This window comes from Callospermophilus lateralis, chromosome 1 (assembly GCF_048772815.1).
Source record: "Callospermophilus lateralis isolate mCalLat2 chromosome 1, mCalLat2.hap1, whole genome shotgun sequence".
Classification (NCBI taxonomy): Eukaryota; Metazoa; Chordata; class Mammalia; order Rodentia; family Sciuridae; genus Callospermophilus; species Callospermophilus lateralis.
The window spans coordinates 191,596,382-191,740,560 of record NC_135305.1 but is presented as its reverse complement, the minus strand read 5'-3'; the positions used below and the strand labels follow the sequence as shown (position 1 = coordinate 191,740,560).

The 144,179-nt window shown below is 35.9% G+C and overlaps 1 protein-coding gene across 5 annotated transcripts; it reads left to right on the top strand.

Annotated features, from left to right (window-relative positions):
- Window positions 1–45,154: 45,154 nt before the first annotated feature.
- Window positions 45,155–139,129, top strand: Slc4a7 (solute carrier family 4 member 7). Of its 5 annotated transcripts, none has more exons than XM_076842995.1 (26): window positions 45,155–45,211; window positions 73,808–73,889; window positions 77,181–77,327; window positions 84,322–84,460; window positions 85,068–85,228; window positions 87,265–87,453; window positions 90,010–90,378; window positions 96,062–96,177; window positions 98,121–98,278; window positions 100,045–100,132; window positions 100,548–100,694; window positions 105,020–105,126; window positions 107,279–107,453; window positions 110,874–111,007; window positions 112,120–112,365; window positions 114,665–114,770; window positions 117,007–117,168; window positions 117,538–117,651; window positions 120,582–120,743; window positions 120,922–121,173; window positions 123,528–123,596; window positions 124,952–125,125; window positions 128,110–128,241; window positions 130,395–130,492; window positions 132,865–132,972; window positions 135,073–139,129. In XM_076842995.1, exons 1-26 carry the CDS (start codon window positions 45,164–45,166, stop codon window positions 135,152–135,154), a joined length of 3,765 nt encoding a protein of 1,254 aa, XP_076699110.1. In that variant the 5' UTR covers window positions 45,155–45,163; the 3' UTR covers window positions 135,155–139,129. The 5 variants fall into 5 exon arrangements, with proteins under 5 accessions (XP_076699110.1, XP_076699129.1, XP_076699137.1 ...); XM_076843014.1 differs by lacking the exons at window positions 45,155–45,211; window positions 90,010–90,378 and adding exons at window positions 66,756–66,822; window positions 97,356–97,415; XM_076843022.1 differs by lacking the exons at window positions 45,155–45,211; window positions 90,010–90,378 and adding an exon at window positions 66,756–66,822.
- The last annotated feature ends 5,050 nt before the right edge of the window (window positions 139,130–144,179 follow it).

Sequence of the window (144,179 nt, the reverse complement as noted above, 5' to 3'; positions counted from 1 at the left end):
GTTATCATAGATGACAGCTCCATGCATGTGACTCTCTTGAAAACATTCTAGGGAGACAAGGTGTAAACAAACCTGCTGTGCTTCCCGTCATATAAAGAGTATAATTCATGCAATTATGTGCAGTACACTATACTTAATAAGTGACTATGTCATGGATTATGTTCTTACTATATTTTGTTATTTTAAAGTACAGTCCTACTTATAAAAAGAAAGTTAACTATAGAACAGCCTGAGGCAGGTCCCTCAAGAGAGCGTCCAGAAGTGGGCGTGGTTAACACAGGAGATGTTTATTTACATCTGCTCCATCTGTGTTACTGCACCTGAAACCTCCCAGTGGGTCCAATATGCAAAGGTAGACGACAGTGATATTGATGATCCTGACTAGCCAAGGCTAGTGTGTGTGTGTGTATCTGAGTTTTTAATAATAACAAAATTTAATGAAAAAAAATAAAAATTTTTAAAATAGAAAAAAATGCTTATAGTATGAGGATACAAAGGAAGAAAATATTTTTGCACAGCTCCTATAATATATTTGTGTTTTAAGCTAAGTGTGATGAGAAAAGGGTCCAAAAATTTATAAAGTTAAACAGTTCTAGGTGCTGGGGTTGTAGCTCAGTGGTAGAGCACTTGTCTAGCATGTATGAAGCACTGGGTTCAATCCCCAGCACAACATAAAAATAAACTAATAAAATTAATTAAATTAATAAAATAAAATAAACCTACAACTAAAAAAAATACTTCTAGTACATTAAGGTTAATTTATTGTGGAAGAAAGAAAATGATTTTTTTAAATAAATTTAGTGTAGCCTAAGTGCACAGTGTTTATAAAATACAGAGTAGCGCACAGTAATGTCTTCAGTCACACTCACCAACTGACTCTCCCAGAGCAACGTCCAGTCCAGTAAGTTCCACCCACACTAAGTGTCCTATATAGGTGTGCCATTTTAAAATCTTTTATAATGTATTTTTACTGCCCTTTTTTAAATGTTTAGATAAGTTTAGATATACAAATATTTACCATTGTGTTGCAATTGTCTACACTATTCAGCACAATAACATGCCATATAGGTTATCGCCTAGGAACAATAAATAGGTTATGCTATATAGACTCAGTGTGTAGTAGGCTACAACATCTAGGTTTTTGTAAGTACACTTTATGAAGTTCCCACATGATGAAATGGCCTGAGGATGCCTTTCTCTGAACTTATCCCCATTGTTCAATGACTCAGGCCTATACTCTTGCTTCATCCATTGATCAGTTACTGAAACTTAAGAGTTAGCAAAATTTTCCAAATTTAGAAATATTTCTCAAGATGCATACAGTGTCACACACCTCTAATCCCAGCAACTCAGGAGGCTAAGGCAGGAGGATCACAAATTCCAGGCCAGTCTCAATAACTTAGCAAGGCCATAAAAACTTAGCGAGATCCTGTCTCAAAATAAAGAATAAAAGAAATGTAACTCAGTGATCAAGTGCCCCTCGGTTCAATCCCTGATACAAAATAATAATAAGAAGAATTTTTCAGGCTGAAGATGTAGCTCAGTGGTTGAATGCTTGCCTAGCATGCTCGAAGCCTTAAGTTGGATTCCCCAAGCGCTGCAAAAAATTAAAATTAAAAAAAATAATAATAAAGTTAGTTTTTTTCTTTTGACTTTTAAGCATGCTTTTTGTCCCAAGTACCTTAATGTCCATCTTCCTGTCTTGATTTCATTGTGTCTTCTGTGTCTAAACCTGGTGTTTATGAAAAAGCTGATATATATATATAATAGGAACAGGACACAGATAAATATTCCTTCATCCATTTGGTAAATTTTTCTTGAGGTCCCACTATAGGCAGAGCTTTGTTCTAGATGCCTCAGTACAACAATGAACAAAACCCAATATTCCTGCTTTGTGGAGCTCACATTCTAGTAGGGGATGGGGAATTTGCAGTAAAGAAGACACATTAGTTCTTATGGAAACAAACTTAATTATATCTCCAACATGATTTTAAGCTCCTAGAAAGGAAGGGGTGACATTCCACACAGGTGCTCCCAGATGTTTGTTGAGAGATTCTTAACAATATCAACAAATATCACTGTATAGCCCTTTGGATCAAATTTTAAGAAAAAAATTGGGGGCAACATTGATACATTGTTTTGCAATCAACTACATCAGTCCAGTGAGTCAATACTCTTTCTTCTGCTAGAAACCCAACCTGAAGCACCTTGAGAGGTAGGGAAGGTGATGGTGACGATTTTTTGAAAAGGATTCTGCTATAAGTGGTGAGTGGGATATCCTCAGGGACAAATGAAATCAAAAACTCAAATGCAGCCAGCACTTTTTCTGCCATCTCTCTTGGTATGCGAGATCATTTCTTTTTCTCTGAAAATTGGCTTCCTCTATGAGGTAACGACCCCCACACCTCCCAATTTTACACCCTATCCTTTGCACAAGAAAGCACAGGGTTCTCTGCCAAGCTTTAATTGGAAAAATTCAAAGGCAGCAGTCCATTTGGCTTGGCTTGGATCAGGTATCTAACCCTGTCCTGAAAATTGATGGCTAAAGAACTAGGGTAGCATCCAAGACATGACCCTCAGAGCTGATTGTGGGGATCTCGTGTGTGTGTGTGTGTGTGTGTGTGTGTGTGTTACTGGAGATTGAACCTAGGCCCTCATATGTGCTAGGCAAGTACTCTACCTCTGAGTTATAACCCAGCCTCTTAATTTTGAGATAGGGTCTCACTAAGTTGCCCATGCTGGCCTGGAACTTGCAATCCTCTTGCCTCAGCTTCCCCAGTACCTATGATTATAGGCATGTGCCTCTGGGCCCAGCTTCTTCAATATCTTGACCTGGGCATGGAAGCAAAATGCTAAACTGTCATAAGATTTGAAAATATCTCAATGGTCACTTTTCTGAGAAAATATACCTAAGATTAAGTGAAACAAGGGAAGAATTATTTTGAAAAAAATTTAATAACTCTGCCAGAATGAGATCCCCAATCTTTGCTTTCTTGAGAGGATTTTTAAAGCTATGTTAAGCACATCAAGCTAGTTAAGCATAAAGCCACGGGTAGGTGTGTGCATTAATTGTCTTGCTTTGTTTTGGAACAGGCCTCAAGTGTCTTTGAAATTTATGGGCCCACAAGCAAATGGGTCGTTCAGACAGTTCTTTTGTAATATCCAAAGATAATCATCTTTGAAAACAAGAAACTGAGACATTAATGTAAAAAAAATATTCTGCAAACACTGAAGGCTTTTATTTTAAAATGTCTAGGTCCCAGAAAAATAACTCAAGTTTACAATCTCTGTTTTCAATTTGGTAATGATGTACATTTTAGTTTTCCTCCCACAAATGAAAATGTGTGGAGTCAAATAATATTTCTTTCCTTCGTGACTGGGCCAAGAGTGATTGGAATGGCAAGAGGGCAGAAGGTCTGTTTGCTGACCTTTGTAAAGTACCCAATATAGTGACAACATACAGGCATACAGATATCTTTTAATTTTATATATCTTAGAAATGACAAGTATCCAGCCTCCTACTGCAAAGGAAAGGCCTAGCTTTGACTTCTACACTCAACAGAGCAGAAAAATTGGAACTCTTTTCATTTGCAATCTATCTGCTTTCTAAAAGGGAAACGAGAATGCCTGTGGTCAAATGCCTTCTCTAGGTCAAATCTAAATTGCATTCTCCATGGACTAAAAAAACATATGGTATATGTATGCTTTTTTATTTACTGATTTGTTATTCTGTGGGCACTTGACTTGAACCAGTCATCTTAAATGACTTCACTTTATTGGCCAATGAAACTGAAATAAAAAGCAGCTGTTGGTGTAACCCAAATGTTCAGATCATTATTTTCAAGCTGGTGGTTTTGGACACCTGATCCTGGCCTGGCCTAGGACTTTATAGAATGTTCTCCGGTGTAGAATTCTGGGTCGTCTAGAGATCCTTTCGCAGTAATAAATGGTGCAAGGCATAGCACCCATGGAAACAACCTCAGGAGGAAGTCCCTCAAAGTCAAGATCTCCTTTCAGATTCTACAGTTGCTTAGTAATAGCAGTAGCTCCACCTCCAGTCCCTCCCCTCCCCGCCCCTACCCCGGACCAATGAGGAAAGGGGCCTGAGCGCTGCCTCAGGTGAGCGTCCGCTCGCAGAGATCGTTTGACTTCAGCAGACCTCTTCCTCCTCTAGCTGACAAACAGGCAGTTGTCTATTTTTACTTGAATTAGACTCTACTTCCGTTTACCTCAGTCACATCCTTTGCAGATTTATTCTCTCCCTTCCCCCTTCCTCTTTCCCACTGTTATTTATAAATGTTATACGCGTGTTTACTGAGAAGGGAACGAACTTCATAATTAACTGAGCCATGTCCAGGTGCCCGCGTGTAAGCATCACAGACATTTCTGTTCATCTCTTTTTTAGTCGTTACGCCTGGATTGAGAAAGCCCACAGCAGGAAGGGTGGTGACTCAAACCCAGAGCCCAAAAACAAACACCCACTAATGACTCACGGTCGGTCGAGAGCTGGGGAGATTCTGAGACTTTCCTTTGCTGAAAAAAAAAAAAAAAAATGCATATGCAAACAACATTCCCATCCACGGGAGGCCAAGCTGGCTCTTCCAGCACCGGGACTGTGCTGAGGTGGCTGCGAGTCAGGGATGTGTCACCGACTCAGAGATGGAGTTTACTGGGTCAGTAGTTGGAGGGCGGCTGGGATTTGAATTTCTCTTCTTTTTTTTTCCAAATGCGTGCTGCAGAAAATCCGACATATCCTGTGTGAGTCAGCTGTGAGTGTAGCTGCATCTGGGATAAGGCTGTCTTACACACCACTCTCATACCCCACTCCTCGTTTTAATTGTGATTTTAATTAGCAAGCAGGTCATCTGAGCAGAGGCGTGGCCTTTCATCTAAGCAGAGGTTTTCTGGCTGTGTGGTCCTTGATTGTCCATTTGAATTGTATAATGATAAAAGAATCCATTTATGTATGTATGTATGTATGTATGTATGTATGTATGTGTATCGTCACTTTTGCTTTCAAAAGTTTAAAGAGTTTTACCAAACTTTAAACCTCAGGGTCCTCCATTTACATTTAAATAATAATAATAATAATAATAATAATAATAATAATAATAATAAAACAAGTGGTAAAGATGAGAATCTTTTGTGGTAAAAAGCTTTGAAACCCTGAGATGAAAGGGAACTCCTGTAAAGAGAAATTAACCTCATTTATTTTTTAAGCAGCATTTTGCATGCATGTGTGGACAAATGTAATTTGAGGCGTTCCAACTTAAAAGCCTCTTCTTCATTCAGCTTGTGACCATCCCTGTCTCCAGTGGAATCCAAGGACCTTTTTTTTTTTCCTTGTAACTTCTCTTATTTCCTGAGCCATAGGAAAGGCAGATTCAGGCCTGTCACCCTCCTTTTTCCCTCATCCCAGACCCTAAGCTCCCAAGCTCACCTTCCCTAGGTGGACCCAGTCAAATATTCCTGTAGTGTGATTTGTAAAAACTATTGCCCAGGTCTCTACCTCACTGTCAAATATTTTTAAATTTCACCTCTCTGTGAGCCACAAGAAAGCCTTGCTTCTTAGATCATAAACTTTTAGCATCTGCTGCATATGTTAATATTCTTATTATGCAGAGTATTTGAAATGCATATTCTAATCGATTGGGGCAGGAGAATGAAAATTTCTAGCTGCTTAAAAAAACAATATCCATTTATTGAATTTGGTAAGCAGATGTGAAAAAAATAGTTAATTTTTTTGTTCCAAAGATTGTTTCCATTTGGGTACATTTGAACAGTTCATATTTCTACTTCTCAATACTTTATATGTCAGTAAAATATGACCACCTCTGGTTACCAATAGTTCAAAAAGTAAAAGTTGTCTTAGGCATACAAATTCAGAAATATAAAATATAACTTAAAAATCTAAATCTGAGAATAAGAAATCAAGCTTCTTTTTTTTTTTTTTAAGCTGTCAAGGTAGTGGGAGACCAGCCTGGGGCTTCTTTACAAACTGTATCTGAGTGCCTCTAGGAGAGGATTTAGAGCTCTAATTTCTCTCTCTTGTTCACTTTCCTTGAGGTTCTAAACCAAGAGAAAACACACACAATAATCAGTGACACCCTGGCAAACAGAATGCCCTTCCATTTATGAAAGGCCAGCCCAAAGCCTGATCATCTCTGGAAGGCTCCGTTGGAGGCAGGGCCAAAAGTGTTCTGTTCTCACTTGAAGAGCTTTCACTGGAAGAGCTCAGTTTCCAGAGATACTGAAAAGCAGGGCCAGTGTTCCTGGGCCCACCACTGAAAGGCATATGGCCTCTACTTTCCTCTTCATTCCTAGCATCCACCTGAAGAAGCCTGTTTTCTCTTCAAGATAATCCCCAAATGTCGCCCTATTAGTGTCTTGATTTTGAGCCATCAGAATTCTCTTTGGTAAGGATGGGATAGGGTCAGATGAGCCCCTTTTAAGAAAGCAAGCCCCGAGATTTCTCAGAGAGCACGTTGATCTAATTGTATAGTTGAGGGCAGGGCTGCGTTAGTAAAGTCTGTTGGATCGAGTGTGGGAAGGATGCTCAAATTCTGTCCCCGCGAGGTGTGCTTCTTCCCCTGGCCTCTGAGGAGACCTGGGAAATGACAGGTAGCCAAGTCTCATGAACTTACACCTTACAGCTTTGCCTCTCTTTTGGCTACTGTGATTTATGATATGTATTTTTTTTCAACTATGATTTCTGGCTCCTAATTGTCATAGCTCTTATTAATTCCTAATTCAGTAGAATCACGTTAGGGTGATTTAGGCCTCAGAAGGAGGCTTCAAAAAACAGAATCTCCCTCTGGACCTTCTTTTTATCTCCTTTCTCCTGCTCCCTTTTCTCTCTAAGATAGGCCATAGAAAATAGAGCTGGTCGTAAAGAAATTTGTTAGTTGGGTACAGTGGTGCACACCTGTAATCCAAGTGATCTGGGAGACTGAGGCAGGTGGATCTCAAATTTAAGGCCAGGCTGGGTAACTTAGCAAGACCCTGTCCCAAAATAAAGGATGGGACTATAGCTCAGAGGCAGAATACTCCGGGGTTCAATCCACAGTAAAATAACAGTAATAATAATAATAATAATAATAATAATAGAAAAAGAAGGAAAAGGAGGAGAAGAAAGGATTCTTTAACCCACCTTATCTGATAATAGATCATAAGGCACCCATTTCACTAGGGATCCTGCCCTACCTGGAAGGAAGGAAGGTTGTGTAGAGGCCAAAAAGCATTAGACAGACCTTATTAGATTTCCCACCCCCTCAGTCTGTGAGCATCAGATCAAAAATTAGCATTTTTGTCCTATCAGACTTTTACACTGTTGTTAGTACTTAAATCATGCCCATGCGGAAAAGTCTCCATGCAAAACCCAAAAGAGCAGAACTTCTGGACAGCCAAGCACGTGAGGTACCTGGAGGGTGGTGAACCTACAGAGGGCATGGAAGCTACACCTCCCCTCCCGCCTCCCCTGCCCTTTGCATCTCTTCATCTATAGTCTTTGTGATATCCTTTGTAATAAACTGATAAATGTGTTTCCCTGAGTTCTGTGAGCCACTCTAGCAAATTGGCCAACTGAACCTGTGAGATCAGATACTCTTTCCAGACAGAATCAGAATTGAACTGAATTCGGGAACACCCAGCTGGTATCTGATGCAGAATTGATGGTTTGCATGGTGTGTAGGGAAAATCCTGCACACATTTGGCATCAGAAGTGATCTGTATCAGTATAGCTGGGAAAACTGAGTTAGAGTTTATTTTTCCTTAATACTATCAGATATATACAATCGAATCATGTGAAAAGCAGATTCTGATTTATTTGGTGTAGGATGTGGCCAAACAGAATTTCTTTTTCCTCTACTAAGGATTGATCCCAGGGGTGCTCTACCACTAAGCTATATACCCAGGCTCTTTTATTTTTTATTGTGAAAGGATCTCACCAAATTGCCAAAGCTAGCCACAAATTTGGTGATCCTCCTGCACCAGCCTCCAGAGTCACTGGGATTATAGGTGCACACCACCACACCTGCCTTTGAACAGGACTTTTTGGGGGGGATGACTGAGGATTGATTTCTGGGGCACTCGACCACTGTGCCACATCCCCAGCCCTATTTTGTATTTTATTTAGAGACAGACTTTCACTGAGTTGCTTGGTCCTTTGTTTTTGCTTAGACTGGCTTTGAACTAGTGAGGCTTTGAACTGCTTCAGCCTCCCAAGCGACTGGGATTACTGGTGTGTACCACTGTGCCCGGATGAACAGGTGTTTTAAAAACTTCTCAAATTAATTTATTGTGTAGTGGGAACTGAAAACCACTCTAGATTGGGTTTGAGAGCAAGAATCTGATCCATTTCTTGCTGAATCTTGCTAGCATCTTTTTTTAGAGGGAGCTGTTGTTTCAAGGGAGCTTTGTCCCATAATTCTGATCTACCAGATATTTCTCATATTCCTCTTTGGGCCGAGTGAATGCATTTACAACACATGTATGGCACATAAGGTGTCTACTCAAATTGCTTCCCAGATCCGACTTAATACATTTGCTGGGTCAATATAGAACAAATATGTCATTGTCCCTTACTATCTCTGACTTGCTACCCAATGCAGTCCACATAATCTCAAGTGATGTGATATCATCCTCTCTGGAACAGTGTGCTCTTAGATTCCATGTTCTAGGTCACTGCCTTCCTCTAGAGATCTTCCTCAAAGAGATCACAGCAAACACCTAATTTTGCCATTTTCCTGTTAAAAGCAGTTGAAAATAATCATTATAAGCTCTTTATTGCAACTAAGTACTCTGATAAGTTATTTTTTTATCAAAATTGTGTCCTTTTTATCAAAATTGTTCATGCTTTAAAAGTTAAATCAAGTTTGCTTCAGAAAAATAGCAATTTGCTTTTATCCTTCTTCTTCCCCAATTTCCATTCCTCAAAGGCAACTACATTTATCCCTTAAGGTATTCCTCTGATATCTGCCACTATATTTATAGATTATGGGCTTACCCTGCAGTTTTGTGATTTTTTTCCCCATTTTTGGAAACGATCTGTTGGCTATGGGCCTATAATCCCAGTAATTTGGGAGACTGAGGCAGGAGGATCACAGGTTCAAGGCCAGCAAGGCCCTATTTGAAAATAAATAATGAAAAGGGCTGAGGCTATATAGTTCAGTGGTAAAGCATCCCTGGGTTCAATCCCTAGTACTTCCCCACAAAATGTGTTGGCTTCCTAACATGAAAGGTAAGAAGTTAACTGTTACTCTACCTCTATCACACAAATACTTCTTGACATTCTAATTTAGGCACAGTCTTTTTTTTAGATCAATATGCAGTAAATTATGTAATATTAGTCACAGCTGGGGAATGTAGTATGCTAATTATTATTATTATTTTTTTTTTTTTGTAGTTCCAGGGCCTCAAACATTCTAGACAAGTGCTCTACCACTGTGCTACATCATCAGGAGCCCCGATTACATTTTGCTTCTTGAATGACTTTGTTGTCTCTAGATTTAATAATGATCTCATTTTTATTTGTTCAATTTTTCTATGTCTCTTAAAATAATCAATCTTTAAACTCTCTTCCAGAATACATATTCTGTGAATGTGATTAAGTGTACCAAATACTCTATCAAATTCACTGTTTTTTAAAAGAAAGATTGAACTGGAGTCCTCTTGTGTGTGCTCTAATCTCAACTGATTTACTTTAGACTTGAGATAGCTGATGTCCCAGAATTTCCCTTGATTGTCTTCTCAGGAATAAGCTAATTTCGTGCATCTCACAAATTCCACCTTCTTAGTTTACTCTCTCATTTTGGTAGAGCATATCCTCCAGTAGCTTCTTAAGCAACGTTGTATGGGAGAGAAATTATTTTAGACTTTGTATATTCAGAAATATCTTTATTTTAACTTCATAGTTGATGAATAGTTTGGCTGGGTATAGAATTCCATATTGGAATTCATTTTCTTTAAGAATTTTTAAGACATTGTCCCAGTATATACTAGGTTCTAGGGTTTTGTTGCAAAACCCACTGTCATTCTGATAATCATCAGCCCTTTCCATATTACCTATTTTTATATTCTAAGAGATTTTAGAATCTTCTCTTTAATCTCACTACTGTGAGATTTCATGGTAATATACTTTAACACAAGTTTGTTTTCATTTATTTTCTTGGCTATTGGTGGGATCCTTAGTCTGGAAAAAAGTGTCTAATCCTCTGGTAGTATTCCTGAATATAATTTCCTCCCCTCTGTTTTCCATGTTCTCTCTTTCTGGAACTTCTATTATTTAGTTGTTGGATGTCCGTGACTTAGTCCTATTTTTTAACATTTATTTTCTGTTTGAATTTTAATTCTTCTTTCTGGGAATTTTCCTTTGTGTGAATTTTATCATTTAACTCTTCAGTTGGGTTTTTTCATTTATGCTATGATATTTTTATTTCCCCCAAAACTCTTTTCTTTTTGTTTGCTTTTTCTCTTAGATATGCTTTCTCAATAATATGCTTTCTTATCTCTAAGGATCTTGACAATATTAATTTGAAGATTTATTTTTCCTTCCTACATAGTTGTTCTCTCAAAGTGGCTATCCCCCCCCCCCTTCTTCTGTTATTGTGGTTCTCCCTGTTTTACATGGGAAAATTTCCTTGAATGTTGGTGGCCATTGGTTTTATTTTCTTTGGTTTCATTTGTGTTTAATAATCCACTGTAAAGTTGATTGGAAGCTTTGCATATATGGGGCAAACTGCATTGGCTCTGGGTTAAAGAACCCCTGAGGTCAGTATTTAGACCTTTCCTATTCGGTTGATCAGATATCCTCATAAAAGATGACTCAGTCTCCTGCCCAGAGGGAGATAAAGTCTGACTGCAAATGTTCATGCAAGAGAGGATTGGATGGGTGGATGGGAAACATCTTATAACACTGTTGAATTCCTGCACTTAATATTTTGTTTTTGTCATGACAGTGTCTCCTTGACTGTTTAGGTGTTCCCAAGATTCAGTGACTCTATCTTATCTGTTCTCCATAGAATAAACTTTCAGACTTCTTCCAGAGTGAGGGGTGGGCAGCTTGTCCAATGAAATGGAATGGAGAAGGGAATACAGGAACTCCATCGCTTCTTAAAGAGCTTTGAATCGGTACTCTTTATGCCAATACTGTACTCTTTGTACCAATACTTGGGGCGGGAGGTTTGCTGAGGATGAATCCAGGGCCTCACACATGCAAGGCCCTTTCTCAACAACTGAGCTACATCTCCATCCTCTCAGCACTCCTTTTATCCCTTGCTTCTGGAAGGTCTCACCAATTCCTTAACTGTTCAGTGAGTCTTAAATTATCATTTTCCACTATTGGTTTAGTTAGCTTTCTTAGGGTTGCCAGTTGATAGCTCCTTGTATGTTTTGTCTTCTTATCTCCAAAATTATGTTCCTATAGCTTCCTTCTTTGATCCAATCATTATTGTGGATTTATACCTTTGAAAATTATTGAGGCTGCAGTCAGGCTTTAGGAAGAATGTGGTCAGTCTATCATCTTTACAGAAAAAGTCATTAGAGTCTCATTCCTCACCATGACTTGAGAGGTTGTAAAAATTATTATTCCCATTTTACAGATGAGAAAAATGCATTAAATTACAGGTAGTTTAAGATTCAAACCTAGAACTTTTGAGTCCACATCTATTCTTCTTTCTATTATTCCTTTCACTTTTTAGAGTTAAAATATGAAGGAAAAACTTTGTCATGTCAGTTTAATTACATTAGAACCAAAGAAATTATGTAGTGATGAGATGAATATAAAGCAAAAAAAATAAGTAAAGTTATTTAAAAAAGTAAAAGTTTTATTTTAGTTTGAAAACTGAGAACTATGTATCCCTAAATAATTTCCCTAAATAAAATTGAACCACCTAAAAGAATATACTCTCAAACTTCTATCAAAGCATTGTATTTCTTAATCTCAAAATTACTAAAGTTAGACAGTCATTTCATACTTATACTATCTCTCCCAAAGGCTACAAGAAATTATCTCAAGAACATTAAAGGATCAGAAACTTGCCAGGCCTATTGGTACATGCCTCTAAGACCAGCAACTCAGGAGGCTGAGGCAGGAGATTGCAAGTTCAAGGCCAGCCTCATTGATTTAGTGAGACCTTGTCTCAAAATAAAATAAAAATGAGCTGGGGATATAGCTCTGTGGTAAAAAAAAAACCCCTAGGTTCAATCTTCAGCACCACAACAACAAAAAAAAAAAAAAAAAAAAAAAGAAAGAAAGAAAGAAAAAGATAAGAAGCTTGTACATCTTACATATTTTAAAATTATTAAATTTGGAGCCAGGCTATGTTAGAAAATTGGTTTGCTAAGCAATTGGTCTGATTTCCTATTTAGAGAATCAACATGAAAACATCTTTGAAATTTCTCCTTTCCATGTATGAACATTTTCATGGAAACTTCTGGCAGAACTTAGCATTATTCACTAGTTAAACCATGTTGAGTTACTAATTCATATTGCTGGATGTTTAGATTTTGTATTTATTTATTTATTTTAATCTGAAAATTACCTTATTTTCTCCAAAAGAAAGCTTTTATACACTTTTTTTCTGGCTCTGAAATACTGTTTCATAACCATAGAACAAATATTTCTTTACCTCCCTATGTTCCATTTCATAAGCATGTATATTTTAAATGGCATTCTTGATAGATTTCTTTGACCTCCTTAACAGAGCCACTGATAGAACTCTGAAAGGCTTATTAAATATAATAAATGTTTTCTAAAAGTAGATCCTAATTCCTACTCGTGTTCAATAATGACAGTTCCTTGAATTTTTATAAGGTGACAGGTCAAATGTTGAGACTTGGCATTTGCTAGAGTTTCTTGTATGACTTTAAGTCATACTAAAAAATACAGTCAGTCATTATCAAATGGTATTTCTATCCTTGTTTGAGAACTAAGTTTAGATTAAGTAATCTTTTGAGCAATATAGATTTCTTCTGCTTTTCAATTTTGTCCTTGAAGAACACTTTTTTTTCTCATTTTTTAAATTAGTTACACATGACAATACAATGATCTTGATGTATCATACATTTGAATCAGATGGGATATAATTTCTCATTTTTCTGAGTGTACAGGTTGCAGAATTACATTTTTTGATTGTTTTTAGGCCTGGCTTTCTTCTGGGCTTGCCATTTTAGATTTGATTCTAACATGTGAACAACTATAACCAAAGGAATGGACTGCTTTGAGAATCTTTTTTAAGCAGAAAGACAGAAATTCAGTCATGCTTCAGATCATAAATCTTATTGCCAAAAAATTTCCCAAGGGATAGCAATTATGTATTTGTGATTATTAGGAGATAATAATCTGAATGATATGTGTAGGAAAATGAATATTTTTTGGTACCAGACATTGAACCTAGAGGCACTTAACCACTAAGCTACATCCCCAGCAGCTCCCCGACCCTTTTTAAAAAAATTTTGAGACAAGATCTCACTAAGTTGCTTCTGGCCTTGCTTAATTGCTGAGGCTGGCTTTGAACTTGCGATCCTCCTGCCTCAGCCTCCAGAGCCGCTGGAAAAAAAAGATTTTAAGGCAAATGGTGAACTGATCAGACACACCCAGTCGTTTGAGGCTACCTGCCCCAAATAGGAGGTGTATGTGCATGTGTGTGGGTATGTTTGTGGGTGGGTATAGGTAGTTATTGTCCTCTGGAATTAGCAAAACTATAGTCAGTGGTCTATAGTCAGTGCTGGGTTCAATATTGAATAGAAGTTCCTCATTCTGGTCACAAAATTAAACGGCCAGCATTGCAGTGTTCAGTACCAGTAATAATGCTCATGAACAATTTTCAAAGTATTTCATCTGAGACATTTTAGGAGTATGCACAGGGCTTCTGAGTGCATCATACAATTGGACTGGAGCCTGGAAAGTCACTCTGGTGTGTTTGAATTAGCTGTTGCCCATGAATACCATATTTTTTATATTGGAACATTCCTTTCCCTTCTTAAAGGGACCCAAGAATCTATTTTGTCCCTTTTTTCATGTTCTATCACAGTTAAGTGTCAGTTTCAAAAGTCTTAAAAAAAAAAAAAAAAACTTTACTTTTATCCTCTTACAAGACTAGAAAGCAATAAATCAAGAGGGCAAATGCTGGATCTGCAACTTAAATTAGCTAAAAAATTTTTCTTTCAGCTTATGGAATCCCCCCCGCCATCTCACACACGTACACCGTGTGTATATTATGAGTGATGTTATTTATGAAGTTAGCACTGCGAAATGAGCACATATTGCAGCTTATTTACAACACAGGTAATATTTGAACACACAGCTTGTTGCTTTAATCGATCACACAGCGAAATGAGCTGTGTTGATCTGAGAGGGCAGAATCAGGTAACATGCAGTTAATCTGATGATTTCAGTGTTTTTGGAAAGACTGCAAGTATTCATTCATTAAAATTGTGGATATTTCCTACATGTTCCAGACTCTATTCTAGGCTCTGGGAATGTGCAGATGAAAAACACAAGGTTGTGGAGGAGACAGAGCGTATAAATTATGGTTCATGAAGCAAATGCTGTAATAATGTTTTAGCAATGTGCTAACGAAACAAGAAATAATCAAATGTACTGCATGAAAGAGGTTTCCAGGGAAAGAAACATCTCAGTCAAACCTTGATGTATGAGTAGAGGTGGATGGCTTAGAAAAGGGTCAAGTGCATTCCTGGAAGAGGTGCCACAGCATGTCTCGATTGACTGAATTTGATTTCCAAGATGGACAGATGTAAGTCAACTGAATTTTATAAACTGGGTGTTTGTATGTATGGGACTAGTCTTGGTGTTATCTTTGATTCCTCTTTTTTTTTTTTTTTTTTTTTGCGTGTTCCATAAGCAAACTTTCAGCAAAAGCTATTGGCAAAATGTATTGACTTTGTGTTCAAAACACATTCCAAATTGGAACACTTCTCCCCATCTCCATGGCGACTACCCTAATCCAAGTCACCATCAGTTTTTGACTGGATTGCCACAAAAACATCTCGATTGGTTGTATTGGTTTTCTGTTGCTATGAAACAAATTATCACAAACTTAATGCCTTAAAGCCATGCACACTTATTATTCCACAGTTTCCATTGGTTGGGAGCCTGGGAAGGCTTAGCAAGATGTCCCACCCAGAGTCTTATGCACTCAAGATGTTGCCAGGCTGCATTCTTATCCAGAGGTTCCACTAGGGAAGAAGCCACCTTTGAGCTCATTCGGATTGTTAGTAAAATTCAGTCCCTTGTGATTTCATAGCTGAAAGTTCATCATCTTGCTGGCAGTTGGCTAGGGGTGACCCATAGATCCCAGAGGGCTCTCAAAGTTCCCTGGCTAGTGCCCTCTCTACAGGTAGTTCACACCATGGTTTTTACTTCTTCAGTGTAACAAAAATCTGATTCCAATCTGCTGAAATGAAATCTTATGTAACATAACATAATCAGGAGAATGACAGCCCCTCATCTTTGTTCTCTTCTGTTGCTAAGAAGCAGGTCGCAGTTTCTGCCTGTACTTAGGACACAGTTTTGTTCAAGAGCATGATGCCTTGGAGGCCAAGTCAGGGTATGCCCACCACATTGGGTTCCCAACTTCACTCATGCTTTCCCACAGTGTCATATCTGATACCTTGCTCAGAGTGACCTTTTCAAAATGTAAAATTAGCTGGTGTGGTGGGGTACACTTGTAATCCCAGAGACTCGAGAATCTGAGAGAGGAGGACCAGAAGTTCGAGGCCAGCCTCAGCAATTTAGTGATACCTTGTCTCAAAATTTAAAAATAAAAAGGGTTGGGGATGTGGCTCAATGGTAGAGCATCCCAGGGTTCAATCCCTGGTACCAAATAAATAAATAAATATAGATAAATAAAAAAATCTAAAAAAGTCTTCCCTGGGTTCAGTGGATCCCCCAGTACAATTAATAAATAAATATAAAACCAACAATTTCATTCTTTCACTCACAAAACCTGAAAGGCCTATAAGATCATGAATACAGGATCACTGATTCCCTTGCTTGCTTTGTTTTTCACCAGTCTTCTCGTTGCTCATTCTTCCCCAGTCACATGAGAATACTCGCTCTTCTGCAAACATGACAAGCATAGTTTTTGCCTGAGGGTCTAAGCATCTGCTATTTTCTCTTCCTCACTTTATTCCAGCAGATCAATGTGACTTTTTGTTTGTTTTCTGTTTCTTTCCCTCTTATTTTCCCTTCCCTTCCAGGACTGGGGATTGAACCCAGGGTTCAGTGCATATTAAGCAAGCGCTCTGCCACTGAACTACATTCCCTAGCCCAGATCTTTACGGTTTGAATCTTCTCTGCATTTAAGTGTCTATGAAAATGTCATTTCCTCAAAGAGCACTTCTCTGAGGCCTCTAGTCTACAATACCCACTCTAGTACACTCTATGTCTTTACCCTGCCTTATTTTCTGCAGGTCCTTATCTCTTATGGTCCTTATCTCTCTATGTAGCTTAGAATATACTTATCTGATTGTTTTATTTTTACTTGTAAGTTGAATTTATTTTTAATCTGCTACCTAAAACACAAAAACTGTACATATTACTAGAGTACTAGGGGCTGGGGATGTGAATCAAGCGGTAGCGCGCTCGCCTGGCATGCGTGCGGCCCGGGTTCGATCCTCAGCACCACATACAGACAAAGATGTTGTGTCCGCCAAATACTAAAAAATAAATATTAAAAAAAAGCATGTACATTATGTAATCAGGTTAAACATATCTGTCTCCTCCAATATTTATCATTTCTTTTTTGGTAAAAACATTCCGTCTTTTCTTCTAGCCAGGAGTGGTGGCACATGCCTATCTATAATCCCAGCGACTCTGGAGCTAAGGCAGGAGGATCTCAAGTTCAAGGCCAGCCTCAGCAACTTAGCATGGCCCTAATCAACTTAGTAGGACCCTGTCTTAAAATAAAAAATAAGCAATGCTGGTGATGTGACTGAGTGGTTAAGCATCCCTGGTTTCAATTCTTGGTATGTATAAATAAATAAACAAACAAACAAACAAACAAACCAAAGCCCTTTCTTCTAGCTTGTACACAATCACCATCTATAGTCACTCTACTGTGCAGTAGTAACACACCAGAACTTCTTACTCCTATCTGACTGTAACTTAGTACTGGTTGATCTGCCTTTACCCACCCTTCCCTCTCTCCCCTACTTTCCAGCCTCTAGTAACCACAGTTCCACTCTTTATATGAAATCAATTTTGAATATGCCACATGTGAGTGAGATGATGTGATACTTGTCTTTCTGTGCTTGGCTTGTTTCACTTAACGTAATGATCTCCAGTTCCACTCATGTCACAAATGACAGGATTTCATTCTTTTTTTGTGTGGCTGAATAGTATTCCATGGGGTATATGTACATGTTCTTTTTTAAAAATATGTTTTTAGTTGTAAATGAACACACAGTATCTTTATTTATTTATTTATTATTATTATTTTTGTGTGTGTGTGTGTGTGTGTGTGTGTGGTGCTGAGGATTGAACCATGTACCTCACACACGTGAGGCAAGCACTTCAACTTAGTAGGATCCTGTCTACAGGGTCTACACTGAGCTACAGTCCCAGCCCCAGCCCCAGCCCCAGCCCCTATGTACATGTTCTTAACCCATTCATCAGGTGATGACACTTAGGTTGTTCCCATTGGCTACGGTAGCTAGTGCTGTAATAAACATGAGAATGCAGGTGTCTTTTCAACACACCAATTCATTTCCTTTGGATTTAAACCCAGAAATGATGTAGCTGGATCATATGGTAGTTTAGTTGTTCGAGGAACTACCATACTGTTTTACATAATCGTATACTAATTTACATTCCAACCAACAACGTGCTAGTGTTCCCTTTTGTCCATATCGTCATTCTTGCCTTTTTGATAACAGCCATTCTTATTGGAGTAAGGTGATATCCCACTGTGGCTTTGATTTGCATTTCTCTGATAAATAGATATTGAACATTTTTTTTTTCATATACCTGTTAGTCATTTGTATGTCTTCTTTGGAGAAATTTATTTACATCTCTTGTCCATTTTTTTTAAATGCGTATTTCTTTGTTGCTATTGAGTACTTGGAGTCCCTTGTACATTCTGGACATAAACCCTTGTCAGATATACAGTTTGCAAATATCTTCTGTCATTCCATAAGTACTGTCTTCTTTGTGATGATTGTTTCCTTTGCGGTGCAGAAGCATTTTAGTGTAGTCCCATGTGTCTGTTTTTCTGGTTGTTTTCTGTGCTTTGGAGTTCTTTTCAAGGAAAAAAAAAATCTTGCCATTTCAATGGCCTAAAGAGGAAAAATGGAGAAAATCAGCAAAACCAGAAGTTGATTCTTGGAAAAGATTAACAAAATTGACAATAGTTAACTGGACTGACAAAAAAATAGAAGAGGAAAAATTCAAAATAGGAATGAAAAAGGTAGTACTACCAATCTTACCAAAAAAAAAAAAAGGAGAAAAGTGTTATAAGAGGATACTATGAAAAATTGAACAATCATATTCCAACAAAGATAACTAAACAAAATGGTCACAGAAGGGCTGGGACTGTGACAGTGGTAGAGCACCCCTGTGTTCAATTCCCAGCACAGATATAAAATGTTTGGTACAAACAAGAACAGAATTTAGAGTGCAGAATTAAATTAATAGTTAATCATTTGACAAGCAAATTCAATGGGGAAAGAATAGGCTAGTACAAATGGTGTTGGCACAAATGGTGTTCACAGGAACACCTACTTCATATCATATAAAATTTCACTCAAAATGCATCAAATACCTAAGTGTAAGAACTAAGTCTATAAAACTCTTAGAGAATGCATAAATCTTTATCATTCTTGGATTAGCGATGGTTTCTAAGATATAATACCTAAAGCAAAATCCCCCTCCTTCTGAAATTGGATTCCATGAAAATTAAAAACTTCTGTGCATCAAGAAAGTGAAATCAGGAAGGGAAGAAGAGAAGTTCAGTTGATTAGACAAAGGGGAATGAAAAGAAGGGACGGGGAACAGGAATAGGAAAGACAGTAGAATCTAACATAATTTTCCTATGTACACATGTGAAAGCACCAAAGTGAATCCCACCATCATGCCCACCTATAAGACTGGGGTCCTAATTAGAATAAGATATTCCATGCTTGCATAATTTTATCAAAATGGATTCTACTGTCATGTATAACTAAAAAGAACCAATAATATTTTTTTTAAAGTAAAACCAAGCAAGGCCCTTAGCAACTTAAGGAGACACTGTCTCAAAAAATTAAAAAAGGGCTGGGGATGCATATCAGTGGAAAATTGCCCCTGGATTAAATCCCCAGTACCCAAAACAAAACAAAAAGGAAAGAAAGCAAAAAAAAAAAAAAAAAAAAAAAAACGAGAGAAAGAGAAGGAGGGGGAGGGGAAGGAATGTGAAATCAGTCAGGGGCTGGGGGGTGTATCTCAATGGTAGAGCACTTGCTTAGCAGGCCTAAGGTCTGGGTTTGACCCCCAGCATCGCAAAAATAAATAAATAAATAAATAAATAAATAAATAATAAAAAAGAAAGTAAAAAAGAAAACCCATAAAATGGAAGAAAATATTTGCAAATCATATACCCCAAAAAAGGCTGAAGGGGATCAGAATACACTACCCCAAATTATGCTATTTGGGCATAAGCATTATTCTGAGCTGAAGGGACATAAGAAATAACAGACAGCCACACACTGTAGTGCTTACCTGTAATCCCAGCAACTCAAGAGGCTGAGGCAGAAGGGTCACAAATTTGAGATCAGCTTTAGCAATTTAGTGAGATCCTGTCTCAAAATAAAAAATAAAAAGGGCTGGGGATATAACTCAGTAGTAGAGTGACCCTGACCTTAATCCTCAGTACAACAACAACAACAAACAAACAAAACCAGCTACAGAGACACTTATGGGACTCCTCTCAACTCACTTCTTTAAGCATTTTGTAGATTCTTAAAAAAAAAAAAAAGATGTAATTCACATATGATAAATTCACAATTTTAAAATATACTTTGAGGGTTTTTTTTGGTCAATTCATAAAGTTACATAATCATCACTACTATCTAATTCAGGAAAATTTTCATCACTCATAATAGAAATCACATAATTAGCAGTAGCTCCCTACTCCCTCCTCCTACCAGTCCCTGAAAATCAATCATCTCTTTTCTGTCTTTATAGGTTTGCATATTCTGGAAATTTCATGTAAATGGAATCATAAAATATGTGGCCTTTTGTGTCTCTCTTCTTTCACTTAGCAAGATTTTAAGGTTTATCCATGTATTAGCTAAATAGTATTCAGTTGTATGTATATATCACATTTCATTTATTCATTTATCAGTTGATGGACCTTTGCATTGTTTCTACTTTGGGGTTATAATGAATAATATTGCCCTGAATACTCCTGTACAAGTTTTGGTGTAAATGCATATTTTCAATTTTCTTGAGTATATGTGTGAGAATGAGGAGCTATAAGAACTCTATGTTGGGTTTCTTTGTTTTGTTTTGTTAGGAATTGTACTCAGGGCTTCCAGCATGCTCAACACACACTCTGCCACTAAGTTACATCCCCAATCCTTTTTCTTTGATTTTGAAACAAGGTCTTGCTAAGGTGCCCCAGCTGGCCTCAAACTTGCAATCCTCCTGCCTCCGTCTCTGAATCTCTGGAATGATAGGCATGAGCCACTGCACCTGGGGAGACATGGCTCTTTATAGAGTCCAAAGTAAGGGTAGGAAACCAAACCCACAGCTAGACCTGTGTTAGACTCATTCCTCCTTAGCCTTCTCCTGATCATAGTGACTGGAGAACCCCAGAAAACCTTTTCCTCAATTCCCTTCCCTAGTAAATGGGCTCTGCTCTTTACCCAAATGTACCCCACTCCTCTCAAGAAAAAATTCTACCACTATTCCTTTAGCTTCATTTTCATTCACATTCTCTCCTGTTTTTATTTTTCCTCTGCTCTCTTTCTTGGGTCATCCCTATTTTCCTTTCTCTTTTTATATCTGCTTTTCCCTTAATCCTCTTTTCTACTTCCTTCCCTTCCCTCCCACCTCTTCCTTATAATGTTCTATTTTTCTCCTTTCTCAACTGACCATCATGCAGAAATAAACTATATTTTTAAGTATTTTTATAAGACCTCTGCGCTTTTTCCTTTCTTCGCTTAGGTGAAAAGAAAGTGATTCTCATGTTTAATGTTTCTTTAAGGAAAAACAACTCTAAATTAATTACATGGTTGGTTTTGCTGTAGGGGGATGTAAACAGCATTTTTAAACAAACAAACAAACAAAAAGATTATCCACCCACACTATGTGACTAGATAGAAATAAATAATTGAGTCAAGATACTTTCGTGAACATTATAAAGTGATTTGTAAATATGAGCTGACGGTGCTGGTAAACACTGATAATATCTAGTGTGGTGGTGTTCACTGACAGTTCTTAATTATCAGGCTGTTCTGTGTGTAGACATGCCTCAGTTAACCATTTAGACCACGAAGCAAAAGCCTCCTACACAGGAAGTTTCACTTGACTCATATAATCCAGAGCATATATTCCCTCAGGAATGTTCTTTTCAAACTAAAAAAAAAAAAGAAAAAAAAAAGTAAGGGTTGCAGATTCCTCTCTTGTGAAGCCATTTTGAGAATGGTGAATGATTCTCTTCTTTGATCTCTGAGTGAGTAAGTACAAAAAGAATACCATTAACCTCAAAGTTGTCATCTTCTTCAAACAAAATGCTGGTCTCTGGCTTGAATGGTGAAAGATTCACTGTTTTCTTATGTGAGTGAGTCAAGAGAAATGATTTCTTTTTTCTTCCTTATCTGTCCTTTTACAAGAAGAGTTAATGCCATTTGCTGACAAAACATTCAGAAAAGGAACTGGTTAAGTTTCACTAGTCTTTATGATTGAAATTCTAGCTCCCTAAGTAGTAGTGTCAGTGCAATGAGGCATCCAGATAATGATCTCAGAAACTTTCCCAAACAATGTGGCTATTTCATTAGAAGGGGGAGGGGGAGAAGGCTGACTTAATTCCTCAGTCCATTCCTAAGAAGCCATCTATCCGGCCTTGCAGCAAAGTGCTTTACTCTGGGGCCTTCCATGGTGTATTGGCAAAAGACTGTCGTTGGAGGATTTAGAGTTACTTTGGGATATTAAGTGTTAGTCATTCAGAGGACAGCCAAGGAGGTGGACTCCCATCAGCCTCCCTGCCACTGACGATTCCAGCAGTCAGCCAGCTGACATCTTTAAGATCCTTCAAGTAGGGTTGGAAAAGCTTGGTGTTTGCTTGTGATGTTGCACAAGGCCTCTGTGTCTGAGTCTGTGAACTGTTTACCAAAAATGAGTTTCCGATTTCCTGGACAGACAAGGAGACTGTTTGCCAGTCTGCCTTGCAGGTAGTTGAGCCTCTCATACAACTGAATCCTAACCAAGGGAACATGCTCAGCAGCTTGTGACATTTCTGGGCCAAGGCTTTTAAGAAATAGGCATGTCTCCTCCTTTGCTCCGGTTTCTTCCTTTGCTGGCTGGATGCGGATGACAGCGAGGCCTTGGGGGAAGGCAGAATTACTCAATAAAATTAACATAACACAAAGGGGCCTGATGTCTGGGGAATGCCACCCACCGGCCTGAAACTAGAACCACTTAAGTAAGAAATAAACTTTTAATATGTTTCAGTATTATGTATTTGGATGTCTATCTATTACTGCTGCTAGTATGACACTATGCCCCAGTCTATTTGGGCTGCTATTGCAGATCACCATAGACTGGGAGATATAAGAGAAACTTACTTCTCACAGTCCTGGAGGCTGGAAGTCCAAGATTAACTAATTCAGTGTCTGATGAGGGCCGAAAGCTCACCTGGAGGGAATCCTCTCAGGACTCTCTCACTTGTCCCATTCATAAGAGTTCTGCTCCCTGACCTAATCACCTCCCAGAGGACCCACTTCCTCACCCACCACTTTGAGTTAGGATTTTAGCAAATGAACTTGGGGGCAGGGAAGAGTGCAAGAATTCCAACCAAAGCTCCCTAACTCCTAAACCGCTGGAGTAGCTAGCAATTAGAGGAAGTAGTGCCCACAGATGTGCCTGCACCAAAAGCATAATAAATGCCATCTCAGAAACATAGTTCTTCTGTATTTTCATCCTTTCATTTCCCATTTTTGCTTTATCATTAGCTTACTATTTTTATGTTTTAATTAATATACTTATTGGTAACATTGTTTCTTCTTCAAAATTTGTCCCTCATCTCTCACACACCAAATTTGACTGAGTTTGGAGAAACATTATCAGAAAAAGATTTACATAAATTCTCCAGGGGCAAAAATGGGTATGGCACTGGGAATTTGGTGAGACACCCAGTGATAAGCTGAAGGCCCGGGGGAGCAGGAGGTGTTTGAATTGTTTCTATCACTGTGATGTTGAGAAAAAAGCAGAGTCCATTGGGGACAATGGTGGGTTAATCTCAGGTATGCTGAGTGTTGAAATTGTCCTTCAAGAAAAGGAACATTGTTTACATTCTGTCTGTGTTTTCAGTTGTCAAAAGAAGATGCAGGGGCTGGGGCTCAGCTGTGGCTCACTTGCCTGGCATATGTGAGGCACCGTTGATTCTCAGCACCGTGTGTAAATAATAAAAGGTCTATCAACAATTAAGAAAAAAAATTTTTTTAAAAGGAGATGTAGTTATGACATGAACAGCAAGCTAGATAGCATGGGCCATCTTATTTTTGTAAAGTCTTTTTTCCTTGATGACTCTTGGGCATTTTGATTTTATGAAATGTGGTAATGTTCCATCACTCAGGGAGGATTCAGGTTAAAAAACAAAACACACACAAAAAAACGGATCCGGCCAGGTTTTGTGGTGCAGTCCAGTAATCCCAGCAGCTCCAGAGGCTGAGGCAAGAGGATCACCTATTCAAAGCAAGCCTCAGCAATTTAGCAAGATGCTAAGCAACTTATGTAGAACTTGTCTCAAATAAAAAATAAGAAGGGCTAAGGATGTGGCTCAGCGGTTAAGTGCCCCTCGGTTCAATCTCTGCTATTGAAAGAAAGGAAGGAAGGAAGGGAGGGAGGGAGGGAGGGAGGGAGGTAAAGAAAAGAAAGAAAGATGAAGTTGATCTGATAATTTCTACAATAGTTTCTTTTTTCAGTACTGGGGATTGAACGCAAGGATACTCTACCACTTAGCTACATGGCCCGCTGCCCACTCCCCTTTATTTTTTTTACTTTGAAACACTTAGGTTGGTCTCAAATGATTCTCCTGCCTCAGTATCCTGGGTTACTGGGATTATAGATGTGCCACTGCACCTGGCTAAATTAGTTTATTTATCCCATGCAGATAAAAATATGAAGCTTTAAAAATTGTTTAAAGATATAGTTTTTAAAATACTGAATTATGAGACAAGTGTAAGTCATATTTTATTGTAAGAGAGCAAAGTTAAAAATTCAGGAAATATTTATTGTGTCCCTTTTATAGGTTAGGTGCTATTACACTTTTGTTTTCTACAATTTAACTAAATCTATGCATTTTATTTATTTATTTATTTTTTATTTTTGGTAGTTGTGTATGGACAGAATGCCTTTATTTTTACGTAGTGCTGAGGATCGAATCCAGTACCTCACACATGCTAGGCAAGTGCTCTGCCACTAAGCTATAGCCAAGCCCTACCTATCCACTTTATTTTTTCCATACATTTTCATAAGTAAAATAGACAAATGCATACTTGTGTCTTGTAGGTTTCTGTGACCTCAAGTTACATATACCATTAGCAATGTGCACATCTGATAGTAGATTAAAATGAATACTTCTTGTGTGTGTATGTGTGTGTGTGTGTGTGTGTGTGTGTGTGTGTGTGTGGTGTGTTACTAAGACTCAAACTCGGGTTCTCATGCATGCTAAGCATGTGCTCTACCACTGAGTTCTGTTTCTACCAAAAATAACCACAACCGCCCCTTTTTTGGCAGTGCTGGGGATTGAACGCAGGACCTGTACACATGCTAGGCAAGCATTCTACCTCTGAATTAAACTCCCCAGCCATTCTCACCTTTCTTCATTGTGTAATTTTAGTGAGAAGTTCCAGGAAACAGACTCAGAGTCTGAGATTTTCCTAGGTAGGTTAATTGGGGTGTGCTCTCAGGAATAGCACTTATGAAGAAGAAGGAAAGCAGGACTGGGCAAAAGGGGACACGAACCCCAACATAATTGCAAAAAAGGCCTCAGCTGATCCTACACAGAGTTTTAGATCTGGGATGGCCCTTAAGAATTGTTCCAAATTGAGGCAAAGGGTCTGGGTCTTTTGGGATGCTGGCTGTCCCCAGGGAGTTATGTAACCTTGCGCAATGTAACTTCCGTTGGCCCAGGGCCACTCTTGGAAAGGAACTGAGTTGTAAGCTATCAGCAGCCAATATTCAGCAGGTGAGGGAGTGAGTTCCTTGATCTAAGAGGGATTTGGAAATGACATATATCTGCTGTGTGCATATTAGGTGGGACTCTATCGTTTTGTCATAAAAGGATACAAATAAATTCCAGTAAAAAGGAAAGAGGAAAAAAAAAGTAATAAAACATTATTATGGAGAAAGGAAAATATAGAAGAAATAATAAAAATAATAAAATAAGTCTGAAAAATAAAATTTATTTTGATCTAGTACATATAGATTACGGCTTCACAACCCAGGGCATTCTAGTCCAACACAGGCATTAAAATGGCCAAGGTCACCAAGTACATCGGAAAACACCTGTGAATCATGATTCAGCGGTTTGCACTGTAACCTTCAAAGCACATTAAAGTGATTGGAAATTCATTCTGCGAAAGTATTTACCAGCAGAGATCATTCAGTAAGAAGAACACCTTCAGATCAGGAGGAAATAATATAATGAATATTGATTCTGTGAATGAAGAAATAGGTGTAGCAAATTTAGGCATGGTGTATCTATGGATTGCCAACTTTTAATCATCCTCTGGATTATAGACTTGGCTTTGGAATCCATTATAAAATTGTTTTGGTAGCCCCTTGACATCTTGGTTTGAATTCCCCTGAGACAAAGATTCAAGGGACAGTTGTTCTTTGGGGAGTCGTAGGAAACGTTGGTATGTACAGAAATGCATGATACAGCAATAGGAAATGCAGCCAATCCAAGGTTTATTAGGAGCTCAACCCCACTGCAAAGCCTAGAACACACACTTCGGAGTGATCCAGACTCAGGGTAAGGAAAATGGATTATCAATCACCGGCTTTTATTGGTTCTTGGTAATGGCTGCTCCTGCATGTATTGATTCTTTTAAACTTCAAGCCTGCTTTGTGCATAAGTAGCCAAGTCTCCCTGAGCTTTGAGAAATGATCTCAGGGATGGAGAGGCAGATGCTAACATTTGGAAGCTTGTTGAAAAATGAGATTCCAAAATATATTTTGCTTATTACCATATTAGAGTTGGTTTCTTCCTATTTTTTCCTGTGTGTGTGTGTGTGAGAGAGAGAGAGAGAGAGAGAGAGAGAGAGAGAGAGAGAAAGAGAGAGAGAGAGAGAGCAAGCATGTGTGTGTCTGGTACTGGGGACTGAACCCAAGAACTTTGTACTTTCTAGGCAAGTGATTCTCCCTGTCCTTTTTTAAAAATTTTAATTTTAACATTTTTAATTTTAACATCCTGTCCTTTTTAAAAATTTTTAATTTTGACAATTGCCAATTGCCAAGGCTGGCCTCGATTTTGTAATCCTCCTCCCTCTGCCTCCTGAGTAGCTGGGATTACAGGCCTGTACCACTGTGCACAGTTTAGAATCAGTTCCTATTCACTGAAAACATCCTAAATTGTGGCCAGGAAAGAACCTATCTGTATGCTGAGGGACCATTCTGAGATTAAACATTTGGGCCTGGAATAAACATGGGAAATAAAGTTGACAGTAGCTTCACTAGGCACTCAAAGCTGTGGGGAAAGTCCTACATAGGAGAACCATAGAAGTAGTTTCTTCACTTATTCATTCATTCATTTGGACCATTAGACACCGAGCTGGAGGATAATGGAGTGGAAAGTTTTCAGGTGGCAGTTACCTTGGTTTCATGCCAGGTGTATTACTCACCGCTCATAATGCTCCAACTGGTATTTACTACCCAACAAAAGGGGAAAGAAAAAAGCTCTTTTGCTGATTTTCAGGTCACATTGTGCACAAGGTGTGAAAGATGAAAGGTCACCATGGGGGAAGAAAGAGGTTTCCCATAGTTTTCAATTTGTTTTATCACAGGACATCAATTATTCCTACCATTTTAGGGAATATAAGTATCTAACATGTTTTGACTCTTTTTGCTAAATCTTATTTATGAGCCTCATATCTGAGGAAATAGCATTTTAATCGGCTCACTTCCCGAAGGGCTTGTTTCCTATTCTTGACTCGAATTACCGGTGTGCGGTCAAGGGACAAGCTTTGCTCTCTCTTCCCTCTGTGGGAAGACAGCTGGCTGAGGAGCAATGTTAGGGAACCAAAAACATGGAAAAGACTGGAGCAAGCACTGTCCTGACCTTGAACATTCTCTTACGTTTTTACTAAGGACAAAAAAAAAAAAAAAAACCAGCCATGATCATATCACTAAAAAGGAAGATGTTCAATTGATTTATTTATCAAATCTTTATGTATCTATGTATATTATACAGAGTGCCAAGAAGAATGCAAAGATGTGTATGCCATGTTTCTGACCCTTACAGAATTTATTAATGTTCAACACATAAGGCAGGATGCAATTAATTATAACACAAAATGGAAATAATATTCTGATATCTGTTGAGAAAATCAATAGTGCTGATAGCCATCCCTCATTAAATAATTCAGCCCTTACATTTCACATCACATCATTTAGCAGTTTTTAAATTCTGCCTTCAACAGTTTCCTGAGGCTTTCCCAAGTCCATTGAGAATATATTTAAGTCAAGGAAGGAAATCTTCGGAGTAGTGTTTCCCAAACTTCAAGTGTACAATTACGCATGATTCTGCATGTCCACCAAGATCCCCAGATGCTAAGACTGCTGTTCCTCTAACAATCTCTTTTGTTCCCTATAGTTCTTGTCGCACAGTTCAACAAATACCTGAAGATTCATGATTGTAAAACTACTTTTTTAAAACTATCATTGGCACTCGGAAAACTAACTAGAGAATTCTTACAATATGGTAAGTAGTTCAGGTGATCACAAAGTTGTAGGGCACATTGAATGTTAAGATACTGTCACCCCAACATTTACCAATTCTTGATGCTATTCTATGTGTTCAAGCCTAAAGTGGTTGAGTCATTTGCTAAATTTTGTGTATTAACCTCCTATCTGAGGAAAACACATTTGAAAACACATAAGCACATATCTTCTGCTTTCAAAAAAAAAAAAAAAAAGAATGAAACATGTATCTTTATATTTTGCCTCTACAAAAATTTCTCAGGTCACATTTCCTCGAGGTTATTGAATTTGCTTTGTAGAGTAAGTTCTTTTGTCAAGAAGGATGTGAAGGAGCTAAGGTTGTAACTCAGTGGTAGAGTGCTTGCCTCGAGTGTGGAAGCCACTGGGTTTGATCCTCAGGAGTCAAGATTGGGAAAAGCTAAGTGAGGTGGTGCATGCCTTAATCCTAGTGGTTCAGGAGGCTGAGACAGGAGGATCGTGAGTTCAAAGCCAGCTTCAGCAATAGTGAAGCATTGAGCAACTCAGTGAGACCCTGTCTCTAAATAAAATACAAAATAGGGCTGGGGATGTGGCTCAGTGGTCAAGTGTCCCTGAGTTCAATCCCCAGACCCCCCACCAAAAAAATAAAATAAAAAAGAGTGGGGAGAAACAGCAACCTTGGTCATCAGAAACCCAAGCACAATACTCTTAGATATCTGTAGATATTAAGGCCAAAAGCAAGGGCACAGCTGGTATCCCCAGTGTGGCTGGTGGAATCATAGAGGCAGGCTGCAACTGGAGAACAGACAATAACTGTACATATTTCACTTTCTAGAATTCATTTTGTCCTGACAAATTGATTCAGTGAACACTGTATGAACATCTACTAGGGCCTGTGTATGCAAAGGCTGATGATAGATCTGTAGTAGGCCTACTGTATACACTGTGTATCCATACAAGGTCCATATTTCAACCAGCCAATAGTCAGTAGTCATCTGTAATTTAATCTTTTTAAAACTACAGAAAGGTATTGGGGATGTGGCTCAGTGATAAAGTGCTTTCCTGGCATGTTTGAGGCCCTGGAGAGGACCACAGGAAGTTTCCTTTGGAGGTTGCAGATCCAAATTGATTCTTTCTTTCTTTCTTTCGGTGGTGGTACTGAGGACTGAACCCAGGTCTTTACACACACTAAGTGTTCTACCATGGAGCTATAGCCCCAAGCCCTTTTTTCAATTTCATTTTGAGGAAGGACCTCACTAAACTGCTCAAGCTGACCTCAGACTTGCAATCCTCCTGTCTCTGTCTCCAGAGTCCCTGGAAATACAGGTGTGCACCCCCTCCAGCAGACCCCAGATTTCTGTAAAATTTTTTGCTCTTTCAGTTTTTGGTGAGCCTAAATATTAGTAGAAACTTGAACCACTCAGTTATACTGGCCCCTGACCTGTTTGGCAATCACTTCCCACAGGTCTGGCCTCAGAGGAGCCAGGAAGTTAAGATGTATCTTTTTTTGCCCCCTTTTCTTCATATCAGATCAGCATGCAATATTCTTGCCTAAGTAAAAGATGGATAAATAGATATGGACGGGGTGTTTGTTGGCTCTATGAATATGATGTCTTCACGCACCTGGCAATCAGCATGCCCTCTTTTGCAATCCTCTTCCAGTTTTGCACAGCACACTTCTTAAGAAAGCAAAAATTCCCTGCCTGAGTACAAGGTATTCTACATTCACATTGTGCTTTCCAGAGGTAGAACTTTTCCTTCTATCCTGAGAAAGAGATGACAAAAGAAATTTTAATTCATTGCTTGATTAAAGAAATATGTCAATGTCAACCAGGCATGAGGGCTGCACATGTCTGTAATCCCAGCTACTTGGGAACTGAGGCAGGAGGATTGAAAGTTGGAGGCCAGTCTGGACTATTTATTGAGACCCTGTCTCAAATTTAAAAAATAAATAAATAAATAAAAAGACTGAGGATGTAGCTCAGTGTAGAGTACTTGCTTAGCTTGTTGGAGGCCCTGTGTTTGATCCCCAGTACCCACCCCTACAAAGGTGTTGATGTTAACATATTAGACTATTTCCTTTCCATCATTTTATTATTAAGTTTTTCATATGTTACCTTCAGCTGATCATTCATAAATAGTAATATTTGACTCTAATAAAGAAAAAAAATGGCCAGGCGCAGTGGCGTACTCTGTAATCCTAGCAGCTTGGGAGGCTGAGGCAGGAGGATCATGAGTTCAAAGCCAGCCTCAGCAACTTAGCAAGGCCCTAAGCAATTCAGGGAGACCCTGTTTCTAAGTAAAATATTTTTTTTTAAAGGCTGGATACATAGCTCAGTGGTTAAGCACCCCTGTGTTTAATCCTAGTTCCAAAAAATAAAAATAAAAAACTGACCTGCTTTTTCCTTCTACCCTTACACCCTCAACACCACACTTTAGACAGGAGATGTATGTGAACCCCACACACCCCACACACTAAGCAGTTCTCCAGGGGACACCAACTAGGTGTCTGACAATTGAGTTCAATTCTTATACTAACTGGAGTTACTACAGATCCTCTAGAATTTAAGGGCTCAGTCCTACAAAATTGCCCCACACTTTAACCACCAATTGTAAGTAGAGGTTCTCAGCTTTATCCTATGTGATTTCAGGCTAGAGAGCCCCACAATCCTCTTAGATAAATTTGCTAGAGTCCCTCAGTTCTCAGAGAAACACTGTTATCAACCAGATTATTATAGTCTAGTCAGCTCTCAGCATCCATAGATTCAATCAACCACAGATCAAAAATATTAGAAAAAAGAATTGCATCTGTACTGAACACATACAGTTGAATTTTCTTGTTATTATTCCCTAAACAATACAGTATAACGATTCTATAGCATTTACATTTATTAGGTATTACAAATAATAAGAGATGATTTGAAATATAAAGGAGGATATTCATAGGTTACATGCAAAAATACTATGCCATTTTATTTCATTTCTTTATTGTTTGCAGTACTGGGAATCAAGCGTAGGGCCTTGTTATATGTAGGGCAAGCATTCTACCACTGAGTTACATCCCCAGCCCTGTACTTTGACATTTCATATGAAGGACTCAAACAATCATGCATATGGGCATTTGTGAAGGTCCATGGATATTGAGGGATGACTTTGTATTAATAACAGATATGATAAAGGATATTAATGAAGAGCCAGTTAAGGAGATACATAGGAAGGAAGGGTCCTAGACTCAGGAATTTTTGACTCTGTGGAATGGGCGTATGCCATCTTCCCAGAACATAGATAACTTAACCTACTCAGCTCTCTGAACTCATTAATGCAGGAATTTTATGGAAGCACTTGGTATTTCCTATACAAGTGATCTATTAGTAAATCAATTTCCAGCCCCTCTGGAGAATATAGATAGGCCTGAAAATATCAAATTTCCCCTCTCTGGAGAATATAGATAGGGCTGAAAGTATCAAACTTCTTATCATGTCTCAGTCTTCTGCTGACCAGTCCTTAACTAGAAGTCCACCCAGAATCACCTCATTTGAACAAAAGATGTTCCTATCACCTAGGAAATTCCAAGAAATTAGTCCAAATATCAGAAAAAATGTACCTCTCACCCTATCACTTAGGAGATGACATGAGTTTGGGGAGCTTTGTGCCAGGTATTGGGGGTCAGAGACCAAATATCTATTTCTTATTTTATCACAGTATTCCATGCTCTAAATACAGTTTGTTTGCAGATAAATGCTGGATACCATACTACTCCTTGGGAATACAACAGTGAATAGACACTGTCCCCACTTTCATGGAACTTACTGTTTGGTAGTATGGACAGACATTAATAAGTCATCTAAAAAATAAGGACAGCTTTCAATTAACAAGTAGTAAGAAGTATTAGAACGGAAATGAAAGTTTACAAGAATGTTTTTTCAAACTTGCTGGTCACAAGAATCATGTAGAACTCATTAAAATGGTAGACTCTTTGGCCTGATTCCAGACCTAATGAATCATAATATTTCAGGAAATCCATATGTTTCACAAGTAACCCAGAAGATACTTAAAATTTATTTATTTTTAATTTTTCATAGTGCTGGGGATCAAACCCAGGGCCTCATGCACGATAAGCAAGTGCTCTACCACTGACCTATACCCCGAGTCCCAGTAAATATGGGAAATCCTGGTCTAATAGAATTTAAAACAAAAAACAGAAACTCTCGTTTCCAAGCAAGCAGTAATCTTAGAAGCTTCCATTCTAAAGAAGGATTATTTGAAAGGTCTTTGAAGATTTGTTATAATAATTGGCAGAAAACCTCCAACTTAAATGTGTGTTTGCTGATGCTGGTGACCTATGGACTTAAATGCTACCTTTATGAAACCCTCATTAGGTTGCTAGGCAATGGGCAACTCTACCAACTGGGTTTTGTTTCCTAGGTGTAAGACTTTCTGAAACTCCTGCAGTTTTCTTTCTTTTTGTTCAAATATTCTTTTTGTTTCCCCCATCCAGAAAAGATGCCAGGGAGAATGTCCACTCTAACAACTTCACATTCTTCCTTTGGACTCCCATACTCAACAGATCCCCTAGAAGACCCAAGTTTAACCCATTTGGTTTCTGACTGGGTGTCAAATAGAGAAGGGGTTCTCTTGAACAGATTTTGAATATTGTTACACTACAATTATACTTTTCAAAAAAAAATTTGTTTTCTTATTTCAGTCTCACCAACAACCTGTGCTGAGAGATGAGCTGGGTTCAAAGGAGCTAGCTGCAACATTAAACTAAGAAATCACCCAACACAGGGACAAGAATTTCTCAGATGGAGGGTGGGACTGCTCTGGGACCCTAAGGATCAGCTTCCATGCTGGAAGGCTCTAGAAAAAGAGACCATGCACCCAGAATCTCTTTATTTTTATAGAAAGGGACACACAAAGGATTTTTGATGGAATGTTCTTCACCAAATAAGGCAGGGGATAAAGTTTCAAAGGGGGGTTGTTCAATCCCAATGGGTAACGCCCAAGTCCAGGCCTAGAGCAAACTTCTTGGCTGAGCGAAGGTGGAGGCCACTTGCTTAGCCCAGCGCATGGCGTGGGATGCCAGACCAGACACCTCCCTTACTCAAGGCTGAGAGAGGTTGCTCAGCTCACGCGCAGGGTGGCCTCCCATACTGTAGTACTGGGTATGGAACCCAGGGCCTTAGGGACGCTAGGCAAGTGCCTTACCTCTGAGCTGCCTCCCCAATCTCTGTTTTTAGTTTCCGTTACTATTAATGCGTTTGGCTTTTTAGAAGTGGTAGTTTGAGATGTTCTTATTGTAATGCATAAAATTTTCCATTAGCATTTTAGATTAGTTTGTTCTAAAAATAATGTTTATGTTCTTTTTTCAATATAAAAGTGATTTATTCGTTGTAGAAACTGTGGAAACCAAAAAACCTATGAAGAATACATTTTAAAAAGAAGACATAGGGCAGGTAGACGATGAAAACTGCAGGAGAGGGTCTCCCTACTAGCGGAGGAATTCTAGAAACTTGGATCCCCAGGATTCCCCTTGGTAGGCACAGCACCTTTAATTCTGCCAAGTATTTTCTTATCTGCTACCTTATTAGCCTTTGTGACATCTTTGGATAAACAGAAGAAGAATTAATAGATTGGCAGTTCTTAATTTGAAACCCTAAGACTATATATATATAAATAAAATATTTATTTATCTATTGTATGATACCAGGGATTGAATCCAGAGACCTACAACTGAGCTGCAACCCCAGCCCTTTTTATTTTTTATTTGGAGAAAGGGTCTCTTAAATTTCCCAGGCCTTGAAGTTGTGATCATCATCTTCAACCTCCTGAATAGTTAGGATTCCAGGCATGGGCCCCTGCACCTAATTGTTTTTAGTTTTAGTTTTTTTTTTTTAAATTAATTAATTAATTAATTAATTTAGTGCTGAGGATTGAACCCAGTGCCTCACACATGTGAGGCAAGCACTCTACCACTGAGCCACAACCCCAGCCCTGGGCCAGATATTTTTAGATTTCATATCTTTTCATATTTTAGATAAACACTACAAAGCCAGTTATGTTATTCAAAAAAAAGATAAAGTCAGGGACAATATCCTGTTATTAGATTAATATTTCTGCAGTGAGATCTATGGATATTCATAATAAAAGGGAAGAAAGATTATAAACAAGCCTTCTGTCAGTTTGGTTAAGTTTGGGCAGCCAAATGTGTTATGAAAAAACATTAATCTGGGCTGGGGTTAGGTTGGTATGGTGATAAGAGCCTTAGTCTAGTATACATGAAGCCCTGGGGGTTTCAATTCCCAGCATCACAAAACAAAACAAAAATCATTCATCTTTTCAGAGCTGTGTGGATCTTGCAATAGAGAAGGGCTTGTGGTCTAGATCATTCCCATTTCTTGGAAGAGGAAAGGGAAGTGCAGAGGCAGGTACAATGTTAAGTGGAACCAACATAACAAGATGATCCAAACCAATTTAAACAGTGATCTCGACATGAATGCATGATGACACTTTGTTTTGATTGATTTGATTCCATGGCAAGAAATCTTTTCTTCCATTTCTGGCTTCCTATTCTATTGTACTTTTTTGTGTGTTTTCCAAAATGGGATATTGGGATTTTGATTTCCTCTTGGGTTTAGGTGTGTTCCTTTCCAAATCTGTAGCAGCCATATTCATGAACTTAGTTGAAGGACTTTCATAAAAGGGGTATTTATTGTAATTTAACCAAATGTAAAGAGTGGTTCTCTTGATATAACATGAGCAACAGGGATCTGTCTAATGCTTCTCTAGCCCAAGAAGAACAGTCTTCTGAAAGCGATTGAAACATAAACCACACCCAGGTGTACTTAGGTGGACTCTGACTTTTAAAGAACACTACCTAAATCAAAACATGTAACAATATTTAGAAGAAATTAGCTGGCGCATCTTGGAGTGCCAATGTACACTATTCTATTCTGGCCACTGTTACCCAAATGGTAGATCACAGCATCTGAACCTGATATCTGACAAAGCTACATGCTCAGTGACTTTGAACTGACTTGAAAAAACTCAACATTGCAAAACAAACAATGAGTTGAGTGTTAGCCTATGTATGGCTCAGTTCCAGGACCCTTCCTAACTCCCGGAGTTATTTAACCATGGTAGGGCTTCTAGTCTTTAGTTTGAATAAATGTAATTCCTTCTGAATACAAATGTGCATAAAGGAAATGAGAAACAGGCATGCATATTGTTTTGTATATATTAGCAAAAAACCAAAATGATTGAAATTCTAAAGTAAAAGCCGGACATAGTGGCACATGCTTGTAATTCCAGCAATTGTGATGCTGAGGCATCAGGATCGCAAGTTTTAAGTCAACCTCAGCAACTTCCTGAGAACCTTAGCGACTTAGTGACAGCCTCTCTCAAAATAAAAAAATAAAAAGGATTGGGGATGTAGCTCAGTAGTAAAGCACCCTTGGGTTCAATCCCAAGTGCCAAAGGTGGGGGGGGGGGGAGAAAGGAAGGAAGGAAGGAAGGAAGGAAGGAAGGAAGGAAGGAAGGAAGGAAAAGAAGAGAAATTCTAAAGTAATGATTTTATTAAAGATGCTGAGGCCAGCACAGTGGCACATACCTATAACCCCAGATATTCTAGAGGCTTAGGTAGGAGGATAACAAGTTCGAGACCAGCCTGGACAACTTAGTAAGGCCCTATCTCAAAATAAAATAATAAGGGCTTGTGGTGTAGCTTGGTGGTAGAGAGAATGTCTAGCATGCACAAGGCCCTGGATTTGATTCCCAGTATTAAAACAAAAGGTATGCAGCAAAAAACTCTTTAAAGTACAGCAACATTGAACCACTGTAGAATCACAAATATGTAAAACTCAGGTGAATGTAAAACAATCCATCAATTCCAGATGATACAATGTATACATCAATTGTCTATATGTTTCTCTTTCTTTCTTTCTTTCTTTCTTTCTTTCTTTCTTTCTTTCTTTCTTCCTTTCTTTCCTGGGGGGGGCGGTACTGGGTGTTTAAAGACCAAAATCCCCTGTCATTGCTTAGGGCCTTACTAAATTGCCCAGGCTAGTTTCAAACTTGGTGAACCTCTTATATCAGCTTTCTGAGTTGCGGGGATTACAGATGGGTGCCACCATTGCTGGTGTTTATATGTTTCTTTTTGTTTTAAGTCAGGTTTATTGAGGTTTTATTTACTTATAGTAAGTTTCATTTTAGTGTACAGCACTATGAGTTTTGACATAAAGTTGTATATAAAGTTTTGCCTAAAGTTGTGTAACCAGCATCATGATCAAAAAATAGAATAGTTCCTTCACCCCCAAAATGTTCCTTATGTCCCATTGTATTCAGTTACCATTCCCCATCCTAACCTCTGGCAAAAAAGTGATTTGTTTTCTGCTTCTGTGCAATTCATTCTTTTTGACAGTGAATTGCATTTTAACATTTAGAGTACTAAAAGATATTTAACCAATCTATCTTATGGATGGACATGTTAATGATTACCAGTTTTTTCCTACCAGAAATGTTTCAGTGAACATATTTGAATGATGCATATTCCACCCACAGTTTTTGATAAGTGAAAACAGATGAAAAAAATTTGTATAAGTTTGAAAGTGGAAAAAGTATCTTAAGAAATGATGGTGTTACACTTTACATAAATTGTATGTCTAACATACATTCCATGTCATATGTTACTTAATCGTAGCCATCTTTGTCCTTCTGTCTCTCTGGATTTTTTTATTTATTTTATTTTATTTTTTTGGTACCAAGGATTGGACCCAGGGACACTTTCCCACTGAGCCATATCCCTAGCCCTTTTAAAAACATTTATTCAGAGACTAAGTTGCTGAGGTTGGTTTTGAACTTATGATCCTTCTGCCACAGCTACTGGACCTGCTGGGATTACACCGTATCCAGCTCTGGATGACTTTAGACAACAACAGCCCTCAAAGGTGTCTGGGAAGTATACTAGCCTAGGAATTTTGTCTCTTCAGTTGATATAAAAAAGTTTCTTGAACTATATCTCTCCAGCCCAGAGCTCTGTTTCAGCTCCAGAACTGTTCTCCCGTTTCCACCTGGATCTTTCCAGGGATATCAAATGCAATATCGTGGTTTTGTGTAGCCTTTGATTGTTTTGCATTTTCTATATCTAACGAATCATTAGGTTCTATCAATTTGACTTCCATACTTTTATATTTTCCATTTCCTTTATCATTGCCTTTGACCATGCTTTGTAACCCAGTGCCATCCAATAAAAACATAATGTGGGCTGGGGATATAGCTCAGTTAGTAGAGTGCTTGCCTTACATGCACAAGGTGCTGGGTTTAATCTCCAGTACCACAAATGATGATGATGATGATGATGATGATGATGAAGGCAGTGGCAGCCACATATGTAATTTTAAATTTTCTAGTAGAGGGGCTGGGGATGTGGCTCAAGTGGTAGCGTGCTCACCTGGCACATGCAGGGCGATGGGTTCGATCCTCAACACCACATTAAAATAAAGATATTGTGTCCACCTAAAACTAAAAAAATAAATATTTAAAAAAAATTTCCAGTAGACACATCAAAGCATCAAAAGAGAGACAGACTTAGTGACACAAGCCTGTAATCTCAGCAACTTGGAAGACTGAGTGAGTCAGGAGGATTGCAAGTTCAAAGTTAGCCTCAGCAAGTTAGTGAGGCCCTAAGCAACTCAATGAGACCCTGTCTAAAAATAAAAAATAAAAAGGGCTGAGATATGGCTCAGTGGTTAATTGCCCCTGGGTTCAATCCTTGGTACCAAAAAAATTTTTTTGGATGGCTCCTATGTGCTGGCACTCTGGGATGCTTGCAGTAACAAGGTGGATACAGTCCACAGTCCCTGGAGTTTTCATTCTGATAGAAATATAAGCTTCTCAGGATCCTGGATTATAGGCCCTTTCCTGATGGCAGTCTGAGTCCACCTTTTTTCTACCTATGGTGCTCAATCGGATCCTGACAATAAACATTACTGAGTGTTTCTTACAGGTAGATGCTGTGCTTGGGGCTCTCCTGTAATCTTGATTGCATCTTGTGAGGAGGATGTCACTTTTATTCTTAAAACAACTTCCATAAAGGTCATCAAGGTGAGGAGACTTGCCTAAAGATAAAACTACAGGCACAAAGGGAATCAGCTTGGAGCGTGACTTGACTTCATCAGAGTCACCCTGCCCCTCAGCTTAATGCCATTGATCTTGCTGTCATCTCTGCCTGTAATGCCCCTTTTAGCTTCTTCCACTCCCACTTATTTAATGAAATTATAGCTTAAAAGGACACTCACACAAAAAAAAATCCAATTTTTTTTCTTTATTCTCACACTCAACATAGAAGACTTCTGAGACTAAATGTGTGGGGGTGCTTCCCCACATGCCAAGAATCTCTGGAAGACACCAACTAGTTACCGTCTATCTAATCTACTCAGTTCTGTCTACCTGGAGGCTGAGGGCTCAGTTCCATGAGACTGCTCCCACTTCAGAGACTGGTCATGTTAGCAGTAAGTTGTCACATATACTTCTGATCAAATGTCTACAAACAAGGGTTCCTGTGACCACTTCTTTGAGTTTGATAATGTGTAAGGATGACTCAGATAACTCAGGGAACACCCAATTTACCAGTTTGCTATAAAGCAAAGGTATTACAAAGGATACAGTTGGACAGCCAGATAGAGATAAATACTGCAAGGTATCAGGGTTGAAGCCTGGAGATTTCATGTCTTCTTGGAGAACCTCCACATATTTAGCAATGTGGAAATTCATCAAACCTCATTGCTTCAGAGGTTTTATTCCTTCTTTCCTTCTTCTTCTTTCCTTCCTTCCTTTCTTCCTTCCGGTAGGTACTTGAGATTGAGTCCAGGGTGCTGTACTACTGAGCTACATCCCCAGTCCTTTTTATTTTTTATTTTGAGACAGGGTCTTACTAAATTGTGAAGGTTACAGAGTTTGATCTAGCCCACCACCCCTTCCAGAGGTAGTGAGTGAAGATGAAAATGCTAGCCCTTTGATTCTCCAATCACTTGTGTTTTTTTTTTTTTTTGGTGACTTGGCCCTATTCTGAGATTATTTTAAGCTCCACCCTAGGTGAGCTCAGGATTTTAAGCTCAGGCATTATCAAAGTGGTTTGTTTTAAATAACAAAAGAACAGTAGCATCACTCAAGAAATTCTAAAGGCTTTACAAAGCTCTGTGACAGGAAGCAGGAACAAAGACCAAATATATTCCATGTTATATCACATATACCATCATCCATCATGAAATCAACTTAAATCTATTGTATTTCTCTGTAGTTTTTCCAAACACTTTGATATACATCTTCCACAGCCAGCAAAACTTATCCCATTACATACATTGTTGATATTAGTGTACCTTATCAATCTCTTCCACTCTGAATTCCACCAGATTAGGGACTAGGTTTTTATTATTATTATTATTTATTTTTTTGGAAAATTTATCTATATGCCTAGCCTATGAAATAAAGAACAATGATTATTTACACATTTTTCCATTTGTCTTTCTCCTATTGAGGATTCACAGGCTCTTCTTGAAATCACTATTCCAAAGACTTTAGTTTTCCTTTGCTGGTTTCAGAAAATGATACCCCCATATGGCACTTTGGCATGCTGAATATTTATTTATCATAACTGGGAATTGAACTCAGGGATGCTTTACCACTGAGCTATATTCCCCAACTTTTTTTTAGAAGTTTTTATTTTGAGACAGGGCCTCTCTAAATTGCTGAGGCTGGCCTCGAACATGCAATCTTTTTCAGCCTTACAAGTGGAGCTGCTGAGATCACAGGGATGTGCCCACACTGAGGTTTTTTATTTTTTTCGCCCCCGTAATGGGATTAAACTCAGGGAAACTCAACCACTGAGTCGCATCCCCAGTCCTATTTTATAATTTTATATTTTATTTAGAGACAGGGTCTCAATGAGTTGCTTAGCACCTCGCTGTTGCTGAGGCTGGCTTTGAATTTGCAATCCTCCAGTCTCAGTCTCCTGAGCTGCCCTGAGCCACTGGGATCATGGGTGTGCACTATTGTGCCTGGCCCACACTGAGTTTTAAACTGAAGAACACTGAAAATCTCAAAAGCAGTCTCAGCACCAAGGTCTCTGCCTTTCTCTGGTCTCTCTCTCTCTCTCTCTCTCTCTTCTTTTTCTTTTTCCCTTTTTAATATTTTTTCAGTTGTAGACAGACACAATACCTTTATTTTATTTATTTATTTTCATGTGGTGCTGAGGATTGAACCCAGCGCCTCATACAGCGCTTTGCCACTAAGCCACAATCCCAGCCCTCTTTGGTTCTCTTTCTCCCTCCAAAAGCAGAGAGGGGCTTTCTCTAAAGTTCTCTTATCTGCCTAAAAGGTAGATTCTCCCAGAATGAACTCATTTGTCATGAATCCTCTTCCTGGAATCTCATCAACTAGAGAAGATTAGCTGCTTCACAGAAGACACTGAAGGCTGATAGAAGACACACAAACTATTACATATTCTCTCCAAGTCTGCTCCCTGGCTACTTTTATTAACCTGAGAGGCTATTTGCATAACAAGACAAACATTCTTCACTATACATTTCCTCCCATCACCCTCCTATTAACCCTAAGTCTTCTTCCTTTCTGTAGCTCAGGATGCTATGTAAACTTCAATCATGTGGCTCTTTTGAGTCTCATGTTTTGTGGGATTCCCATGCATATGTGTGTAATTAAAATGATATTTTCTCCTGTAAATCTGTCTGCTGTCAATTTATTTCTGCTGTTGATTTTTTTCTCTTCCCCCAGCACCTTGTAGGATCAGATGACTAGGAACATTTAAATTATATGAAGAAGCAAGGAAGATAGTTATCAAAGGATCTCCTGTTAAAGATTAAAGATGGTTTCAGGGACTGGGGTTATAGCTCAGTGGTAGGGCACTTGCTCGCAGGTGTGAAACCTTGGATCAATCCTATCAATCCTCCCACATAAAAATAAAGAAATAATAAAGGTATTGTATCCATCTACAACTAAAAAAATTTTTTTAAAAAGATGGTTTCAGGCTTTTCAAAATGACAAAGAAACTGCTATTTGTCTTTGTGTTGGCTCATGGACAACTGTGTTTCAGGAAGATGGCTTACTTCTCAGGCTGAAGATCTTGCCAAGTCCCTGCTAGGATTACCTACTATTCCAGAAACTCAGGAAGTGTCCTGAATTTAGGATGCAATTAAAACTCATTGATTTTTAGTTACTACCAGCTCAACTTTTTCTTTTTCTAATGGTACTGGAGATTGAACCTGGGGGTGCTCTACCATTGAGTTACATGCCAGCCCTTTCTATTTTTTATTTTGAGACAGGGTCTTACTAAGTTGCTGAGGCTGGCCTCCAATTTCCAATCTTCCTGCCTCAGTCTCCTGAGTCACTGGAATTACAAATGTGTACCACTGCACCTGGCACTAGCTCATTTTTAATGATGAATTTGGGTTCACGTTCACATCTATTTAGCAAATATTCCCCTGTGCTATATTTCAGAAAAATATTTAAAATGCTTAGGAGAACAATTTGCCTTTCAGCACCTTGAAACACAATAGCCATCTACATTTGCATAAAGCAATTTTATCTTTTTTTTTTTTTGTACTGACAATTGAACTCATGGACGCTTAACTATGGAGGCACATCCCCAGAGCTTTTAATATTTTATATTGAGACAGGGTCTCACTAAGTTACTTAGGGCTTTGCTAAGTTGCTGAGGCTGACTTGGAACTTGTGACCTCTTCTGCCTTGGCTTCCCAAGTTGCTGGAATTACAGGTATACATCACCACACCTGGCCTCAATGGCCTCTTTACTCACTATACCATCACCTCAGGATGAATTTTGGTGGAGCTTGGACGAACTGGGTCACTGAGAGTAATAAATTCTATAATTCAGAACTTTACTACCTTCTTCCTCTAGCAGTTCGGATGAAATGAGGAGTAAAAAAAGTATATGGCACTACAGAAGTCATTCAAAACTATTTGTAGATTCAATAAACCAAGAATTCATTTCTTTTCCATTTTACAAGATGGATGAAGAGAGACCCTCATTATTTAGCAAGATCTGAGGAGCATATATTTTTATTTCAAGTTGACTGTTTATTACTTTGTACTCTGGTAGCCAGGGTCTTGGCTCCTGCATTGTTCTTGACCACAGGCTCAACCATCACCCATGATGCTCTTAGGGTTTTAAGAAACATGGAGGTTGTGCCCCACCTGTATATTTGCTCAATGACCCCATGTGCTGAGAGTTTATAAGGGCTGAGCATTCTTGTAGGCATTAAGGATATGATAACAAAACAATTAATTGCTGCCCACACAAAACTTTGGAGCACTCATTAGTCTCTATCTGTGTATGTGTGTGTAGATGGATGATAAGCCAAATAAAGCATAAAATACATAGAATGTTATGAGGAGATAAGTGCTATGCAAAAAAAAAAAATCAAGCAGAGAAAAGGGAACAGAGGTTGTTCTGTATATACTAATTATGGTTTTATGGGAAGATATTGCTTTGTATCAGAGACCAAACCACATTCTTCAATATAAATTATACTCACTTTGAGAATAATAGTATAGTCATAAATGACTGATGCCTTAAAAAGCTTTAGGAGATATTCCTGCTCCCACCTCTCTCTTTTCTTTCTCTGTCTTATGCTTTTTCATTGTTGCTTCTTTTTTGTGTGTGCATGGTACTGTGGATTGAACATAGAGGAACTCTACTACTAAGCCACCTCACCAGCTGTTTTTTTTTTTTTTTTTTTTTTTTTGAGACAGCGTCTTGCTAAATTGTCAGGCTGGCTTGAACATGTGATCCTCTTACCTTAGTCTACTGAGTAGCTGAGATTACAAGCATGCACCATCATGCCTGCACCATCATTTCTTTTTCTTTAAGGTTGTTCATCTTCCTTCCTTCCTTCCTTCCTCCCTCCCTCCCTTCCTTCCTTCCTTTATTACAGGGGATTGAACTCAAGGGGCACTAAACCACTGAGCCACATCCCCAGCTCTTTTTTAAATATTTTACTTAGAGGATCTCCCTGACATGTTTAGGGCCTTGCTAAATTGCTGAGGCTGGTTTTGAACTCACAATCCTCCTGCCTCAATCTCCTGAGCTGCTGGGATTACAGGCATGTGACATCATGTCCAGCTGTTCCACTTTATTTAGCAAGGCATTAAAATGGAATGATAGAAAGTTCTACATGATAGAAACTAAAACCTGTTATTTCTGTGAGCATTAGCTTCTTTGTCAGTAAAATGGGGATGCAACTTTGTCTTAGTCAATTTTGTGTTGGTATTACATAATAACACAGACTGGGTAATTTATAAAGAAATTTATTCTTTCACATTTCTAGAGGCTGGGAAGTTTAACATCCAAGGGTTACATCTGGTGAGAGTCTTCTTCCTGTGGCTTCCCGTTTCTGAAAGCAGAAGGGCAGAAGAGCATGTATGAGAGAGAAACAGAATTTGCAGCCTCAAGCCCTTTTATAATCATCACTAATCCACCCTTGAAGGTGGAGCCCTTATGAGCTAAACACCTTTCCTTAGGCTCCACCTCTCAACATGGTAGCATTTGGGATTAAGTTTCCAAAATATGCTTTCTGGAGACACATTCAAACCAGAGCAAACATATTTTGTGGTATTGTGAGGATTAGAGATGAAACATGCTTGCAAAATGTCACAGTCCCTAATTGTAGGCCTTTAAATATACCTTTAAATGGTAGCTAGTACTAATAGAAGCATAACTACTTTTTGTACAGTTAGTGAACAATATATGACAGCCTAACTGTAAGTCTCTGGGAAATTTAGAACAAAAGAGATCTAGGACCCAAACCAGCAATGGGTCATCCAATAAACTTAGTTAACTATTGATGACAAAGGGCTTTACTAATTATCTTGTTAGAGATGGACATGATGTGAGGTCCAGATCCTCTGGTATGCATATTTGTTTTCTTCTGTAACTGGATTCAGCTCTTCTCAACTAAAACTTTTATTATCTTTATTTAACTAAAAAAGAAGAGAACCCTGTTAACAATGACAATAATAAGCATGCTATGTGGCAAGCACATTCATGATAGATAGTCACTTAATTCTTCAATGACGCTGTGTGGAAGTTTCCTTGATCATCTCCAAGTACAGATATGGGTAACTTGAGAGGTGCCCTATGGGGAGGACTCAAGAGTGCGGGAGCTGTAGTCTTGCACTTGAGCAGGGAAAACACATGGCTAAGTGTACCCTTCCTTCACAGACACAGAGTTGGAGTTTATGCCTACAGTACAGACAGAAAAAAAATTTGCAGGAGTCGTGAAGACCCCTAAGTTCCTTGAATGGGAAGGGGAGGGGGCTCCACTTTCCGCCTTCCGGGAAAACATGTGGTCAGAACCAGGGGAGGTAGTGACCCCCACCCCACTTCCGAATGTCAGGGGAGCTTCCGACCCGAAAAACTAGTTAGACTCTAGGCCTCGGTCAATTAAGTTTTTACAAAGAGGGGCGGGGCCTGGGGGGGGGCGGTGTGCGTGTGTGTGTGTGTGTGGGGGGGGGGGTGTTGGGGGGGGTGCGGATCCCTGCGAGCCTCCGATTGGCTAAGACAAATGTCCATCTGTCTCACCCCCGCCCCACCTCCGGGTGGCCTCCCGGCGGGGCCGGCGGGCGCGCAGAGCAGGCTGGCCGTGCCAAACTGGCAGGGGGCGTGCCGCGGGGGCGTGCCGGGGCGTCCCGGGCGCCGAGCGCGTCACGGCCTCCGGCCCCGCCCCCAGCCCGACGCGCTACCTCCTCCTCCTCGCTCCGTCCGGCGCTCGCTCAGTTCTAGCTCCACGTTCCGCGCCGTGGCCTCACTCCCCTGCGCTAGCCACCCCGCGGCCGCCGCGCGGATACACGCGCCTTGCGGCTTCCTAGCCCAGCGCCCGGCTCTCCCTGAGCGCGCCTCGCGCACGGACGCACGTTCGTTCCCTCTCGCGCGCCGGGGATTCGGCAGCGGCTGCGGCTGGCGGAGCGCGCGGGGCAGCACTGTAGCGGCCGCCGCGAGCTGGCGGGCCGGCCATGGAGGCGGATGGGGCCGGCGAACAGATGAGACCGCTACTCACCCGGGTAACAAGCAGGGTGAGGGCGCCGCGGGCGGCGGGGCTCCCCAGCGGGGGCAGGGTGCTGAGCGAGGCAGACAAAGGCGGGGGTGCGGCAAGCGTCGCGGTACGGCCACTTGGTCCCGGGCCCCTCCGACTCCCGGCGGCTGGCGCGCCTCGCCATCCCCTTTGTGTGGCCGCCCGGGGCGCGGGTGCGAGGGGGCGGGCGGCGGCGCCTGGGAGGCCCAGTCGGGGCGGCGGGCTGCGCGCCACCGGCATCCTCGCTGCGGGCATCCTACGCCCGGTTCCAGCGAGACCCAGCCACCCGCGGGGCCCGCAGTGACCGCGACCACTCCATCCTTTCTCTCCGCACGCTCATCTCCCCTATTTTCCGGTGTTCTCTCTAGTCTGGGTCGCGGTTCAGGTTGCTTTGGCGCTGGAGTTCAGATTAGCCCCTGGAAAACCCATCTTTTCCTAAGGAGGACCCCTACTTCACCTGTCTCTTGTCCCAGGCAGTGGGAAAAACTGGTGTGAATCTTTCCTCCTTTTTCTGAGCTTCCCCACCCGGTCCATGGTGTGCTTTGTTCGGTGAGTTCTCTGGCCGCGTGGACAAGTCGTCTTCCTTCGCGGCCAAGGCTTCTTTTCCCTGTTGACTGCCAGGTCTGCCTCCTCCTCTTCTGGCAAGAATTGGAGGAGTATCCTCCTGTCGCAGGCCAAGTAGAAAGAGAAGGGTGACAGTGTTCCGAGCCCCTTGTGCTGCTCCGCTTCATGAGCCTGGGAAAATCGCGTGTCCCAGTGAGGCTGGCTTTGAATTTAGGGCTAGAGGAAAGTGGGGGCGAATTTCCAAAAGGTTATACCTCTCATTGGGATGATGGACTAGTGGCCCATCCTCAAGAAACAGACTCACTTCCTGCTTTTAAGTGGAGCACATGTGCCCCCACGGTTGTGATTCTCTTCTCTTCCTAGTTAGTGACTCAAAAGACATGTTAGAAATTTTCCTGCTTCCAATTACTTTGACCAGCCAAGGAGGGAAAGTTGCAGGAAAAATTTTCCAGTCTTTCACAACTAACAGGAAAATCGCTTTTCACGTGTTTTTATTTGAGTTTTCCTTAAACCTGTCTCCTCCCTCCTTTAATTTTAAGATTATTGTCAAGGCCTGGGGAAGGAGTCATTCGTTATTTCAGAATGTTCATATTTCTAAATGTAGTGGAAAACTGTTTCCAGACAGGGAAGTCATATAGCAGTGGTTGTTGGGAAGATCCTTCCCGTTGATAGTAATGGAAAAGTGGAAGCTCCTATGGAATTTTCTGTAATTCTTTCTGTAGTCTTTGAATAAACTGTTGTATAGCACCTTTTCTAAAGGTGTGTATCAAATACACTGTTGCATGTTGTTAGCTTTATTATTTGCATCTGAGTTTTTATAAAGCTGGACAGAAATTCATGTGTTCTCACATATTACCTGCTTAGCAGAAGCAGCATGTAAGACCGTTGCCCTCCAAATCATTCATTCATTCAATGTAAACCAGTTATTTAGGACCTATTCTGTAGTGTCCAACAAAACAGAACCAGCTTCTTCTCTCTCATAGAAGTTATATTCAAGGGAGGTGTGTGTGTGTGTGTGTGTGTGTGTGTATGTGTATGTGTGGTTTGTGTATGCAGCAAATGGCAAAGGAATTCTCAATAGCTGTTGATGTTGTGGCAGAGAGGAGAGTTGGAAGATGTACCTCTTAAATCTTGTGGAAAGTAAGACTTGGCTATAGTGATCTATACAAATCAATAATGGAATTCAAATATAGCAAGCTATCAGCCTAAACATGGAACAGAGGAACAAGAAACAGTATGATTTGAAAACTGGAGAGGAATATTGGTATGCTGGCGCACAATCAGTAATCCAAACAACTAGAAAGGCTGAGGCAGGAGGATCCCAAGTTCAAGGACATCCTTGGCAACTTAGCAAGATCCTGGCTCCTTATAAAAAAAGGACTGGTTAAGTAGCTCAATGGTAAAGTGCTCCTGGTTTCTATCCCCAGTACCAACAAACAAACAAAACAAAAACACAACTTTAATCTTTCCTTACTCATTTTTTCCTGGTAAATGAAAGTCATCAGTGACATTATGTTATTTGTCAGTCATAACTTAACTCATAGACTGCTTAGCATAGCTAAAAAATAGGAATAAATTTATATTAATAAAAAGTCATCTTTGTAATTATGCAAAGAATTTGAATAAATTGATGGCAGTTTATATTACTCAAAGTGGAGCCCATCTGTTCCATAATTTAGGCTCTAAGGTTTCTTCTGCATTCTTTGGTTTCACTCATGGCAATGGGGAAGAAAGGCATTTATCTTACAAACATGCAAGTTTTGTTTGCTTTGGTAGAAAACTCATCATTGTAGCTGTCACAATTGATGACAGTCTTATTTTCTAGTACAGGTTAAATTCTGTTATAATAGATAACTATTTAAAAGATTGCTAAGTTTTAGCAAATAATCTTTCTTTTAAGGTGTACATGATTTAATGTAATTCTGTTACCACTGAAATTTTGGGACTGTACCATGGAATTTGTTGTTATTTCTTTCATTTTGTGGATATTAAGTATCTCATGGGTGCCAGATGCTAGGGAAATAAACAAGATAGGAAAGGTCCTGCCTTCAATGAATTTATTTTGGCATTTGGAGTGAACATAGTGATAGCATTTACATGTCATTTATAAGTACCAGTTAAAACATTTCTCGAGTTTATTAGAAATACTTAAAGTCATTAGAATAGATGAAAGATATTAACTCAGTTTGGATTTATTGGTGATGGCTAAAATGAAAGGTTTATGTGTACCTGCAAGTAAGCATTTTCTTTGGGATACTGGTTGATAGTTCTAGAGATATGGCACCCCAGGCATTACTGTAATCATTATTACCTTTTTGCATTATTCTTGGTATATTTGGGCCACAGTTCATGGAGTTGTAGGAAAGGGAGAGACAACAAATCTGTCATCTCTCCAAATGAAACTGCAGAACAGTTAAGTTGGATTGAAGAATTGTTTTGTCAGGTAATTGGAACTGGGAGTTAGACAGGTTTTCTTTCAAGAGAGCTTAAGGTATATTTTAGTTTTTTTACACCAAACTCCTGTTAGTTGAGTAGGTTAAAATTGAAAGCCAAAATAATCTGGCAGTGGAGGAAACTGGTATATTATTTTAGTGGTATGTGGTGTGCTAACCAATATATTCTAAAACCTTGGTAGTTATACTTGTCAACATCCGGTAAAGGGTTGTTTTTCTTCCTCTTTCCCTCCCCTTTCTTATTGTGTCTTACCACAAATATCTTGAAGTAGATCAGATCTGCAGCTGACAAAATGGGTCATTTTTATAAAGGAGCATTCAGGTGTTTCATGAGGTGAATGTTACTGGTTAGTCATGGATCAATGTCATTTTGATTATGATTTTTTTTTTTTTTTTGGTATTGGGGATTGAACCCAGAGATGCTTAACCACTGAGCAACATCCCCAGTCCTTTATACATTTTATTTTGAGCCAGAGGCTAGCTAAGTTGCTTAGGGCCTCCCTGAGTTGCTGAGGCTGGCTTTGAACTTGGGATCCAGCTGCCTCAGCCTCCCACGCCACTGGGATTACAGGCATGCGCCACCATGCCAAGCATCATTTTGACTTATATTGTAGTTTCCTCTTGGTGATTATGGTTGCTTCAGCAGATCCTATTTTTTTTGTTCATGCACTATTTTCAGTTTTGCGATGAGCATGTATGATAATAAAGTCATTCCGACGTTCTAGTTTACATGGAAATTTGCCTCCTTTTTTTTTTGCACATTTTGTTGAGTTTTTACAATTTGAGAACATTGAGGATTACTTGTAATTATGCATGTGGTAAACCACCAAAGAGTCTATGGTTGATATTGTGTTAGAGGTCTAGTAGTGTTGCCTTTAACATTCTTCTGGAAGGCCGAGGGCTAGCTGACTAGGATAGAGCCATGTTGACTGAATTAATGATTCTTTTCTTCCATGGACTACATATCTTCAAATGACTGCTATGAGAGTGGCCAAGTACTTCCTTCAGTACTTGAGAGTAGGAAAATGATGTTGGTTATGATACAGATTTGCGTGTTTTCTTTTTTTTTTTGTATTGGGGATTGAACCCATAGGTGCTCTACCGCTGAGCCACATACCCAGCCTTTTTTGTTGTTGTTGTTGTTAACCTTTTATTTTGTGACAGAGTTTGGCGAAATTGCTTAGGCTGGACTTGAACTTGTAATCCTCCTGCCTTAAACTCCTAAATTGCTGGGATTACAGGCATGTGTTACCATGTCCGGCAAGATTTGTATTCTATCATGCATATTTTAAATTTAATTTTGAGACAGGGTCTCACTGAATTGCCCAGTCTGGCCTAGAACTTGAGATCCTCCTGCTTGAGTTTTTACAATTTGAGAACATTGTAAAATCAGTGAGACCCCGTCTCAACCCACCCTATTTGCTGTGAGTGGGTGGAGCTTGGTTAGGTGGAGGGAGAAAGTTGTGTCAGGGAGTGCAGAAAAGGAGAGGTGAATTGGAGAGTATGAATTCTATGGATGCCTTCTTTAGGCACTGCAAGGTAGCATGAAGCTTGATGAGAGGGGCCTGGGTTGAGTTTCAGCTCTCACTGGCCTTCTTCTTGTACTACAGTCAAGACCAGATGTGAGTTGTAATCATGCCTGGGATTTCTTTGATTTTATTTGAAACTCCCAGTTTTTTTTTTTTTTTTTTTTGTTTTTTTTTCCTTATTGCGTCTGGGCATTCATATTGCCACCTTCAATTCAATTTTGTTGTTCTGTGCTGGGGATTGAAAATTTTTAATTTTATTTTACAGTGCTGGGGATTGAACTGAGATCCTTGCACATGCTAGGCAAGCATTGAGTTACATCTCCAGCCCTTTTTGTTTTATTTTGAGACAGGGTCTTGCTAAGTTGCTAAGGCTAGCCTTGAACTTGTGACCTCCTGCCATATCCTCCCTAGTAACAAGATTAAGTAGTACACCAACATGCAGGGCTGCCACATTAAAATTTGTAGCAGTATTTTTTAGAGGGTAGGTGGTTACTGAGGCTCTAACCCAGGAGCCCTTCCCCACTGAGCTACATACCCCAATCCTTTTTATTTTGAGACAGGGTCTCCCTAAGTTGCTGAGGTTGGCCTTGAACTTGCAGTCCTCCTGTCTTAGCCTCCCAAGTCGCTGGGATCACAGGTGTGCACAAGATTATTTTTGTAGTAGCTGCTGTTGTTGAATATAAAATATATTGCGCTCCCAAAAAAATTTTTGAAGTTGGGCATGGTGGTGAGAATGGTGCCCAGCTACTAGGCAAGCTGAGGCAGGAGGACTGCTTGAGCTCAGGCATTCAGGGCCAACCTGTGCAACATGGTGAGGTCCTGAGTCAAAAAAAAAAAAAAAAAAAAAAAAAAAAAATCCTTATTTTCATATTGTCTAGAATGAATTAAAAGTCAATTTTCTTCAGCCTGTAAAAATCTTAATTTATTTGAAATATGAGGTATCTCGTAAAAATTAGACTACAATCCCTTATAACAGTTCTTATAGATTTTTTTTGCTTGATGATTAATTGTTAAATATGATCATTGTGAGTATGCTTTGCTTTGTACCACAGTAAGTCTTATAATGAATTCTATTTTTTCATTAACTTTGCATGAGAAGTGCTCTGGATTGTATCCTTGTATTTGGAGTGTTAATGGTGCCATAGATAATATGGCACCGTCTAGTTAAAATTCCTTTTAAAAAATAGATGACCTTGAATTCTGTGGATGGGCCTCAAGGGTCCATGAATCCCCAGAAACTGAAAAATTTTCTGTTTGTGTGCATTCTTTCTGCAAGAGGGCCAAATAGATTTACATTCAGTTTTGAAGAGGTTTATAATCCAAAAAAACAGCTAAAGAATGTAATTTTCTATTTTTGTACTGTGGATTTTATCCCAGGGGCACTTAACCACATCCCCACCCCTTTTTATATATTAGTTAGAGACAGGGTCTTGCTAAGTTGCTGAGGGCCTTACTGAGTTTCTGAGGGTGGCTTTGAACTTGCAATACTCCTGCCTCAGCGTCACAAGCTGCTGGGATTACAGGCGTGTGCCACTGCACCCAGCTACTTTATATTTTTTAATTTGAGACATGGTCTCATTAAGTTGCTTAGGGTCATGCTGAATTGCTGAGAATTGCCTTCAACTTGTGATTCTCCTGCCTCAGCCCCTTGAGTTGCTGGGATTATAGGCATGCCACCACCTGACTTAAAGAATGTATTCTAAAGACTAACTCAGTTTGGCTTCATGTCTTTTTAAAAAGTTCATAGTTTTATATTTTACTGAAATAGTTGTCACTAGTGATTCATTGACCTCACATTTCATTAGTTTGTTTCACAGAATACTAACTAGATCTATAGGTGATTCTGCTAAAAATCTGTTTTGTAGCCAAATAAATGTGGGGTATGTCACAATACATAATAGTATATTAAAGGCTCCGAGAAATCCTATAATGAACATAACATATTGATTAACTTTTTTTTATTATTGGTTGTTCAAAACATTACATAGTTCTTGACATATCATATTTCATACATTTGATTCAAGTGGGTTATGAACTCCCATTTTTACCCTGTATACAGATTGCAGAATCACGTCGGTTACACATCCACATTTTTACCTAGTGCCATACTAGTGACTGTTGTATTCTGCTACCTCTCCTGTCCTCTACTATCCTCCTTCCCCTCCCCTCCCCTCCCCTCCCCTCCCCTCCCATCTTCTCTCTCTACCCCCCATATTGATTAACTTGGAAAAGAGAATGCAACCATGTGAGTTAGTATTTCTGGGTGGTTCTTAGAAAATATGTAAAACAGTAGTCATTAATATGTTGTATTGTTAGGGGTCTAAGAAAGCAACTCCTATGTTACTGACTAAATCTATTTGAAGATTCAGTTTTTTCTCTATAATTAGAACTCATTTTGTTACAGTATAAATTTGAAAAATTTATCACTTAAGGTGCTTTGGGAGCAACCTGATAGAGCACTGGTTAAATGAATATGGTCTGTTCACATTATGTGATACTATAGCTTGTGAAGAATGAGGATGTACTGTTATGGAGGATGCTGAACTGATAACAACAACAAAAAAAAGCAAGATGTGAGTTTGTATTATACACTTCTTTTCTCTAATGGGAACATAAGTATGTATTTGTATTTTTTAGTATTTGTGTCAATACACTAGGGAGATAATAGGGAACTAAAATGTTGCCATAAAGGGTTCATGAGAGTAGGGATTGAGACAAGAGTGGGAGCAAAGCTTTATTGTACACTATTTTCAGTTTTGAGCCATGAAAATGTTAGCTATTAAGTAAAATAGGATAATTTCTTACATTGTTTTATGCTGTGGGTTGGCATACCAACTACTCCACAAAAAGATATACGGATGACTGTTAATATGTTCTAATGTATATTATCTACCTAATTTTTCATGTTATCCAAGTTATCCCATAAATACTAAGGTCGTTAATACATACCCGTTAGTAAAATCACATGATATTTGTCTAACTAAATTATATAGTGAATGCACGAGTCCCTTGGAAATGTTGAGTTTGTATGTTACTGATGTCCTGATCCTCCTCACTTTCAACACTTTCCTATCCAGGGGTTTGTTTAGATTAGTGACATATAAAGGGAAGGCAGGATGTGGGAAGAGACTGGGGTGGTGTTGTTACAAATGCGGTCCCTCAGTATAAGGAAATAGCTGCTTGGTTATTCTCAGACTTTTTTCAACCTAGAGTTTTCCTTTGTGGTCTTTGTACTTCTTTTTGATCATGAATGTACCCATATTATTTTTATTGGCTGAAATTACTATGGCCCATTTTTATGGGGAACCATTCACATGGTTGTCCTGTTTTTGCTCCAAAGGTACCCCTGGAGTTGAGTTCATGGGAATGGTTGTGGGAAGACATCATTGAAATCATACATTCTTTATGATGTTATGTAGACACCATGTGTAATGTCCATCATTTCAAAGATGTTAGAAATAAGCCCTAGATGTAGTTTCTATTTAGCCAATTTTTAGAAGCCAATATTTGGGGGAAATATTAGATGATTTCCCCCCACTTCTTGAAATACCTCAGTTAAATTCAATTTACAGCCTCTTGGGGAAACTTTTTTTTTTTTGAGATCAGGTCTTGCTATATTACTCAGATTGGTCTAGAACTACTGATTCTCCTGCCTCAGACTCCTGAATAGTTGGGATTATGATTGTGGTTCACTGTGTCCTGCATTTACAGGGTCTTTGATGAAATAGTTAACCCTACCACACTCCTTTTCTCATTCCATACTGGGCGGGAGGAATGTCATATTTCTCTTATTGATGCAGAACTTAATCTAGGATTTATGGTTTTGTTCTTTGCTGCAGTGTAAGACAGTGGAGAACAGGTAACTAACTTTTTAGAGAAAGCCAGCTCTGAGCCATGCATTTTATTAGGTATCTCAGGTAGACAATTATCATCCCTATGTTACAAATGTGAATGCACCAACAGAGGCATTTTCTGAAAATTTCCCCCCTTACGGTCAGTGCCAAACCACTGTTGTCCCCTGGCCTTCCATTTCTCCTTAGTGTGGACTAATCGAGGATCCCTATTTGTCAGTATCAAATATTTAACCATATTAGATAATTTTACTAGTATGATACTAGAAAGCTCTGTTTGCCTCAGTTAATTCGAAGCTTACTATAGGTGTTTCTCTCTATATTTAAAAGTGTTTATTACTGTAAATTTTGTGAATTAAGTTGCTAATATTACATTTAATAGCTGAGTGAAAATTTCCTGTCTTGCCTCCAGATTCCCTCAGGACTGGTTATAAAACTTTTTTGGGTCATTGCTTAATTCTCAGGAAAAAATAATACTTGTTCAGTGAATGAATGTTAGGATGGTATCATAGACTCATTAATTGTTTAATCAACTAAAAATAAGTTAAAGGTTTAATTTTAATCATTGAGAAAAATATCTTACTTTACTTGATAGAACTGCTTGTAGAAGAAAATCTTCATTGCCTTCATTCCATTGAGCTGGGAGTATTGAGTAAATAGTGAATTTGCAATTTGGATCTATTCCAAATAAGTTTTCTTTTATTTATTTTTTTGGTGCTGTGCTAGGGTTGAACCCAGAGCCTCAAGCATGTTATGCAAGCATTCTACCAGTGAGCTGTATCCCTAGTCCCCAGTGTAAGAGTGTTTAACTTTTTTTTTGGGGGGGGGTGTACTCATAATTGAACCCAGGGGCACTTTACCACTGAGATACATCCCAGCCCTTTTTTATATTTTATTTTGAGACAAGGTCTCATTAAGTTGCTTAGGGCCTTGTTCAGTTGGCTGAAACTGGCCTCAAACTTGTGATCCTTCTGCCTTAGTCTCCCACGACCTTGGGATTATGCTCCAGCTAATATATATATATAATTTTTTTAAACCAAGATTTTAGGCAAGTGAGTGTTGAGTACCAGTAAAATGAAAATTTTATGAAATATATTTATAAGTTTTTAGATACATTTAATTAGGTTGTTAGAAAACTATTTCTGTATAAATCCTTATATAATTTTTGCTTTATGTGAAGCAGTGACTTCTTATTTTTCTTTTAGTTATACATGGCAGTAGAATCCATTTAACCATGCCTTTTTTAAAATTATTTATTTATTTATTTATGATGCTGAGGATGGAACTTAGTGTCCCATATGTGCTAGACAAGCACCCTATCACTGAGCCACAACCCTAGCCCTAGCAGTGACTTTTAATGTACATAATTATAATGACAAAAAGAGGGATTTGAAGTCCCAGATCAGTTATCAGCTACTATATTGAAATTGTGCTATAGTATTATTTAGAATTATTATATAATGGAACTTTCTTTTTTCTCATGCGTTTAAGTCATGTGATTTTAGGTTTGTGGGCCCTTATTCTTCTTGGAGTCTGCTCCCTAATTTCCCTGTCCATGTGTGTTTGTACAGGTGCTAGAACTAGCCAAATGTACTGACTAGTAGGCTCTGTTCTATAATATTGAGTACTTATTTTTGTGCTGTGGATAATAGTTCCCAAATGACCTTATAACTTGTCCACAAGGAGCTTCCTTATCCATTTTTACACTGCCATTAGCAGCGTCCTCAGGATAAATTTCTGTTATGAGTTTTTGTTTCCGAACAAATTGGTCTTCCTTTTGTTAGCAAAGCATTAAGGATTCATTCAAACTAAAAGTTGGCCTTCATTTGGTCTTTCATTTTATTTTGTTAAGTTATTTTTGGTTAGTAATGGGAGAGTCAATGACCACACAAACCCAGACCCTTATTTTCAAGGCAGGGTAAAATCTGGAGGTAGCACAGCTTAGGTGTACAAAGCCCATGTTGGGTTTCAAAGATACCTGAGTTCCTTACCTCCACTCTGCCACCAGGTGGCCTTGCGCTGCTGACATCTTTAACCTCACTTTTCTCATCTGTACAATGAGAATTATTTTACTTAATCTCTTTAGATTTTTTTCCAGTGATCAGGGAAAATAATGTGTATCAAATGCTGTATGTCTCTCTTGGAACTTGATATTAATAATCATCCTGTGCTCTTACATTCTAAAGGACATTAAGCAACATTCTAAAGGAATTAGTGTACAGATTAATTGAGGAAATACAGAATAGAAAGTCCTAACTATTTTTAAACCTTGGTGTTGGAATATTCTTTGGAAAGCTGTGTGAGTATGAATTAGAAATTGGTTTATTGCTTTAAGCATTTCTTTCTTTTTTCTTTTCTTTTTTTTTTTTTTTTTTTTTGTGGTACTAGGAATTGAACCTAGGGCTTTGCTCATACTAGGCAAAGTATTCTACCACTGAACTTACTCTGCCTTTAAGCATCAGATGTTAAAGAATATCATTACAATTTGATAAATAGTTTAGAAGCCTAAAACATAATATAGTTATTTTCCTTTAAAATATTTAAAATGTGATGTCTTTCCTTTTGAAAATACAACGTACTATAACTAGCTTTAGGCTGTTTTAAACAATTTATCTGTTTTAACTATTTTTCTCTTCATTGAATGTATCTGTTATAGATTTGTTATAGATAAGTCAAACCATATAGTTATTAAGTGAGGATGGGAGAAGGGTTATCTATTTGCTCCCCTACATACCCTCTGGACACAATATTTACTTCCTCAGACTGCCTTCTGAGTCTAGGCTTTCTGATATCTGAGATTGCTAGAGAGCTTAATTCTGTTGATGAGATCTTACTGGACCTTTTTAAATACCGTTGAGCCTTCAAAATTAGTGTACAGGGTATTGCAGGACAGAAGAGCTTAGCAGAGTGCTTGGCAGAGTAGGCATAAGATAGTTCCTTGTTGTTCTGTTGAGGAATGATCATGATAAATTATACTTTGGAAAAGGTTCATAGTTTCATCTTATTTGTGAGTCGCATTTTTTACATCATTGGTTTAATTTTTTTTTTTTATACTGGAGATTAAATCTAGGTGCACTTAACACTGAGTCACATCCCCAGCCCTTTTAATTTTTTTTTTTTTTGGTTTTGTTTTGAGAAAGGGTCTAAATTGCTTAGGGCCTTACTAAGTTGCTGAGGCTGGCCTTGAACTTGGGATCCTCCTGACTCAGCCTGCTGAGTCTCTGGGATTATAGGTGTGCACCACCATTCCTGGTCATTGGTTCAATTTTTATATGTTAACTTATTTCACTACCATCTGCTAATGGCACTGACTTAGCAATAAATTGCTTTAAAAGCTTATGTAATGAATATTGGATGTATTAGCCTTAAGGGATTATTTTATATGCCAGTGCTTTTCTATTATGATTGTGAACTTCAAATAGGAGTTATTTGAGATTGTATTTTGCTGGTGGTGAGTTTTAGGTGATTAGAGATGGCTGCTTCTCTCCACATCTACAGTAAATAGAATAATCTGAGTAGAGGAGTAAATTTGTTCATTGAGAAAATTTTTATAAAAAATAATAACATTTTCAGCTTTATGTATGTAGTCCTAGGAATTGAACCCAGGGCTACTTTGCTACTGAGTTACATCCCAGTCCTTTTTTGTTTTTTGAATTTATTTTTTTACTTGTGGATGGACACAATATCTTTATTTTATTTATTTATTTTTATGTGGTGCTGAGGATGGACCCCAGTGCCTCACACATGGTAAGCATGCTACCACTGAGCCATAGCCACAGCCCCTCCCCAGTCCTTTTTAGTTTTTAGTTTGAACTAGGGTCTTGCTAAATTGCTGAGGCCTCTAACTTGTGATCCTCCTGCCTTAGCCTCCCACGTTGCTGGGATTACAGGTTTGTGCCATTGCATCTGGCTCCTTTAAGAGGTTTTCAAGTGTAAATAGTATGTTTGAGCTTTTGATAACTGTGAGAGAAGTTTTCAATGGAACCTAGTATTAGGACGGTGTATGTATTTCTCACTTCCTCTGTTCACTCCTGATCATGGATGTCAACATCTGATTCTCAGTCTTTTGTAGATTTGCCAGGCTAAGGCCTGTTACTATCTTGGGTTATTTAAGAGTGCTTGTGAGTGATCTACCTTATTTACCATCACATCCTTTCAGTTTGTTGATTTTTCTCACCTCTTAGGACATTTTCATTCTGTACTGTCATGGTTTTATCTCCTGGGAATGCCTTCTCTATCCCTGTTCCTAAATTTAGATATCCAGGTCTCACTACACTCTACTTTTCTCCTTCATCCCTCTTTCTCTACTATTACCATAATCCTGTTTCTTAGAACCTATTTAGATAGGACTGCGCCCTTATTTTTCCTGTCTGCTGCCTCCACTTTCTTTCTTGTCTAGCTCAGAATCCATAGTCCTTATCTTCTGTCTTTCTTTTGTTATTTGAGGTCAGTAATTATTGTGCTTATCTGTATTCAACATTTTACTAAGTCCCTAATCCTTAATAATTAGGTTTGTGAGGGAGGATTGCTCAAAATAGCTGAAAAAATTAAGTCATACATAGTGTCATAGATTGACTCTTTAAATTCATGTTTTTATCTGGCCACAACACAAACATGGTTACTCCTGTGTTTTTCTAATCTCCTGTTTTCTACATTAAATGTTTCTGCTCTTTTCAGGCTGCTTCCCTTTACTCCTCAATCCTGGTAAATATTTCACCTACTTCAGTATTTTGCCTGCTTTAGAATCAGGAGAAACTCAGAAAGGTTCTCCACCACTGTCCTGGATACCTTAGCCTATCTTCAACAGAACTTATCAAACCTTTCCTTCCTTTTGCATTTCCTTCCTTGGTGAATAAAACCACTACTCACTTGGTTGCTCAGTGGTTGAAATGTGAGCAGCATCCTTGATTTTTTTCTCTCCCTTCATCCAAACTCCAAATCCAGTATATGCAGCATCCTAACCATGTTGAGTCAGTCTGCCTCTCTTCACGTCCTTTGACCATATACGTTAGGCCTAATTTTCTTGCTCTTTTTCCTGAAATACTGCAGTAACTTTCTCCTTGGCCTCCAGCTTCCACACATAATTACCTACAGCGTTGCCTTGCAGAAACACAGTGCTGCGTGTCATTCCCCCGTCTGCAGTCCATTGCTCTCGGGATGAGCCTGCACTGTCTCCCTTCTCTACCTCTTTCTGTTGTACTGTTTTTCCCTCCTGTTCTACATTGCAGTTATACCCAACTTATTTTACTAGTTATTTGAACATACTGGACTTTTTCTCATTTCTGGAATACTGTGTTCTTGGTACTTGATAAATATTGTTGGATGACTGAGTAAATAAGAGAGTAAATGTAAGTGTCTTGTAGAAGGCTAGTTTAAAAAAATCACTGAACTATATAAATATATCTCAACACACAAATATGCAAATGATTCAAGTAGTAATAAATTGCACTTAAATGTTTTGTCTAATTGAAGAATTGGCTGATAATGCAAAAACAACATGGATATTTAAAATAATGCATATTATAATTTTAGTAACACAGTTGTATAAATTAACTAGGAAAACATTTGTATTGAGTAAGCCTGTGACTTTGACGCTAACTGGGTACTGTGGCATTCACCTTGTAATCACCTGGTGTGTGTGGGGGGTGGGGGGTGGGATTGGTGCTAAATCTTTATATTCAGATTTTGATTATATTTCACAGCTGTATATTCTTCTTCTCTCCATGTTGCTGGGAGTTACACATGAAAGGCAAGTGACAATAGTGTCCTGTCTGTGATTGGATTGATGTTTTTTTTTTTTTTTTTCCTTTCTTGATACCGAAGATTTGAAGACACAGTTCTTCAAATTAGGGCAAATAAAAGTTATACTTGGCTAGGTATGGTGATGTGTGCCTCTAATTCCATCAACTTGGAAGGCCGAGGCAGGAAGATCCCAAGTTTGAGGCTAGCCTCAGCAACTTTGCAAGACGCTTAGTAATTCAGTAGTACCTGATCCAAAATAAAGGAAGGAAGGAAGGAAGGAATGAAGGAAGGCAGACTGGAACTGTAGCTCAGTTGTAAAGCACCTAGGTTTAGTTCCCAGTAAATGCGTCCCCCCAACCCCCAAAGAAGCTATATGTTACTTGCCTTGATCATTCCAAGTATTTCTAGCACGGAATATTGTGTTTTGCTTTTATCATCACATACAGGCATCACTAAGCATCTGTTATATACAGACAGAATTGCTAAAATCTTGCATATGAAACTTCTAAATGAGTTGGGAAATGGAAGTGAATATGTATAGAATAAATTATTTCATTTAAATATAAAATATAAACCTAATATGAGCAGTAAAAATGAAAAAAACAGTAGAATGGTACTAATATCTGGTTTTAATAAAATGCTTATTTTTTTGCCTGGAACTTTTCTAAACTTGTTGTGTTCAATATCTTATTGATTTTATAGGCAATCAGTTGCAATTATTGTTACTCCCTACAGATAGTAAACAATCTGAGATCCACTGAGGTTAAGTGGTCTACCTAGCTAGTGAATGCAAGAGCCAGGATTTGAATTTAGTCATTCTGGTTCTAGAACATAATATTTTATCTGCAGCCAAAATAAACTGGTCGACAAATTGAACTAGATATGCATACAGTTCAGATAAGCACAAATTGAACTAGATATTTTTCAGTATGTAGTCTTAATTTTAGGCTAATATAATTTTTTTTAAAAACAGACTTTAATCTTGTATAAAAACCTTTTGATATTAACTCTGAAAAATATTAATTTAAAAGTGTCAAACCATACAGGTAGGGTCTTCTCAATTTGTTGCATTTATAATTTCTTTTTTTTCCTAATATAATTTGTGGAGATATTTCCTGGGTTATAATTAGAAACTATTCTTTAAATACATATATTATTGTAATCACTTAAATTTATGCAGTGCTGTATTTTTAAACATGATGTTTTGATTTGAGTCTGAAATGTCCACCAAAGGCCATGTAAAATGGTTTGGCCAGCCTGGGGTGTTGGGAGGCTTAGTTGGAGGAAATAGGTCACTGAAAGTGTGCCCTTGAAGGAGAAATGGTATACTGGCTCCTTGCCATCCTTGCCTCCTCCTTCTCGATACCCCAAGGTGAGAGCTCCCAATGGTGATCTTCTTCCTCACCACAGGTCCACAATGACTGAATATCTTGAACCAAAATAAACCTTTCCACATTGTAAGATGTTTGTTTTTGATGGTTCTGGTGATTGAACCCAGAGGTCCTCAACCACAAAGCTACATCCCCAGCTTTTATTTTAAATTTTGAGAAAGGATCTTGTTAAATTTCCAGGTCAGACTCAGTACTTGTGATCTTCCTGCCTATTGTCCCAAGTAGCTGGGATTACAGGTGTGTGCCACCATACCTGGCCTTTTTTTTATTTAATCTCAGTTATTTTGTCACAGTGATTTTGCTTTTTGGAATTTTACTTCATTTCTTTGTAGAAAAAGCCACCAGCTTTTTTTTTTTTTTTTTTTTTTTTAAGTTGTCATTGATTTTCCGAGTGCAATAGCTGTTCTACATTAACTTTATATCTTCCAAAGATTTTATGAAGTTTCTCATTTATAATCTTCTCTCCTATTATTTATCCTTGTCAATTTATCCTGTTAAAATTACTTTGGTATCATGTTAGTAAGTATTGTGAGGGGAAGAGAAACTCATACCCAAATCTTTGATGTTGAACTTGATGACCTCTAATGGTTTTATTTTTAAACTTGCCTGACTTCTTTAAGCATCAATTTGTTTATTATTGTTAGGCAACATCACTCATTACATAAAAATAATACCTGTTGCTTGAGAACAAATATGGAGAATATTGGGAAAGTTTTGGATTATCCCAACTTGGGAAAATGTTAAATAAAATACCTGGCCAAGTATTTTTCTGTTGTGTTCAGGAGGCATAAATGAATTAATGTAGAAGTACTTTGCCACTTTGTAATGTGAAAGTTTAGGGAATAAATAAGGCCAGAAGACTTATTTTGTAATGTTTTTAAAAATTGCATTTAAAAATGGATTTCCAACCTGCTTTTATTATGTCTAAAGTGTTTTATTAAAACTGCAGTACAAGTACTTTATAGAGTAAAATTATTCATATGATGTCATTGAGATTGCTGTACATAGAGAACAGGTATTTTCAGTAAAACTCTTACATGCAAGTTTAAGATATATTTTAGCCTGCATAGTTAAGCTTTCATAAAAAAGATGCATGAAGGCTTTAGTTAATGTGCATGTTCATACTGGCATTTGGGTAAGAACCTGGTAGTTTTAAATTTTTCCTAAGGAAAATAAGTGCTGGAAATTGGTAGTATCTCCTACTTGTTTCTAAATTGTTGATTCTCAATGGGTGTGTATGGACAGGGACAGGGGGAATTTGCCCCTTAAGGGACATTTTTGGTAATATCTGGAGACAGTTTTGTTTATCATAATGGGATGTGTGTGTGTGTTGTGTGTTACTGTCCTCTAGTGAATAGAGACCAGATCTGGTGCCCAACATCCTACAAGGTATCCTACAGTTGTAAAGCCCCTACAACCAAGAAGTGCCTAGTTCAAAATGTCAGTAGTGTTGAGGTCTGAGAACTCTTGTTCTGAGGGATTAGAATTAAGAATCATAGAGCAAAAAGAGCAAAAGTTTTAAAATAAAGAACACAATGAATAAGTTTTTAAAGTTAGACACTCTTCACTGGCTTGAATGCCTTAGAGGAAGTGAGAGAGCTCATTTCTACTGAAAGCCTGAATTTATTTATATATGAGTTTACAATATTAAACCATATTTTGACTTTGGTAATGGCATATTTAAACCAATTTCAATTTATTCTTTCCAGATTATTTTGTAATTTCTTAGATAAAATTTTCTAACAAATTGTAGCTCAAGGTGACACCTACACCTTTATAGTAAACTGGTATGAGTACTCTAAGTTAATAAGCATCTTCTTAATGGAAATGTAAATCGAACTTTGTCATCTGTCTCTAGTATTTAAGTATGAAGTCTTTATTATTACTACAGTATCATCGTCTTCATCATTGTAGTATTGAGGATTGAACCCAGGGCCTCTCTACATTTGCTATTCAAACACTCTACCACTGAGCTACACCTCAGCCTCTGAAATATTATTCTTAAGAAAAATAGAGAGACTGGGGGTTCAGCTCAGAGGTAGAATGTTTCAATACCATGTATTTGGTCCTGGGTTCAGTACCCAGCACCAAAACAAATAAACAAACAAACAACAACAGCAATTAAAACAGATACTTTGCAAAGTATACTTGTTAGTGGGGCATTTTTGTTAAGGCAGACATTTTTTGCCTTATGTAAACTATTTGTGGACTAGATTTTTCAACTATTTAATGCACATCAAATTATAGCTGTATTTTGAAATGTGGTTCAAAACAAAATTATTTAAGTGCTGTGGGCATGTGAAACAACTTTTAGAAATTGCTGTAAATCTTCTTCATTGTAACATATTGATTATTCAGTGTTACATATAAAAAGCTCATGTTAAAAAATAAAGCTCAGGCTGGGGATGTGGCTCAAGCGGTAGTGCGCTCGCCTGGCATGTGAGTGGCGCTGGGTTCGATCCTCAGCACATAATAAAAATAAAGATGTTGTGTCCACCGAAGACTAAAAAATATTTAAAAAATTCTCTCTTTCTCTTTCTCTCTCTCTCTCTCTCTCAAAAAAAAAAAAAAAATATATATATATATATATATATATATATAATCTACTGTATCCTGAATTCCATTTGTAGATAATTGAAACATTTAATAGTACTTTGCCTTTGTGATGATTAAGTTTTTTCTGGATGAAAGTAAATGTCCACATTTGTTACAGCAGCTGCCACAGAGCTTTTTGAAACTTAGAATTTAGAATTTCTTGGCTTGGAGTAAGTGTTCACCCTATACACAGCATGAGAGAAAAAAATTTCATTTTCCTAATAGCCACTAGGTGGTGGTCTTACATGGTGGAGTCTAAATTTTAGTGGTGGTGAAAGCTGAAATGGTTGCCCAAATTAAGCAATGTGAACTCAACAGTGATATTTAACTATGTAAGGGATATTTAACTATGTGGGCTGGCAGTGTTCCTCACTGAAACATAGATTGTAAAATGAGGCAAGTTTCCATTTATTTTACGAGGGTATTTCTTTTCTTGACTGCTTCAAATTTATCTGTGGAAATCAAATTAAGATAATATCTTCATGTTTATTATATTTATGCTGGCTTACTGTGTTAACATTTATGGTAATAATTTTAATTTTATTATGTGTTACTGATGGCTAGTGGATTTAAAATATTTAAAAATAATTTAATGAATATTTTTGTGCTTAAATAATTAATGTCTTACTTATAAGTCTCCCAATAAGACATATGAATAAATAAAATTTTATTTGAGCAAATAAGATTTTGTGTAGTTTAATTTAGGACAGAGTATTTGACCTTTTGGAACATCATGGGCTTTGAAGTCAGAGAACCTGGATTTGAATAATAAGCCTTTATGTTACAGTGTTAGTCAGCTTTTCATTGCTATGACCAAAATCCCTGAAAAGAACAACTAAGAGGAGGAAAGATTTATTTTGGCTTCTGATTTCAAAGGATTTAGGACATGATCTGTTGGCTCCAAGGCAAAACATGGTGGAAGGTTGTTGACATGTCACAGAATTTAAGAATGTGTCAGGTATGAGTAGTAGAGCAAGAGGATTTATTATGAAGGAAAAGTAGTACACACTTGAAAGTGGGGTGTGAGCCATCTTGGTGAGCTGCTTCCTCTTGGTCTGGATTTTTAACATCTGCAGGGGGACAGTAGCAAGGGGCCTGAACTGGAGCTGGCGTCAGGGCTGGGGTATGGAGTTCCACACCAGTGTTCTTGTGCTTTCTTTTTGCCCCCACCTCTTCTAATCATGCTCTTCCTATCTTGCAGGTCTCATTAGCATCTTTAGTCACCTGCCTCTTGCTATTATAATGAAAGTAGAGTCATTTCTTGGTCACCAGAGTTTTTAATGTGTGTACTCCTAGATGTCTGTGGCCGTCTTGAGTTTTGATAAAACTGGGCAAGGATGCAGGTGTAAAGATATGGGCTGGATTTCTCAGGAGTTGCTTGTTCTTTATTCCAGTGGTTTATGAATTTCTTTTTTGAAACTCAGTGTTCTCTCTGTATGCCTAAATTTTGATCTTGGTACACAGTGGATTTAGAATTCAAGCTCAGTCTCCCTCAGAATGTGGTTTTTCCTCTAATTCCAACTACATTTAATGAAATTTAATAAAATTATATTTCTAACTATAGGGTTAAGACTGGGAGTGTGTGGGATTAGATAAGGTTATTTCTGTAGGAAATAAATTTTCTTTATTTGCTTTGTTAAGATATAGAATTTGATGGTACAGAGGAGCAAATCTGTGTGAGCAAATCCAAACAGCATATTTTTAGTTTAATTTACACTAAAAAAATATATTTTTTTTGGTATGGGGCATTAAATACAGGGGTGCTTTACCACTGTGTTGTACCCCCCCCTCCAGTCTTAACCCTATGGTTAGAAATATAATTTTATTAAATTTCATTAAATGTAGTTGGAATTAGAGGAAAAACCACATTCTGAGGGAGACTGGGCTTGAATCCTAAACCCACTGTGCAATAGCTCTGGGACCTTGCGTAACTTGTTTAACCTCTCTGACCTTTAGTCAAAATTGAGTATAAAATGAAATATTTGAAGGTTTAACCTGTATGACAGAACATATATGATGGTATTTGGCATAGTGTTTGAACTTGATAGATATTCAATAAATGTATTGTTTTCTAGAAACCCAGTATAACAAAGACCAGTGGATTTTGTTTTTGTTGTAACAATTTACAGTGTGTTCATTTAAAATACTTTCAGATTCCACATTGCAGCTAATTTAAGAAATGAATACTAGTTGAATTTGTAGACTCAAAAAGGAATATCTACAATTACTGAAAAGAATAGTGAAACATGCCTTCTTTTTCTATATGTGTTGGTGTGAACCTGGATTTTCAAAATTCTTCAGCCAAATCATGAATCACATCAGATTGACTGTAGAAGTAGAGATGAGAATTCAGCTGTTTTCTTTTAAATCAGATTTTTTTTTTTGGGGGGGGGATCTGGTGTGAACCCAGGAGTGGTTAACCACTGAGCCATATACGCATCCTTTTTTTATTTGTTATTTTTGTGCAGGGTCTTGCTAAGTTGCTTAGGGTTCCTAAGTTGTTGAAGTTGGCTTTGAACTTATGATCCTCCTGTTTTAGCCTCCTAAGACACTGCAGTTACAGACTTATGCTATCACATCTGGTTAAATCAGATTTTTAACGAGATTTGTAAAAATATAAAACAAAGTCACTCTCACTAAATTGTTTTATTTTTGAAATTAGTTATTTTTTTGTTAAAATATTATATATTACCAGGCAATGTTTTTATTATCTTTAAAATGATTCTAAATAAATATTTCAAAGTTTTATCAGTGTTATTTCTATATGATAAATATAGACCTAACTCATCAAAAAAAGTCCTTTGAGGTCTTCAGTAATTTTTGAGTAGAGAGGTATCCTGAGACCAAAAGTTAGAGGAATGCTACTCATTTCCTCTTTCATTTCCAGCCATTATCTATATGAATATTTAATTTTTGGTTGAAATGATACTGTAAACCATATGATTTGTTAATATTATTATTAGTAGTAACCTATTAGATAGTAAAAATTGAGAACTACTGAAAAAGGCAGAGCTCTCTAAATTTTGGGGTCTTTTCTGAAATTAAGTGACAAGGGTAGATGAAGCCCATCATATTGTTGAAAATCTATTTTCTCCCCCCCAACACACACACCCACCCGTACACATATATCCTTAGAGTATGCCCATAGACTGATATTATATAAAGATTTCCCTTGAAAACTGATTGCTGCTTTCATCTTTCAGTATTTCTAAGTGGCCTATTACTTTCCAAATCTGTTATGCTGTGACCCACGTAAGTTGTAGTTATTAGCTTGGAAGATTAGGCAACTTGGGAGACAGTGATTGGCTGTACCATAAAAGTAACTTAGAAGAATTCATCTCAGCAAAGCACAGTGACCTAAATCAGATAGGTACTCACTGTCCCTGGACTTCAGGGGACTACTGCATTATATTATCAAAAGCAAGGCGTTTCCTGTGTTACTATGGAGAGGTTTCGTCTGAAAGAGAAGTTACCTGTATGTACCTAGCTAAGGTTTTATATTTTATTTGCAAGCAAACTTGAATTTTTCAAAGTTTAATAGTGAAGCTTGGAGAAATGTCAGACTTGATTAGCACTGGCTTAGAATAGTATCATCCTTTGTGCCCTTGGCCGTGGAAGTCATCTGCTGAAGAGTAAATCCTGTGTAAAGTTAGAAATGTTTGTAGCATCTTTATTCTTCTGTAAGATTAGTTTTTGCCATAGTTAAAATTACTTGAATGAAGCTTGCTTGGCTAAGATATTAGAAAAGAAATCACTTCATCTTAGTGGTTAAATATGTTTTGAAGCTGAAATTTTGATAGCTGTGAAATTACATGATTAATAGACATGGTAATCATAATTTATGGGAGATGTTAGTTTTGGGTGATAGCCATATGTCTTATATAATAGAAAAGTTAGTTTGTGGTAGGGATCTCTGATGACTGTTCTAATAATTATTTTGTAAACCTCAGGGTGTCAAAGAGGGTATTATACTAGATTAATGCAATATTTTAAAATAGTCTATTAACATTCTTTTTTTCCCTTAATTCTTTGGCTTTAGTATGCTAAGTCTTATCTTTTTTTTGTAATTTAACCAACAAAAAGTATAGAGTTTATACAAAGTATAAAAATTATGGAATTTTTTTTCAGGCAAGATAAATGACTATAAGGAATTAAATTGTAAAATGTGTCATTTAGTTATTTGGGAATTGAATTTTGTTTCATCCATATGTTGATGTTGAATTTTTAAAAAATTATAAGCTGATTTATTAAATATTAAAATATTGAGTACCTATTTATATTTGAGCTTTAATTGTGTCCACGAGGAATTTTTGAGTGGATACAATATAAGTTTTTTGCAGTCATGTCCTTTGAAACATATTTATTAAAGGACTAATGGCAGACAAATACTGCTTGAGTCTGGAAATGTAGTGGTGACCATGACAGGCAAGGTTCCTCATTTCTTGAAACTTATTGGGTGGGCCTGGGAGACAGTTAAGAAAGTTGTTTCACAAATTTGTAATTATAAGTTAATAAAGAAAAATGCTATATGTTCTTGGCATATATTATAATGACCTTGTTCTGTAGTGTAGTTGATTTATAACTCATGTAACTGGCACTCTAGAGACCTGGATTTTAATTTTAATTCTTTCACTGAAAGTGTGATATTATTCAAGTCATTTAGACTTTGTGTATATCTTTCATTTTTCTAGATTAAAAAAAAGAAAAAAAATTGAACTGGAAAAAATAAAGCCCATTTTATATCTATGGATCTATGAGATCTTCATTAAGAATAGCAAAGATAACTCATTACCTCTGGATTTTTTATGGAGAGTCACTTCTTAGTTGTAAATTAAGTACTAAGCTGGACATTTGATTATATGACAGTTTCTCCTTCACTGAGGTATCTGTAGTATGTGGAGCAATACATTTTGTTGAATGAATGGTTGAGTTCTTTAGTTCCTATGCCTTAAGGAAGTAAGACCTTCTTTCACTGTTCAGGATTCCTGGGGAACAGAGGTATTATCGAGGGGAAGCACAGATAAACAAAAGACCGTATTACTGAGAGATTTCCTCACTTCCTCTCCTGTTGGGTTTCAGCAGGAAGATAGTAGTAGAACCTTAAGGATACCCAGCTAATGGTAACCCCAAGCTGATAGAAGATGGGGGATCTTGGGAAAACATTTCAGAATGATCTTGGCAGAACTTCTTTTTCTGAAAAAAACATTTTCTGATTCTATGTAGAATGTTTGCTTTTCTTTACATTTTAATTATTCAAAAAAGTTAAGAGGGAATTATAAAGTAACCATCTTTGGAAAGAGTTCATTTTTGCCAATGAATATATACATACTTGATAACCCTTATGGGATTCATGTGTGTATCTTGATGTGTGTCTACTGATTAACACTCGGAGTGTCTGCATCTCCTCATGGAAGTAGTGTGACAAGTATTTGTTTTATAATTTCAGGTAGAACACTGAGGAGGTCTCTAGTTGTCTGTGACTCTTGTATTCTGTAACAGTCTCTAGACTGCATGGATCCTCTTTGTTATTGGAGGCTATCACTACTTTTTGCCCCCGCCCCCTTTGAAACTTTCTTCAAATTCAGATTGTCTAATTGAAATTCAAATTTCAATTCAAAGCCATGGCACTAGAAAAACTCAAATATCTGAAAGAATAAAAAGATACCCAAAGTATGTTAATATGCAGGATTGACTCACTCTAATACTAAAGAAATTATTTAGCCTTGGTTTCAAAATTTTATTTATAAAATGATTGAGTAGCTTGTGTTGTGGGTCATGTATCATAGCTTATTTAGCCATTCCTCTACTAAGGTTATTTCCAGGGTTTTCCTATCACAAGTACTGTTGTAGTAGTGCATTTCGTATAGAGAGATTTAAAACTTTTGTGTGTGTGTGATTTTAGATATTTACTTAATATGCTGTTCTTTATGTTAAAGTGCAGTGGTAGCATTATTACCTTATTGTATAAATACAAATTTGAAAAAAAGTCTAAATAATTTCCTTTAGGAGGATTCCATCCTACCTTGGTATAATGTGGATGTCTTTATTTATGTGTTTTTGAACATTCCTAGTGCCATGGCTTTCTTTCTTTCTAGGTAGGCTTTATAAGTAATGACCTTTGAGACTTAGCTGGGTTTAAAATGAAACATTTTGATGTCAAGGGTTGCTTTTACGGGCACCATTTTTAGTTTTCTACTATATTTTTGGAAGCAAAAAGAGAAAGAAAAGTCCTTTCTAGATCCAAATTTTAAGATGATAGTAGGGGATGGAAATTTGAATTACAAAAAATGTTTGATGTAGTAAAAAGTGAAACACTGTGATTGTCTTTGCACTTTAGTCCTTTTTACCAGAGTGAGATGATTTTAGCAGTTCCAGGTTTTCCTTTACAGATGTTTAATATGTAAATACAGTTTTTGTAAACTTTTTAAAAAGAACACAAAATTGTACTCTACATGGAGTATTAATTTATTCTCTATTAAGAAATATGACATATATAGTATTTCCCTAAAATTATAGGATTTAAGATACACATGCTTCTTTTAGAAAAGCACTGACCCCTTGAAATACCCCACCACCCTACTCAGGGATTTCAGTATGTAGCCATATTCAGACTTTTGGATTCCTTACCCTGTATCAAGAAGGCCATCGTGGCCAGGCATGGTGGCACATGCCTGTAATCCAAATGACTTTGGAGGCTGAGGCAGGAGGATTGCGAGTTCAAAGCCAACCTCAGCAACTTAGCAAGGCCGTAACCAACTGAGCGAGACCCTGTCTCTAAATAAAATATAAAAAGGGGCTGGGGATGTGGCTCAGTGGTTAAGCACCCCTGGGTTCAATACTCTGAAAAGACCCCCTCACCCTGCCCTTGTGCCCCACCCCCAGCCATGGCCAGTGTGTGTAGCTGGCTTGATGCTGGCATTTATAGGAGATGTTGCCTTTCCTATTCATTTTCACAGTCAAGAATCTGGGTGATGCTTTAAAGGAGGGAAGAAAGGCATGTGTAACATTCCCCCCCCCCTTTTTTTTCAATGTTAGTGCTGTAAGATTTTTAGGCTTTAAAAATTTTAGTTTTAGTTTGTAAGGCAAGTTTTACATGAAAATGTTATAATTGAAAACTAAAGATAACAATAAAATAACATTGTAACATTGTAACTTGATTGTCTTTCAAACCCAGTTCCTTTTCCACAAACAAGTAGTTAATAGTTTGGTATGGGTCCTTTTAGATCTTTTCCTTTTTTCCTTAATATAAGTAAATATGTATGGAGACGTGAACATATAGAAATAAAATTTTGGTTTAGTCCTGTGAGTTTTTAACATGTGATCTTATTTCTCTTTAATTTATTATTTCACTGAATCTATACCCTTGATCTTTTTGTATTAGTACATTTAGATCTACTTACTTTTTTTTTAGGTTTGTTTTTCAAAATGTCATAGTGTTCCTTAGTACACTATGTGTACTATGTGTTCCTTAGTGTATCTTCCTTTTATTGACACATTTTTGTTCCATGTTTTTCATTATTAGGCATCTGCTACAATGAAAATAAGAGTTCATAGAGGTTGAATGACTTGCCCCTGGCTTCACAGACAGTGTCTAGTGGGAGCAAGCTGGGTAGAGCATGAGAGATGTTGATAGGCACCCTGTTTTTACATTCCAGTTTTTGCACATATGGAAATATTTTTCTATGATAGATGTTTAAAGGTCAAAGGGTTTTTTTTTTTTTTTTTTTAAGAGAGAGAGAGGTAGAGAGAGAGAGAATTTTAATATCTATGTTTTAGTTATCGGCGGGCACAACATCCCTGCTTGTATGCGGTGCCGAGAATTGAACCCCGGGCCGCACGCATGCCAGGCGAGCGTGCTACCGCTTGAGTCACATCCCCAGCCCCTCAAAGGGTATTTTTTTTAAACGTAGTAATAAAATGTGAATTTATTATAAAATAAATAATAGATTGCCTAACAAACTATTTTCAGTGTTAACTAAGTAGGGTTGTTAGTAAATCTCAATATGTAAGTATGGTTGCAGAGAAATAAATGGTTTGTTTGTCTGAAGGTGAGAGTTAATTGTATTGTTTTGCTTCCTATCCTGGCAGTTGTGCTGGCTAAATGAAAGTTCAGAATGGGAACCGTTAATTCCTTTTGGAATAGACAGTATGCTGCCTCTCAGGATACAAATTTGTCTTTTGTCCCTATATGTGCTTAGGAATCGGATGACATGCTGTTGTTGAAGGCTAGCTAATGGTTTTATTTAGAGGGTGACTTCTTTAGTAGTTGGTAATTAATAGCTACTCATTCTTGGGCTTTTGGCATTAGGTTTGACTTCCTGCTTGGCCTTTCCTTATTTCTAAGGAAGTGTGAAGAACTATGAAGCTGTTTGATTAAACATACATACTGTTGTCTGCCTTCCTTCATAGTCCATTACATGAAATTGCTATTCTACTCAGCCTGTTTCCCATCCTTTAAATGTGGAGCCTTAGCAAGTCATAACTTCTCTCACTTTCCTGTATAAATCAAATATCAGTGTTTCAGAATCATGTACAAGTATCTCTTGATATCCAAATCTCTCTTCTTTTTTTTTTTTTTTTGGATATTAGAAGGTCTTAATATACTGTGCCAGGTTCTGAGTTTTGGGTAACAAATAGTGGAGTTTGGACAGCAGGGAATTTACTTGAAAAATTTAGCAAATCAATTCAGTTTGAGTTTAGATAGTGTGAATTTAGACATTAAAAGTTTGGATAGTGAGCCAGGTCTGGTGGTACACTCTTATAATCCTAATGGTTCAGGAGGCGAGACTGAGGCAGGAGGATTCCAAGTTTAAAGTCATTTTAGTGACTCAGCAATTTAGTGAGGTTCTAAGCAACTTAGGGAGACAATGTTTCAAAATAAAAAAAGGCCTGAGGATATGGTTCAGTGGTTAAGCACCCCAGAGTTCAATTCCTGATTAATAGTAATAATATTAATATAAATTTAAAAAAATAAAATTTGGATAGTGAAGGAAAATTGTGTATAAGATTAATTTGTATATGCTTAAAGAAGGCTTCAAGCTGAAGGTTTAGCACTGTTAAGTTTAGGGCAGGTGTTCCCTTATAGTACTCCTCCAACAGCTCATGCTAAACACTGATCCAGAGCCAGCTACAGCTGATTGTATCTGAACCTAGAATTGAACTTTTTGAGAGAATGGGCTTTGTTCATCTGTGACACACAATCATGTGTACTGAGTTCATAATATGTAGTTAATGATGATGATAATATTCTTTTCAAAGTTGTTAGAAGTTGACAAGGAAGTTAAAACTGAAATTCTATTCTTTAAAAAATAGTCTGGGCTGGGGATGTGGCTCAAGTGGTAGCACGCTTGCCTGGTATGCGTGCAGCCCGGGTTCGATCCTCAGCACCACATACAAACAAAGATGTTGTGTCTGCCGAAAGCTAAAAAATAAATATTAAAAAAATTCTCTCTCTCTCTCTCTCTCTTAAAAAAAAAAAAAAAAGTCTCTGTAGCTGGGTGTGGTGGTGCAATGCCTATAATCCCAGCCACTCTGGAGGCTGAGGGGGGAGGATTGCAGGTTGGTTTGAGGCCAACCTCAGCAATTCTAGCAAGGCCCTATAAAATAAAAGGGGCTGGGAATGTAACTTAGTTGTAAAGTAAGTGCTTCTGTGTTCAATCCGCAGGACCACACACTAAACAACATCACAAAATTTACAATAGATATTACAAAAACATGCTTTTTTTTTTCCTGTACTAAAGAATGGAACAAAATAAAAAAATTGATAAAGGTGAATTTTCACACCTGAAAGGTAGAATTTCCCTAGAGTTTAAAATTTTGGTATAGCTTTTCTTTCTTTTGTTTTGGTATCAGAGATTTGCCTTGATGGATTGCTGAGGCTGGTTTTGAACTTGAGATCCTCCTGCCTCATCCTCTTGAACCACTGGGATTTTAGGCATGTGTCACCATGCCCAACTTGGCACAGCTTTTCTTTTGTGGGGAAAAAAAAAATCTTAGCTTTCATTGGTTTAGTTATTTTATAAGTGAAAATGGTACTATATTTTGGATCTACTCATATTTGACAATTTTGTGTCTAAGTGTAATCCAATCGAATATTGCTGTTAGTTAGAAGGCGTAAGAGCAAAAATCAAGAAAGCCTTCCATATTAACATGTAAGTGTTCCCCTCACAACAGGCTTTCATGAATCTCTGGTCCTGGAAGTTCTTTCTATTGAGGATAAAGTAACTTACGCAGAAGACCATTTGAAAATCTTTGCCACCTCTGTTCTTACTGTGAGATTTTGAATGGTCTGTGGACTTAAAAGTATGTAAACATACTTTATAAGGATTATAGTTAGCTCTAAGAATTCATTTCTTTGAGAGAAAATAGTCTTGTTTAAAATTTTTTGCCCACTTTGAATGATGTACACAGTATGTTCTCAGTATATATTTTATTTCACAATAATAATGATTTGTTTTTAGGGTCCTGATGAAGAAGCTGTTGTGGATCTTGGCAAAACTAGCTCAACTGTAAACACCAAGTTTGAAAAAGAAGAACTAGAAAGTAAGTTTGTTAAAATAATATGCTAATTAGCAGCTTAAAAATACTGATTGTTGTTCTTTTAAGTTTTACCTACTATTTCTTGAGACATTTTTCTTTACTGTTGTGGGGGAGAGCATACATTTACAAGAGGGCTGGACACTTTTTCAGTATAGTATGGAGAATAACAGTGTAGCAAACACTAATGCAGCCACCATCTGTGTCTAGAAATGGAACATTCCCTGATTATTTATTTGCTAGACAGACTTTATCATGGCATAAGATAGATTTCAGAGAGCATCTCAGACTTCACCGATCATTATTATTACTTGGAAAACTGAATGGCCACAGTTACAAAATCAGTTAATTCTATTGTTTCATTTCTGGCTGACTGGGTAATTTGAATTATAAGCATGCCGGAGTGCCCGACTAATAAGCCACAGTTATCATTACTTGTCATCTACATGCTTATTTTATAGGTCTATTACATCAGCCTCTTAAAATGCTATAGTAACCCCTGTGCAAAATTGTCGAGCAAGGGAGTTACTGGTCCAGCTACCTTCTCTAGGCAGGAAGAAATAATTTTAGATACCCAGAGCAGCTGCGAAGATAGTACAAGCCACTCCTGTAAGCACTTCACCTGGTTCTCCCAGTATCACGAATGTTGATTTTGCATAGTCATTGTACATTAGTGAAAGTATAGAAATGAACTAGGTTAATTACTAACTTAATTAGTAAGTGGTTAACTGCTAGTTTACTATTAACTAAACCATAGATTTTACTTCGAATTCACAAATTTTTCCCCATAATTTTTTTTTTTCCTCTCTGATCCAAGATCCAGTTGATCCAGTTCAGGATTCAACCATACATTTAGTTGTTATGTATCCTTAGTCTCTTAACAGTTTCCTTTTCGAAGAGGAAAGAAGTCTTTCATGTTATAGTCTTTTCTTGTTATAGTCTTTCATGACTATAACACTTTTGAAAAGGAGTGATTAAATATTTTGTACAATGATCTTCAGTTTGGGTTTGTCTGATGTTGTCACATGAATAGACTGACATGGATAATGTACTGTGGAAGGAATGTGCCCATCTCTGTGCATCATGTCTGTGAGCATGACAGCAACATGACTTATTGATGATGTCAATGTTGAACACTTGATTAAGTCGCTATTCATAGAAAATGTTTTGATAGACATTTTTGGGATCTCTTTAGGAATTGCATGTTAAAATCTGAGAGCTGGTTGTATACAGACTGTTAATCTGATGCTTTTAAGAAGGAGGTAGAAAGAGACAAATAAGAGTTCTCATTTACACCCTGAGATTTATTTATTTTCAAATAACTTTAAAAGTCTAGGTTTAGTAGGGCTTCTATGAAGAAGGAGACAATCTGTAACAGAAGACACTAAAGACAAAACGAAAGCAGAAAAAGCAATAAGGCCCAATCTTCTAATCCTTGGATTTTGGAGTATTCTTATCTAGTTTATCTGGCCTTTCTGAACTGCAAACTCATAGAATTTATTTTTATCTTGGTGCATTGTGGCTTGTGTGCCAAGACCCATTAGTACTAATTAGAGTAACAACTTTATAATTCCCAGTGCACAGGGATAGGAATTTTACTCTTTAATTTCCATTCTTCTTGGTATTCAGAAGGAAATATTTATTTTTACTGAAATAAAATGGTGAAGTCACTGAATTTTGCCATTGTTTCTTTGCTGAGGTATAATTCTTATGAAGTGGAATTTACCCCTTTAAAGTATGCTCTTCATTGTTTATATCCACTGTGTTGTGCAGCTGTCATGGCTTTGGTTCCAGGAAATTTCTGTCATTCCCCAAAGAACTCCTATATAAATAATTTTGAAATTCAGAAATTTCTGATAAAATTTTATTTTTAATAATTTGAGATTTAATTTCTATACAGATATCAGATGCCTATTACTATGTGCTAGAGAAAGTGCTGGCTCAGCTTCCTGAATAGCTGGGATTACAGGTGCACAGAACTATGCTTGGCTCCTTATGCACTTTATTGACATTAATGCATTGCCAACTGAAAAAGACATCAGTGTCGCCTTTTTCACCTTAGCTGGAAACATGAACCTTAGGCAGCTATCCAAACTTTTTGCTACTCTGTGTGTGTCCACAGATGAACTCAGTATCTCTATAAGTATTGATTTTGGGGTTCCAAGGAAATTTTAGTCATCAAATTTACAAATATAGAATGAATGACTGATAAATGTTTATTTCTTCATCATCTTAATGGATTTTGTTAGGAGAAGAATATCATTAAATTTATTGTTTCAGCATATTTAAAATTTTGTATATAAAGGCAAAAAGTAACTATATCAGATGTTTTTTGTGACTCATTAGTTCAACTTGTTGTTTGTGTCCCTCATTTTAGGGGAAAGGGATGGGGTTTGAAACCAGTGGTTCTACTACTGAGCTGTATCCCCAGCTCCCCCCCATCTTTTTTAAATGAAAGGGTCTAAGTTCCTGAGGATGGCCTTCATCTTGTGGGTGCCCTGGCTCAACTTTCTGAGTCACTGTGAGCCACGGAACCTGAACCTTGTCCCTCGTTACTCAACACAACTTAGATAGGAACCTCTCTTATTAAACTTTTCAAAGAAGTCATATCCTTCTCTCAACAGTTGTCATACTGCTACTTACTCTTTTGTTCCCTGATTCAGTTTCTTTTAGTGAGCGAAAGCAGATACTACCTTTCATAACTTGGTTTTCTTGGTTAAAATGTAATCAGGATAATACAATATTAGTAGTAGCTTTTTCTATCTTAACAGCATACAGTAAGTGCATTGCTTTTTATCTGACAGTTTCTATCCTTTAGGTGGAGTGTTTGCATCATTTACCTTTGATACAATCCTTAGTAATTTGGATCTTTATCCAAAACATCTAAAATAAGTTAATATTTATAATTATTAACATGTCAAATGTATTGAAAAGTATTTAATAATCAATAAATGTACCCTTCAAAGGTTAGCTTTAAATGCCGAATAAACTTATGTTTGTATAATACTATTTCATATGAGCTTAGCTCTTCTTTCTCAAAATATCTTTTTAGAGGTACAAAATAATGCTTATTTACATAGATAATCTATATATCTTATAATAATTAGTGGTATTACCCCTTGGGCATAGCATTCTGTGTAGTACTCTGTAAAATAAGAGGGGTAACGAAGACTCTCATTGTTAGTTTTATGAACTTTTAAATAATTCTTTGTTAACAGTAAATTTTGGTGTACTTTTGTGAATGCCAGCACTTTTCTCTTTTGGAAACCATCAGTGTGTTTCTGAATCTTTTAATAGGTCACCGAGCTGTGTATATTGGAGTTCACGTCCCATTTAGTAAGGAGAGTCGGCGGCGGCACAGGCATCGTGGGCACAAACATCACCACCGGAGAAGGAAAGATAAAGAATCAGATAAGGAAGATGGACGGGAATCTCCTTCTTACGGTAAGAGAAAACAGTTGATCTATTAACAGTTTGAATTCTTATCCTGGAAAGTATCTTAACTTTTTAATTGAACCCATTCTTTTAAAAATTGTCTTATTTGTAGTAATTTAGCCACATTATGTACATTGGAGATACCAATTACAGAATTTTCTTTGAACAAGAAAGATATTTGGTTAATAGGTGAAGATCTTGGTATAAATGAAAAAATTAAAGGTGGAGGGCTTTGTTTTCTTCATTGTTTTTCAGCCTTGGCATAATAAAAAGTGGGCTTTGTCATTTAACTGTCAATTTAGAAGGATTTTATTTCCTTTTCTCTGCCATATATTTAATTACTTGCATATGTATTGAACAGACATCTGGAATACCAGGGTTCCTTACAGGAACCTTAGGTCCTTTTAAACCATAATTTTTGGCTAGAAGCTCTTATTCATGAGGCTATATTACTTGAGTATCTGCTCCGAAAAGAGTGCTCTCATTTGACAGTATTGTGTATGTAGAAGAATAGGGACTCATTTGTTACATAAAAGCAGAGAAGTATGTACGTGCTAACAGAAATCAGATATAGATATAGATGTAAAGGAAATAGAATGTCATAGGGATTGAATGTGGTGATTTAAGTAGCCCTGAGACTCAGTAGGAAAGAAGAACCCCAAAACAATAATTGTGCAGGCATGATACTTCCTTGACATACAGGAGGTTTTCAGTTTGTCGGCTGTTATGGGCCCATGTGGCCATGTCTACACTATAGTCTCAGTGAGTGCTTTCTAGTAAAGCTATGTGAGCTGTACCCCTATAGGCACTTGTGTGCTATGCTAAAGCAAGGTTTTTGTGAAGAACCATAAAATGAAAAAATCACCATGTATAATATAGCTACGACATGAACATGAGACAAATACTGATGGTCTAGTAAAATAATGGCATAATTTGGCGTGAACATACTTTATAAACAGTTACGAAAAATTGTGCTGTATATGGGTAATAATGAGTGTAATGTATTCCACTATTGTTATGTGTTTAAAAAAATATTCAGTTACAAACATTTCACCTATCCTTTGACATGTGCTATTATTTAATTTTTGCAATAGGGTTGTTTTTTGTTGTCATTTTGTGGTGCCAGGGATCTAATTCAGGGCTTCATACTTGCTAGGTAAGCACTCTACCACTGAACTACACCTTCAGACCTTTCTCATCAGTTTTAAAAGATAGATATTATGTATTTTATAGATTAGGAAACTTTAGAGAGGTTAAATGACAGGCATCTCTTTAGAACCTCTAAGACACCGTGATGACCTAATAAAATATTAAATGGTCATGTAGTCAGCAAAGGCCATGTAACTGGCAAAGGGAAAATGGATACCAATCAAAAGGATGGCTTGTGAGCTTTAATATGAAGTAATTTTAGAAATATTTCACTGTTCCATATGATGTATTGTCCAGTTTAGCATATCTTAGTGTCATCTGGGAGAGGATCAGTAAACTTCTATAATTCATACTGAATAAAAGCATATAATATTTTTATGAATGGAACTACTTTTTTACTAAACTATGTTTACATGTTCACTAAGGTTGGTAACTTGATTTTTCAAGCAATGATATGGGATTAAATGTCTAAGTATAGTGGTTTGAAAAATAAATTATGATGTTGGAAGTATTTGACTTTTTTATATAATAATTATTCCTAGAAAAGATATATGTCCCTGAAGTGGATTTATTTTAATTATTAACTACCAATTTGTGTCCTCTGAAGTGCTATGAATGATGTCCTTCTTTCTTATTTCTAAAAAAAGATTACATAGGATTTTTGATTGTAGACATAATGGAATAAAAAGGACTGACTTTTCTCTTCCATTTTATTTTGTACTTTATCCTTTTTGTTATTTTTCCACTGGTTCTTCTGCCACTAGCTTTAGTTTTTATTTTTACTTTTTTTAAAGGAACATTTAAAAATATTCTAATTAGTTATATATGACAGTAGAATACATTTTGACATACATAAATGGAGTATAACTTCTCGTTCTTCTGGTTGTATATAATGTAGAGTTACACTGGTCATGTAATCATATATTCACACAGGGTAGTGATGTCTAATTGCTTCTATTCTATTTTCTACCCCCATATTTCCCCTCCTTTTACTTCCCTCTATCTAATCCAAAGTACCTCTATTCTCCATGTCCCCATTGTGAATTAGCATCTGCATATCAGAGAAAACATTCATCCTTTGGTTTTTTGGGATTGACTTATTTTGCTTAGCATGTTATTCTCCAGTTCCATCCACTTACCAGAAATGCCATAATTTCATTCTTCTTTAAGTCTGAGTAGTATTTCATTGTGTATATATACCATAATTTCTTTATCCATTCTTTTGTTGAGGGGCATCTAGATTGGTTCCATAGTTTGGCTGTTGTGAATTGAGCTGCTGTAAACATTGATGTGGCTGCCTCACTGTAGTAGGCTGATTTTAAGTCCTGTGGGTGTAAAGCTAGAAGAGGGATAACTGGGTCAAATGGTGATTTCATTCCAGGTTTTCTAAAGAATTTCTATACTGCTTTCCATAGTGGTTACACCAATTTGCAGTTCCACCAGCAATGTATGAGTGTACCCCTCACCAGCTTTATTGAGGCATAATTGACAAATACAAATTATATGTATTTAAGATACATAACATGATATATGAATACATTGTCAAATGATTACCACAGTCAAGTTAATTAGTATATTCTCATGTCACATAGTTGCTTTTTTGTATGTGGAGAGGACATTTAAGGTCTACTTTCTTAGTAGACTTCAAATATTCAATTCAGTTTTATTAACTGTCGTCACCATATTGTATATTAGGTCCTCAGAATTTAATATTCTTGTAACTGGAATTGTACCTGACCTTCCATTTTAAATAGATAGAAAACTGGATATAATATATGAAACAAATTATAGTTATATAATATAGGAAACAAGTTATAGTTCCAGATGTTGGGTAACAGGCAGCACAGGACTGTGATAGCTAAAAGAAGCAAATGAGATTGCCTGAGTTTATTGCCTAAACATAGTTTCCAGGCCACAACACGGGGAGGGGGACCTGCATGGAACCTAGCAAACTCTTAGTAGTCATGGGTTAAAGAAGCCATTGTAACAGAAGTAGAGACTATTTTGAACTCACTGAAATAAAAACACAGTATAGACAAGTAACTGATGTAGAGTCTACTCTAGAGGGGATGTGATTCTGATGTATGCATGTTTCTTTCAGCATGGTACTGTGCAAAGTGAGAACTGGAAGATGCACCTGAAGCAGTGCTTGGAGGCAAAATTGTGCCACTTAATTCTTTCATCAGGAAAGGAAGATGAAAGTGATTTAAGCTTTTGACTTAAGAAACTAAGGAAGGAAGTAGAACAAATTAAATCCAAAATGAGGAAAAGACAACAAAATCAAAATAGAAATGGATAAAATAAAAATCAGAAAAACAGTTTCAAGATTCATTTGGGCCAAAGTCTGGTTCTTTGGAAAGATCAGTAAAATTAATAAACATTCTGATCAAGTGAGGGGGAATAAAATAATTTTCTGTACTGACACCACTGAAAGGCTAATAAGGAATCATTATGAATGTCTTTGTGCCAAAAAAATGGATAGTTTAGATGAAATGGGCACAATCCTTTATGAATATAAACCACAGGGCTGGGATTGCAACTTGGTGGTAGAGTGCCTGTTGAATGTACATGAGGCCTAGGGTTTGATTCCCCAGCACTTCAAGAAAAGAAAGAGAGGAGGGACTAAGGAAGGGAGGAAGGAAACGAAAGAGGATATAAATGACCAAGCTGAAATGTATAAACTTATTAAAGATATTGAGTTTGTATAGTCGAAAAACATTGTCACAATACATTTACTGCCAGATGGTTTCAGGAACGATTTCAAACAAACATGTAAAAAAAGAACTAATAGTCTTTGCTAGAAAATGTAAGAGAAGGGAACACTTTGTAATTTCATGTTATGAATTCAGCATTACCCTAATATCAAAACTAGACAGATGTTGCAAGAAAGTGAAACTACAGACAAAATACTTCCTGTGATTGTAGATTCAGAAATCCTGAACAAAATAAAAACAGATCTTATCCTGCAATATTTAAAAAAGAATAATATGTCGTAATAGACAGACCTAGGCTGAATAATGCCTCCAAGATATCTATATGTTAATCTCTGGAACATGTACATGCTGCCTGAGATGGCAAAAGGGACTTTGCAGACGTAGGTAAGGATTTTGAAATGGGGATGTTATTCTGTATTATGCAGGTAGGCCTGATATAATCATAGGTGTCTTTGGTAATAGAGGAGGTCAGCATATCAGACTGGGAATAGATGTGAGGAAAGAAAAAAGTGGTTGTAGTATTCAGATCTGGAAAAGTTAAGAGACAGGTTTTCCCCTAGATTCTCTGGAAGGAACCAGCCCCACCAGCACTGTGATTTTAGCTTTGTAACACTCATTTTGAATCTCTGGTCTGAAAAACACTAATAAGAGAATAAAATTGTGTTGTGTAAGCCACCAAGTTTTTGGTAATTTGTTATGGCAAAAATACGACACTAATTTGTTAACCAACTAGGAGTGTAAGGTTGGTTTAAAATTTAAGCATCTATCAGTGTAAGTAAGCAGTACAAAGGAGAAAACTTATATAGTAATTTTAATACATCTAAAATAAACCTTTAAAAAAATTCAACTCCCTTTTATGATAAAACTTTAATTAAGCAAATTAGAAATAGACAGAAACTATGTCAAGCTGATAAAAAATAAAACAGTACTGGGGATTGAACCCAGGGGTGTTTTCACCACTGAGCTATAGTCTCAGTCCTTTTTATTTTTCATTTTGAGACAGGTTCTCACTAAGTTGCTTAGGTCCTCACTAAGTTGTTAAGGCTGGCCTGGAACTTGAAATCCTCTTGCCTTAGCCTCCTGAGTTGCTGGGCCACCATGCCTGGCCCTGGCCTTTTTTATTTTTTATTTTGAGATAAGGTCTCACTAAGATGCTTAGAGCCTTGCTAAATTGCTGAGGCTGGACTCAAACTTGTGATCCTCCTGCCTCATCCTCAGGTGTGTGCTTTCAATATCACTTTTAATGGTGAAAGATTAGTGCTTTTCTCCTATGATTAGGAAAAAGGCAAGATGTTCTCTTTGACCACTTTTATATCATATTGTACTTGAGCACCTAAAGGGCATACAGATTACTATGAAAGAATTTGAATTGTCTTTATTACAGATACAGGATCATACAGGTAGCAAATCCAAAACAGCCTCCCAAAATGTGGAAGGAACTAATAAGGAACTAATAAGATTGCAGTCTATAAAATCAGTTCTTTTTCCCTCTAGGTACAGTGCCACTTATGGTAGCACCAATAATATTCTTTAAGAATAACTGGCAACAAATGTGCAAGATCTAAATGTTAGAAAGTTCAAAACAGTAGAAAAATTTAGTCATATGTTTTTATTTCTTCTGTATAGGTCCCAGGGTATTCCTTCAGTATGAAGACCATGTCATATACATACTGGAAATTTTTCAGATTGCCTCTCACCTTTCTCCTTATATTTTCCTCTTTCTGGAGCTCTTCTTGTTAGACCTTTATATTCTGTGCCATATTGCTTAACCTTTTGTGTTTTCCGTCTTTGTTTCTCATTCTGTATAATTTTCTCAGATCAGTCTTTTCCTTTAACAATTCTCTCTGATCTGCTCCTTAACCTGTTGTCATGTCCTGTTTATTACATCCACAGATACCTGGAGGACATTTACTTAGGCTTAAATGTTCAGTGTGAACTCATTTCTCATATTCAGCAGTTCGATTTTTTTTTCACATTGAAAGCCTTAGGCCCCTTAACTGTCCCAAACTAATATTTATGCAAGTTTCTATCTTTAGGGATCCTGTACTACACACATTGTCTATTTCTAGATGTTGTCAGTTGGATATCTGCTTCTTACAGTGACCTGTCCTACCTCTCAACCCCTAGCTCATAGCTTTGTTTTCCCATGGCAGTAGGGACAGTTAGAAAAGTTAGTTCCTGTATACTTGTAACTTTGAGTTTTTCATTGTTTTTTTACACTAGGAGATTTTCTTTTTTTTTTTTTTTCCTCTTGAACTTAGCTATATTTTATATTTTTCTTGACTTTAGCTATATTTAAATGTTCTGTCTTGTCTAACATTTCTATTCATTTTAATTGTTTTCGGTACCATGCTTTGAATCCAGGGGCACTTAAAAACTAAGCCACATCCCAAGCCTTTTTAAATTTTTATTTTGAGAGAGTTTCACTAAGTTGCTTAGGGCCTTGCTAAGTTTCTGAAGCTGTCTTTGAACTCCTGGTCCTCTTGCCTCAGCCTTCCGAGTCACTGGGATTATAGGTGTATGCCACTGCACTTGGCTCCCACTTTTTTTTTGTTGTTGTTTGTTGATGGACCTTTATTTTATTCACTTATTTATATGTGGTACTGAGAATTAAACCCACACTTGCTAGGCAGGCGTTCTACCACTGAGCTAAAACCCCAGCCCTTCCAGGAATTTTTTTAAAAGTATTTTTTTTTTTTTACTTGTGATAGACACACAATATCTTTATTTATTTGTGTATGTGGAGCTGAGGATCGACCCCAGTGCCTCATACATGTGAGGTGAGCCCCAGCCTCTGCCCTCCCATGCGTTTTTGATGAGAAAAAATTCCTGACTTTGAGTGTAGCAGTCCATGTTTTGGATGTTGCTTATTTTTGTTTGTTTTAGATCAGTTATACATTAGTTTGACTTTTTTAAACATATTTTTTCTTCTTTATAATGGTGATCTTGTGATAACTTTTTTTTTGGGGGGGGTCTGAATTCTTGGTCCTAGTTTTCTTCTAAAATTATAATATTTTAATAATCAAAAGAAAATTTTGATGAAATATATTTGTTTATAGCAACTATTTCACTTTGAGAACTGTGAATATATATTTGAGTGAATGGAGGAAAACTTTGTATTTAAATTTTATTTTGTCAAGATACACCCTCCCAGAGAGTTCAGTTCATCCTTGGTACTGAAGATGACGATGAAGAACACATTCCCCACGATCTCTTCACGGAAATGGATGAACTATGTTACAGAGATGGAGAAGAATATGAATGGAAAGAAACTGCCAGGTAATGCTGCTGATTCTTATATGTTGGGAAAATATAGATTGTTAAAAATTGACTTGACTTGGTTTCTTTTGATAATAAATATATTAAGTTGAAATTATGGGATATATCAAGTGCTTTAAATTAGTTAACAGAGAATTTCCTTGTCATTGTCTGGAAATTAATCTTTAATTTTTCTCCTTATTTTCAAATCTGTTTCCTTAACTAACCCTTCATCTATTTATTTATTTATTCAGTAAGTATCCCTTTATTTTATTTTTTTGTGGTGTTGAGGACTGAACCCAGTGCCTCACACCATGCTAAGAGAGCACTCTAACTCTGAGCCAGAACCCCAGCCCTAGTCCTTTATTCTTTTAAGTTTAAAATAAGATTAGAAGTGGAAAATATGAAACTCTAAAGTTTTTTTTTTTTGGAGGCTGACTTACGATAACTAAAAAAGAAACATTGTGAACCATTTGCCTAATTTGTGAAAATGTGTTTGTAGTGAAAATGTTACGGGGATGGGTTTTGGTTACTTTTTTCTTTTTATAAATGAAAGTGTATGTTTATTAAAGTTCAAAAAATGGAATAGTCATTATTTATAAAGTATTTTTATGTATTATTCTTTTAGATGGCTGAAATTTGAAGAGGATGTTGAAGATGGTGGTGACCGATGGAGTAAACCTTATGTGGCAACTCTCTCTTTGCACAGTCTTTTTGAACTGAGGAGTTGCATCCTAAATGGAACAGTCATGCTAGACATGAGAGCAAGCACTCTAGATGAAATAGCAGGTATTGAAAGGGTATAAAAAGAGAAATAATGGCATTAAGAAAATAAAGTGGCATTTTATACATTTATGTAACAATTCTGTTGATCTTCTGTTCTTCTCAGAGGCAGTAGGAGGAATAGACATATAAATAAAGATACTTTTTTTGGGGTCTCTAAGAAGTTTTGAGATTAGAATGTTAAAATGGACAGACATGACTGTAGTATCAAGAAGAGAGTGACTAATACCATAAGCAAGTATGGAGTCTGTTCTCTGCAGATTCAGAGGAATGAATTTTTTTTCCCTTTGTGTTTTGGATCAAGGTGTCTAGAGAAGATCCACAGAGAACGTTAATTGTACAATTTATTCATAGAATTTGAGTACATGGGAATAAAGAATAGGGACTACAAGAGAAAAAGTGTTCCAAAGGAGGAGGCAGCAGGAGGAAAAGTCTAGGGAAGTATAGATAGATAGGTGTGAATCCCAGAAAAGCCAATTCTGTGTGTATACCCATATCTTAAGTAGTGGGAGCTATATTGGGAAAATAAAGACAGATTGTGATGAATTTTGAATTATTGGGGGAAGACAATTGGGTTTTATCAGGTGTAGGTATTTTGGTGATCATAGTGGTATTTAAGTTTGAGGGCAGTGAAATCCAGAGGGATGCTCAAGGAGTTCTGGCAATAGTGCAGGGTAGCTTTAGATTAGGAAGACTTTAGAACAGAAGTCAGTCAATCTTTTATTCTCTAGGGATAGAATAAGCTAGAAATAATTCTGTTGGTCAGCGGTGGCAGGTATTGCAATGCAAATGAAGGAGAGAGAGATTTAGGGGATAATGTGGAAATAGAAGTAGAAAAGGATGGTTAGGATATAGCTATTTGGTCACTTAACTAAAATTCCTAGAAATGAAAATGAAGTTCAGAGATAGTAAATTTGATAGTTTGGCTTTCACTGTAGCATTTGATCTTCAAGGAAACTATAAACTAACTGTAATTTTTCAGACTAGAATATTTCAAGGTTACTTGAGCATTAGATTTAACCATGTGCTAGATATCTTTAAATTGTAGAAGTTCTTATTTTGTCTTGTACAAATGGTCAAAAATTGAGTTAGGATTAGGAATATTGAATGTATGCATATGGGTCTTACCTTGGTTTCTCATTGAACATGTAATACAATGTAAATATAGTATAGTTCAGCGTTTACTTGTATGGTAAACTGTTGTCATTGTGTTATTGTTATAGTTTCCCTTCTAGGTTGGTTCTTCCAGTTTTCTTTCAGAGTAATCTTATTATAGTTTTGATAATTTGACTGTTTTAAAAAAATCTCAAATTAGTGCCACTGTTTGAAAATATTTATGCATACTTTGTAAAGTAAAAATAGCCCAGTTACCACGGTGATGTGTAAGGTGGCATTGCCATCAGTCTTCATTTTTCACATCCCTGTCAGAACCTGGTTATTCCTCCTCCTAGGAGTTATTGCTTCATGACATTTTATCTACTTATTTCCTCATTGGTTTTTATACCTCTGAAAGAGTGAGAGCAGAAACTTACTTCGCTTTTTATTGTAAACTTCTGTGTTCCCTGCACATTGTGAGCACTTAGTAAATAGTTACTGAGTGAATGTGTCCAGCTGTTCATCTACTGGAACAATTTGCAGGAGAAATATGAGATATTTTAATATTATTGTTAATAATATTAATAATATTGTCATCTTGGGAAGTCAATATTATGAAATACTCAGTTTGGTAGAATTCATTGCATCCATACAGAAAAGCACTTTCCGCCTTAGGAAGGCTATTAGTGTAAAACAGTAACTTCTCTGTAAATGTAATGGTTTTTAGTGAAATAAGGGTCTCAGTAATTTATTCATTTTTACTGAATGGGTAATGTTCATATTTATCTTTATGCATATTATCCACTATTAGGAGAGAGTAATACTTCTTGGAACAATCTAAGTATCTCATTTTTGTTGAGATTTCACTTTGGAATTTTTTTATTCCTTTGGTACAGTCATTTCAGGGTTTGCTTAGCCACAATAACTGTTGTTTTTCCTTTGAATAGACATGGTGTTAGACAACATGATCGCTTCTGGCCAGTTAGACGAGTCCATAAGAGAGAATGTCAGAGAAGCTCTCCTGAAGAGGCATCATCACCAGAATGAGAAAAGATTCACCAGTCGGATTCCTCTTGTTCGATCTTTTGCAGATATAGGCAAGAAACATTCTGACCCTCACTTGCTTGAAAGGAATGGTGAGATAAGTTGTGGCATCCAGTTTTCGCTAACACTTCTAACAGCATTCCAGTATGTTACAGTTAACATTTGGGAAAAGAAGGATGACACTTCCAGAAAATTATATAGGTCATTTTATAATTTTTAGTATAATTTGTTATTGTGCCTATTAGAAATGTCATTTTTTTTTTTTTTTACAACATGATAGAATCATCTCTAGAAATCACTTGGATACAAACAAGTAAGCCTTCACTCTGTTAAAATGAAACAAACTAATTTCCTTTGAGTAATACTTAAATGGTACCACCGATTCCTTACCCTGAATTACTTCTCCTTTTGCTTTTTTGTTTCTATTCAAGGTGACTTGTTGTATACTTGATTAAAGAGGCATACATTTTGTTTTATAATTTTAGTTCAATTTTTAAAAAATTCTAAATCTTGTTGAACCTTTATACCTGTATGAGATTTTTTTCCTGATAATTTTTCCCCCACCTGAATATATTATATTCTCTGGGCATAAAACAAGTGTTGTTGGCTTGGTGTTTCTGATTTCACTGCTCTTTCTTTATATAGTTTGTGGAAGGTTTTTATGACAAGGCCTGTCTTACACCAAGGGTGACCTATTGGTGTCTTTCAGGATATTGAGAATGGCTCAGGCCCAGGTGCACATGCCTCAGCTCTCCACCCTCTTTTCTGGGCTGGTAGCAGGTCATGTGGGATATGGAAACAGTATTTTTATATCCATTTCATCTGTTCGTGTCTTAAGGCTGACACATTGGAAGGGTCGCCTTTCCTTATTTTCTTGTGTCTAAAGTAGAAGGATACATCACTGGGGTTCTATTTTGGTTCTCAAGGAGAACTTTGATGACAGCGAATCTGGAAGACCCAGGTATGAGGACTAGAGTGGCTTAGGGAGGGTCATTATTGCCTCTAACTGCAACTGTTACCCAAAACTTATGAGGATCACAGTCATGGTGAGTGGAGTGTGGCATACAGTGTCTGTTCATCTTTTCTGACCTGAAATAATAGTATAGTGTTATATGGGCAAATAGCCATGAGTTTAATATATGTCAGGTTGACAGTAATCATCTTTTGCAGCTCAGTGTATTATCTGACTCCTTTAAATCTGTTGAAAATTATGCCTTGGTTCATTCAAGGAACCTTTAGAATGGGATAAAAAAGTTTAGAGTAGGGTAAAAAACTTAGATTTAATTAAAAGCAAGCTGTATGGGACCATTTACCTTTCTTTTTCACCTTTCATATGTTTGTATGTTCTCACGTTTGGCAAAATGAATTCATTTACCCTGAGGCACCCTATTAAATCTTTATTCCCCTTATGCAATGGTTTCTGATTATCCTCCCATTTGTAATTTGATTCCTTTTAATCCTAAGATAATAGCTGTTTTCTTGTAAATGCTCTTTCATCATGTTATTTTGTTGTATTTGTAATTTAACAGTTTTTCTGCATGTAGCTTATTTTTCTTAACTAAATGGTTGTTGTTTATGGATTAAAGGTTAATCTTTTAATATTTCTGGGGTTTCTTGAGCATGCAGCTTTAATCATTTTGGTCATATGGGATTGATTGTTGCATTTCTCATGTTTTTCCTAAACAAGAATGGTATTCTTTTAAGCTGTGCTTGAATATACCATAAGACGTACCTTAATAGAAATATAGGGTGTTTAAGTCTGCATGACATTTCGAAATATTATAGACTTACTATCTTATTGTGTTGTGGGTAAAATGCTTTTTTTTTTTTCTAGTTAATTTAAAGATTGTATATGGTTAAACGTGCCTATTATGTTAAAACAAACACTTTAGGACATTTATTAATAAATATCTTTAGAGAGTTCAATAATTAGGATCCTTTTAAATTGACCTAATTTTCTTTTTAAAATAATTGATACATCTTACATATTAAACTTAACTTGAGCACTACCAAGCCCTTGGCTCAATGTTATAAATAATTAATATTAGGTTAGAAAATTTTTTAGGTTAGAAATTTTTAGATTAGAAATTTTAGGTTAGAATTTTTAGGTAATATTAATGTGGGCTTTTGTTTTAAGACATCTGCAGCTGTTTTGTATAATGTAGGAAAAATGCACTAAGTATAAATTATTAGTTCTAGTAAGTTTTTGTTTGGATTCTATTTTTTATATTATTTTTATATTTTCAATTGCCATTTATTATTTAAGCAGTAACTTTATATTATATTGATTTTTGTTCTTTGTAAAAATGACAGGGTATTGGTCATCTAATTTGTTATTATATTGATTTTTGTTCTTTGTAAAAATGACAGGGTATTGGTCATCTAATTTGTAACAGAATATTGTTCCCTACAATCTGTCATTAACATTTTTTTTTTAAAATCTTATGTTTAGGGAATTAATTGCCATTTAAATAACTTTTCAGGGATTTTCTAACATTTAAAATCTGATTGATTTGCTAACCCTCACAGCATGAATTTGAAATATTGGGCCTTTAAAGCTTGTGATTTATGGTGTAAATTGATTTTTGTGTCTACATATGCCGTCTGCAGTGAACTTCATCATTTTTCATTTATTTGTTTTATCTCAGGGGAAGGCCTTTCAGCCTCCCGCCATTCTTTGCGAACAGGTCTCTCTGCCTCAAACCTTTCATTGCGAGGAGAATCGCCTTTATCTCTTCTTCTCAGTCATCTTCTTCCTTCTTCAAGAGGTGGAACCCCTGCAGGCTCAAGGTGTACAACTCCAGTTCCCACCCCTCAAAACAGTCCTCCTTCCAGCCCTAGCATCAGTCGCCTGACCTCCAGAAGTTCCCAACAGAGTCAGCTTCAGGCCCCAGAACTACTGGTTTCACCTGCCAGTGATGATATTCCCACAGTAGTTATTCATCCGCCCGAGGAAGACTTAGAAGCACTGAAAGGCCAGGAACAGAAGAATGAGGAAAATGTTGACTTAACTCCAGGCAACTATCCCAAATCCTCCATGTGTGGTGCTTTCTGCCTCTGGATCACTTGCACTTGGAATGCCTTTCAGCACATAACTTGAGCAGCATATGTAGATAATGCTAATTATTTATCTTGACTTCTGCATGTTTTTTCTTTATTGTAGAAAAGAGTAGAATTGTTAAAAATTTGTTATTAAAAAGAATTCAAAGAAGACTACACATAATTTAAGCCCTCAAAGTTTTTCACAGAAATTTTAGAGGTCAAGGCAGTCAAGATTTTAATTTTCCTTTTAATTTTTTTTTTTTTTTTTTAAGAATGGTGGCTTTTCTTGTGCAGTTCACTCATAAGGCAAGTGAACATATATGTATAAAGACAATGAGATGATGTGCCTTTTATTTATTTGAGGCTTTTAAAATAAAGACAGGGTTTTATGTTCTTTTTTCTCATTTTGCCTCTGAGAAGTTTGAGGTTCTCTGATAACTGACTTCTGGAATTCTGATTTCAAAGCTGCTGTTATATTTTGTAACAAAGTTTAGTTGTCCCTTGTTGATTGTCATATTTAACTTTAAATCTAAAGGATCTGTAAGATTTGCAGCACCAGAGTTCCTACAATTATGTCTAGGACATGTGTGTGTGTGTGTGTGTGTGTGTGTGTGTGTGTGTGTGTATGTGTGCGCGCGCGTAAATTAGGAGTTATTTCTTAATGGGCAAAAAGAGTTGTAGCTTATTTAAGGACTATAGATTATGGTAATTTAGGTTCTTTCTTATACATTGGTTATATGAACATTTATTCTCATAGATTTTTAAATGTAATTTGTATTTAGAAAGTACTTTTAGTAAAAAAAAAGAAAGTGCTTTTAGTAACTTTAAAAAAAAACATTTCAGATAAGCATCAATGATATATACTAATACTAATTTTTTTGTAGTACTGGGGATTGAACTTAGGGCCTCATGCTTTATAGGCAAGTGCTCTGTCATTTGCGTTATATCCCCAATTCCATTTTTAAATTATATTTTGAGACAGGGTCTCCCTAAGTTGCTGAGGCTGGGTCTCCAACTTGTGATCCTCCTGCCTCTTTCTCCTAAGTAGCTGGGATTATAGGTTTTTGCCATCACACCTGACCTAATTGTGGTTTTAAACTTCAGTGGCAGTACAGTGATTCAGTTACCCTATTCAATATACAGATTTGTGTAAGTTGGGTATGTACACCCATTTTAAAAAACTCAAGTAAAGTTAGTTTAACTTCTCTGAGTCTTACTACACACAGCTAGTAAGTAGAAGCCTAAATTCTATTAATCATTGTTTCCTACCACTTTGCGAAAAAACTCTTTCCCCCTATTAGCTTTATCTAGATATACCAAGTACATTTAATCAAAGGTTATTTAGTTGCAGAAAGAATTTATGCACACTTTTAGAAGTATTAATGAAGTTTTGTGGCTAAATAGTTGTAAGATTAATTATGATTGTAGTCATAATTGCAATTGCTTGATAGTAGGTACCTAGGTATTTTTCAGATGTCATATTTCTAAATTTTGTAATAGTATCTTAAGTTTGGTATTCTCTCCATTTTACAAATGAAGGAAAAACAGAACTGTCAGTATCATATTGTAAATGACCAAAGCAGGGGTTTGAACTTGGCTCTACTTAAAACAAAATCTATTGTATCATATTTCATTGTGACTTTTACTCTTTCATGGCAAGTGTAGATTAATAATGAGGTAACTGGACATAAAGGAGACAAAAAACACCTAGAAACAATTACTTAGAAATAATCAGTACTCTTAACTAAAAAGAGCTAGGAAGATTTTCTCCTTTTTCTGGGTCAGAAATGATTTTCAACTTTCATTTATTTTTACCTGTGTCAAATTGATTGGTAATTCTGAATGTTTCTTGTTTTATCAGCTCCTTTGTTACAAAATAAGAGTCTCTGAAATTTTAGGTAAAAAGGAGGAGGCATAAGGATTCACAGTGTTGTGTTATGCCATCCTAAGGAAATAAAAGAAGCAATTAGCTGAGAATTGAGAAGCACAGGTGTTGTCCAACCATGCTATGAATATTTGGCAGTGAGTTTATCAGCTTTTCTGAAGAGAAGAAATTAAAATGGAGGGAAGGGGGAATTTCCAAAGGCAAAAAGAAACTTATAATTACTGTTAAGAAGACATCTGTAGAAGGTTGGTATTTACTGAAGAAAAATAACAAAAATTGCTATACATTGTTTCCTGTTTAATCAAGTTTGGTGCTTAAGGCACCTGGAAACTCTAGTGGAATTTCCCTGATGTCTGATACCACCTTCGAGGAGGAGAGTGTCCCCAGGATCATATTGGAAAGGCTAATGTGGTAGACTTGTGTGTCATGAAGTCATGATTTGTGCATATCCATAATAAAAAAGGTGGTAGTTTTCTATCAGTTATTCTTGGGAGAATAATTATTTGCAAGAGACATATTTAGTAAGTATTTTTCCAAACTCAGTATTTCTCAGCCTTGCATTGTTGACATTCTGACTGAGTAATTCTTCCCTGGGTGGTTAGGTGGGAGGAGGTAGACCTGTGTTTTGTAGGATGTTTAGCAGCCTCTGGCCGCTGTTTACCAGCTGCTGGTATCACCCCCCATTGAAAACCAACTATAGATGTCTCTTGGGGCATAGTTTTCCCGAGTTGATAGCCCCTGCTTTATTTCTGCTTTCAAGTTTGTAATAACAGAAGACTGATACCTTTGAGTTATCTTTCTCTGTTAGATTTGCTATTTGAAAAAAAAAATATGTGAAATAGATTTACCAGAGTATGATTTAAAAACCATTGCTAGGATTTTATTTATATAATCCTTTCATTCTTTCCTTCCCTCCCTCCGGCCCTCCCTCCTTTCCTTTGGTCCTTCCTTCTTTCCTTCCTGTACTGGGAGTTGAAACCAGAGGTACTTTACCACCGAACTGCATTCCCTGTCCATGTTATTTTTTATTTTGAGACAGGGTGCTGCTAAGTTACTGAGACTGGCCTTGAACTTGTGATCTTCCTGCCTCAGCCTCCCGAGTCACTGGGATTGTAGACACTATGCCTGACTTTCTTTTTTTTCTTTTTAAAGAAAAGCAGTGTTATTAAGAAGATGGAGTGAATATTTGCTAACTTGAGCAGCTAGGTTGTAGAAGAAAGGATCTGAAAATTCCCTTTCTGACATCCTCTAAGATGTGGACCCCATTGATAAGACACCTTATTCTTTCCTCAGAGTCTCTTTTTAAGCAAATAAATACAGTCTTTCTGAGTTATTTGTGCAAATGGTTGAGAGTTTTATTTTTTGATGACTTAATTCTGACCCCTAGGAATTCATTGTAGGAGGAGGCAGATTTGCTTTATGGATTAAGACAACAGCTTTAACTTAGCTGGGGTTTGGAAGAACTACCCAGGAGGATTAAGGTGGAAAGCTCTAATGTACACCTGCCATGCTAATTCTGAAACAAGAATGAGGCTAGCCAAGTCACTTCAGGTCATATCCTCTAGCTTTGTCACCATTGAGTTCCACATCATTTTTGTCTTCCCCTCATTTGAGTTCTGCATCATTTCTTCTTGTGTCTTCACTTTCCTCCACAGCCCTGTCATTCTGCTTCTTTCTCCCAAATCTGGTGGCTAGAATTTTCTGGAAAACTATGTCTTAAACAGTCTTTTGCTTGTATATCCACAGATTAAATACAGTTTAGCACTTAAAAGTCTGTAATAGTAGCAGTCACCACTAGGGCCTTATTTAAGACTCTTCTTGATTTTTTAAATGTGAGATAGGTGGAAACCACTGAAGAATGCTGGTAAACTTTTCTTCCCTCCTTGGGCAAAGAAGAGACACTGTTCTGGAAGTTTAGGGACAAAGGTTAAAGCAGAGGAATCTTAACAGCATATCCATGTTAATTTAACATGAAGGATGAGTTGTCTTAGGAAGTAATTTTTATTTCAGAATTGTTTATCTTTTCCAGAGAATGAGCAGAATAGAGTGTACTTACTTTTTGTACTAAGATTCTTTTTTTAATTCTTTTTTTAATATTTATTTTTTAGTTATAGGTGGACACAATATCTTTATTTTATTTTTATGTGGTGCTGAGGATCAAACCCAGTGCCTCATGCATGCTAGGTGAGCTCTGTACCTCTGAGCCACAATCCCAGTCCCTGTACTAAGGTTTTTAAGTCACCATGATATCCTCACTTATGTATTTAACAGATGTGGATATCACAGAGGTCACTGAGGTTAGGTGATAAACCCTAAAGATTTAATTTCAATATTAATTAATTAATTTTTTAAAATGCTGTGAAAATAAAAACTCTTGGTTGCATTGAGTACATCTCATGTGCTTAAGTTCATGAACCAATATGAATCTCAAATATCTAAGCATAAAATAAAATTTAAGCTAATTTTTATGAATCATGAGCTTATTATAAGTGGCACTATTAAAACTAAAAGTAGTATTTGTTGTATTTCAATGCCCTTTCCTCTATGATATTCAGTGTTTTTAATATAGTTCATATTCTTTGACTAGAAAATCTTTGGTGTTTTGAAAAAAGTGAGGTGCATTTAATTGTAGAATTCTGTGCAATCCACTTGAATTTAAAATTTTTGATATTTGAACTTTTTGCCAAACTTGTAATGGTAAGCTGGGTTTTCATACTACGTGGTGTTTTTTAGTTGTTTTGTTCTTGTGAAATGTTGCTATTCAATGTCACTTGAATATATTGTTGCTTGAACATGTATTTCTATCATGTAATCCAAACAACTATCATTTTTAATCTAAAACTAATTTGATAGGTTTATCTGAATCAAGAGATTGAGTAAATTATTTAGACATGGCTAAAAGTGGTAGTATCTATCTGTCCATCTATCTATTTATTTATTTTGGGGTACCAGGGATTGAACTTGTGAGCACTTGACCACTGAGCTACATCCCCAGCACTATTTCGTATTTTATTTAGAGACAGGGCCTCACTGAGTTTCTTAGCACCTTGCTTTTGCTGAGGCTGGCTTTGAACTCACGATCCTCCTGCCTCAGCTTCCCAAGCTGCTGGGATTACAGGCTTGTGCCTCCACAACCCATGGTAGTATTTATTTTAATACAGATTTCTTTGATATGAAACCTCTAACCTTTGCACTGGGAAAGTAAAAACTTTGCTTATCATACTTTAAAGTTATTTTTCTTAGGAAAAAATGACAGTAGTTTTTGTACATAATAAAACTATTATAGGAAAATGAAAATTCTTAAGCAAATTGTTAAGATTATGAAAGATAGTGATAAATTCAACATACATTTAGTAACTCCTAAACTTTGACTTTATATTGTTATTAGCGTGAGCATGCTAAGTGTAGTTAGCCATCACTAGGCCTGATGCCATTCACATGTATGTCACAGCTATGAAAAGTGTATTCCTTATGTATTTGTAGTGGTGATCAGACTCAGATCTTCTTCCATCTTTGGTTCCACACTGACTCACTTTTTCCTTTTTTTGGAAAGGCCACCATTTATATTATTTTAAATACTAAGATGTGCAGTTTCATTGCTTAAAATGTCCTTCTAGTTTTGCTGATATGTACTAACACCTGGCACTTTGTTTTTTTAAACCTTGCACATTTGCTTTTATAATAAAACCACCACTTTCAGGATATGAACAGAGTTAGGCTATGAAGTGAATTTTCCCCTTACTAATTGGAATTGTGTTTTTTCTTAAAAATAGGCATTTTGGCCTCTCCACAGTCAGCTCCTGGAAACTTGGACAATAGTAAAAGTGGAGAAATTAAAGGTAATGGAAGTGGAGGAAGCAGAGAAAATAGTACTGTTGACTTCAGCAAGGTAATTCTGCCATTTATCACCTTTAAATTTTCATAATCATTCTGAGAAAATAACTAGCCATTTGGGGCTTCATTAGCATTGCTTTTATAAAATATTTTGGCAGACTTGGTGCTTACCTACCTACTTGTGATACATGTGATATGTTCACTTAAGATCAGAAATTGTGAGAAAGGCTAATTTCAAGAGTTTGAATAACTACATGCTTACTAGTTTTAACAATTCTGAAAGAAGAATATGAAAGTAATGCAGTATTTCCATCTATACCTATCCATAGATGTGGCACTTCAGTACTTTTTGAACTTCAGCTTTGTTCTGGAGCTACCACCACTAGGCAGGTCAATTCTGGGACTGATGTTAGGATACTAATGATCCAGCCTTTCCTGGGCCATCCCGGAATTACTGTCTTATGGTGTTATTGCTATTTGGAATGCCACTGGGAAAAATATTGGTCTTCCTTGTGGCATGGATTTAAAAGGCATGGATTTAAAAGGCATGGATTTAAACAATATATGTGTATAATATATATCTTTTAACTGTGCTTTTTTTATTTTGCTAGATTGAAATGGGGGAAGACATTTAGAAAGCACAGGGCAAAAAACAACTCAGACAACAATTGAATTTAAAGTATACTTCATGAATCCTTTTTATAAATGCTTAATTACATGTAGGCTTTGGTCTTTTCTTATGATTAATTTGCTACAGGATACTCATGATACTGTAATATTTTTGCATTCAATGTAAGGCTTTTTATTAAGTGTGATTATGTCAAGCAAGATCCAGGTTTTTTTTAAAGCCTTTTATTCTGTCATGCAAAGTCTGCAAGTTACATTTTACAGAAAAGAAGTCTACATGATTTTCATTGTAACTTTGCTGAGAGTCAGACTCTAAAATTATAGAAAGCCTGGATTAGAGAGTTTAGCTATACAGAATGTCTGTTGTACTTTTAATATATGCTAACTTATTCTTATTTTTACTGGTGCTATATTACGTCAGCTCATTGAAAAGTGTTCATAACTAAATTGCATTTTATTCTTGTTAAATGAATGCATTAATGTGATTTACAGTATAGATCTCCTCTAGACATGGCAGTTGCCGTTTATTTTTGTTCCTCTGTCACAGTTTTACCTTTTTTTACTTGGCCTATCCTTGTGTACACCTCCTTGTCTCCTGTTGGGCAGGAGTCTGCCTCCTGGCACTGTAGTTGTGGCACACTGGGTGTGGGACTCAAGAGGCCCGCTGTAAGTGCTGGTTTTATTTTTAATAGATAGCCCTGTAAGTGGTCGTTTAGTGACTTGTGTGAAACTGTATAAATAAAGAAGCTCACATACTTTAGTATCATGTTTGTAACCTTTTCCTTGTAATTATACACAGGCAACAACTAAATTTCACTTATTATGGCATTATGTTAAATCTGAACAATAAAGACTATAGATTTTAGTTATAAATGACAATTTCCTCCCATTTAATGAAAATATTGGGCAAAGTTACAGTTGTTTTTTTTTTTTTTTTTAAGGGAAACAATGTAAAGGAAATAATCATTTCTAAGACTAAATAATAGAAAATATTGAATGTTTTAGCACTGTGTATAATTTCATGAATCATTGTTAGTTTGTGAACTACATGTCCTTAATAGTTTTTAATGAATAGTGCTATATTCATTGAAAATTTCTTAAGTTTATGTGTTTGATATAGATTTTCAAGTAGTAAAGATTGTGAGAGTTTAAATAGTAATATTAATAAATATTTTGCTTGCTTTTGCATTTTTCATCCACTTCATTCTCTATTCTTGTGAAAGTTTTGGCATTTATACATCTCTTTTAGATCACAAGTTTTGATTAGAAAATAGTATTCTTGAAAAGCAATTTTTTTACCTATTTCCCTCTAGACAGTCTTATAAAATATCATGCAAACTTTATTTTTAATTATCATGTATTTGTCAATAGGTTGACATGAATTTCATGAGGAAAATTCCTACGGGAGCTGAGGCATCCAATGTCCTGGTGGGAGAAGTAGACTTTTTGGAAAGACCTATAATTGCATTTGTGAGACTAGCTCCCGCCGTCCTCCTCTCAGGGTTGACTGAGGTCCCTGTTCCTACGAGGTAAAAATTGGTTCCAATTAACATTCTCTGAGCATGTTCCAGCCTAAAAATTTTTATTCACTGAAAGAACAAGCATCTTGCTTTGTGTAATGAAAGTTTTTTAATTATTAATATTCATTCTGTGTACCAAAATTCTTTGAGTATTAGAGCATAACAGTTATCTTTCTTTTAGAGCTAAAAAATAAAATAACATCATTCTTTTAAAAAAATTTGCATGTGTATCTTTATAAGAAGTTTGGCATCTTAGAATCTTCAGTTTGAAAACAGTGAGCCATTTTATTTTTTATTTGTTTACTTATTTTGGTGCTGGGAATTGAACCCAGGGCCTTGGTGTCTCCTAAGTATCTATTGTACCATTGAGCTATGTTCCCATGCCCAGTTAAGCATTGGAGACATATTATTTAATATAATGCAAAACATTGTAGTCAGAGAAAACAGAGTTGAATTCTTTCTCTGTCCCTTCTTTTTATGGAAGTGGGGTCAAGTCTTACTTAAATTTTCTATTTCATTTATGAAGTGAGGATACCCCATGGTTGGTTAAATGTAATAATACCTTTGAATTAGACAAAATGCTTTGTTCTGTCCTAGTAAAAATTTTCTATTCAGTGAACATCATAAGTAAATGAGGGTGGGGAGGAGGTTAAAATCTAAGAAAAATTTGCAAGTTGTGTATTGTGTTAATCAGTTTGTTAGCTATGTAAGAGACAGTTTTATAGTTTGTTAGCTTTAGGAGCTTAATTTTAGATGAATCTCATTTCTAAAATATATATATATATATATTTATAAATGAATATGAAGAATTAATAGGAACTTGATGGAAATACTTATTTTCAATTTGCTTTACTGAGGGTTTTTTTTTCTTTTTCTCCCTTTCTATGTTGTGGATTGAACCTAGTGCCTCCCACATGCTAGGCAAATTCTCTCCAACTGAGCTGTACCTCAGCCTTCAGTTTTCATTAATGTTGCAAGTATTGAGATAAGTGACAAAAATAACTCTGCGGATTCATATGTAAATTCTCATAAAATGGGAGGGTGAATACTTCCAAGTTTAAATAAGTGTGAATATTAACATTTTACTGTAGTGTTAGCAAGGTTATAACCAAAGAGAAAATGAAATACTTTTTATTTAGTCAGTCACTAGAAAAATAGAGTTTTTCTGTTAAATTTGGAGTATAATTAAAAATTATTTTTCCCTTCAAAGGGAATTGTTGACTAAAATCACATATTTATAATATTAAGTGTTTTTGTTGAACTGCAGATTTGAAGAATTGCATATTTTTTTGTGTACACTCTTTTGTTTGTTTTTCCTTCCTTTCCCTCTGTTCTTCCCTTCTCTACAAATTTTGGTTTTTGTTTGTGTGTGTATACTCCTAACTACTTATTTGACAGAACTTACTCACAGATATTTAATAGGGTTGATGTTCATTGTATATACTAATTTATTTTTGTTGTTAATTCAGACCAGATTTGTTTAATCCAAAAGAAGATGGGGATTAAATGAAAAACACATTCTTCATTACTATTTGGCCCCAAGGGTGATGTGATCTGACTGCTGCACAGATAGTTAATTTTGAAGGTCTTTGCTTAGATCTGTGATCTGCTTTACTTTGAGTTGCCTTTGTTTTAGTGGTTCTTGTAGGGTATTGAAAAAGAGGTTTGAATGTTGATTCTGTGTTTGCACTTGAATGATCTTTTCAACAAAAGTTTGTATAGATTCATGTGTATGCTTTTTGTTTTTGAATTTATGTATTTTAATCTTCCCTTAGGTTTTTGTTTTTGTTACTGGGTCCAGCAGGCAAGGCACCACAGTACCATGAAATTGGCCGATCGATAGCCACTCTCATGACAGATGAGGTACTGAAATAACAGTTAAATACTTTTGAAATACACAGTTACTATGGGATTAAATTATAGTCTTCTCTTTCATAGTGTAGCTTATAAAATTGTCTTTAATGTCTCTACTATTTTATATTTACTTTTCAAATATTTGTCTTTGGTAAGGATTAGTGAGTATTGATATTTTTTAATTCTTATTTTTAAACATTTGAAATTATTGACTACTTTCTTTGAGGTTTGAAAGGTTTCCTAGCTTAGATTTCAAGAAATTTCTGAATTTATATCCCCAATCCTGTTTTATTTTTTTGTTATGAGATCAGGCCTCATTCAGTTATCTTTTATGATTGTTGTCCAGAGTGGGTAACTTATTTATGATATCTAAAGTGAATTTACCATTTTAAAATTCTTATACCCAATATGTTTTTCTTTTTAGATTTTTCATGATGTAGCTTATAAAGCAAAAGACAGAAATGACCTCTTATCTGGAATTGATGAATTTTTAGATCAAGTAACTGTTTTGCCTCCAGGAGAGTGGGATCCTTCCATACGTATAGAGCCACCCAAAAGTGTTCCTTCTCAGGTAAGCATCCAGAGCTCTTCTTCCATGAGTTACTTTTTTAATTTAAAAAAAAAAAAAAAAACTAGATAAAATTTCAGATTATACATTGCTATGATTAAAAAGTCTTAAAAGTATTGGGACATTGCTCTGTGGGAGAGCATGTACCACTGTCTAGTGTGTGAGGTCCTCGACTCAGTTGGTAGGTGGCAGAGCTACATTCACCTTGTCTCCTTTATCTTCTTACCCTTATGCCCACCTCTCTGGTTGACGATTTGTTGTGTTTAGTTTAATTCAGAACATGGAAGTAGGCACATGTAATATAGTCTTTCTTTTTTTTTTTCCCCTTTTGTAATGTTGGGAGTTGAACCCAGGGCCTTTGCATGCCAGGCAAGCACTATTCTACTGAGCCACAATCCCAGCCCCATAATACAGTTTTATTTATTCCTCTGTCTTACAAAGGTTTTCATACTATATATAATATTGTGTATCCTTTTTTATAGAGGATGAACATTTCTAATCTGAAATCCAAAATTCTCTAAAATCTGAAACATTTTGAATTCTGACATGAAGCTTAAAATGTTTCAGATTTTGAATCCTGAACCAGTACAATCTGTGCAAATATGTTTAAATTTAAAAAACTGAAATATTTTTAGTTCCAAGTATTTTGGATAAGGAATACTAACCTGTATAATAGTATATCCTGGAGATGTGTTCATAAGTAATGATGGAGCTATTCCTTATTCTTTTTTCTATAGCTACATTCTGTTCCATTTATGGCTGTGCCATTGTTTATCCTACTCCTGGGCTCTGGTTATTTTCAGTCTTTTGCTATTGCAAACTGTACCATGATACTCATAGGCCATTTTAGCCTCATATAAATATATCTTTAGGATAGGTCTCCAGAAATAGGTTGCTGGTTCAAAGGGGAGTCATTTATAATCTGAATAGATATTACCAGAATCCCCTGTCATCTTGAACTGTTTTGAAACTCTCAGTTAGAGAACTGCCTGTTTCCCTGCATCCTCACTAACAAACTTTCAGGTATTTCTCAGTCTGATTGGTATGTTTATCTTGCTGATTATCTTTTAATGAGGTTTTAATATGTATTTCTTTAATGAGTGGGGTTGAATATTCATAATTATTGTCTTTAATTTTTTAATTTGTCTTAGTTATACATGACAGTAGAATGCATTTATGTACTTTGATATATCATATATGGATGGGATATAATTTCTCATTTTTCTGAGTGTACAATGATTATTGTTTTGTTCATTGCCCTTTACCACCTTTTTTTGACCATTGAAAATAATTCATTGATCCTTTGGAGTTTGTCATGGTGTGTCATATGACATTATGCATCAGATTTTATCTTTTTTTTGTACCTTGTTGCGTGGTTATCCCAGGTCATTAAAACATTAAGCATTATACCTTTGATTAATGATGTGGCCTTCACATTAATTAAATTTCCATCTATATTTGAGTCTGATTCTTGAATTTCTTTTATTTTATATTCTGTTTATTCATGAATTAATTCTATACTACTTATTTTATTTTATTTTTTTTTTGTGGCTTTTTGGTATATATTAATATCTGGCAGGTCCAGACTTGTTTTTGCCCGTTTTTTTTCTTTTTCCTTTCCTCCTCAGTTCTCTTGACCGTCTTTGCATGTTTAGTTTTCTATATAAACTTTAAGATCAGCTTTCTTTGTCCAGAAATAAAACCTTCTGGTTTTTAGAATTACGATTACAGTTAATTTCCCAGTGAACTGAGGAAGAATTAACATCTTTCTGACACTCAATCTTCTTTTTTTCAAGAACATGATATGTCTATCCCCAGTCAATTTTCTGTTTCACATTGGTTTTTGCATCAAAGAATGTCAAAGTTTTCTTTATCTATACTTTGCCTGCTTCTTGGAGAGCATATTCATAGAATACTTTGTTTCTAGTGTAAATGAGGTCTTAGTTTCATTTGTGTGTGTGTGTGTGTGTGTGTGTGTGTGTGTGTGTGTGAACTGTTTTTACATGTATGTGCTTTTTGTCCTAAAACCCTTCTTAGTTGTTTTTTTTTTTTTTTTAATTGTATGTGTTGGTTTTTATTGTTTTCAGAAACAAGAAGGTTTATTTAGGAAAGCAGAGGCATATTCAAGGCAGAATACGGCCTATCTCAAGAGTGAGAGGCCTTTGGAATAAAACAAGGAATACACATTGAAGGTAGAATGTAGACTGTCTTCAGAGGGAGATACACCTATATATGGTAGTTTTTTCAGTCATACTGTTTGTAATAAGAGAGAGGTTTGTTCCTACATTTTTAGATCTTTTACCTCTAATATTTTTCTTGTCTAATTGTATTAACTGACGAGTATTAACTAGCAGTGGCTTTAAAATAAGGGCATTCCTTATCTTGCTTCTAACTCTTGTCAGTGTCTCTAGTGTTTTCCTTATTAAATAAGTTACTGATATTGGGGCCAAAATGTACATTTTATCATGTTAAGAAAGTATCAATTATTATTTTATTGAAATTTTTAGTATAAAAGGATGTTGAATTTTTATCAAATGCCTTTCTAGCATCTGTGGCAATGAATTATATTAATTTTATTTGTCACCTGTTTGGTAAATTTTATTAGTAGATTTCTTAATGTAAAACATTAGTATTGTTAGAGTGAGTGCAGCTTGGACTTTAAAGTGCTAGTAGGCTGTGTCCCTATTCTATTTAAGATGTTTGCACCATTGTAAGTAGAGTGGTCTATAGATTTTTGTGCTATCTTCATGGGTTGATATCATTATTCCATTTGTTTCATAAAAACAATAGTTTTCTTTTTTCTGCTGTTCTTAAACAGTTTAAATGGTATGGAATATTTTGGTTTCAAAAGTTTGGAAGAATTACTTTGTAAAATAGTTTGATCTTGCATCTTTTGTCATATGATAGAGTTTAACATCTTGCTTATTTCTTTTGTGGAATTTGGTTTCTGTGATTTCCATTTTTTTCCTGGGGTTTGTTTTTATAAATCATGCTTTTCTGGTATATTATCTGTTTTATCCAAGTTTTTAATTTATTTGAAAACAGTTGTGCATCTTGCTCTATATATTTTCCCTCAGTTTGTGAAGTTTTTGTCTCCTTGTTGTTTAGCTAGCAGCTAATCATCTATCATATTTAAACAGCAGCTTTTAAAAAATATATATGACAACAGAATGTATTTTGACACATCATACATAAATGGAGTATAACTTTTCATTCGTCCCGTACACAGGTCATGTAATCATATGCACATAGGGTAATAATGTCAGTTTACCTTTTTTTTAAAGAGTTTTTTTTCCTACCTCAGTTTCTGATTTTAGTTGTTTGATTTCATTTCACTTTTTTTTTAGGAAAGAGTTTTGTTTTTACATTTGCTACGTTTGACATTTGATTCATCTTAATTTTTTTTTGTAATATGAGTGCTTAATTTTTTATATACATAAATGCTATGTAGAGTTTTCCATTGTTTTTGTTTTCTAGGAATTCTATAAATTTGGTTCCTCTTTATCCTAGGGTGGTTTTAATTTTGACATTTTCAAATGGTAACGTTATATTTACAGATGAGTCTTGTAATTTTATAAATATTGGATATGTAAACCAGGCCATATAAGTCTGTGGTTGAGCCAGAGCCTTTGACTTCAGGTGACTTCCTGGGACCACATTTACTCTGCCTCATTTTCTGTCTCCTTCCTTTCTCCCTTGCTTCCCTCCTTCCCCTTGCATATGTGTGCATATGTATACAAATATGTACATAGTCTTTTAGTTTAGTTACCTCTTGAGGTAACAAATTAAAAGCTCAATCCTTTGTCTTCACTGTGAGAGAGACTCTCCTATGTCATGGCAATGGTACTCTTTAAAATGAAATATAGCAGAAAATTGGTTTTCATTAAAACATGTTTAATAAACAATTCTTGTGCTACTTTTTAAAGGGAAGTATTTTAGTGAAAGAAACAGCATTTTGAAAATTAGTGTACATTTCTCAGTAGTTGATATGAACAATATTTAAAGATTTCTGGTGAGAGAGAGGTTTTTTTTGGAGACTATTCATAGCTATTGCTGAAGAGTAAATGAAATTGTGTGTTTACATGTTTAGAATATAAGATACAAAAAGCTAACCATAAATTCAGAATACATTAGATTCTATTCATAGTATAATTAATTTACTTTTTCACAGTGTAATTTATTTAATGAGAAGTTTACTTTGGGAAGCATTTTTCTAGATCACTGATTAGATATATAATCCATATAAGGTCTGAAGTTACCTTCAATCAAAGTACCACTTAAGTTTTTTAAAAAACAGATTTCTGAAAATGTGTTTTTATGAAATTCAGGAAAAGAGAAAGATTCCAGTGTTTCCCAATGGATCTGCCCCTATATCTGGTGAGACTCCTAAGGAGGCTGCTCATCATGCTGGGCCTGAGCTGCAGAGGACTGGACGGTGGGTACCCAGATACTGACATCTTTTTGAAACCAGGGTTTGATTTGATGAAAAAAGCATGAACATTTTGTTTTTCTTTCCAAATATTTGGAACCTAATATTACACAGTCTTTCTTTTGTGTTTTTTAAAATATATATTGTATAAATTCTATAGTACTGAGAAAATTGTATATGCATTTAAAAGTAATTTTAATAGTACATACCAAACTTTAGTTTAAAATGGAAATAATGAACCATATATTTAGAAATTGCAGTTATTTGGTATATAGGTTAATTTTCATTGCCTCTACTAAGGTTATTAATGAAGGGTTAGAGTCCTTATAGAGTTCATCATATCAAATTTTGGGAAGAGGAATTATAATGAATGATTTTGTATTACGTGTAGATTTATATATAATATTTTATGCACACACACATATATGTAAAATATCATGAGATACTATAGAATTACATGGACAAGCATGATTAAATTGTAATATTCTCTGTGGAAACCTTTTTAGAAAATGTAAAAAGTTAACTTTTGGAGTAAAGAATAGAATTGTTGCCAGGTATAAACATCTTTACAATGTTTTAAAATATTTTGTAGGAGTAGATAAATGCTGTGGTGTTTCCATATATATGGGTATTGATGCTGTTTTGTCTACTGGGGAGCAGTATGGAACTCAAAAATCGTGAATCTTAAAATCTTTGCTTATAAAACTAGGATATCATATACAGACACTGTATTAGGGATTTTGATGACATGTCTTAAAGGGTCCTATGCATAAGAAAAATAACAATGGGCATACTGGGTATAAATTAAACTCACAATGTGACTCATTGACTAATGTATTAGTTTCTATGAATATAAAAGAATAAAATACCATTGCTGTGTAGACAGTGCTGGTCTATTAGCTATCATTTCTTTGAACTTTATATGGAGATAGGGTTATTCTCTGAATTAGACCCCCCACTAATCTCACAGTCACCTTAGAGCCTCTATAAGCCATCTGTTAAATAACTAGTTATTGATTTGATGTTATAGATACATTGGCATCTTTTTATTGTAAGCTGATTTCCCTTGCTATCATATTATTTATAGAATAACTTCCAACACTTGCAAAGGTGTGTTTAGGATGTATTTCACTATTAGCTTTAAAATAAATAGAATGAGAAAGTTCAGAACATCCAAACCATTTGAAAGTTTACAATTAATTTCTTAATTAATTGTAAAAACAAATTCTTGCAATTGGTATTTGAATTATTACCTATTTTATGACACAGAACTTTTTTGAATTATGGATTGAGTCACTAGCATCTATTGAGTGTACCTACTGTCCCCCAAGTAGTATTTTAGACAATGGAGATAGGTTACTAAACTCCTCTTGGGGAGCTTATATATTTTGGGGAAATTTTGAAGTTAGATGTATCTAAAAGTCTGAATTTTTTTTTTTCATTTTTTTGTAGTGTGGAGGTTGAACCCAGAGCTGCTCTACCACTAGGCTACATCCTCACCCCTTTGCATTTATAAATATAATATAGATTTTAATCTCATAGGTTTATTAATATATGTACTAATTTGACTACATATGTAATAAACTAAGTATACTGAAATAGCTTTTTAGGTTTTGTCCCTAGACAGAAATAATTATATAATTGAAGCACAAATTTTTTAAAGTTATTAAAATTATTTAATAACTATTTGTGCAACTAAGTACAGCATACTACATTCATTTTAAAGGATACTTTGATTATAATTGCATTCTTTGTATTTCTAACAGTGCCTTTAAGATATATAATGTAGACAATAATGAGTAGAATTGCTTATGCATATTTCCATGAATGGCTAGGTTTTGTTTATTGTATATTTCTTTGCACATTTGTGTCCAAAGTTACATTTACTCATATAAAATCATTGCCTGCAGTCTTGTCAGTATATAGTCTATAAAAAAATGTGTTTGTCTCTTTTAGCTTAATGAGATCTATCTTTCCTCTATCATCAGTAGATTAAATGAGTGTATCTTCTATAAATTATACTGTTGTTTTAAGTTGGATTTAAATTTTTGTTGAGAAAACGCTAGGCACCAGCAGTTTTATGTAGCCCATAGTTTTAGTGTGAACTAGCTAGAATCCTCTAGTGTACAGTTTGACGAGTTTCATCTCACCTATTTAGGCTTTTTGGTGGTTTGATACTTGACATCAAAAGGAAAGCACCTTTTTTCTTGAGTGACTTCAAGGATGCATTAAGCCTGCAGTGCCTGGCCTCGATTCTTTTCCTATACTGTGCCTGTATGTCTCCTGTAATCACTTTTGGAGGGCTGCTTGGAGAAGCTACAGAAGGCAGAATAGTGAGTACCAAGATTGGTAGTGGCCAGGCTCTTAGCTCTTCAGAGGCAAGTGTCTGTATGCATTTGTCTCACTATTGGTACTTTTATTTGAAGAGTCTACCCACAGCAAGATTAACCTGTCCCAAAGCAGACTTCCCCCAAAGGTAATTGCTGTGGAAAACATGGGGAAGCCATTTGAACAGGAGAAGATGCACAGTTGAGGTAAAAAACAAAAACAAAAAACCAACAACAAAAACTTATCCTGCCTTGCTGGATGGAATGGTTTTATAATTGAGTAAAAGGCTTGCATTGTCTCCTGGTGGGTGGGTGGATTGCGGGGGGTTGTGGGTGGGGGAATTCATCAGTGGGGCTATTTCACCCTGTGAGGTATCATAGGATTAGTTAGAATCATATGATTAATATGAATCCATCAGCCCTGGCTGGTAGGCCCAAGCTAGACTATTTGGAAGATAGAACATAATTGTGGAGATGATGGATTTTTGAAGTGATATTTACTTTAATTTTGCTATTAATAAATCTGTGTGAAAGTAGCAAAGGCTTTTATTTGGAAAATATAATTGAAAATTGCCTCTTTCTTTTGATATGACTAAAATGAAATTTTTAATGTATTACTTACTGTATTAGGAGCTGTGGTACTTGGTAAAATTTTGAGAAGTATATTTTGGGGGGCGGGGCTCATGTATTTTAATGACCTTTAAATGAGATGATTTATAATTGGTAAGTGTATTTTTACCTAATAATATTTACTCTTGAGTTAAAATTTATATTTTTATAGATAAAAGTTAAAAAAATATCCAAAGCTAAGTAATGATAATTATTCATTTTAAGTATTTCATGACCTGAACACAAGATAAATCTGAAAACAAAAATTTTCATGTAACCCTGAATTTATTTTTTATTATTTAGATTCTTCTTACCTTATTCTGTATTCAATATATCAAAAGCAGATATTTTTAGTAAGTTGCTATACATGCTGTCACAAATTGTACATGTAACTGCTGGTCCTTGTGGAAATGTGTTTTATCTGTTACTTTCATGAAAGTGCTGCTTCTTTCTTGTGGACTGTCACTACCTGCCTGTCTCCTTCTGCTGTTTGATACCATGTGCATGTGATGTGTGTTAGGCACTGGAGGAGGGCAGACTAGTATAAGAGCATGTGTCTCCTATCCTCAAGGATGATAACCTAAGTGAAAGAGAATGATAATATATACATGGTTCCTACACTGTGGTTTGCTGTGCCACATGAGTGGTGGGAATTGGAGTAAGATAAATAGAAAAAGCAGGAGTATCATGTATTTGTTTTCATTTGCTTTGTTGAATTTTAGGTAGAAATGGACATACTAGGAGGTACAGTTTCAGAGTTTATAGAGTGGTAAAGGGGGAAATGTACAGATTGGGAAACCATAAATGAGATTTGAAACTGAAAATAGTGGAGGTTAACAAGGAAGATAATTTATAGGGAGAGAAGGAGAAGGAAAAGTGGTAAGTAACCTAGATTTATGGAATGGAGGAGAGATGGGTAGAGGGGCAGGGTGGAAAAGGAAAATGACCCAATAGATTGGACACAGGTATAGCCAGAGCCCTAGAAGAGAAGTGAGGATGGTGTAATTTTGCAGAAGCCAACTAGAAGTTTTGAGGAGGAATAATTAGAAGGAGGTGTTCAGTGATTTAGTACAGTCATAAAGGAGAACAGTAGTGAGGTGTGAAGAGGGCTTTTGATAGGCAAAATGGAAACTTATAACTGTAGAGTGTGGTAGAGAAGACATTGCAATGGGGCTGTGATTTCCTAAGGGAAAGACAGGTTTTAGTTTGGGAATGAACTACAAGTTGGGCAAAACTTAGAAAAAAAAATAGTCTGGGTAAGGGGAAAAATAGATCTGGATAAGGGAATGTTTTGCTTTTGTAGCTATGGCAGTGAGGAAGAGGTGAGGCTGTGAGGAAGGGTTTTCAGTGGCACCATTTGTTTTTTAAACCAAGGTTGAGGGAGGGGAACCTTAATTTTGTGCCCATCTGCTCCTGTTAACTTTTTTTTCATCTGTTACTCTCCTCTTCTCAGTTTCTTTTCCCCTCAATATCGTTTACACTTTTTTCCCTTAAGCTTAACCAAAATTCATTCCTAAATATTTTGTGGTGGCTTACCAGTGTCTTCTAGCACAAACTGGTTTCCCATAGGCAAGAAAATAAATTATCTCATACAGTTAACAAATGTATTATTAATATGGATGCTTCTCCATTATGTTGCCAAGAGACAAATTTGTATGTGTTTCATCCTGTTTTTATTCTGATAGTTGAATTATACTTTTGTTGTCTTTGTTACTTTGTGACTGCTCTGATTTTGGAAGATACTTGTTACAGTTGATAATGAGAACTGCTATTATTTATTAAGTACAATCCAGGTGCCATATACTGTGCTTGCTGGGTGTTTCTACAGATACCACTTAAGGTCTCCTAGTTGTAATCTCCTCCCATTTAAAAATGAGAAAGCTTTGGCTTTCAAAGGTTGTGATATAGCCAGAACTCAGTGCATGGCACTAACCAGTCTTCCACTTTGGATCTGGTCCTGAAGCCCTGCTCTCTTTGCCTACTGCCTCTCATTTCAGGAGTGTTGTCTTGAAAACTTCCTTTTCTTGTCTTTACCAACTATGGGCTTTCCCGCTCTGAGTAGTACATTCCACCTGGCTGTGGTGTTTGTGAATGGTAAACTATTCTTTCTTTCTGACCCCTTCCCTTTGTCTAGTAGTATGGTGTATCATCACCCCTTATCATCTCATAACCTGATTAGTTGGGATGTTATAGTGGTGGTGGTACATTTTTCTCATTTTTTTTAATTTTGCCAAATTTTAATGATAAGATACTTTCTCTATTATGGTTGGTATGAATTTTTTATGGAGATTTTGTTTATGTTAAGTATGTCATTTTTGATATCAATTGATTAGGTTTATCAGTAGTTTATAGATGAAATCTGCTTGAAAAATAAGGTCAAATGTTAATTCCTTATCTATTTGAAAGATTCTTTTTTGTACCTCTGTATTGAGCATTTAAATGTGTTTTTTAATGAACTATTTCAGACATGCCAGAGATATTAAAAATAACACACATCTTTAGATAGAATTGAATCCCTGATATATGTCTCCTCTATTTACTATTTGCATCTCACAGTATTGCTTTGAATTAAGGATGATTGCAAAAAATTCACTTTTAAATATACCAAAACAAATCAGTTTTCTCTGTGTATTTGGAATGTATTTGTAGTTTTCTGTAATGAAATTTTAATTTTAAGAGCTATAAGTTTGTGCTTCCATTATATTTGTAACTACTTGGTTTGTATTTTTATTTTACAGCTGTCTAACATGTATTATATTAGGTAAGAAATGTGTTTATGATGTATTGCTTCTATTCATTTCTTTTTTCCTTGAACAGAGTGCAATAGAGTCTCTCTTTGGAGCATCATTAACTGGGATTGCCTATTCATTGTTTGCTGGGCAACCTCTAACAATACTGGGGAGCACAGGTCCAGTTCTAGTGTTTGAAAAAATTTTATTTAAATTCTGCAGGTAAGTAATAGTTCTCTATTCATCATGTGTATTTGCATATATGTACAATTATATATTATTGTTTTTTAGCAACTGAAAAGTTCTGATCAATATCTGCATTTTTAATTTTTTGGGCTGCACTGTGGTTGGCCCCATCAAGGCTTCTACCACCATCCCCACCTCAGTAACTTAGAGATGAGGAAAATAAGATTGCCCATCAATGCAAAATCAATGTATTTTGAGTACTGATAAACAGATCATAAAAAAACAAAAAAAAAAAATCTTTTTTTCTAGCAAATTTCAACCGATAAGAAGATATTCTTCTGAACTATTTGTTAAACAATACGTTGTTGTTATACAGGAAGTTTAGAAAGAGGTAACTTTACCAGTCAGTCCTGTTTAACAGATATGAGACTGAAGCAATCAGTGAAGTGTCAGTTTCCACTGACTAGGTTATTTATGGTGTGGAGGTAATACAGGGGATTGGAGTTGGTATGCTTTGAATTCAACAGGGCCGATACTGTCTTTTTATGACAAATGCAATTGAACATTTTAGCCTGAAACAACTTGATGCTTTTAAATAATTGGTTCATCTAACTCTTGTTCTGATTTTGTACCCACTAAACAAGCTGACTCTGATTCTAATCTGTCATGACTTGAAATATAGTAGCTGCTTGTTTGAAATTTAAAAAAAGAAATCACCTTTCTCTGGTTATAATGGTGGGAGAGGAGGTGGTGGTAGTGATGGCAAGACATTGGAGCTATGTTTTTACTGCATTGATGTGTAGCTTCCTGGTCTTCAGAGGGAGTCAAATACAATTCTTTTTTTATCTGTCATTTACTTCTCATAATTGATTCCTAAAATGAGGTCTATTAATTTTGAAATATTTATTGCGTAATAGATATGTACTATGAATATTTTATATAAATGTAATAACCAGTAAGTCTTCATTCCGTTGAAGTAGAAAAGTAGAGCATTATCTAATCATTATTTTGTTATTCTATAATTCCTTCTCTCTCTCTTTTTTTTAGGAATCATGTTTTGTTCTTATTGTTTATTATGAAAATTTTAAGGTACAAGTACTATTCCTTATATATATGTTGATTATGTTCACATTTTTATTTCTGAACAGAGATTATCACCTTTCCTATCTGTCTTTAAGAACCAGTATTGGTCTGTGGACTTCTTTCTTGTGCATTGTTTTGGTTGCAACAGATGCGAGCAGCCTTGTGTGTTACATCACTCGGTTTACAGAAGAAGCTTTTGCAGCTCTCATTTGCATCATATTCATCTATGAAGCTTTGGAGAAGCTTTTTCATTTAGGAGAAATATATGCATTTAATATGCACAACAACTTAAATAAACTGACCAGCTACTCGTAAGTGCTGTTTCTCACTAATATTAAAAAATATTTTTGTCAAGATGTCAGAGCCTAAGAAAATGCCTTTTGTGTTTTCTTTTTTGACAATATAATGCCCACTGTATCTAGCAATAACTACCAGCCATGTAGTAGTTGCTATTTTGTTTCAGGTGAGATTTTACCAAAGCTTTCAGAGGACATAAATGTAGTTCATCAAGTTCATTCATTTTATTCACTGAAATAAATTATATGTGTGTATTTTCAGTCTTCTGTTTGAATTGTATTGGTCTATTTAAATTTGTTTGGCAATTAGCCTACCATATATTTGCTTTAGGCAATAATATTAGATTTTAATTCTTTAACTACATAACCACATCCTATGTGTATAGTAGGATGTGGGATTATTTTTTATATTTGTATATTCCTCACATTTTGTGTCTTAATTAATATTTTTGAAACTTGTTATCATATATTGAAGTTTTGTGGTAGAATTTTAGTATATTTTTATTTTAGTATATTTTGTGTTTAGTGGAGTGTTTTTCCTCACGAATAAGAAAAGTATTATTCAACCACCAAATGACAAAAACAAAAAAGATTAGAAGAAGGAATGAAATGAACATACTCTAAAACTCTAGCATAAAATAGGATTTGAAAAGTGACATATAATAGTTACAAAAGATTGGTGAATATATTTAGATAAAAGTAAAGCAGACTGTTAAAACTAGACATATCAAAGAAGTATCTCTATTTGTTGTCTGTCACAGTCTTGTTTGGTATAAATGTGGTGTTTCATTTGATTGACACATATAGGGATATGTGGTCATCTAAAGTAGAAAGGGTGCACACCTTTTTCCTTCTCTCCACCTAAACCTGACCTGAGATCCCGTATCTTCCCCTTTTTTCATACTTTTGTTACTTTTCCCCTTCTTTGTCTTCCTAGTATATCCTCAGTTTTGATAGATAAAGTAGGGAAGGGTATGAAACTCTGTATAAGTACTGACCTATTTGAAAACATTAGAGATACTTTGATTTTAAATCTGTGATATGCTGTCTTCTTTGTTCTTACATGCTTTGGTTTACTTTTTTTTTTTTTTTCATTTTTCTCTCTTTCTGTGCACTTTTTCCTTTGACCTCTGGATTATGGCTTTTATTGTTAGTACCAGCCTTAGAATAATGTTTCCTTTTGATTAACTGAGTATGCATGTGAACAGCATCTATTCACCATACAGCTTGTGAGCATTGAGCATTGTGTTCAGAGTGTTTCTTAATTCTTGTGAATATACTAGTGAACGGTGTTAATACCATAGCCCCTTTCTTGTCTGAAGACACTGAAGCTCTTGGAGGTTAAAATTTGCCTTAGATTAAACAGCTAGTAAGTAACAACACCTGGGTGGACTCCAGATCCATCTTCTCATCTTAAACAGTTCATTATCTAATTTGGGAGTAATCATGTTTGTTTGTTTTTTTAATTTATATTTAGAGGTTCATTTGCTAAGTGTTTCTAGCTTATTTAAGCAGTTGAGATAGTTCTAAATATGAATTGAACTATGATCTTATTTTTCTTACTACTGTCCTGATGAAATTTTTATTTATTTGAGAGTCAATCTTAAATCCATTAAAGGGTGAATATGAGTATTAGGTCTAGTGCGAGCACAAAAAATCAATAGCAGTGTAACTTTTATTGGGAATAAATACATGTTGTATTGCAGGGATAGGAAGAGACAACAGTGACTGCTGTGATGATTGAGGAGATAGGATTTAATGGAGAATAATCTTGCCAAACATGGTGGTATCTTAAAATTTTTAATTATTTTAAAAATATTTTTTGTCCTCTTAGATTAAACAAACAAACATGTTCCCCCCAAGGGATATATTTCACCAATTTTATAAAGTAAATATGTGAACTAATTTTATTAATATCATACCAGTCTTATTCCATTTTGTTGTTTGATATGTGTCGTTTCTAGTCTCCATGCTTTGCAACATGGAAAAAAAATTAAGAAATTAAAAGCTACCACACCGTGCAGTTGATTGAGTAAAATGTAAGCATGAAATGCGTGACTTTTAATTCACCTACCATGTTGGGTGCAGTGCCTATAATCCCAGTGGCTGGAGAGGCTGAAGTAGGAGGATAACAAGTTCAAAGCCAGCCTCAGCAACTTAATGAGGCTCTAAGCAACTTAGTGAGACCCTGTCTATAAATAAAAAATAAAAAGGGCTGGGGATGTGGCTCAGTGGTCGAGTGCCCCTGGGTTCAATACCTGGTACTAAATAATTAATTAAATAAATAAAAATTTCACCTACTGTGATTTTTCAGATGTGTATGTATTGAACCTCCTGACCCTAGTAATGAAACTCTAGAGCTATGGAAGAAAGAAAATATAACAGCACACAGTATTTCCTGGGGAAATCTCACTGTTTCTGTAAGTATATTACAAAATGCTATAAATATTGTATTAAATTAATTTTTTAGTTTTTTCAGATTATACTTACTTTCTTCTTGATCAATGGATTTATGGTATGTTTTCAAAATATAGTGTTTTAACCAAATAGGAGGTCCCACTTTTTTGTGTATCATGCACTAGAAATTATAGGCTAAAAAGAATGAAGGTTAGGGAGATAAAAAGACTATACTGCACTTCTCAGATTTTTTTAAAAGTTATTAAAAAGATGTGAACATACTGTGAACTTTGTTTAACTCAAGAGTCTAGTCTGATTCATGCTCTTAAGAAAACAGGAAGGAAAAAGGACAAAATGTGTTATAAGCATCTGCTATATACTGAATACTATTATAGGCACTTGTATTATGTTGGGAAATGTTGTCCTTGCTCTGTAATATCCATGGTGTGTTGCTTATGAGCTAGGCATAAACATATTAAGTGAAGCCAGCAGTCAGAATTAAAACAAAGATCCCCTGAAATTCTCTAGAGGATTTTTTTTTTTTTTAATAGGGGGATTATATAAGTAACTGAATCCATCCTTTCTCACTAAAGGTGATAGTTAGCCCCTAACTAAATAATTTGAAAAAATATCTGAAATTTTATCCTATTGGTAATTTAAGGCTGTGCCATCCAAACAGTAGCCTTAACATGTGTCTAAGTTTAAATAAAATTAATAAAAAGTTCAGTTTCTGTGTTGACTAGCCAGTCACTTCATACAACTTTTGGCTTCTGTATTAAACAGTGCAGATACATGACATTTCCATCACAGGAATTCTCTTATGAATCAGTACTATTCATAGCAACTTAGAGACATGTTTTACTGTTTTGTAATTAGCAAGTTATTTTTTGTTGTGGAAGAGATATAACTGATTGAAGTAGTCAAAAGTGACTTGTTAAAAAGAATTTGCTTTGGGGTTGGGGTTATGGCTCAGTGGTAGAGCACTTTCCTAGCATGTGCGAAGCTCTGGGTTCGATCCTCAGCACCACATTAAAAAAATAAATAAATAAACAAAATAAATGTATTGTGTCTAACTACAACTAAAAAAATAAATGTTTAAAAAAATAAAAAAAGAATTTGATTTCTGATTCCTGATGGGCATCCTGTCTTGACATTAGAGATACAGGTCTTTCCAGTATATGTTGGGTTTTTGTTTTTTTTTTTTTTTTTTTTGGTACCAGAGATTGAACTCATGTGCAGTCAGCCACTGAACCACATCCCCAGCTCTATTTTGTATTTTTTTTTAGAAACTCACTGAGTTGCTTAGGACCTCATTTTTGCTGAGGCTGGCTTTGAACTTGTGATTCCCCTGCCTCAGCTTCCCAAGCAACTGGGATTATAGGTGTGTGTCACTGCGCCAGGCTCCAGTATATTTTTTGATATACATTTTTTCCATGTTGGTGGTGGCATTCTTTTTTTTTTTTTATAGCCTTTAATTTAATGGATTGGAATTAAAAATAATGGAATCTTTAAAATTTTCTTTTGATAGTTTTTTTTTCATTATTATTGTTAAAATGAGTTATATTTGGGGCATTTCCTCTAATCTCTAAATTTTCTTCTAAAGGAAAATCAAGTCAATGGAATTCTATCAAATATGATATATTTTGTATTATGTTATCAATTTAGACAGAGGATATATTATTTTAATGATTACTTTACTTCCTCATGAAAGACCATGGTTTCAATTCTAAGATCTTGAGTTTGAGTCAGAAAATCCAGCCACAGATTTTGTTACTGATTTCAGTTTGTTACTGCAGCCATCTCTATTCAGCATTGTAACAGGGCATAAGACTGATTTTCTGTCTGCTGCTTTGGTATAAGCCACCTATTCAAAAATACAGGAAAGATAGTAAATTGTGGACCAACTACTCAAAAATACAGGAAAGATAGTAAATTGTGGACCAACAAGAATGCAGATGAAACATTTCATAAATAATACTCATTATAGTCCTTTTACTAAAGGGAATATATAATTGAAGGAAAGGAGGATATAAGTGAAATAGTCTTATTTCATTGACTTAGACAAGTCACAGCATCTCTGAACTTAGGTGCTGTCTTACAGTTCATCGATGATGTGTTATATACAGTTGACTTTGCAGTGCCTTTTCTTGCAAAGTGAAACATAAAATTTGCATCTTAGAGTCAATGAAGTTTATAAATTTTATTGGATGTTTGAAAACTTCCTCTATTTTCTTTTTTCCTCCCCCTTTTTTTTTCCAGGAATGTAAAACCTTTCATGGTGCATTTGTAGGATCAGCTTGTAGTCCTCATGGACCTTATATTCCAGATGTGCTCTTTTGGTGTGTCATCTTATTTTTCACAACATTTTTTCTGTCTTCATTCCTCAAGCAATTTAAGACCAAGCGTTATTTTCCTACCAAGGTAACTGGGATGTAATTTTGGGAATTCTGGTTATCATGTTTTTGGTTTTCATTTTCTTGGTTTATTTAAAAATAGCAGTATATCATTTAAGGTTAATACTTTGCCAAGTAATTATAAATTACTTATACTAAAAATGTTTGGTATATGTCTGAGCTCACAGTGGGAAGATACTGGTACCAAGAAAGCGTAGGTTAGTTGTGAATTATATAATCATTTGGAAAGAATTAGGTATAAATGTATGTCACTGCCATTATCAGTAATTAAAAATTCCATTCATACTTTTTAGTGATGTTTTACCTGTGAAAGAGATGAATTATTTAGAAAGGGGACATACTTTTTGTTTATATTAACATAATGCCTTTAACATAGGTGCGATCGACAATCAGTGACTTTGCCGTATTTCTCACAATAGTAATAATGGTTGCAATTGACTACCTTGTAGGAGTTCCATCTCCTAAACTTCATGTTCCTGAAAAATTTGAGGTAAGGATTGAAACAAGTGGCTTTTTTGCTTCCTTGGGAATGTCAAACTACTTTACAACTACTTTAAAAATGAGACACTCCTCACTTAGTATGTGTAGTCTTTTTGAAGAGCTGATGCTTTGACAGGAAAAATTATATGTGTATTTCTCACATATGAAAAAATGAAATAAAAAAAGAGATGAGAGAACCTATTTAGGAAAAGTATAAAGTTCATACATCAAAGCAAATGAAAACATCCATGGTGAAGAGTTGGGAGCCATTTAAAAAATGGGACTCTGCTTTCCTAGTTGGATCTATCTCTTAGTGTGTTTTCCAGGGGAAAAGAAACATCCTTCAAAGAAGTAACCTAAACTTGAATTTAGAAAAATGACAGTGGGACCCTAGTTAAATTTCTAGAAGGGCCATGTATCTGACACTAATTGGAAAGCTCCATGTAACATTTTCCAGCAAAATCAGGAAAAAATAAAATGTTTTCTATAAGAAAAATATTTAATGCAAGCCTCCATTTGAATTGTTTACTTTCATTGGCAAACTTGTATCCTATTGAACAGCCGGGGTTGGAACTGTGCAGTTTAGATGCTGATTTGGTGTGTGGGGTGGTGGGTTGCTGCAATTTGGGGGGCGGGGCACTTTCAAAGGACTCACAAAGACCTAGAAATATTTAAAAAATTAAGAAAAAGTTATGCCATGAATGCATAAGGTATATTTACAGAATAGTGTATTACTCATTACTGTAAAATAACACAAAAATTTATTGTAAAAAATAAAAATTTATCAAAACATATGCAGACAGACTATATATGCTATCATTCATAGAGAGGTGTAAATAAATGTAAAGAATGGGGTATTAAATCATAATTTTGAAATCTATAGTACCTACTGTTGCCAACCTCAGCAACTTATTGAGGCCCTAAGCAATTTGGTAAGACCCTATCTCAAAATTAAAAAAAAAAAAAATTAAAAGGGCTGGGGATATGGCTCACTGGTAAAATACCCCTGGTTCAAGTTTTGTCCCCCAACTCTCCACAAAAAAAGTTACAACTGGAATTTTTGACCACAAGGAGATTGGTGCCCCAACCAACCCTCCCCAGATATTGGATAATCGTCAGTTCTGTATTTTTTTTCTGGTCTGTAATTTTTTCTGTCTCCCTCTGTTTGTGATGTATAAGACGAAGCAACTTTTAAGTTGTGTTACTGGTTACATTTATTTTTGCATTTAGTAAATTATGTGACTTCTTTTGGAAGAAGGTGGCTTAAGGGGATCTGAAACAAGGTATATAATGGAAATAATTTTAGTATGCTTTATCTTTCATTGGGATCAAAAAATTAACATTATTTTTAAAACCAGTGGTTTCCAAAGTACGCATGCATGGATGTAAAATAATATACCAACAATATTAAATTTAAAAATAAGAAAAATTAATCTGTTACGGGTATAGTAATATAGTATATGAGTGAGTATAGAGCAGTTTGGTACAGTTTATTTTTAATTTTTTGTTGCTAAATTTGGAGATTTCTGTTTAAAAATGTAGACATTATGCCACTAGGTTGTTAAGAAATGGCTAGTATAGGAAAGTCACTGTTTTTACCAAGTCTTATTATAAGAGTATATAAGAAAATGAAGCTAAATTAATATTGATTTAAAATATTGATATAATTTTCTATAATTCTGATTCCTAAATATATTTCTGTTATTCCTTTATTTCTTTATTCAGATAGCAGTCTCGATTTTGAGAAGCATTAAATGTATTTGGGGAGACAAATCAAGAAATAGTTAAGAATGAAAGCATTGTGTAAATAAAATATTTTTATTCAGATATAGACGTATGAAGCAGTTTTATATATAGCTGTAGGAAGATTGGAATACCTGAATGTTGAAAGTATTAAGTTTCCCTTTTGTACTGTCAAATGCTTTCATGAAAAATAGCCTGAATATTAAATCTAGGTAATAAAAATATATTTAAGTTTCAGTACATCCAGTATCCTCCAAGAGCCGTAAACTCTTACAGTCTTTTAAAATTTTTTGTTATAAAAATAAGTTTCATGTTAACATCATCAAAATGTGTTAATATCTGATGCCAGCTTTTTGTCAGTAGTTGTTTTGGAAAAATACTATCCAAAGGGCTGATTCAGATTCAGTACCATCCTGCTAAGATCACTAGCACAGGATCTGTATAGCAGTTTAATTTGGGAGTTGATCAAGTAGGTAGATTGATTTCTGGTATGCTTGTCCTGTTGCTGCTTAACAAACCTCCTGAAAATATGATCTCTAAACAACAGCTCTTTCTTTGTTTGTAGTTCTGTGCCAGTAGGGACTGGGCTTAGCTGAGTAGTAGTCTGGTTTCTGGATCTCACCTGGGACCTTTCACATGGCTGTAGTCATCTGATGGTTTCCTGATGTCAGCGTGGCTGCATTCACTAATCTAGGGCTTCAGCTCTGATGGTCAAAGTAGAGGGAGTGGTTGTAGTCTGCCCCACCCCTCCTGCCTGGCTCCCCCACCGCATTGCTTCTTGTCTTCAAGAAGCTTAGTTTATCTAGGCTTATTCAACAGCATAATCATCTTAGGGTTCTGAGAGCATTAAGAGAAGAAGCTGCAGGTTTTCTTGAGGTCAAGACTTGGAAGTCAGTGTCACTTTGGCCTTATTTCATGGGTTAAAGTTTTAAGGTCATCCCAGGTTCAAGGGGAAGGGAAATAAATTCTGCCTCTAGATATAAAGTGGCTAAGTTACATGGCAAGGGGCATGCTTGTAAAAACGGGAAGAAGTCCTTTGGCACTCTTTACAAATAACTGAGTACACATCCCAAAATTTAGTTCAGTTCTTTTCTATCCCTTAGTTTTTCTTGGAATAGACCCTGTCTATGCTGTGGAGATTTAGTGCAGTAGAGAAATGAAACTCTTTTTTTTTTTTTTCCTTTAATTTTTTAACAGCCTACTGATCCAAATAGGGGCTGGATCATAAGCCCATTGGGAGATAATCCTTGGTGGACCTTATTAATAGCTGCTATTCCAGCCCTGCTGTGTACCATTCTCATCTTTATGGATCAACAAATTACAGCTGTCATCATAAACAGAAAGGAGCACAAATTGAAGGTGATTTCCAACTTTTGCCTTAAGTGTGATTTCTTCAAAGGTTTATGGTGTTCCCAAATTAGAACATTAAAAGATGGAAGATGGAAATTAGTTTCTTCCCTTTGTATAACTAATATAGAATTTTAACCTGAAAGACCAGTTTAGACTAATAGATATTCATGTTTATTTCACTTTTCAGAAAGGAGCTGGCTACCACCTTGATTTGCTCATGGTTGGTGTTATGTTGGGAGTTTGCTCTGTCATGGGACTTCCATGGTTTGTGGCTGCAACGGTGTTGTCAATAAGTCATGTCAACAGCTTGAAAGTTGAATCTGAATGTTCTGCTCCAGGGGAACAACCCAAGTTTTTGGGAATTCGTGAACAGCGAGTTACAGGACTAATGATTTTTATTCTAATGGGCCTCTCTGTGTTCATGACTTCAGTACTAAAGGTAAAGTCTCTGGTAGCATTTAAAAATCTTATTTATTATAACATTTATACTTAGTTTATGAAAATGAGACATTGAAATCAGTATCTAAAAAATCAGTTTCATTTCCTATAATTTACTTTGGAAATAATATTTGGTAAGGTTTTACTATAGTAAACATTTCAGTGGTAGGTGTGTCCATTTTAAAAGTAATGTAAAAGGGTAGTATTAAAGACTAGCTTTGGGAGGAGTTGATCAATGCTTAGTTATGATTTAAAAGGAGAGAATATTCTCAGAATTTTGTATAAATATTAGAGGAAGTTATATTGAAAGAGATGAAAATTATTTGACCAGTTTTTAAAAATATAATGCTATTTTTGAAGTTAATGCATTCTGTCTGATGCACTATGAAACAAAGGTAACAAACACTCATTAGAAAATAAGTAAAAATGGGATTACAGGCATGCACTACTGAGCCTGGCTTGGAAATTATAATTTTTTATAAAAATATGTTTCTTGTATTAACTTATCATGGGCTTAGTATTGTTATTATCAAATTAATTTAAAAATAGCAAATTACATGCCCGTAATCCCAGGGCCCTGGGAGACCTAGGCAGGAGGATTGCAAGTGTAAAGCCAGCCCCAGTAATTTAGTGAGGCCCTAAGCCACTTAGTAAGCCATTGTATCAAAATAATAGTAATAATAAAAAGGGCTGGGATGTGGCTCAGTGATTAAGCGATCCTTGGTTCAGTCTGTGGTATCAAAATAAAAGGGGAGTGGCAATTTAAAATTAAATTCTAGCATGATGAATATCTTATATTTCTAACACATTCAAACAGAAGTGTTTGGAGATGTGGGTGGGAGGAGTCCTCAGGATTTTTAAGAGTATAAAGGGGTTCTGACATCAAAATCTTTGAGAACCTTTAATCTAAGCCTATCTTTTGGGATGAGTTTAGCATGCTTGTGTTTATCCTCCATTTCCATACTCCCTCCCATCGCCTGCCTTGCATGGTTTATACTTCTAGTTTTATTGTAAAGGTACTAACATTTTGTGCTGTCATTATAATTAGGCATTCCATGCATTACAGTAAGTTAAATCATAAAAAAGTAAATCTTCTGGAAACTCATAATCACTATTATGATGATAAAAATATTTACTGAGGACTAAGCAGTGTATTGGCCAGGAACTCCACCTTATTTCACTAAATCCTACTGCGTAAAAAATAACAGTGCAGGCATCAAAACCAAATAAATTTATTTATTCCTTCCCTCCCTCCCTTCCTTCTTCCCTCCCTCAATGTCAATTGTTTCACTGTTTTCTAGAGGCCAGTTTTATGTATCTGTTTGGTTTTAGTATCTTCAGGTACTTGTGCCTTTCCACCCCACACCCCACCCAAGCTAAACAGATCCCAGACCTTCTGATTTTGATTCCCTCACATCTCACTATTAGATAGTATTTCTACCATTTTCTATATCATTACACTGATTTTTAGTCTTATTAAAATTATTATTACAGAATTGTTTTTAATTACTTGAATAATCATATCTTTAAAAATTTTCCAGGAATTATTCATTCTGGTCATTCCCATTCCTTAGCATTCTGAAGTTGCTTTTGGGATAAATATTTTTTAAAAGTTCCCTGGGGGAGTTGATTATCTACACCTCAATTAACCAGCCTAGTTGGTCTTTTCTAAGGGTGATGAATTACTGCTTTTTCTTCCAGGGTCTCCTTAGAAAAAAACATACTAGGTTGGTGAGTTGAGGTATATATGAATTTCCTTTGTAGTTGCTGAATCTTTTTTTCTTACAGGCCTCTCCCTTGGGTCATTATGCTTTTGAGTAAATTGATGGAGACTGTTAATAGCCAGGCTTCACTACAAATGCCTAGGTATGGGCCAGATAGGTGATTTGGGATCTCTCTAACTACCAGAGTAATGAGGATTTTATTCCAGAGGTGGATTTCAACTATTGTAATTAGTAAATGCTATGTACAGTATTGGCAATGAAGGGGAGGTATTCATAGTAATTCAAGTGCTCTTTGAGTTTCAGGTGCTTTTCAAGTTTTTTAAATGTATATGAAGTAATTTAATTTTCACAGCAATCTGATGTAGAAAGTACACTACAGAAAGATTTTGTTTAAAAATTACCTAGGCTTTTAAGCCAAGTATTCTATTGTACTTTTTAACTACTGAACCTATTCCTTTGTAGAAGATGAGTAATTTTTCAAGGATCTGTTGATTATTAGCATTTTCTTACATATAAAAATGTGAAGTTGGTCTAATCCTTATCACTGATCTTTTACTTCTGTCACCTTGTATTCATTGCTGTGAAATGTTTTTTGTAGCATGAGTTCTAATTGTGGTCCTTTTACTTACAGTTTATTCCAATGCCTGTTCTATATGGTGTTTTCCTTTATATGGGAGTTTCTTCATTGAAAGGAATTCAGGCAAGTCTTAAGTATTTAGTGAATTTGTAGAAAAAGTTAAACCTATATTAAATTTGAAGAGACTGTTTTCATTATGGTACTGACTTATTCTCAACTCTTTGGTATTTTAAGAGCTGATTATTTTTCTAACTGATGACCTCGAATCCACATTTGCCAAGTGATTATTGCTTACAGCGCATTTTTTTTTCTGTAAAGAATAATATCAGGAATTGATGTGATCCTCACCTATCTTTAATTAAACTCACTAAAGACTACTATAGTGAGAGGGAGGATCAAAAGAATTGGAATGGGGGGAAAATGTTGTTTCTAACATGTAAAATGGCAGTTTCAGTACTTAAGGAGAAAAGATAGGTATTAATTTCCCTATAAAAATGGTGATGCCTGCCATTTGTATGGCACAATGTGATTTGAAGACCTAGCACAAAAAATATTTCCTGTGATCCTCAAAATGATAGTTGTGAAGGAGAAAGGAAGATATTCTAATTTCATAATTCAGGTAACAGAAATAAAGGGACTGAGGAAGTAGGAGGTTTAGCCAGTGATTTCCCTTCTCTTGTCTTATTTATAACAATTCCTGGAGAACAAGCTCATAAAACTTACTCAGGTTTGCACAGATGGTAATAGAAAACATTTAGATCGGCATAGTTAGCCTCACCTGATCACCTCTTCTCATGCCAAGGCTGTATTCTAAGGTGCCAACTGGTGGCTGGCAAGACTTCTCAAAGACACCAGCTTCATTTTTTTTTTTTTTTTTTTTTTTTTAATTTAGCCTGGGTCTTCTCCCCATTGGTCAAGAAAGAATCTAATTATCTCAGTTGATTTTCACAACAGTTTTCTGAGGTGGTAGGACTCATTTTATTTCCAATTTATGATTAAGGAATTTAAAGTTTAAAAAGACCAACGAATTTGCTCAAAGTTGCATTTTCAGTGAATGAAGATTTAGTACTTGTTGCTTTGAGTTGTTTTTATAAAATAAGCCTTGTTATACATGGAAAGATCCTTAAAAGTCATTCAGATTGTTGTTTTAATCATACATATTAGAAAACAAGGTTAAAGAGATGAAATGACCAGTGAATTGATCTAACTATTTTAATCCCCCCAAGTTAAAATGTTTTGCTTTGAATTTTCTGATTAAGTTAATTGTAGTAGTTGAAGTGAGTGCCTTTATTTATTTATTTTTCTCTCTACTTGGATCCAGAGATTTTTGGCTAAAGAAAGTAATCTCTGGTATTATCAGAACATACCATTTAAATTGAATACAGAAAACCCTAAGATTGGGTAGAATTTCCTTTTCCTAAATAGCAGAAACGATATTTTGTTTAAACTTTATTTTTTCTTCTCCATTCTCTATGTAGTTTTTTGACCGCATAAAGTTATTTGGGATGCCTGCCAAGCATCAGCCTGATTTGATCTACCTCCGCTATGTGCCTCTCTGGAAGGTCCATATTTTCACAGTCATTCAGCTTACTTGTCTGGTTCTTTTATGGGTGATAAAGGCTTCAGCTGCCGCGGTAGTTTTTCCAATGATGGTAAGATTTTTTCACACTTTTTTGGTCACTATCTAATAACATGATTGTTTATGTATATTTTCATTGTAATTCTCTTTATATTTATAATTGCTATTGGAAAAAGGAATAGCCCATTTAATGCTTCTTGGGTGTTTGACAATGTGGACTGTTTCTAGCTATGTTTTCCAATTCGAATTTTCTGGTCAGTTAAAAAATGACTTTTTAAAGTCTCTGTACTGAGAGCTTTGTTTTGGTATTTTTTAACAATTTCAGAATTTAGAACATTTTTGTTGAACAAATGAGATAGACAGATGTAAAAAGCAAAGCATTCAAAACAACAGGTTTTCTCTCTTTCCCTCTCCCCCTCTCCCTTTTTGGCAAGGTCTTCAAGGTTGGGCTTGAACCCATGATCCTGCAGGCTCAGCTTCTCAATTGATTGGGATTTAGAGCATGTACCATCTTGCCTGACAGATGCCTTTAAAACAAAAAATTTTTTTTCTGGCTGGATATTGAACCTAGGGTCTCCTCCCATACTGCCACAGAGCTACATCCCTGAATGAGTCCTTAATAAGATATTTCAATGTATCTTTTTCAGAAATTGACAGATGTAGAAGTTTAAAAGTTATAAAGACTATAGATGACTTATATAAATACCATGTAAAAATTGGTTATGTACATGGCTATAAACATCCTTATAAAAACTAAACCATAGAAATTATCCAGGTAATATTTCCTGATTGCAATTAAATTGCATGTTAAAAAGGTATTAATATAACCTTACATATTTGGAAATTTGACCTTGGATAGAAAATTGAGCTAAAAATCTATATAATGTAACAAAAGAGAGACCTTTATAACAATGTGTCTCTAAAACTTTGAACATAGTTTGTTATATTCAAAGGAAGATGTGTACCCTGCATTGCTTTTATTATTCAAAAAGATGGAAAATAAATATAGGCAGTTTTAAATTGAATTTAAAAAGACTAAAAACCCTTAATAAAATTAATGAGAATTGTGTTAAGGTGCCTAGAATCAAAAAGACAAAAATGAGTTCATATTTTCTATCTCTGTAGTAGGGCTAAAAACAGAAAACATCTTATTCATAATAATAACTAAAATGCATGTGAAATATTTAAGAATAAACTAAAATGAAAAAAAAGAAAATAAGAAATTTAAAGAAAAGAAGCTTTGCAATAGTGTTTATATTAGTTTCCTCAGGACACTGGAACAACATATTACAAATTGTATAGCTCAAAACAAAAATTTATTGTCTCACAATTCTGGAGACTAGATGTCCAAATCCAGGGTGTGGGCAGTACCTACTCCTTCTGGAAGCCCAGGGGAGTTGGTACCTGCCTATTAACTGGCTTTTGGTGGTTTGCGGGCAGTCTTTGGCATTCCTCAGTTTGCAACCTCATTAACTCCTGTCTGCCTTTGTTGTGACATGGTTCTTCCTGTGTGTCTGCGTTGTCCCTCGACTGTCTTACAAGGGCACCACTCAGATTGTATTAGAAGCCCACTTTACTTCAGTATGACCTTAGCTTACTCACATAAGCAATATTCCTATTTCTAAATAAGGTCATATTCTGTGATATGGGGGTTAGGACTTCAGCTTGCCTTTTCACGGGGTGGGGATGGGGAGATTAAACTCAGGGCCTTGCACAGGCTAGGCAAATACTATACAATTGAATTACGTCCCTGGCCCATTTTTTTCCCTTTAATTTTGAAAGAGACTCTCAAAAAATTGGCAAGGTTGGCCTCAAACTTGCAATTCTTCTGCTTCAGACTCCCAAGTAGTTGGAATTATTTCAACTTGTTTAGTATGGGACAAAATTCAATTCACAACATTATTTAAGGATATAGAATAAGACCTGAACCAATAGGTAGAGCATGTTCTTTGTTTTGAATACTTAATAACTTACACATCTACAGATTTACCTGAATATATGGCAGTGCTATCACTTGAGTATCATAAGCAGATTATTTCAGAGGTGAAATTTAGTACATGGTGTTGGAAGAGTTAACTATATTCTTGGAAGTACGTTTGTACTCTTATCTGTCATATATATAAATAAATAAATGAATTCAGGATTTAAGTGGTAAAAAAAAAAATTATAGTAGAGTATTTGTATACCTAGAAGATAATTGTTTTTTTTTTATATCATAAAAGGCATGATAAACAGGAAAATGATATTGTGAACTGGGAGAAATATATGTAACACAAGGCAGGTAGAGGATTTGAATCCCAGTTACACAGAACTTATGAGTTCATAAACAGAAGGTATAAAAACCAATAGGAAAATACAGGCAAAAGAAAGGAGATAATAAGTGAGAGAAGAGGAAACCCAAGTGGTTTAAATGCTTATTCATGGTCAAAGAAAAGCAATTTTATGTCCTTTTTTGCAATGTGTTTGAAAAATTAAAACCCAGTGTTGGGAATAGATACTCTAACCATAATGTTGCTTAGGAGGTGTGTTTTTTTTCTTTTTCTTCTGTACTGGGGATGAAACCCAAGGGTGCTTTACGACTGAGCTTCGTCTCCAGCCCTTTTTGCTTTTTATTTTTATTTTGATATAGGGTCTTGCTAAGGTGCAGAGGCTGGCATTGAACTTGCAGTCCCCTGCCTCGGCCTCAGTCTCTGGGATTACAGGCATGCTGCACTGTACTGCGAGTTGCTTTTTTTTTTAATACTTAATTTCATGTAAAGTCATAAATATCATCTTCACAATGCTTACTAACCTATGTTATGTTCTATGCAGAGTGCGAGTGATTTATTCAGGAGAATGTCAATTTTTTTTCTTCCTTTGTATTTTTTAAATTTTGAGCAGACAGTTCAAAAAGATATATATATGACTCAGTTTCTTTGCAATAAGACAATGTATGAAATAATCTTAAACAAAATATGTTTCTTGTCATTTAGAAGATTTATTAAATACTTCTTTCCTCTCTAAATTATATAATTCATATTATATGTTACTATTTTCTCTCCTCCCCACTTTTTTAAGGTTCTGGCATTGGTGTTTGTACGCAAGCTCATGGACCTGTGTTTCACAAAGAGAGAACTTAGTTGGCTTGATGATCTCATGCCAGAAAGTAAGAAAAAGAAAGAAGATGATAAAAAGAAAAAAGAAAAAGAGGTAAAAAACAATAATTATAGATTTACATTATTCCCTTCTTTAATATTTTGTACCATACAGTGAGCACTATTTACTTGAATCAACATCTTTAATCCTCATAAGAACCTTATAAAGTAGGGACTGTTATCATCCCCATTTTGTAAATAACGAAACTGAGGCAGGAGAAGTTAAGTAATGTGTCCCAAATGCTAGCTCTTACTCATTTCACCCTCTTGCCCCTCATTGCTCTGACACATGGATACTTTTAAAAAGTTACATACTGTGTGCATTTAACAAAAGCAAAATTAGAATTTTTAGCAATATTGAAACATAGACAACAGAAAATAATACTATATCGCTCTATCATCTGATTTAACCTTAACTACATGAACTATATTATTTTTAGCATACATTTTAGGTTTAAAGGCATTTTAATAATCTGATATACCAAAGGGGATTTAAATAAATTTCTTTTTGTTAAAAAAATTTAATAAAGCTTTAGTCTTTTTGTTGTTGTTGTTTAAGGTAGTGTCCAGCTATGTTATCCAGGTTGAGAACTTGTGGGATCAAGGGATCCAGCCTCCCAAGTAGCTGGGATTATAGGCATGTGCCATTACATCCAACTAAAGGTTTTATCTATGTACTATTATGTACCACTAGTTGATTTGTATACTGAAATTTAAATATTAATAATCTGAGTTTTATTTTTTATTAATGTGATCGTCACTTTAATAAAAAGAAGTAGAGATTGTATATGTAGAACATATAGCTTTGTTGATTCTAATTTCTTGCTCAGTTTTCCCTTTCAGAGTTTTGAGAAGCAAAGATAAGAAAGATATACATTTTTTAAATGTTAGTCTTTCTTAAGTAGAACTAGAAAAATTACTGGTTTTGTTTACTTTTCAATGAAAATTATAAGTAGGATATTACTTTGAATGAGGCTCCAAGAGTTATTTTCTTTAAAGTTATATATGTAAGTATGTATTAACTTTTGGTGATCTTTTTCTCCAAATGTTATATAATTTATTTATAAAATACTTAGGTCAAATTGCCTGTTTATTACTTTTGTTCAGTTAGAATAAGGCCCAGTGGCACAAAATAGGGAAAACAAAACAAAACAAGGATTTATTCTCCCACGTAGAACTCTCAAACTAGTGTGATGGCTTCACAGTTATTAGGGATTCCTTGTTACTTTCCTCTCATCCTCATCATGTAGTTTCCATCCTCAGGTTTTCCTCATGGGTCAATATGGCTTCTAAACTCTAGCTATCATGTTAGCATTAGAGGCAGCAGGAAGAAGGAAAGACCAAAGGCAAAGTAGACTTTTCCCTGGGATTGTGTTTTGAGGAAGGAATCTTTCTAAAAATTTCATTCAGTAAGTCCTACTTATACTATGTGGCCCCATTGAGTTGCTGGGAAGTTTAATGTAGGAGTTCTTTGTTTCATTTTAAAAATCAGGGCATATTGCCACCTCCAAATAAGTGGGGTTTCTGTGTAAGGAAGAAGAATATGAATGCTTTTTCAGTCTCTCCTACTGCCTTATCCCCTGCCTCCATTATTAGCATGCCATAATTTGAGTGCATGTGTGCTGTGCAGGTGGTTCTCACCCTGGGATGGCTTCCTTTCCAGAAGACAGTTATCAGTGTTTGGAATACTCTGTTGTCACAACTGAAGGGGCTGCAAACTGCCATCTAATGGGTAGATGATGCCTAGGAGACTGAAAAATATCCTGTATATATAGATCTCCCCACCCCTATCTCCCCTGCCATAAGAAAAATATTATTAGGCCTCAAATGTCTGTATTGCTGAGATTAAAAAACCCTTCCTTATACAAATGAGGCTTTACTCACCTCATAATATGATAAGAGACATGAAATTTCATAAAATTTTAACTCACCATGTAACGATATAATAGCTGGCACTCAAACTTAAGTAGTTAAATTGATTTTCAAATAGTATTAGTGATTCACTTTCAGAAACGAAAGTTATACCATTTAAAATTAATCTTTATTCTACAAGTATGTGTTCATAATTATAAAATGAAGTCTTTAGTTACAGTTGATGTATTTAAATAATGTTTTCAGCTTGGGTTTCCAAGTCTTTAAGGTGTTGTTTAGTGGCTGCCCCTTCTGGGAGTATTCTGGGAGAAGTAACCCCTTCTTGTGTGCTCTAAGGAAGCTGAACGAATGCTTCAGGATGATGATGACACTGTGCACCTTCCATTTGAAGGAGGAAGTCTCCTGCAAATTCCAGTCAAGGCCCTAAAATACAGGTGAGGTGGAACTTTGTTTTGTAAAAGTTATTATATACACATGTCAGATGCATGAGTAAGTCATGTGGTGCTTCTTTAAAGTAGTGATATCTGTTTTTAAAAAAGATGATAAAATCTGTATCTTATCAACTAAAGGGAAGCTTCCTGTAGTTTGAAAAGGAAATTTCTTGGTCCTTGCCCAACCAGGTTACAGGCAGAAACGAAGAAAAAGCTGGACTTGAACCAGAGCCTTACATGAAAGCTCATGTCAAGCTAATATATTTTACTTGTCTTCTATTATTCTTTCTATCCTGGTGAAATTTTAAATCAGTACACGAGTTTCAGACTATTTCCATTTTCTTGGTAGCTTTGCTATTTCCTTTCTATCCTTTATCAGGACTGGAGTCAGTGTGCACTGGAAAATAAAACGGTTGTAATCCATATAGTAACCTTCCAGATATACCTATGTTTAGAGACCCTATAGCACTCTCTAGTTTTCAAAGGTCTGAGGGCTCATATTACGGAAAACTTATTAATAGATTTTTTTGTATAATTCATCAGTTTTTATTTTGGTGAACCATTTTTTATTTAAATTTAAGAACAAAAGATGCAGAGTTTGGGAAATGCAAACTCGTACTTTTTTTTTTTTTGAGTTTTAAAAGATTAAAAACCTATAGTATATATGTACACATTGATGCCTTTTCCCATATATCTATTCCATTTCTGATAAGCTATTTATAGAGAATTTAGTTTTAGAATGCACATTGGTTTCTCTCTGACCAGTTGATTAGCCTGCTTCAATTTTTTTTTTTTAATTTTTAACTGATATTTAACCAAAAGAATGGATATCTGAGTTTTTCCTTTTGTCTTTTAAGTGATGAACCATAATTCTGCTTTGCTTAAAATTTGAACGTTGAGAATACCAAGAAATGGCTAACCTGTTTATTTGCCAGAGTTTTAAAAACATCTTAAATAGTTCTGGATTACTTGCCATGAAGATCAAATGAGATAATATATGAAAGCATTTGGAAAACCTAAAGCCTTATAAAATATGAAAATAATTTATATAACAATGTAAATATATAACAATAAATTTATATAGAAAAAATTTCCCATTTTTATTTTGAGGCTCAGTAAAATGTATGCTATATTGAAAAAGATTGATTTCTTCTAATGGGAAAGTTCTTACTTGAAGGAGGAAACTTCTTCAGTTATTTGAAATTCACAACCAAGTGAATAAATTGTTTGCTCAGCGTAGGCAAAAGTTTCAGATTGGATGGCTCTGCCATTGTGACTGGGCACTTAAATTTTATGTACTTCTGAAAAAGAAGTCTTGGTAAAAAATACAGCCGCCATTCCTAGAGACTTCTCAGTGACCATGTCACACTTTCTGTAATCTTGAATTTGAAACAACTTTCTGATTTAAAGTATGAACAAAGATAACACCTTTTAAGTGACTATTATTTATTATTTTTATAAACCAACTGCCATCATATTGTTAATTTAATATGATCTAATTTCACATTTGCATTTCTAGCTTTTTTTTGCATGAAACATTTCTTTTCATTAAAAAAAGGACTTGCAAATATATTTCTGATAACTTCATGATTCATGATACTTTCATATTACTTGTGTTGATATCCTTGAGCCTCAAATTAATTAGTTATGGATATCATCATCATTGGATTTGGAGTCAGGAAGTCATTTTTGCAGTAACTCATAGAAACATAGAATGTGATTACATTTGTCCCTTATAATAAATGGGCATTCTTTTGATTTTGATACATTTGATAAAACAACACTTTGACACAAAAATGTAAATGCCAGCTAAAAGTGATATTTGTAAAGTTGTTTTTCTTTGTCAAAATATTTTCAGAGGTTTATTTTTAATTGTGAAGTGTCACCTTTTCTAATTTTTTTTAATGTTTTGTAAAGGTTATGAAAACCAAGGGTTTTTAAAAATTATTTTCCTTACATATTGTAATATTTATTTGATATTAAAATTTGTGCCAATTATAAAGGCTTTCTAATTGATTTTATGTTTTTTAACTCCTTAGCACATTAATATATCCTTTTATATTATTTCAATAATTTACTTGTGACCAAGATGTTTGCAGGGCATCATTGCAGGAGTACTACTAATGCCCCAAATCAAATTGTGAAGCCAAGTTCATCTTACTCTTCATTTTAATTATAAAGGAAGATGTAATTCTCCATGGGAACTTTGTAATAGAACCCCCAAATTCTGATATCTTTGTAGGCCTTGGTTTAAGTGCATGGCAAGGATTTTCTCAATTTTAAATTGATGAAAGCAAATAATGACATAGATAAAAAAAGAAAGACAGTATTAATGCTTTTGCATATACTAACCGAAAAGTGTGTTTGTTCTTCAGTGTTGATCCCTCAGTTGTTAATATATCAGATGAAATGGCCAAAACTGCACAGTGGAAGGCACTTTCCATGAATACTGAGAATGCCAAAGTAACCAGATCTAAAACGAGGTAGTTATGATTATTTATGCCTTTTCAAACTTGGCAGTTTTCAACTTAACGTGTTGATATTGATGCAGTAAAACCATTACATTTAACCTAATTTATATTTTTGCTTATCAAAACCACTCTTCTTTTCCTTTTTACTTCTCTCCCTTCTTGCTTTCGTCCATCATTTTGTTGTGACAATAATCAGATGTAGATAATGATTGTGTTTTGTGATTTCCTTTTTAAATTTATAGTTGTATCATTTGAAATTAATTTGAGCTATTTTATAGTAAAATATGGAAAAATATGTAGGTCAAAACTATATAAAGATAATTACAAGAGATTAAACATTCCAATTGAATACCACCTGAGTCATGTTTTGTGATGGTCCAAGAATAAAGAAAAACGATTTCATTTTGTTTTGTTTTGCTCTGCTGTTTTTTTTTTTTTTTTTTTTTTTTTTTTAAGTGTATCATTTCTTTGGGTGAGGTAAATGTTTTCCCTAAAGATATTTGGAAAAAAAATTAATTCATTGATATAAAAGCGTTTAGTTTCATAGTGGACCATGTATTGAAACTCACAGAACCCTTGATGTTGTTTCTTGTTACGGAACACTTTTTTCTCTTTTTGCTCTCACTTGGAGGCCTGAGACCTCAGGAATTATTTAGGTCTCTGGAGAAATGAGGCATTGTCCTACAAGGTTGTCCTACTCATATTCAGAAAGTCTCTCTTGTGTAACTTGCTGTGTTGGGTGTTGGAATATTCTGCCTGGGCTTCAGATCAAAACATTTCCAGGCATGCAAGCAGTGTAGCTATTTCTGGTTAGTTGCTATCTTTCTGAACTCTTGTCTTGTGATAAAAATTAGTTAGCTTTTTCTCATTCTTTCTCTATTCTCTATAGAACCTTTGTTCTAATTATCTCTATCTTATGTCTTTCTTTTCAATCATTGTTTCTCAAGTCCTGTCTTTCTAAGCTGAGCTGTTTCTTTCTTTTGTAAAGTTTTAAAGTTAAATTCTTTGTCATTTTGGATCATCCAGAACTCATATTCTTTTTACTGACACTCATTTTTTATATCCTGTCAGCACCTTTGGGCCAGATTACAATTTTTTTATGATGAACATAAAGGCCTTATAATAATATTAACATATCTTTTATACTTCTGTCTTTCATTTGGATTGCTCCTCCCTTCATGAAAATAAAGAATGTCTTGACTATGTCATTTAACAGAAAAATCTTTGGGAGCCCTCCTTTCCTTCAGACTTTTTGAATAAGGCAGCAACCCCATAGTGTATTTCTGTACTTTTCAGTAAAATTTTTTTCAGAATCCTGATATTCCTGTCTTAGAATAAAAATCAATCATTTGAATCCATATAGGTGGAGTCTCAGAGCGTTTGATGTTAACTTGAACACATAAGCCAAGCAGGCATGGTGGCACATGCCTATAATTCCGTCCAGCTCTGGAGGCTGAAGCAGGAGGATCATGAGTTCAAAGCCAGCCTCAACAACTTAGAGAGGCCCTAAGCAACTCAGAGACCACCTGTCTCTAAGTAAAATATAAAAAAGGGCTAGGGATGTGGCTCAGTGGTTAAGTACACCTGAGTTTAATCCCCGGTACCAAAAACAAACACACAAACAAAAAGCATATATATATGCATATAAGTAGGCGTGTTGGTCTTGTATTTGTAAACCAAATTTAGGGGCAACAGTTTTGTCAATTTATTACCTATTGTAAGAAATTGATGCTTATATTAACAAAGATTTATATATTGCTGGATTTGTCAGTGAAGTAAAAGTCAGTACTACAACTCTGTTTACACATGAAGTAAAACAAATCAAATGTAGTCATATACAGACTCACTTTAAATAACTTCTCTTTAGTTATAAGAAAAATATGAATTGCAAGCAAAAACATGCAATTTTTAAAAACTTGAGGATTTTTATTGTGCTTTTTTAACTAAACTTACTGACACTAAAAAAAAGTAAAATTATAATAGGAAGTCATAAATTAGTAGTGTTAATGAGCATCTCAAAAGGTTTACTACAGATACTTATTGTTGGATGTTTTCAACATCCAGTCTTTGTTCTTTCAGTAATCATTTTTTCTCATTCTTTGTTTTAAACAGTCCAGAAAAACCTGTGAGTGTGACAATAAATTTTGAAGATGAACCATCAAAGAAATACATGGATGCTGAAACTTCGTTATAGAATTAAACCAACAGGAATTATATATAGAAATATATATATATCTATATATAATGTGTGTGTCTGTGTGTGTGTGTGTGTGTGTGTGTGTATGTCATGTCACTATGTATAACAATATTGTATGTCATGCTATTTATGCATGACCATTGGGTTTTTTGAAGTAGAACCTGAAGTTTGTAGTAGGCACCATGGATTTGTGTGTAATAATGAAATGGTCTCTTGGAAGTGAGGTACATGGTTCTTATTCAAATATTTATTCTGTTGGGGGAAAGTTTTTCTGTTCTGCAATAGAAAGACGTGGGGAAATGCATTCAATCTGCTTTTCTTAAATCTCTTTGTTCACAGCACCAATTCATATCAACCTCAAGTGATACGTACTTAGTCCATATATTTATAATTTTTACTTGAGTTTCTAAAATTTTCAGACTATTTCACTTTTGTTAGTGCTTTATAGGAAGAACAGGGAGTCAGTATGCCCATGCTATGGTAAAGTACTGTGCCATGGCTTCTCCGTGCATTTCATTTATGTAGAGTCCATCATGTTTCACAAGTGATGGAATTTTCTTGACCATAGAGGTCAATCGGGAACTTTCTAGAAAGGAAATTATAGTTTTTAAACTTTATATTTTAGGAATTTTTTTTTAAGCTTAAAATTTAATATCTAGGGTTCCTTTCTGACAGTCAAGTAAAATTGCAAATGATTTGTAATAGCACCTGCACCATTGGTAACTTCATGAATTTTAGAAACTATAAAATACCAGTTTGCAGTAATTAAATTTTGCTACTTTTGTAGAAATTATTTTCTGAATAGCTGTACTTTTTAAAAATTCACAATTTCCACTCTATTCTTTACCATTGCTCTCTTAAAGTAATTTAGTTTATATCAGGTTCAAGTTCTTGCTTATAAGTAGTATGATTAAATAATCAGGAGTCAGAATTCTCTCGAATGGGTTTGTGATCAGTATTAATTATTAAGGCTGACCTTTTACTTTCTGTTATTCTTTCTATTGCATAGATTGTATTTAATAGGTGGTTAAACACAATTTCATTTAAAAATATTTTATTTATTTTAATTGATACGATACTTAAATATTATAAAAACATTTGAAAAGGTAATACATAGAGAGTAAATCATTAATGTAAATACTTGGTGCTCACTTGCATTTATGTTTATTATCTAAAAGCAGTTGACAGATTTTACATCTTTGATATAAAGCACTGCCATATTTCTATTTTAAAAGGAAATTAGACATTTTATGTATAGCTCAGATTGATGGCATTCTTCCTATTTTGTGTTAGTGTTTGTTACTTAGTTTTTCTGAGCTGCCTTTTTAACTTCTAGAAAATTGTTTTAGCTATTTTTTATATACTCTTAGCTCCACACAAAATAAATAAATGTTGTTCTTGTGAAGCCTGTAGGACTGGATGAATGGGGTTGTGAAACTGATTTGGCAAGAGAATAATTTACAAAATCCAAGTAAATATTGAGAAGCCATAGAAATACTGAAGATGGTGACATGAATATTAGGATGAAAAATTTAATGTAATTCCAATGCTCCCTTTATTCATTCATAATGAAAGTATGAAAGTATGAGTAATTGATCTTATAGAAGATCATGAGAAATGCCAAAAGCTGGTATTTTAGCAATTCTGAGGTGTTTAGATCCATTCTGAACTAAATAATAACTATTGTAATTTCCCCATCTGAGACTGTTTTGTCAGAGTTTATAATAGATTCAACTTCTGCCTCAGATGAGATGTTGGAAATCTAGCTGCTTTTTCTTTAGAAATTGTAGATGGCATCATTTGGTACTGCCTAAAAAGAGTTTTAGACTCTTGGCAATTGATGGAGAGTATTACCCATGGTGCTTCCATTTCAGTGGTTCCTTTTCATTCATAGCAGCATAGTCATTTCCAAAGTCCTGGTATCTGCTGCTATTTTTTAAAATACCCTGATGTATCTAAACTAGAGGATTTCCTCACATCATTTCCTTGTGTTTGGACATCAAAGGGTTAGCAACTGTACTTATTTTACAGGAAGTGATTTTAAAATTTAAACTGAAAACTACCTGGGATATAGTGTTTCTGTGATTTTATTTAATTATGTATAGTAATTGTCCAGTGCCAGAAAAACCATGACTTGCAAAATTCTTTGCGTTCAAAATATTTTACGGTGTTTCTGATTCCTTATTGGTTTCTGCTTGCTTTTGACTACTTGACTTGCAAAATGATATGATATGACTACTCACTCCATTGAAAATCGAAGGTAAACTCATGTTTAAGTAATTGACTGCTTGTTTTAAGTGGTTATGGTATTTCTTCCACTTTTTGAAAATTAAAATCATGGATAGCATTCATTGCAAGACAGTGAAAGATATAATTTACTATATATATTGATTTTTAAATGTTGCCTTAAATAGGTGTATATGAGCAGTGGTAATTGCTATGTACTGATTTACCTCAAGGTGCAAAATAGTTAAACCTGTACATATTCCATTTACAAAATAAATTCAAATAAATAGCCCTGCACTTTCTTAGATGCCTTGATTTTCAGAATAGAGCTTAGTGCTACTGAATACCCTGGCCATAGAGCCGCCTCAGGATATTCTTTTCTCCACCATATTTTTATTTATTTATAGATGTCTGTTTACAAAGACTATAATAAATTCTGGTGTTGACCATTTGAAATTTACTTTCTTCTGATGGCTGTTTCAATCTAAAATAGCAGCTTTTGAGAAATCAATGAACTAAACTTCCTTATGATAAAAGGATGATTCTATATATTTTTTGATAATACTAGGTATGTCGAAATGAAGCACAGTCTTTCAAAAGTGTATTGAGTGAGTGTGTTGTGTGTGTATGTGTGTGATATTATCAATCTTAAATCTCTTAGGTTGTTTAAAGATGTGGCGTACCAATGTTCATATTTGCCAAGTCTTCTGTAAAATGTGTAGGATATAATTTTTATGTGCTAATGCATGTATTTATAAAGATTTGTTTACCATTCAGACTTAATAACTTTTGTTTTCTACATCCAAAAAACATTTCTGTTTCTTCCACATACTCAGAGTATCTGTGTGAATAAAATAGCTTTCTAACTTTTTCCTTTCACAAAGGCAGGTTCAAAATTCTGTAAGAAGAAAAATGGTCTCTGAAATTGAGGTATACCACCAGAGCTTGCTAGTTCGAGGATTATGTCATGTACATGAGTTCTGTAAATGTGCTCCACAGTTGGTGAATCCTGTTTTTAAAAGTGCTCAGATTTTGGATATGTAAGCCATGGATATAACATTGTAATTCAAAATGTTTATATTAAATAGCAATATTTTAAATTTATTTATGTAGATCACATCATTGTTATTGTATGCAGTGCAAATATGTGAAATGCCCTGTTTATTCCAACAATTATTTATTTTTAGAAAGTTAAATTTAAAAAGTCTTTAAAGACATTCAAGGTTTAAAGTGGTGTTCAAATTTTAAGATTTGGCAATTTTAATGGAAAGTCTCTTTTCTAACTTTAGAAAGTAAAATAAGTGTCAATTACAGGAAAACAGTTGGAAATGGAATCATCTAAAAATTATCTTTAAAATTAAATTTAGTTAGCTCATATTTAGAGTACTTGTTAAGCCCAGTTTTTTTTTTAAATCATAATTTTTTGCACATTGACTGGTTTTTGTGCTGTGGCTTTTTGTTGCTTTATCAAAGTTTTTGTTTTTGCAGGAGGGAGGGCATCTTCCAGTGTTTACTACATTTAAAAATTGAATTTTATTGTTCATTTGTGTAATATTTGATACCTTGGTGTAATTTCACAGTACAGTTAACAATTTTTATGACTTTTATAATTACAGTGATATTTTCTTTTATAATAAAATCCAAAGTAAATTAAACATTAAATTGTAGAACTGTTATATTTCATTTTTATGAAGTACAAGTCTCTACCCAAGTCTATAATGTGAATGATCCTGCCTTTCAAATTTGTTTCATAATTGTTAGAAGAAAACTATTTTTTTGTAGATGTTATTGAAGTTGAAAGAGCAATAAAAGTCTACTTAATTAGTTGTTGATTATTGTCTTGACTTTGTACTCCAAGAGTGGCATAGCTTTCTCAGCTTGATATATGGGGTAGGAGAGGAAGAAAAATGAGGGGTTTCTGCCTCTTACCTCCCAGTATACTTTAGATGAAGAGAAAAAGCAGAATCTGAAAAGACACTGAAATAAATAGTGTACCCATTTTTGAAGAGCAGCATTAATCCTCATGGTTTTATGTCCCCTGAAGCTTAATTAGTTCTGGTATATTCACCTGGATTTGGCTTTCATCCCTTTTCTATGTTCCTGAAATGGGATTTTCCCTTTTGTTTTTATTTTCTTTAATAAGAATATTTTCACAATACACAACCTGAAGTACTGATGTATCTTTGGGTTCACTTATTATTCAAATCAGAGAAATATTAGGGAAGGGTGCACCATATTCGTTTTAAATCAAGGTTGGGAGATTTTGTCAAGTGCTGATACACTTAATGTTCATTTTGAGGGATGTCAAGGTAGGATTGAGGTAGGGCTGTACCTGAATAAATTGTCAAGGGAGCATCCTTGTGGTTAAGACAGGACTCTACAGTCACAGCATAGGTTCTACTGTCTCCATCACTTCCTAGCTCTGTCACTTTGGGCTCTTCAGGCAATTTGTTTACAATTCTAGGATGAAAAAAGATGTGACGAGTGGGTGAAATGATATGAGGAAATAACTCGGAATATATCTAGGACAAAATTTAGCACTCAATAAGTTTGATACTTAAAGCTCCATGCTGTTTGTATCCTTTTATTGCTTTATCTAATGCAGTTGAATTTTTCTTTAAGAATGTGCACATTTCACAAGGCGAAGTGGTCCCACTTTATGTCCAAGGACATAAAATGAACTAGAGGTAGTTGTAACATAAAGACCTCTTGAATCCTAGGTCATTTATTTTCACAGCACCATTTTCTCATTGCCCGAGATGCAGCATGCTCAACTGAGAATGTTTTTGTGCCATATGAGTAGCATGTTGCATTGATTTCCTTTTCAAATTAGATCTTTGCTTTGGGAGAGAATCAATTTGATTTTGAGTCCACAGCATTTCCCGAAATACCCCCCGATTGCTCTTTCCCACCCATTTTATTTCAGTTGCTAAAGATTAGGCATCAGAAGTCTAGGAAAATCTGCACAGATTGGGAGACCTGTTCATAGATTGTTTAATGTCCAGGCAAAGACTGCAGTAGAGTGCTAAGCAATTCTTGCCACCTCTGGTACCTGCATCTTGGGGCTGGATCCTGAGCGTTCTCTGGCTGCTAGGGCAACTCTGGCAGGCGTCACCCGTCGCTATGGCGCTCTGCACGTTGCAGCATGGCCCTTCCGGATTGGCTGAGGCGCTCGGCTAGGTGGAGGAAGATGCCTCGGCATTGGTTCAGCCAGCGCCGGTTGGTGGCATGAAGGAGGATTTGATTGAAAAACCAACGGTGCAGTGGGCTGAGGTGCTCCAGAGGTTGAGGGGACCCGGAGAGAGCTAGGGGGAGGGTGGGACCCGAAGCACCGGGTAGCAGCAGCATCAAAGATGACGACGGTTTGAAGATTGTCCTGAAGGAGGGACCGTCCCTCCCGCGTGGTGAGTGGGGCGGGAGCAGGTGCTCCGCTGTGCCGGCGTGCGGTTTGTAGCAGGGTCTCCAGGGAGTCACTCTCAGGTCCGGGTGGAGCGGCCCGCAGCCTCGGGAGCCAGCTTCCCTCCACGGGGGGCGGGGAAGAGAATGCGGGCCGGGGCTTGGGAAGGGGAGTCACGATATCCAGTTTCCTCAAAGCAGATGGGTTTGTGTTGGACGGATGGACGGGCAGAAAGAGCCATCCACAACGTTGGATCAAGGAGTTACTCTGGTTCAATGGAGTCTGAGTGTGTCTGTTCCACCCTGCTTCCATGCCTCTGGAAGCTCAGTCTGATCTCCTTTATGAACATTCCTTTTCTGTCTTCCCTTCACATGCTGCTGCTCTTTGCCCCTTGGCTTTTTTGCTCACTCTGGGTGAGCCCTTCCACTTGCTGTGTCTTCAGGCACCCTCTCTCTGCTGATGACTAGAAAGCCTCTGCCTCCAGCCTAGCCTGCTCTCCTATGCCCCCGACTCCAAGATCCGACTGCCAGTTAGCTCCACACACGTGCCAACCTACATGGCATCTCGGCCCACCCACCACCAGCCTGCTACTGCCCTGGGATTCCCTATCTTTGACCCCATCATCTGCTCAGTTCCCTAAAACCACATCCTGGACAGCGTCTGTGACAATGCCTCTTCTTCGACATCTCTCTCAATTTTAAAGGATATAACTTCTTAATAGATGTTGAATTAGTTCCTGCATCTCCATTCTTCCTAACAAATTCCACTAATCCATTGGTTACAGCTGTCTGTCTCCCCTGATTTTAGTGTGTCCCTATCTAATTCATTTTTTTTAAGAGAGAGTGGAGAGAGAGAGAGAGAGAGAGAGAGAGAGAGAGAGAGAGAGAATTTTTTTTAATATTTATTTTTTTAGTTTTTCGGCAGGCACAACATCTTTGTTTGTATGTGGTGCTGAGGATCGAACCCGGGCACACGCATGCCAGGCGAGCGCGCTACCGCTTGAGCCACATCCCCAGCCCTCTAATTCATTTTTCTTCCCGTCATTAGACTGATATTTTAAAAATCAGGGTGTCAGGAGCTGAGGATATAGCTCAATTGGTTGAGTTCTTGTCTTGCATGCACAAGGCCCAGGGTTCAATCCCCAGCACCAAAAAGCAAAACAAAAAAAAATCAGGGTGTCTCCCTTCCCTGCTTGAAGTCATGCAGTTATTCCCCATTACCCTAAATCTAGTCCTCAGATCTTCCTTTAGCTTGGTTGTTGCCAGGATATGCCATGTTTTCTCCTGCCGCGTTTTTTAACCTGTCATTTAAGCAGCCGGAAACAGACCCCCAAGTCCCCGCAGCTTTTTTCCTCCACTCCCTACTGCTTTCATTCCCCAAGCATTTTCTGTGTGTCGCCTAATTACTTTTCTGCTTCTTCCTTTGAGCCATGTCTGCGAAGGCAGAACTGTGTTAATCTTACTTGCTATCGTTGTATTACCAGGCAAGTGACAGGTACTCCACAAATACTCACTAAATGAATGAATCTCCAAAAAATGAGGAGTTGTTTTCCCATGACAGGTAGTTTCAGAAAAATCAGGATCACTTCTGGCCAATGAAACTTTTGCTTACAAAAGAAGAATGTTCTGTTTATAGGTTTTACTCTAATTTCAAGTCCCTTGGTAGGTGGAAACTATTTCAATTCACAGTCTACAGTTTCATGCCATATGTGATGGTAGCTGTAAGATTCCATCATACATCCCATAAGATTATTAAAGAGAGAACGACAGTGCAGTATGCTTTCCAAGACCTGTGTTTTGGAGTCAATACTACAATGGTTTGAGTCCTAGCTCCCGAATTTTAGCTCTGTGGCCCATAATAAGTTACTTAGTTTCTAGTCATCTTTTTCATGAGTACAATGGGCCAATCATAGCACCTACCTCATAGGATTGTTTTAAAGATGAAATGTGAATAATCTATACCAGGTGCATAGTACCTTATACATAGTCAAAACTAAAAACACTGAAGGTTGGAATTTGTGCTAATTCCAAGGTCAGTTCACAAGAGGTAGAAATCTTTTGATTCTATCAAGAGCAATTTCTAGGACCACATCATGTCATTATACCACTTGACCAAGAACTTTTGTATATGGCAACAGCTCTGATATAGGTAAGATACTCATTCATTCAGTGAGTATATATTGACCATATGGTGGGTCCGGGGCTTCATGCCAGCTCCTCAGCTGGTAGGTCAAAAGAAAGTGTAACTAGTAGAGTAATTTAGAAAGTGAATGAAGGGTCTGGAAGTTACTCTGCCTGTTGGAGCCAAACTTTGTGGCTGAAGGCATAGTGAACTGAATTGAGCACTTGGGTAGCAGAGAGGAGCTAGAAGTTCTTGTAGCAGTTAATAAATTAGCACTTGGGTTTTCATTTATGAACAGAACAAAGGCATCTTTCTCGACACTGTTCTCAGGGAATTGGACCAGAGTTCACAGGGCCCAGATTCTTTAGCCAGAGTGCCTGGGTTCAAATTCTAGCTCCTCCACTATTATGAAGTGGAGACCTCAGATGAGTTCCTTAATTTTTGCACCTGTTTCCTCACCTGTAAAAATGTAGTGGTTGTGAACACTGGATGAATTAACACAGATAGGATTCTTAGAACACTAGTGGGTACAGAGGATGTCTCATGTAAAAGTTAACTATTTGTAGTATGTTCTACTTAGGGGAAAGAAATAAGTAATCAGGGAAAAATAAAGCAGAAGGAGAGAATAGAAAATGTTAGCTTGAGGATGGTGTGTGTGGCTTGGATTTGGGAATAAGTCTTCCAGTTTTGGAAGATTCAACCTTTCAGAGGAAAGTGACCTCATGATATACCTGACAGGTATCAAGATTAAAAAAAAAAATAAACCCAAAACGTGAATATGAGCAGTATTAGCATTATTTCTCATTTAGCAAAACAATTGCTCATATTTTTATGTTTTCTCCTCATCTCAGCTAAAAGTATAACAGTTATTATAATAAAGGTCATGTGCTCAGCTTATTAAATCTCATATTCAGATTATTTTTATTCGACATAGCATATTCTAGCTTCAAAGTAGTCAGCAGGGTCAGAGTGACAAAACAATAACTGGCTGGTTTGTATCAAGAAAAGAGACTGTAAAAAAACCTTCTATACAAATTAAAAATAATAGATAATAGAATAGATAAGGTTCAGCAACTGGAACATTGAACCCTAGGCCATCAGGAGAAAGTTACACAGTATTTAGTGTATTTTGCTAAAAGATTGGAAGTTAATTAATTTGAAAGGAGTATGTATCATGTATGTATTAAGGAAGTTAACATTTATCTAGAAAATTCACTTAGACACACAGAGTGCTGGGTAAATGCCACCAATGAAAGAGGGTTGGCGTAGCATTAGAAG

Bases quoted from the DNA above. Each gene is read 5' to 3' on its own strand.
- Slc4a7 (XM_076842995.1), top strand. From the start codon at position 45,164: ATGGAGGCGGATGGGGCCGGCGAACAGATGAGACCGCTACTCACCCGG. The intron at 100,133-100,547 runs GTACTGAAATAA...TTTTCTTTTTAG, and splicing joins CCACTCTCATGACAGATGAG to ATTTTTCATGATGTAGCTTA. The intron at 111,008-112,119 runs GTAAGTAATAGT...ATTTCTGAACAG, and splicing joins ATTTTATTTAAATTCTGCAG to AGATTATCACCTTTCCTATC.